This window comes from Salvelinus fontinalis, chromosome 28 (assembly GCF_029448725.1).
Source record: "Salvelinus fontinalis isolate EN_2023a chromosome 28, ASM2944872v1, whole genome shotgun sequence".
Lineage (NCBI taxonomy): Eukaryota > Metazoa > Chordata > Actinopteri > Salmoniformes > Salmonidae > Salvelinus > Salvelinus fontinalis.
In genome coordinates this window covers 42,456,755-42,600,933 of record NC_074692.1, presented here as the reverse complement: position 1 = coordinate 42,600,933, position 144,179 = coordinate 42,456,755, and the positions used below count along the sequence as shown (strand labels likewise).

At 44.0% G+C, this 144,179-nt stretch overlaps 6 protein-coding genes and 1 long non-coding RNA gene across 10 annotated transcripts in view; 3 read left to right on the top strand and 4 right to left on the bottom strand.

Moving 5' to 3' along the window:
- LOC129826744 (uncharacterized) overlaps positions 1–1,009 on the bottom strand; it is a 4,927-nt gene extending 3,918 nt beyond the window's left edge. Inside the window, exon 1 of the long non-coding RNA XR_008755076.1 lies at positions 378–1,009. This is a non-coding gene — a long non-coding RNA (uncharacterized LOC129826744). The remainder of the gene's footprint in view (positions 1–377) is intronic.
- Positions 1,010–10,563: 9,554 nt separating this feature from the next.
- On the top strand, positions 10,564–23,757 carry agpat9l (1-acylglycerol-3-phosphate O-acyltransferase 9, like). The gene is made up of 14 exons (XM_055887786.1): positions 10,564–10,668; positions 12,541–12,701; positions 13,410–13,476; positions 15,265–15,413; positions 15,720–15,865; positions 16,222–16,296; positions 16,438–16,527; positions 16,690–16,783; positions 17,038–17,153; positions 17,518–17,573; positions 21,780–21,865; positions 22,005–22,133; positions 22,316–22,395; positions 23,118–23,757. Exons 2-14 carry the CDS (start codon positions 12,558–12,560, stop codon positions 23,230–23,232), a joined length of 1,347 nt encoding a protein of 448 aa, XP_055743761.1. The 5' UTR covers positions 10,564–10,668; positions 12,541–12,557; the 3' UTR covers positions 23,233–23,757.
- A 5,846-nt stretch (positions 23,758–29,603) lies between these two features.
- LOC129826742 (myosin regulatory light chain 2, atrial isoform-like) lies at positions 29,604–32,769 on the bottom strand. Its single transcript, XM_055887784.1, has 7 exons — positions 32,661–32,769; positions 32,044–32,145; positions 30,825–30,900; positions 30,622–30,726; positions 30,163–30,241; positions 30,012–30,060; positions 29,604–29,795 (listed from the first exon to the last, which is right to left on the bottom strand). Exons 1-7 carry the CDS (start codon positions 32,661–32,663, stop codon positions 29,691–29,693), a joined length of 519 nt encoding a protein of 172 aa, XP_055743759.1. The 5' UTR covers positions 32,664–32,769; the 3' UTR covers positions 29,604–29,690.
- A 525-nt stretch (positions 32,770–33,294) lies between these two features.
- On the bottom strand, positions 33,295–47,001 carry LOC129826740 (hexokinase-4-like). 3 transcript variants are annotated; one of them, XM_055887781.1, is made up of 11 exons: positions 46,870–47,001; positions 46,354–46,485; positions 42,045–42,207; positions 39,774–39,928; positions 39,509–39,628; positions 39,078–39,173; positions 38,828–38,927; positions 38,481–38,664; positions 35,199–35,354; positions 34,788–35,021; positions 33,295–34,648 (listed from the first exon to the last, which is right to left on the bottom strand). In XM_055887781.1, the coding sequence occupies exons 2-11, from the start codon at positions 46,384–46,386 to the stop codon at positions 34,501–34,503; spliced, it is 1,389 nt and encodes a 462-aa protein (XP_055743756.1). In that variant the 5' UTR covers positions 46,387–46,485; positions 46,870–47,001; the 3' UTR covers positions 33,295–34,500. The 3 variants fall into 3 exon arrangements, with proteins under 3 accessions (XP_055743756.1, XP_055743757.1, XP_055743758.1); XM_055887782.1 differs by having other exon boundaries at positions 46,354–46,412; XM_055887783.1 differs by lacking the exon at positions 46,354–46,485.
- Positions 47,002–53,219: 6,218 nt separating this feature from the next.
- LOC129826739 (synaptobrevin homolog YKT6) lies at positions 53,220–60,326 on the top strand. The gene is made up of 8 exons (XM_055887780.1): positions 53,220–53,376; positions 53,829–54,038; positions 54,332–54,414; positions 55,090–55,190; positions 55,489–55,593; positions 55,716–55,781; positions 56,085–56,186; positions 57,094–60,326. Exons 2-8 carry the CDS (start codon positions 53,935–53,937, stop codon positions 57,127–57,129), a joined length of 597 nt encoding a protein of 198 aa, XP_055743755.1. The 5' UTR covers positions 53,220–53,376; positions 53,829–53,934; the 3' UTR covers positions 57,130–60,326.
- A 19,214-nt stretch (positions 60,327–79,540) lies between these two features.
- Positions 79,541–97,518, top strand: pold2 (polymerase (DNA directed), delta 2, regulatory subunit). 2 transcript variants are annotated; one of them, XM_055887779.1, is made up of 11 exons: positions 79,541–79,700; positions 80,056–80,292; positions 80,393–80,514; positions 80,632–80,755; positions 80,900–81,014; positions 81,337–81,535; positions 81,719–81,799; positions 81,922–82,079; positions 82,359–82,486; positions 94,051–94,152; positions 96,814–97,518. In XM_055887779.1, exons 2-11 carry the CDS (start codon positions 80,058–80,060, stop codon positions 96,972–96,974), a joined length of 1,425 nt encoding a protein of 474 aa, XP_055743754.1. In that variant the 5' UTR covers positions 79,541–79,700; positions 80,056–80,057; the 3' UTR covers positions 96,975–97,518. The 2 variants fall into 2 exon arrangements, with proteins under 2 accessions (XP_055743754.1, XP_055743753.1); XM_055887778.1 differs by having other exon boundaries at positions 80,052–80,292.
- On the bottom strand, positions 97,322–131,486 carry LOC129826737 (adipocyte enhancer-binding protein 1-like). Its single transcript, XM_055887777.1, has 23 exons — positions 130,608–131,486; positions 117,449–117,649; positions 116,822–116,869; positions 116,053–116,667; positions 115,011–115,094; positions 112,645–112,722; positions 112,024–112,089; positions 110,392–110,469; positions 110,071–110,180; positions 102,679–102,818; positions 102,518–102,602; positions 102,149–102,293; positions 101,891–101,982; positions 101,577–101,700; positions 101,282–101,478; positions 100,812–100,988; positions 100,462–100,634; positions 99,765–100,274; positions 99,528–99,658; positions 99,122–99,261; positions 98,925–99,024; positions 98,528–98,694; positions 97,322–98,438 (listed from the first exon to the last, which is right to left on the bottom strand). The coding sequence occupies exons 1-23, from the start codon at positions 130,858–130,860 to the stop codon at positions 98,073–98,075; spliced, it is 4,080 nt and encodes a 1,359-aa protein (XP_055743752.1). The 5' UTR covers positions 130,861–131,486; the 3' UTR covers positions 97,322–98,072.
- Between the last annotated feature and the right edge of the window lie 12,693 nt (positions 131,487–144,179).

Here is a 144,179-nt window from a genome sequence, read left to right as displayed (position 1 = left end):
GACAGAGGTAGAAATGCCGTTCTGGTTAGACAGCAGAAGTTGTATTCTACACACGACTGATTTTGATTTGTTAGGTAAAGTGTAGGCATACATATTTAGAAGCACATCAATACGATAATTACACCAGAACATTTTTGTCTTTGTAACACGAACACATCCATAGATTTTTAGTTGATGTACAGTGCATTCGGAAAGTATTCAGACCTCTTGACTTTTTCCGCATTTTGTTACGTTACATCCTTATTCTAAAATGGATAAAATACATTTGTTTCCTCATCAATCTATACACAATACCCCATAATGACAAAGCGAAAACAGTCAAATACATTAAAAAAAGACGACCATCCACCATCCCTAACCAAAATGCCGAAACCTACTTGAAGGTGACAGCACTCCATGTTGCTCCTAGTGGCCGGTTTCCACGTCATCTCCTAATGTCCTCAGACATGGATATCTGAGGTCGAATACTGAATTGTATCCTGGGTGACCTGCCTGTGTAGGACAGCTGAGCTGACCGAAGACCGGGGGCATCCAACTTGCAGTAGTTGATATTGTTTCCACGGTAACATGTATTTACATCACGCGATGAAACGTTGAAACTACGCTGCAAACTACTTTCGTAGGAAGGCGTTGTATAACGGATGTTTTATGAAACACATTCCAGCCATTGGCTCTTGCTATCTTGCCATAGCTGATTTGACAGAAATATCAGCCACATTGGATAGCCAGCTTCAGCTGTCACCAAGCTAGGCTAGCTAGCTGCTGTCAGCTTGGCTAAACACAAGATCAGGGCAGGTTTTAGCCTACACATAGAAATGAATTAGCTAACCATCTTGAGATGGAGAGTCAGTCAAGTTCTCAACTTCAAAACTTTGTTCTCTCCCTAGCAAAGCTAGCTTAGCTTCCGTCGCTGTACTCGCTACTGCACTTTGTTGTGATTGAATGGCAAAGACACACCCACATCAAACCACACTCCCAAGACAACTTTCGTTTGCCTTCTGTCATGGCCGCTAGCATTACTTTTATTTTACCTTTATTTAAGCAGGGAGTCACCCTTGAGACAAGGGTCTCTTTCACAAGGGATCCTGCATATACAATTTCACAAGACAAACTCAAAAAAAATATACAATATTTAACAAGTAAAATACAGCACAACACAAATATTCAAGGAAATAATTACATTCCTCAATTAGAAGGTTCCCAATCAATATTTGACATTACCCGAGCGGCACCAGAACATCCAATTGTAATGTATTTTGTAGTTGGTTCCACCAATGAGGTACTTTAAAGCTAACTGGATTTAGCCAGTTCGGTGGATACCCGATGAACTTCGAGAGTTAGCCAACCTTGTGAACGGATTTGGTATCTCATGTTTCTATATTTTAACATCAAATCTTCTTAATGAGCATTGATGAAAATCAGGAAGTGCAGTTCACCTTTTAACACCTGTTAGTTCAATTAGTGGGAGGAGCCTACAATGAACAACTAGACAAAATGTGCTGACAATAACCACGTTTCTATCAACAGTTTTTATGCAAAAGTAAAAGTAAAGTCAAACAGTATAAAAAAGAATCACGACACTTGTGATAGAAACAGGACATTTCGGTAAAATTTTATAAATGACGAGAGATCATTTGTTTGTTCAGCATGGTGAGATCTTTTTTGTGTCTGTAAAATGTATTAGGCAAGAAATGGCGGTGGAAATGCATTTATGCACAAAAATGTATATAATAACCATCATATTGAAGTAAACTTGAAGTCATGTGATGATATGGTGTGTGGTCCTCCCACTACAACTCGGGAAGCCATGCAGTTAGGCTACAGCTGACGTAAGTTATGATGAATTTCTCATGGTGGTGAAAGTGCAAGGTGATGAGCTTGATGCTCCTTTCCTATATACAGTATATCGGGAGTCTTATTCTGCTGACATGATGATCAATGATTGGCTGCTGTTTGAACAAATAAAAATAATATTTTGTCCATAATAATGTCTTCATGTAGGCTACACCCACACTGTATCTGTGAGCTGTTGGCTAGAGCAAAGGAGCCAATAACGGAGTGAGCACATTAGCTTCAGTGCATTCAGAAGGTATTCAGACCCCAGACCCCCCTTTTGTTATGTTACAGCCTTATTCTAAAATTGTTTAAATAGCAACTTTTCCTCATTAATCTACCCACAATAGTGTGTCGATTTGTATGTGACTACGTGTATGTGACCAATAAAACTTGATTTGACAATACCCCATAATGACAAAGCAAAAACAAGTTTTTAGACATTTTAGCAAATTTATTAAAAATAAAAATAAGTATTTGAGACCCTTTGGTACGAGACTTGACATTGAGTTCAGGTGCATCCTGTTTCCATTGATCATCCTTGATCAACTTGATTGGAGTCCACTTGATTGGAGTCCACCTGTGGTAAATTCAATTGATTGGACATGATTTGGAAAGGCACACATCTGTCTAGATAAGGTCCCTCAGTTGGCAGTGCATGTCAGAGCAAAAACCAAGCCATGAGGTCGAAGGAATTGTTCGTAGAGCTCCGAGACAGGATTGTGTCGAGGCACAGATCTGGGGAAGGGTACCAAAAATTGTCTGCACCATTGAATGCCCCAAGAACACAGTGGCCTCCATCATTCTTAAATGGAAGAAGTTTGGAACAACCAAGACTCTTCCTAGAGCTGGCCGCCCGGCCAAACTGAGCAATCGGGGGAGAAGGGCCTTGGTCAGGGAGGTGAGCAAGAACCCGATGGTCACTCTGACAGAGCTCCAGAGTTCCTCTGGAGATGGGAGGATCTTCCAGAAGGACAACCATCTCTGCAGCAGTCCACTAATCAGGGGCCTTTATGGTAGAGTGGCCAGACAGAAGCCGCTCCTCAGTAAAAGGCACATGACAGGCTGCTTGGAGTTTGCCAAAAGGCACCTAAAGAGTCTCAGAGCATGAGAAACAAGATTCTCTGGTCTGATGAAATCAAGATTGAACTCTTTGGCCTGAAAGTCACGTCTGGAGGAAACCTGGCACCAACCCTACAGTGAAGCATGGTGGTGGCAGCATCATGCTGTGGGGATGTTTTTCAGTGGCAGGGACTGGGAGACCAGTCAGGATCGAGGCAAAAATGAATGGTGCAAAGTACAGAGATCCTTGTTGAAAACCTGCTCTGGACCTCAAACTGGGGCGAAGGTTCACCTTCCAACAGGACAACTACCATAAGCACACAGCCAAGACAACGCAGGAGTGGCTTTGGGACAAGTCTCTGAATGTCCTTGAATGGCCCAGCCAGAGCCCGGACTTGAACCTAATCGAACATCTCTGGGGAGACCTGAAAATAGCTGTGCAGCGATGCTCCCCATCCAACCTGACAGAGCTTGAGAGAATCTGCATAGAAGAATGGGAGAAACTCCCCAAATAAAGGTGTGCGAAGCTTGTAGCGTCATTTACATAATTTTAAAAGTTTTTATTTAACTGGGCAAGTCAGTTAAGAACAGATTCTTATTTACAAAGACGGCCCACCCTAGCCAAACCCGGACGATGCTGCGCCAATTGTGCACCACCCTATGGGACTCCCAATCACGGCCGGATGGGATACAGCCTGGATACCCAAGAAGACTGGAGGCTGTAATTGCTACCAAAGGTGCTTCAACAAAGTACTGAGTAAAGGGTCTGAATACTTATGTAAATGTGATATTTCAGTTTTTTTTTTAAATGATAAATTAGCAAAATAATTCTAAACCTGTTTTTGCTTTGTCATTATGGGGTATTGTGTGTAGATTGACGAGGGGGGGGGGGGGGGACAATTTAAGTAATTTTAGAATAAGGCTGTAATCCAACAATGTGGAAAAAGTCAAGGGGTCTGAATACTTTCCGTAGGCACTGTATTTTTATTTTCTTGTATTTACCCCCCTCCCCCCCTCCCCCAGCCACATTAGCATTGGATTTTGGGGATCATAACGAACTACAAATGCCATGATGATCTGGATGAGCCTGCCGACCCAAGGTAAATGTAAGAATCTCTGGATTAACTAATATTAGTTACATTTAGTAATTAAGAAATTGGCAACATTTCTTGAAATTGGCAATTTTGAGAATGGTCTTTTGCAAGTTTCAAATTGACACAATACCTGTTAGCAAAGGTGTCAGCTTGAGATGACGTTCAGTAGATTGCAGGGATTTGTAGTCTTGCATGATATCTCCTTAGATGCTAATTTGCATTTTTGAATCTGAGAGTAAATAGACCCTCTGAGTCAGAAAGTCACCTTGTCCAAGAGATTTAAATGGTTATCAAAACGTCACGCCAGTTGCTCAAGTGTTTCTGAAATTCCCTATAGGTAAAATGAATGGTGGAAAAACGATTTTATCCATTTCCCTGTTTGACTGCTAGGTTTATCGTTATTATGACACCTCCACTGTGGAGCTCTATATACCGTTATTATGGGAGATACCCAAGTATTCTGTTTTGGGGTTTATGCATATAAACATCATATCCTGTTTATAATACCTCAAGCTTGTATCCCAGTTATGTGAAATCAGGGGAAAGGGGGTACCTAGTCAGTTGTACAACTGAATGCATCGTCCACATTTAATCCAACGCCTCTGAATCAGAAAGGTGCGGGGGCTGCCATAATCGACATCCATGTCTTCTGCGCCCGGGGAACAGTGGGTTAACTGCCTTTCTCGGGCAGAATGACAGATTTCTACCTTGTCATCTCAGGGATTCGATCCAGTAAGCCCAACGCTCTGACCACTAGGCTACCTGCTGATAAGATGCCTGGGTTATGCTGATCTTGGACAAGATAACGTGGCATGTAAACGTCTTATCCCATTTACTGTTGTTTTTCATGGTCTGCGAGTTGCACATATCATGGGTGTTGTGCAGTCTAGGGTGTTGTGATGAGATTTTCATCTGATTGTCAAACAAATTACTTTTTTTAAAGTACATGCGCAGTCCAATCCACCATAATAATTTCATAATTTATTTTGCTGATAATCCGTACTGGACCGTACAGCATACTAGCTACTTTCACCTCTAACTTAGACATGTTTCTGCTTATAATTTCTGACATTTGGTGGGCCATAATATGGGTGCTTGACTGCTGTTAGGTCAGAACGCTCGGATCAACCCTACTCCTTGGCCAGAGCGTCCAGTGAGAGAAATGCTCTGAATTTACGAAAGGACACTGAAAATGCTCTGAGTTTAAGAACACCTAGAGCGCACACTCTGGCACTCCAGATTAATTTTACGAACATATCTGGAGTATAAACCAGCCTTCAGTCTTAATCTTTAGTTGTTTAATACATGGCTTCACATGTGAATCCTTAAAGAGCTGGGTGGGGCTAAAGCTTAAGAGGGTGTGAATGATACTGAATGGGTATAGACAAAGAAGAGCTCTCCATTAGGTGTACCAAAACGTTAAAGGGCCATTTTCTCAAAAGTGAGATTACCAGTTTATCAACTTTCAAAGCAGAATTACTTTCCCATTGTTTGTCAACTGTAGTGTATGACATACTGTTTTATAGCTCTGAGTCTCTACTTTTATCCAATGTAAAAAACACCTTTAAAATTTTGCTACAGTGTTTTGCAAAAGTATTCATCCCCCTTGGCATTTTTTCTATTTTGTTGCATTACAACCTGTAACTAAAATTGATTTTTATTTGAATTTCATGTAATGGACATACACAAAATAGTCCAAAAACATAAAAGTGGTGCGTGCATATGTATTCACCCCCTTTGCTATGAAGCCCCTAAATAAGCTCTGGTGCAACCAATTATCTTCAGAAGTCACATAATTAGTTAAATAAAGTCCACCTCTGTGCAATCTAAGTGTCACATGATCTGTCACATGATCTCAGTATATACACCTGTTCTGAAAGGCCCCAGAGTTTGCAACACCACCAAGCAAGCGGCACTATGAAACCCAAGGAGCTCTCCAAACAGGTCAGGGACAAAGTTGTGGAGAAGTACAGATCAGGGTTGGGGTCTAAAAAATATCCGAAACTTTGAACATCCCACGGAGCAACATTTAAATCCATTATTAAAAAATGGAAAGAATATGGCACCACAACAAACCTTCCAATAGAGGGCCGCCCACCAAAACTCACAGACCAGGCAAGGAGGGCATTAACCAGAGAGGCAACAAAGAGACCAAAGATGACCCTGAAGGAGCTGCAAAGCTCCACAGCGGAGATTGGAGTATCTGTTCATGGGACCACTTTAAGCCATACACTCCACAGAGCTGGGCTTTATGGAAGAGTGGCCAGAAAAAAAGCCATTGCTTAAAGACAAAAATAAGCAAACACGTTTGGTGTTACCCAAAAGGCATGTGGGAGACTCCCCAAACATATGGAAGAAGGTACTCTGGTCAGATGAGACTGAAATTGAGCAAAAATCCCAGTGGCTAGATGTGCCAAGTTTATAGAGACATACCCCAAGAAACTTGCAGCTGTAAGTGCTGCAAAAGGTGGGTCTTTAAAGTTTTGACTTTGGGCGGATGAATAGTTGTGCACGCTCAAGTTTTTTTGTGGTTTTTCTTGTTTGTTTCACAATAAAAAATATTTTGCATCTTCAAAGTGGTAGGCTTGTTGTGTAACTCAAATGATACAACCCCCCCCCAAAAAATCTATTTTAATTCCAGGCTGTAAGGCAACACAATAGGAAAAATGCCAAGGGGGGTGAATACATTCTCAAGCCAATGTACATAAGATCGATCCGGTCGGTCACATAAGTTTGGACATTTGGTTGGCCATTTGTTTATCAAGTATAGTTAGATACATGCAGCTTCTCTTCTATCATAATTTGTTGCCCTACAAGACTAAATAAAGTAGTGCTCACCAGAATAATGTCTAACATCGATATAATGAATGCGTTAGTAATCTAGTTAACACCAGTAAAGTTGTCTGTTTCGTTTAGGGACCGGGGAGAAAATGCAATAGCTCAAACAGTGGAAAGATTGTTCATGTGCAAAATGTCCAATGTCATCAGTTTCACCGGTTTTATGGAAATTAAAAGCTGAGAAAACGATTAAACACATTTCTGATAAGACTTCAGTTTTTCTTGGGTGCATATTTTATGTGGTTGAAATACTGTCTGCTTGCATAACAGTGTCAAAGGTATACACATTACATGTGGCTTCACATTTTCTCAAGAGATGCTGTAAGAAAGACATTTCTCCACTCCTGTTCCAGAGTAAAAATGTACATTTGTTGTATCATTTTACTGCATTTTAATGCATAATTCTGCAGGATTTAATATTACATGTGAGAAGTTATAGGCCTTAGTCAGTGTCCATATTTCAGTTACAGTTTAACCCATATGAACCAATTAGGAATATTCTGTTTATTCACGGATACAGGGATACTCATGAGCGGGATATCAAAGGTGCTATGAGCTACTATCCGGAATACTTTGGACATGTAAACGTGGTCAATGAAGGTAACAGCCTCTACCTTTATGTACAGTACATAGCTATCTCAATTACCTAGTACCCCTGCGCATCCATTCGGTACTGGTACTCCCTGTATATAGTCATGTTATTTTCTACTTACTGTATATAGCCATGTTATTTCTACTTGTTATTTTTATTTGTTATTAATTTCATTTTTTTTTTCATTTTGTATTTCACAATTACTCAATCTTCAAGAAAAATCTAATGAATATCAATATGCAGATGGTTTATGCCCACTAGTTGACGATCATCTTACTCTACATAGACAAAACATGTGTTTGAGTCATGAGTCCCCCTACCATCTCTGTCGAGCATGTGCACAATAATAAAATTTCAAAAAATTATCATTCATTCATGGAGCATTTAATATCCTATGGTTATTTGTATGACTTATTCAAACTGTCCATGAATGTCTGCAAAAATACATAGCCTCATATAATACATTTAAAAATACAAAAGTAGGCATCAGATTTCAAATATGTGATTACACTGGCAAAATTGGGAAGAAGTGGAATAATAAAATACGTGTGGGGAATAACAGTAGTGTTCTTGCTGACAAGCACAGTAATTACCCTATATTTTAGCCCATTGTTAAGAATGAGAATTGTTCCACTGATCAGACTAAATAAAGTAAATACATAATAAAATCTGTCCCTACACCCTAACCAAATAATTGTTATATTTATTGCCCCCCCCCTCTAGAATAGAACTTTTGGGTTCACAATCTCTAAGACAAAAAATATTTTCATAGTTACAAATCAGGTCACCCTACCAAACTTCCCTGCTAAAACATACAGATCTCTGTCTGCTGCCTTTTCGTTGTCAGAGATCCCTTACTAAGCCTTACTAAACCAATCATATGCTTCAATGTGTCGCGGTTCACAGTGCGGTGGCACGACAGGACAGGACAATGATAAAGGCTCCTTTCCTGATGTTAAATTGCAGGCGCAGATGCCCCTATTTCAAAACGATATGGAGCACAATTAAAAAGTTAACGCGCGGATTATATTGCGGACTAATTCGAAAAAATGTAAGCGGTAGGCTCTTTTCAATGCGTGAAATAAGAGGTGTGCCCTGAGTGCGTGAGAAGAGGGTCAAATTGTTGTGTCTCACGGCTAATGCATGAGAGTTCACAGCTCTGGGCTAATCTTTTGAATACATGTAGTAAAAAATAAATTACAGCAACAACATATAACATTAGCTAGATATATATAAGGCTAGCTAGCTAGATAATGCTAGCAGCGTGCTAGCTAGCTAGATAATGCTAGCAGCGTGCTAGCTAGCTACGCTGACAACTATTAGTGCCCTATTTGTTGATGTTGATTAAATCCACATGGAAATAAACTGGGAAATTCCCACACCCAATTCGTGGCGAGTCAAAACAACTCGGAACATTTATTTGCAGTTGTTTTGAACGCGGCATTAAATGCAGAAATATAAGTAGCCTTCGTCATTCTTCGGAGGTGGAACCTAAAAGTGCATTTCCTCCTGTTGAAATAGTGACGGCAACTTGACGCTAATAAAACTATGACGCTCATATTTGTGTAAATTCTTTGGAATTGTAAACTGGTTGTCACTGAGTAGGCTGCCCATTTCATGGGTGCACACTCCATAGATAAGGCTATACAGTCCAATATTAATATTCAATACGCACAATAGATGAGCTAATGTGTCTCATTTCACAGTGTTTGCTGTCCTGCAATAAGAGTTATAAGAGGTATGACCCTCATATTGGTGCAAACTACATAGTTCTGTTCTGTGGGTGTCAATAGGTAGACTGATAGCCCACTCCATGAGTGCACACTCCATAGGTAAGGCTTACAGTCCTATATGAATGTTCAACACGCACAATAGCAAAAGTTACCGGTAACATTCTGTTAAAGGTCTCCAAAGCACATACATCCCTGGGTCAATCCTCTTTTCAGTTCACTGCAGCTAGTGACTGGAATGAGCTGCATCTAACACGCAAACTGGACAGTTTTATCTCAATCTCTTCATTCAAAGACTCAATCATGGACACTCTTACTGACACTTGTGGCTACTTTGTGTGATGTATTGTTGTCTCTACCTTCTTGCCCTTTGTGCTGTTGTCTGTGCCCGATAATGTTTGTACCATGTTTTGTGCTGCTACCATGTTGTGTTGCTACCATGTTGTTGTTGTGCTTCTACCATGTTGTGTTGCTACCATGTTGTTGTTGTGCTGCTACCATGTTGTGTTGCTACCATGTTGTGTTGCTACCATGTTGTTGTTGTGCTGCTACCATGTTGTGTTGCTACCATGTTGTTGTTGTGTTGCTACCATGCTGTGTTGTCATGTGTTGCTGCCTTGCTATGTTGTTGTCTTAGGTCTCTCTTTATGTAGTGTTGTGTTGTCTCTCTTGTCGTGATGTGTTTTGTCCTATATTTAAACATTTAACATTTTTAATCCCAGCCCCCGTCCCCACAGGAGGCCTTTTGGTAGGCCGTCATTGTAAATAAGAATTTGTTCTTAAGTGACTTGCCTAGTTAAATAAAGGTTAAATAAATAAAAATATTAAAATAAAATAGCTTGACTGGTGAGCTGTGGCTCATTTCACAGTGGTTTCAGAGTCGTGCAATAAGAACTATGATGATAATATTTGCGTAAACTCTACATAGTTGTGTGCTGTGGGTGTCACTGAGTAGGCTGGTACCCCATTTCATGGGTGCACACTCTATAGCAGTGGAGGCTGGTGGGAGGAGCTATAGGAGGATGGGCTCGTTGTAATGGCTGGAATGGAATTAATGAGCGGAGTCAAATGTGATTTCCATGTGTTTGATATCATTCCATTAATTCCACTCCAGCCATTACAATGAGCTCGTCCTCCTATAGCTCCTCCCACCAGCCACCACTGCTCTCTATAGTTAAGGCTGTACAATGCATATGCCCCAATGCAAGTATGCAGTCTATTACAGCCACAGTGAGATCTGAACAGTTTGTTTACTATTTATTGTCAAATAAATACATTATTGTATTTATTATTAAGTTATGTAACAACATTTCAACCTTGTTTAGCATTATCTAATCCAAATATGGAATTATTCCCCTATTTGTTGCCGTTTGGATCAGTTTCAATTATGGACTTTTATTTTGAAAGCGAACCGCAAATTCCACTATTGTGGCTAATCCCTATTGTGGTTAGCTTCACACATAGTCGTATGAGTTCTACAATAGGGAAGGGCATGGTAACATGGACTGGAGTTTAACAGGTAAGATCCACCACGCCGGGCTGAATATCGGGAACCAAACTTTGTAATTGTCCGGCCAGGTCTGGACAATTTGCAGACAGTTTTTTGTCAAGCGATTTGGTTTAGTTGTGTCCAATAGCCTACTCTGTTTATAATTGGCTATTGATGTTGAAATGAATTGAGCGTCTCTGGTTGAGGTTTTTCGTGACGAGCGTATATGTTGCGCAATCTCAAGTTGGTGAAGTTTATTTTAAATGGAGTTTACGATCGTCAGCCTAGATAGATTTGTATTAGCCTATAATCAAATGCTGGGCTTCTTTCTGTCGCGTTTGAACTTGTCATTTCAGACATGCGCCATGGATTTGTTGATAGTAGTCCTACTTGGCCCATTATTATACTGATCAAAAATATTAACGCAACATGTAACAATTAACGATTTTACTGTTACAGGTCATATAAGGAAATCAGTCCATTTAAATACATTTATTAGGCCCTAATCTATGGATCTCACACGACTGGGCAGGTGCGCAGCCATGGGAGGGCATAGGCCCACCCACTGGGGAACCAGGTCCAGCCAATCAGAATTCGTTTTTCCCCACAAAAGGGCTTTATTACGGACTTAAATCCTCCTCAGTTTCATCAGCTGTCCGGGTGGCTGGTCTCCGTTGATCCTGCAGGTGAAGAAGGGGCTGGCATGGTTACACGTGGTTGTGAGGCCGGTTGGATGTACTGCCAAATTCTTTTAAATGAGGTTGGCGGTAGTTTATCGTAGAGAAATTAACATTTAATTCACTGGCAACAGCTCTGGGGGATATTCCTGCAGTCAGCATGTCAATTGTATGCTCCCTCAACTTGAGACATCTGTGGCATTGTTGTGTGACAAAACTGCACATTTTAGAGTGGACTTTTATTGTCCCCATCACAAGGTACACCTGTCTAATGATCATGCTATTTAATCTGCTTCTTGATATGCCACACCTGTCAGGTGGATGTAATCTTTGGCAAAGGAGAAATGCTCACTAACAGGGATTGTAAAGAAATTTGTGCGCAACATCTGAGAGAAGCATTTTGTGCACATGGAACATTCTTGGAATCTTTGATTTCACTTCATGAAACATGGGACCAACACTTTACATGTTGCATTTATATTTTAGTTCAGTATAGTAGGCCTATTTCAGCTCCCCTTGTGTTTTTGATCTAATAGATTGCACATTCTATGTTATTCATATATATTTGTTTCATTCTGCTTTACACAGTCACACACATACCTGATTTGTAGCTATGTGTGTGTTTGTCCTGAAATCTGAGTGGTATCATTTTCCACCCTCTCTAGCCTATAGTTAAAGGGATAGTTTACCCAAATAACAAAATTATCCAAATGTTTTCCTTACCCTGTAAGCAGTCTATGAAAATGGTATGACAGAGATCCATGCTTTGGTTTTCTTTACCTGGCCACTGTCTCCAAAAGCTACATTTTCTTTCTTTAAGGAATTTGTGGAACAAATCCAATGCAAGTCAATATCACTGATATTAGCATTTTTCACATGTCATATGCAAAGCATTGTATTATTGATCAAATCATGGATTTAATTTGCTGTCTCACCTTGTCCATAGACTGCTTACATGGTAAGGAAACCAATATGTAATTTGGGTGAACTATATCTTTAACTGTAGCAAATGACGTAGTACTGTCAGATATTGAACCAACAACACCCTGAGCTTCTGTGCCATAAAAGTCCAGGCTTCATGACAGACTTGGCTCTTACATACAGAGAGGCTATTCTGACACCCTTCAATGTTGGTTCAATGTGTGTGTTTATGTCCCTGTCTCCCATAGCCTACACATAAGCTTGCTATGCTATTACTGCTATCAATCTCCTGTTGTTTCTGCAGGGTGACGGTCTGTAGCGATGGAGGATTTCTGGGTGGTGGTTCTGGAAGGGCTGAAGGTGTGGGTCTACCTCATTGTTGCTCTTCTCATGGTGCCTGCCATGTTTGGCTTCTCCCTGGGCATCTCTGAGACATACATGAAGATCCTGGTCAAAACCCTTGAGGTAAATTGCCTCTTCAGAAGTAGGCAACCAACCAACTTCCACAGACTTGGGGTGGGCGGGGGTACAACAACATGGGAAAGAGGAAACACATTACTTACACACTGTAAAGTCTGGTAAACTGCACCACTCAGACAACGTGATGGGCACAGCTTCATGTGTCTATAGTTGTCTTAAATGGTATCTATTCATCATGTCCTAAATATAAGACTTGTGTCCTTAATGTATGTATTTCTACTACACTCATTAGTGAGGGAGAAAAAAATCGATACAGTTTCATATCGCAATATTATTTTGAGCTGGTGGGCTGTACCTGCACCAAAACTCCAGTAATTTCCCTTCATAGCATGTTCTCATCTTCTTAAATATGGAGCCAATTTGTTTTCAATTTGTTTTTCTCTTGTTCCTCTGCAGCAGACATATGGTGAGCAATATGTTTGGAACATTGAATCGCAATAAATGTATAGAACTGACATGATTTTTGACAGAAAAGCAAGTATGTTCTCTACTCTGCACTTTTCCATCTGAACATCCTGTAACCTTGTGGCCTCCTGGGGGGGGGAAACAAAACTTTCAAACATTGTCCAGGGACTTATCTGGGCTGAGAGTTCAGGGGTGAATATGTGTATGTCTTTTCTCTCCTGTCCTGCTGTGGGTCATGGGGTGAGATGTCAAAGGCTAAAGATGTTTCTCATCTCTCCTGTTCTCCAGTGGGCCACGTTGAGGATTCAGACAGTCAACAAAGAGCACCATATAATCGAATCCCCCTCATCCAACGGTGAGTCAATGAGCAGAGCTCATTGGATTAATTTGCTTGATCGATTGATAGGATGGATGAATGGATAGAGAGAGTTATTTTCTCATTGGTCTCTGATAAGGAAATGATTGTGGGGATTCCCTAAAGTTGCATGGTTGATATTGTAGGCTTACAAGTCTGGCCAATGTGTGGGAAAGAAACCTCAACGTTTTCAGTCAGTCCCTTTGCCCTTGAGAAACTCATAAAGAAACATATACAGTATGTTTCTCCTCTCTCTCAACAACACTGGTTCCCAAAGCCACTGTTTTATCTGCTGTGTTCAGAAGCTAATTTACATGTATTTAGAACAAATCCTGTATGTTAGTGTACCATAGTAGTTAAACAGGTTTTCCTTTGTTGAGTGCATTGAAAATATCATGTCAGGACTGTCAGTGGTTGAAATAGGTTGTATTTATAATATAGATATTTTCAATGTGCTCAAGGCACGTTAGTTGGGATGGGGTAACCTATATGAAATTATAAACTGGATGGTTCAAGCCCTGAATGATGATTGGCTGACAGTATGACAATACTTACATTTTTACTGCATAATTATGTTGGTAACCACTTTATAAAAGCAATAAGGCACCACTGGGGTTTGTTGTATATGACCAATATACCACGGCTAAGGGCTGTATCCAGGCACTCCGCGTAGCATCACGCATAAGAACAGCTCTTAGTCGTGGTATATTGGCCATATACCACACCCCCTCGGGCCGTATTGCTTAATTATACCACTGAGAACCTAGAGACAGTGTAAACCAGATTAAAAAAAATATATATGTTTTTTTTATAGTGCTTGGCAGGGGCTTGCAATGGAGAAGGCTTGGAGCAGTCTCTGTTAATTAGCAGACTGTGATCGTGAGCATTTACAATGTTCTGTGCTGAATGATGTGGCTCTGTGCCGGCTGCCTATCTATCCACAATCACTTCACAATCAGCAGTCTTATAGGTTTGTCAGGGGGCAATTCAATCAAACTCACAGCGCTGTGTTCACTAACCAGCAAAGCACATCAAGATGCTCTTTTAATTTGTTATATATAAACTCACAGGATGGTTTCTGTACTGTACTCCCCTCACTGTAGATGCTGGTTGTAGTTTTCAAAGAAAACAAATGGGTCGCAGCATAAACATTGCTTTAGCAGGATTGATTGAATTCAGCATAAAGTCAGTCACTGTCTCTCTCTCCTGAACTTTGCCTCGTGCGTCATCAGATTGAGTCTCCTCAGCTGATTTCACTGCCTTCAGACCTCTAGGAGGAACGGATACACTGTGGTGGGGTAATCTGATCCTAGACCTGTGATTACCTCGAGATGACAGACACACAAAGGGCCGTTTACTATGTTTGATGGCCTGTCATTTCTTATGGATTCTGTAGGAAAATGATATTGGTGATTTAAACTGATTAGGGTTGTGGTTAGTGATTCTTCCACTCAGCTATCAGCCCAAGATATCTCTTTCTCAATATGGTGCAACAGTGTGAGTTAGTTGGTGACACTCTCTTAAATGTGTTGCAGTTCTGTGACTCATTTCCTTCCTCGACAGCTCCTAACATGTCCATGGTCGTTTGACATATTTGTCATTCAAAATTAATAAACTTATTGGACTTTGAAGCTCTTTGTTTGTGACTCTGTGAATGTTGTCTGTATTGATGGTAAAATATAAAACGAATTAATCTTTATCAACTACAGATAGCGGTACGATATGATCACATCTGAAAATGATATAGGGTTGACTAAGTGATATCTTTGTGTGTGTGTGGATTTCCAGGCCTCATCCAGAGGGATGATGGTTCTATGGAGGAGGAGCTGGGGGAGTTGAGACGCAGTCGCCCCAAACCACCAGTGGGAGGGGACTTCACACTCAGCGACTGTTTCTACTTCTACAGACGAGGCATCGAGGACATCGTAGAGGATGAGGTGAGATCACAACTAGAATAAGATTGCTGCCTAATTCCAAATGTACCCCTAATGCTAGATATTCCATGATGGCCCCTGACAGATCTGAGCTATACAGTAATGCCTAACCGTCTGGTAGGATAGATGAGTTTCCTATTTATTGCCTTTACTGCACACATTTTCATATCAACGAAGGGGCATCAGGAAGTGTTTAGGGCCAGGGGTTGATTCAGGATTGGGAAAAACAGTACAACATCTATTCAAAGTCCAGACATTCTTTCTGTACAGGTAGGCCTACATTATTTGTGATGTTCTTCTGATTTCAAGGTGACCCAGCGGTTTTCCTCAGAGGAGCTGGTGTCGTGGAACCTGCTAACTCGGACCAACAATGTCTTCCAGTACATCAGCCTCAAACTGACTATGGTCTGGGGGCTGGGCGTGTTCATACGCTACTGCATCTTGGCTCCACTCAGGTAACACCTGGTAGTGTGAAATCATTCATAATCACTGTTCCCCTATAGCAAGGCCTCAGTTCTCCTACAGTTCACATCCCTGAACCAAACATACATGCCATACACCAGTGATATTAAATGCAGTGCTTACCACAAATAATCCAGCTAGTGGCTGAATAGACAGGATGCACAACCACAGATATCAATAAAGTGTGGAGCACAGGTGGGTGCTGAGGGGAAAACGGCTCATAATAATGTCTGGAACAGCGCGAATGGCATCAAACACCTGGAAGCCATGTGTTTGGTGTATTAGTTACCATTCCACTGATTGCGCTCCAGTCATTACCACGAGCCTGAGTGAGAATGTTTTCTTTCAGGATCACGCTGGCATCTATAGGCCTGACCTGGCTGGTGATAGGAACCACTGCTGTAGGATTCCTCCCTAACTGGAGGTACACTTACACAGCTTTGAATCTACAAGTTCACACAGGATTGTTTTAAAGACTGAGACATTCCTCTCGTCATTGTATTTTAGTCATCTTTAAGGTAGCATCTTGTGTGTCCGTGTGTCCGTCCGTCTGTGTGTTCTGTAGGCTGAAGTCCTGGCTGAGTGATTGGGTCCATGTGATGTGCTACAGGATCTGTGCCCGAGGCCTCTCCTGCACCATCCACTACTATAACAAGTCAGTTAACTGACCTCCCCTCTCACACATCTCTACTCAGCAAGCTATTACACACCATCCTGTCCCCAAGTGACCCTACTGTTGGTCCTCCTGATGTGTGCAGAGATTATAATTTTTTTACTTTAACGTGTGTGTGTGTGTGTGGTCTCTCTTGTTTTACAGAGAAAACAGACCCAGAAAAGGAGGAATCTGTGTGGCCAATCACACCTCCCCGATTGATATCGTAATTCTCTGCAACGACGGGTGTTACGCCATGGTACGTGAAATATAGCTGACATTAAGCCTCGCTTGAAATGGCTGAACTGTGTGAAATTTGTTGATTGACGCTCAATTGACTGCTTTCTCTCTGTGTAGCCTATTTTTATTTTGTACACCATTTTAGACATGTTTATGTACTTTACATGTATCTGGCAATTTACTACTTTATACTTCTTTAATCCTAATCAGATGAATTGTCTGTGAAAGGAATTCTGAGGACTTTATCGTTTGATTTGATCTGATGTGTTTTAGGTGGGCCAGTCACATGGTGGTCTGATGGGAGTGCTGCAGAGGGCCATGGCCAGGTCCTGTCCTCACATCTGGTTTGAGAGAGCTGATATGAAAGATCGCCACCTGGTGGCCAAGAGGTGAGCTTACCTGTTCACTGTTATTCCTATCTCTACCTACAATGTTCAGACAAGCAATGACATGCCCATTGAAAATGGCTACAGACAAATAATCAGTCATATTTCCTCATCCAGATAATATACTCCTGTCAGACAGCTTACTTACAGTATGTTCTCTGCTTTATAAGTGCTTGTCAGTAAAACCAAACTCTAGCACATTCATGCACAAATGTATTAGTCACAAGTCATTGCCATTGACAATTAGGGATATAATTTAACACTGACATTTTCTGATAAGGACATACATTATAGTTCCAGTTGGAGCTATGTTCATACTCCTCCCAGATATAAAGTTTGGTTTTCTAACTGTTATTAATGTTTACAGGTTGACGGATCACGTGAATGACAACACAAAGCTTCCTATATTGATCTTTCCAGAAGGTGGGTTCAATTTGATTTGGATAGTCATTCCATCTGTAGATGCTCTACAATCTACTAACCCTAGCTCTAACTTTAACCCTAAGCTTAACCCTCACCCTTATTCTACCCCTAACCCTAGCAAGCAGTTGCTTATCAACAGATGGTCATGCTAACAACAAACTATCTGTAGAGCATCTACAGATGGAAAATCCGGACTATCCGAATAAAGTGTGACCGGTAAGTGCTACATTGGCCCAAATGGATTAGCATTAAGTTGCCCTTAGACACTGATTTAAGCCAGTGCCTTGGTTAGGTAGGGTAAGCTGATCCTACACCTACAATATACATATGCTGTATACCAGGTATTCCAAACTGAAATAATTTTCTTCACATTTTCAAACAGTACATTTGTATTTTCCAACGGGGCTATATATTTGGGTGAGTTTATTTTCTCGCCTGAGTAGCCTCGTTTCACTGCCAAAAATAAATTTAAACCATCTAGTGTTCAGCGAAATAACAACACAATGTCAAATACAGGTAGCCTAGTCAAATAATTAACATCCTATCACATTAACTGTTACTCTCTCGTGGGAAACCTTCACTCTTGCGCAGACATTTAGAAACGAAACATGACCATTTGAAAAATAAGTCACAGGAGTTTTTTTTTGCAAAAATAAAGACGTTTGAGTAGTAAGACATGTATAAAAGCAACAGGTACCATTATTAAGAAGGGACTAGAAGCGTCTTATATGGTGAGCTACTGAGTGGCTAGGACAGGCAAGCCCCATACTATTGTGGAGGACTTAATTCTTCCTGCTGCCTCCGATATGGCTGGGACAATGCTGGGGGAAAAGGCCCAAAAAACTATATAGACAATGCCTTCATCAAACAACACTGTTAACGACACATCGGTGACATGGCAGGAGATGTTTTGAAACAATTGCTATGCGTTTCAGCTGGATGAGTCAACAGATGTGGCGGGCCTGGCACACCTCCTGGTATATGTCTGTTACATTTATGGGCGGTAAATTAAGGAAGACATCCTCTTCTGGAAACCAGGACAACATGAGAGGATATTTTTAAAGTACTGGACAGCTTTGTGACATCAAATTGAATTTGGTGGTCAAGATGTTGGTATCTGTACTGATGGCGCAAAAGCCATGAAAGGGAGACATGGAGGAGTGGTAACGCGAGTGCAAGCAGTTGCTCCCGACGCCACTTGGGTACACTGCAGCATCCACCGAGAGGCTCTTGCTGCCAAGGGAAATCCTGACAGCTTGAAAGACATTTTGGACACTACAGTGAAAATGGTTAACTTTGTTAAAGCAAGGCTCCTGAACTCTGTATATTTTCTACATTATGCAATGATATGGGCAGCGACCATGTAACGCTTTTACAACATACTGAGGTGCGCTGGTTATCAAGTGGCGAAGTATTGACACATTTTCTTTTATTGAGAGACGAGCTTAAAGTTTTCTTTACTGACCATAATTTTCACTTGTCTGACCGCTTGCATGATGACGAGTTTCTCACACGACTGGCCTATCTGGGTGACGTCTTTTCTCGCCTGAATGATCTGAATCTAGGATTACATGGACTCTCCACAACTATATTCAATGTGCGGGACAAAACTGAGGCTATGATTAAGAAGTTGGAGCTCTTCTCTGTCTGCATTAACAATGACAACACACAGGTCTTTCCATCATTGTGTGATTTTCTTTGTGTGCAAATGAATTCAAGCTTACGGACAATGTCAAATGTGATATATCGAAGCACCTGATTAAGCTGGGTGCGCAATTATGCAGATACTTTCCTGAAACAGACGACACATACCACTGGATTCTTTATCCCTTTCTCTAGTCCACTTACCGATATCTGAAAAAGAGAGCCTGTGAAAATCTTCTGTGAAAATGTAATTTAATCAAAAGCCACTGCCAGATTTCTGGATACTACGCTCAGAGTTTCTTGCCTCGGCAAATTGCACTGTTAATTAAGACATGTACCTATGTGAGTGGATTCTCGGCCGTCACTAGCATGAAACTAAATACAGGAACAGACTGTGTGTGGAAAATGATTTAAGACTGAGACTCTCTCCAATACAACTCAACATTGCAGAGTTATGTGCATCTTTTCAAGCACACCCTTCTCATTAACCTGTGGTGAGTTATTCACAATTTTCTGAACAAATAAGGTTTTATATGTAAGATGGCTAAATAAATAGAAAAAGTTATTGATTATTGCTGTATTATTTGTGACCTGGTCCTATAAGAGCTCTTTGAAACTTCCCACAAGCTGGGTTATGACAAACTCGCACTCATTCTTATGTTTAATAAATGTATAGTGTGTGTGGCAGGCTTACAATGATGGCAAAAAGCAACATTTGAAAGTGCTCTGACCCTGGTGATAGAGGGGGTACGCAGCTGGAGTTTGAATGTTTGAAGGAGTACGGGATTATAGAAAGTTTGGGAACCACTGCTGTATACAGTATATGCAAGTCACGTGTGTGTGTGTGTGTGTGTTATATATACACTGCTCAAAAAATAAAGGGAACACTTAAACAACACAATGTAACTCCAAGTCAATCACACTTCTGTGAAATCAAACTGTCCACTTAGGAAGCAACACTGATTGACAATAAATTTCACATGCTGTTGTGCAAATGGAATAGACAAAAGGTGGAAATTATAGGCAATTAGTAAGACACCCCCAAAAAAGGAGTGATTCTGCAGGTGGTGACCACAGACCACTTCTCAGTTCCTATGCTTCCTGGCTGATGTTTTGGTCACTTTTGAATGCTGGCGGTGCTTTCACTCTAGTGGTAGCATGAGACGGAGTCTACAACCCACACAAGTGGCTCAGGTAGTGCAGTTCATCCAGGATGGCACATCAATGTGAGCTGTGGCAAAAAGGTTTGCTGTGTCTGTCAGCGTAGTGTCCAGAGCATGGAGGCGCTACCAGGAGACATGCCAGTACATCAGGAGACGTGGAGGAGGCCGTAGGAGGGCAACAACCCAGCAGCAGGACCGCTACCTCCGCCTTTGTGCAAGGAGGTGCACTGCCAGAGCCCTGCAAAATGACCTCCAGCAGGCCACAAATGTGCATGTGTCAGCATATGGTCTCACAAGGGGTCTGAGGATCTCATCCCGGTACCTAATGGCAGTCAGGCTACCTCTGGCGAGCACATGGAGAGCTGTGCGGCCCCACAAAGAAATGCCACCCCACACCATGACTGACCCACCGCCAAACCGGTCATGCTGGAGGATGTTGCAGGCAGCAGAACGTTCTCCACGGCGTCTCCAGACTGTCACGTCTGTCACATGTGCTCAGTGTGAACCTGCTTTCATCTGTGAAGAGCACAGGGCGCCAGTGGCGAATTTGCCAATCTTGGTGTTCTCTGGCAAATGCCAAACGTCCTGCACGGTGTTGGGCTGTGAGCACAACCCCCACCTGTGGACGTCGGGCCCTCATACCACCCTCATGGAGTCTGTTTCTGACCGTTTGAGCAGACACATGCACATTTGTGGCCTGCTGGAGGTCATTTTGCAGGGCGCTGGCAGTGCACCTCCTTGCACAAAGGCGGAGGTAGCGGTCCTGCTACTGGGTTGTTGCCCTCCTACGGCCTCCTCCACGTCTCCTGGTGTACTGGCCTGTCTCCTGGTAGCGCCTCCATGCTCTGGACACTACGCTGACAGACACAGCAAACCTTTTTGCCACAGCTCGCATTGATGTGCCATCCTGGATGAACTGCACTACCTGAGCCACTTGTGTGGGTTGTAGACTCCGTCTCATGCTACCACTAGAGTGAAAGCACCGCCAGCATTCAAAAATGACCAAAACATCAGCCAGGAAGCATAGGAACTGAGAAGTGGTCTGTGGTCACCATCTGCAGAACCATTCCTTTTTTGGGGGTGTCTTACTAATTGCCTATAATTTCCACCTTTTGTCTATTCCATTTGCACAACAGCATGTGAAATTTATTGTCAATCAGTGTTGCTTCCTAAGTGGACAGTTTGATTTCACAGAAGTGTGGTTGACTTGGAGTTACATTGTGTTGTTTAAGTGTTCCCTTTATTTTTTTGAGCAGTGTATATATATATCTCAATTATACAGGGCCTTGCGGTTTTCACCCTTTTCTGTCATTTTGGAGAGCATTGTTGTTATCATAGGATCTTTATACTGTATGTTTGTGGAGGTTGTGGCTTAAGTCCATATTTCTGGTGTCGTCAGGGACCTGTATCAACAACACATCTGTCATGATGTTCAAAAAGGGAAGTTTTGAAATTGGAGGAACAATATATCCAGTAGCCATAAAGGTGAGGCATCAATATCACTGCTTCTGTTCAGTACTTTTCCCTAAATCACGCAAAGATGGCATTCGGAAAGTTGCAAGAAAATGTCAGCACATCTTTGAAGAGGTGTTCTGTCAACTGTGGAACCATCTCCCTCCCGCAGTATGACCCTCAGTTTGGGGATGCGTTCTGGAACAGTGCCAAGTACAACATGGTGAGCTACCTGCTGAGGATGATGACCAGCTGGGCTATAGTCTGCAACGTCTGGTACCTGCCAGCCATGACCCAACAGGTGTGTATACAACACAGACACACACAACCTGCCAGCCATGACCCAACAGGTGTGTATACAACACAGACACACACAACCTGCCAGCCATGACCCAACAGGTGTGTATACAACAGACACACACAGACACACACAACCTGCCAGCCATGCACCAAGTGCCACTGATCTATTTCCTCTTTTCACAGGAAGGGGAGGATGCTGTCCAGTTTGCCAACAGAGTCAAGTCTGCCATCGCACATCAGGGGGGACTAGTGGACTTGTCCTGGTAAGAATATCCTTCCGTCCTTCTATAAGGATTTTCTGATACATCTGAGGCATAAACATTTGACAGCCTAACTGCCTCGTACTGGACTGTCTTTGACCTAGGCAGTGAAGGCATTGGGGACCTCTTTGCTGAGGAATGGGATTGTTTCTCTTGAGTGTGTTTTGTCATCTTGTAAATGTGTATAATGTTTTATTTGTAAATTGTGTATTTGCTCCTGAGTGGCGCAGTGGTCTAAGGCACTGCATCTCAGTGCTTGAGGCGTCACTACAGACACCCTGATTCGAATCCAGGCTGTATCACAATCGCCGTGATTGGGAGTCTCATAGGGCAGAGCACAATTGGCCCAGCGTCGTCCGGGTTTGGCCGATGTAGGCCGTCATTGTAAATAAGAATTTGTTCTTAACTGACTTGCCTAGTTAAATAAACAATAAATATACAGGGCTCCCCTGTAAAAGAGACCTTGGTCTCAATGGGTCTCCTTGCTAAAATAAAGGTGAAACAAAAAAGGCACACATAATTGCTGTAGATTCGCTTGAGCACAGATACGTTTGTTTCTTAGAAAATGTGTCTCATGTGGCTGTTGGTAGAGCATGGCGCTTGCAACACCAGAGTTGTGGGTTCAATTCCCACGGGGAACCAGTTTGGAAAAAGTATGAAATGTACAAAAGTGTCTGCTAAATTACAAATGTAAATGTTTCTTACGTGTGTTTGTTCCTGTGTAGGGATGGGGGCCTGAAGAGAGCCAAGGTGAAGGATATGTTTAAAGAGGAGCAGCAGAAGATGTACAGCAGCATGGTGGTTGGGAGTGAGGAGGACAACAGCAGTCACAGTGACTGACACCCTCCACTACCACATGAAAGGGGGAGTATGGACATCCCTGCCTGACGACTGACTGACTAATACCGAGGACTAGACTGCCATTGTGTGGATGGACCATTCAGTGATGTAACATTTACAGTGTCTTGCAGACTGTATGATAACTGATAAGCCAATGGCATTACAATGGAAAGACTGCGTCAACACTAGTGCAATGGAACTGTAAAGGAGATGAGGTGACAGGTCTGATTGGAATAGCTCTTTATTGTGCTGCTATAAAAAAATGGTTCTGCTAGGAAATTACTATGAAATCCTGTTTGGCATTTGAATAAATGAATAACCTTGCAAATAGTCCATTTGTGACCGTATAACTTTTTTTGTTGTTTAATCTCAAAGTTCTGAATGTCAAAGTTTTGTTATGCATATACAGTGACTGTTTATTTTTTCTCCAAATGTTTTTTCCGTAGTTTTTCTTCTGTTTGTTGAGCCCAGTAGATCAATCAATGCTGCTAATCGTTTGAAAATAAACATTAGTCTACAGCTGTTCCCTCTTTTAGTGGTGTGTTTATTAACAAGCTCAGCTACTACAACAAGGTAGTCCGAATCAGGAAAACACTGTCAATTGATGCTTTTAAATGTTTTATAAACCGTACTGTGACTAGTTTTGCATGGTACCACGATTTGATATCACGGCAGTGGCGATTTTAGCATATAAATCTTGGCGGGGCAAAAAAATATAAAGTGGAATGCATTTCAGCAAAGCCACTACACAACACGAAACAATACATTAATTGCACTCAAACGGTGCCCACAAACTGTTAGGACCTACATAAAGCTGTCCCAACATCTTACCACTGCCTACACCTGGCTATCAGCGGAGCCTTTTCTGGCAGCAGAACAGTTCATTCAGCCTCTTTTACTGCCTTTTAAAAAACATGGCTGACTTACTTGAACAAATGTGGTTTCTAATGACAATTAAGATGTACAAACTATGGCATAGGGGGACGACAAGCAGATAGGAAGCAATCCGTCATTTCGATGACGGATTGAGCGAGCGAGGACAGATGAGCGAGCTAGGACAGATGTAACGTTAGTCAATATAAATATTTGTTTAGCACTTTTAAAACATACAGCGACAGAATTCAGAACATGGGCTGTTCTTACAGTGCTCTCCCTGTACACCAAGTTAGAACCGTAGGATAAATACATTATTCAATGATTAAATTGCTCTAAAACAGGATATAGGCTACAGTAGAACAGTCAAAAATAGGCAAAGTTAAGAGGGGTAAATAGACAATTATTAAGGTGATGCACATGGGCTACTGATATCTTACTACACAACATACTTAGTATTACTTTCTTAGCTACAGTATACATATCTCCCTGGCATATTACATCATTTATGAAGCAGCATACAATACATTTTTGGACTAGTATTGTTGTGCTCGGCTCACTTGAATAGGAAGGTGGCGCGGCGGTCCTCCGAGTTAAGTTGTTTTGAGCGCGGCACAAATCATGCTTCATTGATTGACAGCATGGCCAATGTTGAATGTTTATCATTTTAAATGTAGACAAGAGCCCCTTAATCCTAGATTTGGGACCACACAGCCACTGTTACTGATTCCTTCCAAACCACTTGTTGAATTTGCGATTTCCAACTTGTGTTGGATGACCGATGAGCACCGATACAGTTTATATGTAATTTATTTTCATAATTTCTCTTCCTATGACAAGGATAAAAAATTATTTGCCAGTAGATTGTTGACATGATTCATGATGATGACTGCTAGCTGAGATTGTGAAAGTATGACGTTGACATGATCAGTCCAATCAAAGCTACTGTACATATAACGTGATTTGACGTCATTTTATCTGTGGCCAATGACCTTGAGCCTTCTTGGATGGGCACTTCTAATGCAACTCTATGGCAGCACCCAAGGGGCTAGAATTTTCAAAGTCTACCCTTAGACTTGGCGGTGACGTAGTGTTCCCATGAGAGACAGAACACTGAGCCAATCACAGTGCAATGCTCCATATTTTCTGTTGGCTTGCCCCACCACCACCACAGAAAGCACTGAGCTAGGCTGAAACACCTGCATTTTGGAGCTGCCTTACTCAAGAAAACAAAAAAGAGACCACGTTTGTATGCGGCCTTGTTAACTCAATGACATATATTATTTTTAACATAATTTTCAAACTGATATGTGACACGGATTAATCCCAAAATAACATGCAAAACAGGTAAGCTCCCCCAAAATATATATATATTTTTTGTAAAAAATGTGGGGCTCAAAACCCCACCTGCCCTGAATGACTGGTCGCACTGTATGTATCATGGTACCAAAACATACATTTATACCAACATTTTAGAATACCCTAGTACCCTAGTACCATATGATATTACCGACTTGTTCAGTCCTACCGTTCTAAAGAACCTGGTAGAGCCTGTTATAAAATGTTTATAAAGTCTGTTTTTATAAATTAAGTTGAATTTAAGCAACAGCCACTGGTCTCTTGCATGAGCAGGTCATATCACGTGTGGCAGCTGTAATCAACCAGCTCTTCGTGTCTATTCTTCCGTCAGTATAAAACATATATATGATTTAGCGGGGATGCTGACCCAGACCCTGATGAGTCTTCTGTTAGATTTTTACATTTGTTACAATGGAGAAATCGCCTGTTATAACCAAATCCACAGACCAGTCTGGGTAGACTTTGCAAGTTCACTGTCATGCAGCCTCTGAGTAGGGAACATTGCGCACAGCTTCGCGACAGGCATGCTCGCAGCTTAACAGCAAATAAAGCGTATCGTCTCTAGCCTAAGCCCAATATGACCCATGTTACCGGATGTGCCCTTTTTTTCTTTTCTATCGTGACTCGCGCGCATTTGATATAATTTCACAAACCATGTCGCGGGCCGTTTTAAACCTATCCCAAATAGCTAATTATGATGTGCTTCAAAATGTATGATTTATATAGGCGTAATGTCAGCCAAAACAATGTCAAAAGTCTTATTTCTGGTGCCTAACGTTTTAAAAGTTGTGTATGAGGGAGACAGAGAGAATGTGTGTGTTAAGGTTGCATGCAGAGTTTCCCCTTTACTGCCACAGACCATTATGCAGATCATTATGCATGTATATCACAGGAGGTTGCTGGCACCTTAATTGGGGAGTAGGGGTTCGTGGTAATGTCTGGAGCAGAATCAGTGGGATGGTATCAATCATGGTTTCTATGTGTTTGATGCCATTCGATATGTGCCGTTCCAGCCGTTATTATGAGCCGTCCTCCCTTCAGCAGCCTCCACGATGTACAGTTTATTCCTTCCTCCCATTCCTCCAGCCAAATCACAGGTAGGCCTTTGCAAATATGAGCAATCAGCCATTCTATGCAGTATTATATTATACACTGAACAGTTTGAAGTTAAATTAAATGTGTTGTATTGAGTAGAAGTGTGATTTCAGTGACCAGGTTTTTGGAGAACATTTAGAAAACGTTACCAAGCGTCCGGGGTGAACAGGATGATATGCCACATATTTTTTTACACCGTGGTATCACTCTACTACTTGGTATCGTCATTCTTGGCCTGGTATCGTATAGTTTGTAAAATGTATCATGACAAGCCTAACTGTGACATTATTCAACATTCTTATGGTTATGAAAGGGAGCCAAACAGTACAATCAACAACACTGTATTATTTGGATTAAAATTGTTCAATAGACAAAGTGATAGACATTGATTGCAGTGACACAGTCATTCCCAAATGAAAGATATTCTCCCTATTCCCATGCAGTTTTTATGATTCATCACAATAACAGGCAAGGAAGAGAACTTGGTGATCATAAAGACTACAATGTGATTATATGGCACTTTAAGTAAAACATGATGATGTTCAGCATCAATGCACCAAGTATGTGAAGTCCATTCATAGGTTTATGACTCTAAAGAAGGGTACATGTTTTAGATTGTTTCAAGCTCTCTTCCTTGGGTTCTTTTCCTGTGGTGTTGCTGTCACCATCACTGCCTCCGTTCCTCTGTTGTGTGTTAGGATCCCTACTCACACCTGGAAGAGTTGAGCCAATTTAAGTCATTCATATTTAGGTAAAACTTATAACACTAGCATTTAAGGTTCATAAAATGTCCTCTTCCTTACAAACGTACCTGGTGACGACGTGTCCATGTTCTCTCCATCTGGACCAGCAAGGTGTTGATTGGCATTCTGTTTATAAAATTAAGCATACTTTATTTAATCATATGAAAACACAGGACAAAATCTTGTTGATTCATTGTATCAGTTCAGTTAATTGTATCATTATAACACTGATGACACGTACTCCCAAAATGTTGCTATTGTGCTTTTTCTTCCTTGCATTGTTTTCCTGATACCTGTTAATATAATGTAAGGATAGAGCAGACTTATTAAGTATCTTGTATTACAGAGTAAGTGTACTGTAGCTACCTTGCAGTCCAACCAAGGTGCACAAATTAAATAACAAACTTTATATGCAAGAGATGTTCTATCATTGTCTGAGGAAAATAGAGTTTGACCAGAGATATTCTACCATTGTCTGAGGAAAATAGAGTTTGACCAGAGATATTCTACCATTGTCTGAGGAAAATAGAGTTTGACCAGAGATATTCTACCATTGTCTGAGGAAAATAGAGTTTGACCAGAGATATTCTACCATTGTCTGAGGAAAATAGAGTTTGACCAGAGATATTCTACCATTGTCTGAGGAAAATAGAGTTTGACCAGAGATATTCTACCATTGTCTGAGGAAAATAGAGCTTGACCAGTTGAAAAATGTATGAGCCTTTTTAGTGCTTTTAAGACATTCCCATCTCCTCCTGCATAGTTACCTTGAAACAGAGGGTTCTGTTGGATGCACAGGGAGAGGCAGCACTAAAACAGCTTATATTGACCAGCAATAACATGCCTCAGATGAAAACTGGAAAGTTGTTTTTGCTTGACACATCCACAAAACCATGCTTCCGATGGAAAACATCCATAGATGCTGTTAGAAATAAATAGCCTAAAATGGTGTGAGGCATGGTTTTATTAAATAGTTGTATTATTGTTAAATGTTAATTGACCATTTTAGCAGAGAGAACTTGCATTGCAAAAATTGCCAGATATCCACACACATGGAAATCCCCAAATATGTTTTGCTTCATCAGGATGCAACATTTGTTTTAAGCAAGATGTCTCCTTTAATTCAACAGAGTAAAGATCATTTCACCCACCTTCTCAGATAGGAATCACAGTTCTTGACAGGTTTTGCCTCTTTCTTCACGCCATCTGGTGCCCATGCTATGGGTGTATCTATACCCACATCTACTCTGCCTGCAGCTCCAGAAGATATAGGCATCTCTGCTTCTTCTGCAATGACTACATCTCACACTGCAAAAACTAAAACATCGTACAAACACCTAAGTCTAGGGACTTAGAAGAGTAAAGCTGGTATCCTCAGCCTTGTGTACAAATTTGTCCGTCCAGTTCTGCATCTGTTTTTGACCAGGAGAATGTGGTGGCTGTCTGGCAGTGGATTTTACAAAATGGTTTGTTGTTGTATCCACGACAACCAAGGCCTAAATGACTGGAGCCAGAGTCACATATAAATATATGTATAAATATATGTCTCTGACTGGAACTACACAGCCTCGTTGAAGTGTGGCCCTTTCTCCTGAATGGGCCTAAAAAAAGTCCTATTTGGGGTATTAATCTAAATCTTGCAATGTTTGAGGGGGATATGGATGTGGGGGATTAAATATGTTGAATTGAGTATGTTTTGCTTTATTTTGTAGTGTTCAGGTGTAGTTTGTGAGTTTTGTTTCCGGTTCCGTGTCAGACAGCCGTCAGAAACAAGAGTTTGTACGACTATAAAGATGACAACGCTTTCATTGAACTGCAACATCTAAATGTGACCTGGACTTCCTAACGGGTCGCCCCCAGGTGGTAAGGGTAGGCAACAACACGACTGCCACGCTGATCCTCAACACTGGGGCCCCTCAGGGGTGTGTACTTAGTCCCCTCCTGTACTCCCTGTTCACTCACGACTGCGTGGCCAAACACGACTCCAACACCATCATTAAGTTTGCTGACGAAACAGTGGTATTACCTCAACTAACCTGTACCCCCGCACACTGACTCGGTACCGGTACCCCCTGTATATAGCCTCATTATTGTTATGTTATTGTGTTACTTTTTATAATTTTTTACTTTAGTTAATTTGGTAAATTTGGTACATTTTCTTAACTCTTCTTGAACTGCACTTTTGGTGCAGGACTTGTAAGTAAGCATTTCACGGTAAGGTCTACACCTGTTCTATTCGGCGCATGTGACAAATAAAGTTTGATTTGATTTGAACATGCATAAACATTTCACAGGCAGGTGTTGATTTTTGAAAATTTCTTTAGTGTATTGGCAAAAGACGAGCACAGAGAAGATTCCAGTTCTGCCTTATCAGGTGTCAGAAGGTCTTTAGGACTCCTCCTTCTCGTCTCCGTGTGTGATGATGTAACACAGTGACTTGTAGTCGATGTTGCCGGCCACGTCAATTGGAGCCACAGAGAAGGCCTGATCCACCTGAGGATTTCATCAGGAGAGGACAGTGGGGTTAGGCAACTCATTGGGAACAGATCAGAATAAATGTGCACAGATATTGATTCTACTGTCCATTTAGGACTGCACTACTGATTGAATGATCGATCCCTCTCTTTCTCTAGTAATTTGTCAACTGTGTGATTTTTTTAAATGTATTATTCTTGTTAAAGAGGTAAGATGGAGTTAGACATTACCAACCTCATCTGCTGTGAATTTATCAGCCTGGTTCATCAGTAATCGTCTAAACCTAAAAAATAAATATTTAAAAGACAGAACAAATTGAATTAACATTATACTCTACGTCATTGTACAGTTTGGCAACCTATGAAGAGATTCAAATGATACTGACTCATCCTTGTTGACGAAGCCTGTGCCGTTTGGGTCAAAGAGCTTGAAGGCAGCGAGGATGGTGTCCTCAGGGTCTGTGCCTGTAGGTGGAGAGTTACGGTATATTCCACAGTTCAGCTAACACGGACAAGCCAGCCACACACACACACACACACACACGCACGCACACACACACACACACACACACACACACACACACACACACACACACACACACACACACACACACACACACACACACACACACACACACACACACACACACACACACACACACACACCATCCAGCCTAATAACCAACAGTGTAACCCACATTAAATTACATAATATCATAACATTGATATCACAACATTCATACAGAGGAAACACTGATGAATGACTGTCCCTATAGCAAGATTAAAAGAGTCTCAGCCTTCTAATTGTGAAGTAGATTGTGAGATGTGGAGGGATGTTGTCTCACCATTGAGTTTCTCCCCAAACAAAGAGAGGAAAACGGTGAAGTTGATGGGACCCTTCCCCTCGTTCAACATCTCATCCAGCTCCTCATCCTTTACGTTCAGCTTTCCTGGGAAACAAAAAACCAAATGAATATACCAACATATGCACATGAACGCATGCACGCACACACACAGACATACACACATTTGTAAAGAGACTGAATACCTAGCTGTCCATAGGTTTCCCTCAGATCCTGTTTTTTGATGACACCATCTCTGTCTTGGTCAATACAGCCGAAAGCCTGGAGACAGACACAGTACAGCCATAAGTTAGTAACAGTGGTGTAAAGTAACTAGTACAAATACTTTGAAGTGCTACTTAAGTACTTTACTATTTATATTTTGAGAACTTTTACTTTTACTCCTATACATTATCCCTGACATCCAAAAGTACTTGTTACGTTTCGATAGCAATATAATCCAATTCACGCACCTATCAATATATCAAGTTATGTAGCACTATATTGGATAACTCCAATATGGTATCCTTCCACACAGCAGCATACAGTCCGAGTAAGGAATGCAGATTATTCCTGTGTACCGGGTAGTGCTGAGGCTGACCCTCTTAAATAGCTGCCGCCGCACTACTTCCACCTCTTCCTTTTTTCGTCTCATTCCAGAGTGGATTCGCTTGGTAAGAGCTCTATGTTAGAGTGTATAGGGGCAGAAGTATACCCACAGCTATTCAATAGCTTGGAGCTGCTAGCTAGCTAGCCTCTCCGTCTGGGTGCTCTACTGCCCCAGAGGCTCGAGGCTGTAATCGCTGACAAAGGTGCTTCAACAAAGTACTGAGTAAAGGGTCTGAGTACTTTTGTAAATGTGATATTTCCGGGGGTTTTTTGTATAAATTTGCACATTTTTAAAAATCAATTTTAGAATAAGGCTGTGATGTAATAAAATGTAGATAAAGTCAAGGGGTCTGAATACTTTCTGAATGCACTGTATGTATAGAGAAATGCTTGTGTTCCTGGCTCCAACAGTGCAGTAATATCTAACACAACACACAAATCTAAAAGTGAAAGAATGGAATTAAGAAATATATATATACACATACTCTGGACTCCGACATTGCTCGTCCTAATATTTCTCTATTTCTTAATTCCATTCTTTCAATTTTAGATGTGTGTTTATTGTTAGATATTGTTAGATATTGTTTGATATTACTGCATTTTGCTTTTACTCAAGTATGACAATTGAGTACTTTTTTCACCAGTGGTTAGTAATATTGCTTTTTTTTGTTTGGTTTTATCTTCATCAAAAAACAAGTAATTATTATGCAAATGTACTTTAGAGCAGTTTCCTCTGATGTCTAATGTCTATGAACCAGCAATCCAAACTACCAATATGGCACTTTTATGAATTAGACAGTGAAAATGTAACTGTACCTCCTTAAACTCCTGTATCTGGGACTGTTCGAACATGGAGAAGACATTGGAGCAGCTCTTCTGGGCTCCCCTCTGTCTCTTATTAGCAGCCTTCTTACTGGCCTGAGACACCAGGAAAAATAGACAGACAGTTACACATGATCTTTACTGTCACTCAGTCTGACCAGAGTGAGAGGAGAGAGGGAGTCTAACAAAAGCAGTTACATCAACATGTAATAATTGAACCATGTATTCTACGTGAAAGAATAATGAGTGATAAATTCAAACATGTCACATATACATTTTAGCCTCTTCTTACACTAAAACATCCTAATTTTACTTGACCAAGGTCATCCAAAGTCAGTATGATTTAAATTCAAATCAGCATGATTTACTTTCTAAGGACTTATATTTGTAATTAAAATGGCAGGATATTATAAAAGGGCTTTCAACACTGTAAAAGCAGTTCCAATAGAAACCTAACACCAGATTTACTCTCTACATAGTCAAAAACGCTTCTAATATTGTATCACAACAATTAACTCAATTCCAGATCAATATTACAGAGATATATTGCTCATAAGAAAAATTAGATGGCAAACGATGAATAATATGGAGAATGTCATTGTTCTACTCACCATGTCTGTGTGTGGTGCGATGTCTCTCTTGGTCCAGGACTATGTGTGATTAGTGGGGAGGGTTTATATGTATGGCCCATGTTATCTTCTGCTCTCCTATAATAAGCCTGCAGTGGGTACCATAGTCCCTTACATGGCCATCTCTAACCTCTCTCTTTCTGTGGGAACACGATAAGGACCCAAGGACCAGGATTCCACTGGGGTGGAATAAGGAGATAGGGAGAGATATAGTGCAGGGGGAGGAGGGGTGATACAATGAGAGAAGAGGAGGGAGAGAGAGAGAGAGGGGGGAGGTAGATGTGCAGACATACGGTGAGAGAGCGGAGATGGCGGAATATGGCAAACGAGGAGGTGAGATTTAGAGGATTGTGGGTATTATGTGATGCAATGTGAGTATAGTCAGTAAAATCTCTACCGATGAAAAGTTGAGATGTTACCCATTAGTATGGCTGTTGTTTATACTCTTATTTCAGTTGTGTTGGGTGTTTGCCTGATTTTGTGTTACTCACCTACTCTTAGGCTTTGCTGAACAGAAACTTTACAGTTTTTTATGACACCAAAGTGTGTGGTTATGTACAGCAAAAGCCTAAATGTTTTATGATGATAGACACACCAAAAATAAATTTAAAAAATGTTATGTTATAGCAACTTTATTTACAACAAACAAAGCACATTCTCATTCTTAGATATACATATTAGCAATTAAGACCTAAACTCATCATACATACTTTTATAAAGAAGCATTTCATTTCCTACTAACAGTAAGTGAAAGACTAAACTGCAATACATTTGAAACGTATAATCCTTTACTTTTGAGTTACTGTATCTAAGGCAACATCTCTGGATTGTACGGACATCAGCAAACTAAAAACATACAGATGTCATAAATCAATGTCAATGCTTTTCACATGAACGTTATATTACAGTACTAACCAGGCTTCAAACACCTGCAATTAGTGGTAGCTTGAGAACATGTTATAACAGCGGTTCAGTACTTGCTGTGACACACCACCTGTGCATTGTGGGTACTCCAGGAAATGTACAGAGACTCTGTGTAATACTGTACACTAGGAAAAATACTGATTTAACCTGCCTCTTTGTTTTCCATATTGTGTGTGCTGTGTGGTAGGGTTAAATGTCAGTACAATGAGTTCTCCACACATATATTCCCTCTCTCACCAGTGAGGAGGCATGCTTTACTCTGTGAGAGCCTCGAGAAAAGGCCAGAGTTGGGTGACCTTAGATGGGGGGGATTCTTAATTGGACAACAGTCCGTCCTCACCTCGACTCCTCTGTCCTCCTCTTCTCTGTGACCTGGAAACCGATAAGTGGTCAAGGAGAGAGTTCATTTGTTTGTAGGCGAACAGAGGAGTGTCCTCCTCACTTCTCTAGCTTCCTCTCGCGAAGGATACTGAAGTGCATACTCCGCGGCAGAGTTTTGAAATCTGCCCCTTTTGATTCAGCTGTTGTTCACTTGGAGGAGAAAAGCATGCACATATTTCAAAACAATACTTGTAGTTTTATCTATAAAATGTCTAGCACAACTAGCTACATTAGTTTTTACTGCTTTACACCCCTGTAAACGTCATTTGTATGATGACGCGCTAGTGAAGAAGGAGAGACTCATTTCATACAAATGCATTTGTTATCATGTTTCCTCCCCTCCTCTCCTCGATTACCGTTGACCTTTGTCAAAAGGAGGCGAGGCGAGGATGGAGGAGAGGATGCGAGTTGAGCAAAACCAATTGAGATTCTCCAGGGGAGTCATTTACTGTAGGGGTTCAGTTCAGCCTGGTTCACCTGCATCACCCCCTATAGGTGGGAGGCTGTTACGACCCTCTCACTGTGTCAGCATGCACGCTGCCATCTTACAGGCTACTGCAGAGATAAGTGCTGCCCCCCGTCCACTCCCTTCCTCTGATTGGATGAAGGTGATGTCACAGTGAGGCGTCAGCTCACGTACAACTTTGTGGAACCTGTCTTGGAAACTGTGGAGGGAGATCAACATCAGGGTTAGAATAAAATCCATGACATTTTCACTAGATATGACGAGCATCATTTGTATGTTACAGACTTAGTGACCCTCTCTGTCTCTCTCTCTCTCTGCATCTCCCTCCCCCTCCTCACCAGGGGTGGAGTTTGTAGACTGAGCCGTCAACGCCCACGGTGATCTTCAGCACCTCCTGGCTGCGGCGTTCTCTCATGCGATTGATTACGGCGGCTAACCCCGCTCCACACATGTGTGCTGCCCGCGTGGACACGCTCTCACACGCCAGACGCACTATGTCACAGTCCATCTCCGAGGGCAACACGCCCAGCGTGGACAGGATGTTGTAGATCTGCTTCCTGTCACCAGAGTCACTGAGAAACACACAGGGAGAGAATACACACTTAACACTTACTAAGGAACCAAGACTTACTGAGCATAGCTTTACTGCCTCACACAGAAGACAATCACTGACACAAACTGTGTTGCTGTAATTCTAAAAGTGTTGACAGATGTTATTGTAATTTCACGGTTGTGTCTTGACCCCTCACCTCTCTATCTGGGAGACGTAGCGCGTCTCCAAGCTACCGCGAGTCTTCAGCAGGTCAGAGGCTTCCCCGTTAAACAGCAGCTCTTCATTCACCAGCTTCAACAATACCAGCCTCACCAGCTCTCCCATGTACTTCCCACTGATCAACTTCTCATAGCTACAGACAGATGGAGGGGAGGGGGGCAGAGCAAGGGGGGAGAGGAAGGTGGACAGAGGAAGGGGAGAGACAGTAGAGGGAAGCCGCAGGGCAGAGGAGGTGGATGGAGACAGAGAGTCGTGCGTCACATAACACGTGAACCTATATATCCCTGTCATCATAATTTCCCAGCTAGGCTGAAGAATAAGAAGGATTGCAAAGCAGGAGAGCGATCTCTCCATCTCTCTGTCTGTGTGAGTGGAGAGAGAGATAAAGTGCTAGGGTGAGTGAGGCTCAGCTCCTTGGTTGCCTGTGTGAAGAGACTGTCAGAGCAAACGGTAAACAGCCATTAGCCTGGTTGAGCACTGGACAGGAACTCATTAATCTGACCCTGACGTATATGGGCTTGCCACTGGCCACAGCCAGGAAAACAACCTGGTTACCTAGCGACCACACAGGCTGCAGGTCAGTCAGGTGAGCGTCATAGACAGGTGAGGGAGAGAACAAGAGAGAGAGAGAGAGGCACGTTTCTACCTGTGCTTATCCTCAGGCTGCATGTGCAGTGTGTCACAGAAACATATGCAGTGTGTCACAGAAACATGTGCAGTGTGTCACAGAAACATGTGCAATGTGTCACAGAAACATGTGTAGTGTGTCACAGAAACATGTGCAGTGTGTCACAGAAACATGTGCAGTGTGTCACAGAAACATATGCAGTGTGTCACAGAAACATATGCAGTGTGTCACAGAAACATATGCAGTGTGTCACAGAAACATATGCAGTGTGTCACAGAAACATATGCAGTGTGTCACAGAAACATGTGCAGTGTGTCACAGAAACATATGCAGTGTGTCACAGAAACATATGCAGTGTGTCACAGAAACATATGCAGTGTGTCACAGAAACATATGCAGTGTGTCACAGAAACATATGCAGTGTGTCACAGAAACATGTGCAGTGTGTCACAGAAACATGTGCAGTGTGTCACAGAAACATGTGCAGTGTGTCACAGAAACATATGCAGTGTGTCACAGAAACATGTGCAGTGTGTCACAGAAACATATGCAGTGTGTCACAGAAACATGTGCAGTGTGTCACAGAAACATGTGCAGTGTGTCACAGAAACATATGCAGTGTGTCACAGAAACATATGCAGTGTGTCACAGAAACATATGCAGTGTGTCACAGAAACATATGCAGTGTGTCACAGAAACATGTGCAGTGTGTCACAGAAACATGTGCAATGTGTCACAGAAACATGTGTAGTGTGTCACAGAAACATGTGCAGTGTGTCACAGAAACATGTGCAGTGTGTCACAGAAACATATGCAGTGTGTCACAGAAACATATGCAGTGTGTCACAGAAACATATGCAGTGTGTCACAGAAACATATGCAGTGTGTCACAGAAACATATGCAGTGTGTCACAGAAACATGTGCAGTGTGTCACAGAAACATATGCAGTGTGTCACAGAAACATATGCAGTGTGTCACAGAAACATATGCAGTGTGTCACAGAAACATATGCAGTGTGTCACAGAAACATATGCAGTGTGTCACAGAAACATGTGCAGTGTGTCACAGAAACATGTGCAGTGTGTCACAGAAACATGTGCAGTGTGTCACAGAAACATATGCAGTGTGTCACAGAAACATGTGCAGTGTGTCACAGAAACATATGCAGTGTGTCACAGAAACATGTGCAGTGTGTCACAGAAACATGTGCAGTGTGTCACAGAAACATATGCAGTGTGTCACAGAAACATATGCAGTGTGTCACAGAAACATGTGCAGTGTGTCACAGAAACATATGCAGTGTGTCACAGAAACATATGCAGTGTGTCACAGAAACATATGCAGTGTGTCACAGAAACATATGCAGTGTGTCACAGAAACATATGCAGTGTGTCACAGAAACATGTGCAGTGTGTCACAGAAACATGTGCAATGTGTCACAGAAACATATGCAGTGTGTCACAGAAACATGTGCAGTGTGTCACAGAAACATGTGCAGTGTGTCACAGAAACATATGCAGTGTGTCACAGAAACATGTGCAGTGTGTCACAGAAACATGTGCAATGTGTCACAGAAACATATGCAGTGTGTCACAGAAACATGTGCAGTGTGTCACAGAAACATGTGCAGTGTGTCACAGAAACATATGCAGTGTGTCACAGAAACATGTGCAGTGTGTCACAGAAACATATGCAGTGTGTCACAGAAACATGTGCAGTGTGTCACAGAAACATGTGCAGTGTGTCACAGAAACATATGCAGTGTGTCACAGAAACATGTGCAGTGTGTCACAGAAACATGTGCAGTGTGTCACAGAAACATGTGCAGTGTGTCACAGAAACATGTGCAGTGTGTCACAGAAACATGTGCAGTGTGTCACAGAAACATGTGCAGTGTGTCACAGAAACATGTGCAGCTCTCAGAAACTCATTGGACTCCTACTTACTTTGAGCTTCTAAGAATGGGCACGTCTAGATACACGTGCAGTATTAGCTGGAACTACTGGTAAAAATATAGTGAAAGCAGGTGCTTCCACACAGGTGTTTCCTTGGTTAATTAAGCAATTAAAACATCCCATCATGCTTAGGGTCATGTATAAAAATGCCCAGTTGCCCTTTATTTTGTCTACCATGGCAAGAAGAAGAGATATCAGTGACTTTGAAAGAGGGGTCTCAAAGGACCATAGGGAGTTTAAAGGGTGTGTATGTGCGTGTGTGTGTAGGCGTGCGTGTGTCTCAGTAACCAGATCTCAACCCAATTAAACACTTATGTGAGATTATGGAGTGGCGCCTGAGACAGCGTTTTCCACCACCATCAACAAAACACCAAAAGATGGAATTTCTCGTGGAAGAATGGTGTCGCATCCCTCCAATAGAGTTCCAGACACTTATGCCAAGGTGCATTGAAGCTGTTCTGGTGGCTTGTGGTGGACCAACGCCCTATGAAAACACTTTATGTTGGTGTTTCCTTTATTTTGGCAGTTACCTCTAGGTACTACTTTCAAGAATCGATTAATTTAGCCACTTTTATGTCCATGAAAGGTTTTATCACCAGTGGAGATTGGAACACCCCCTAAACTTAGAAGGGCCTGGTTGATTCTTTGTGAAACAGACAGCTCTCCAGTACTCACAGTTGTTGTCCAGGGTTGAGTGATGTCTCGTCCACCACCCTGTCGTACTCCAGTCTGAATTCCTCCAGCTCTCCGTTGGCACCGAAGGCCCCCCACTCTGTGTTCACACACATCCTCCCCTCTTCTCCCTCCACCAGCTCCACTGTCCGCATCTCCTCCATGTAGCACGCGTTACACCCAGTACCTGGGGACAGGACAATGCTCATATTACACTTGATTTGTGTGTTGTATTACAGACAAACACAAACATAGTTGGCTTTAAAGAGGGGTAGGGAAGGTGGTAGGTAACAGGAGATTAGTGGATGAGCAATCAATTTGTGTGTGTGTGTGTGTGTGTGTGTCCTCACCCACAATCATTCCCACTTCGCAGCTGCGGTCCTCGTAGTAGCAAGATATCATGGTAGCAACTGTATCGTTCACCATGGCAACTATGTCCATCTCAAAGTCCTGAAGAGTAAAGGAACATTTCAGTACGGCTCTACTTACATGAATCTACTGCGCATGTTTTACAAATGTCTCATAGCATGTCTATCATAACATATCTATAATTGTGTGTATCGTAAACATAGAATCCTTATCCTGTAGTAAAAACCCTACCCCTCTCCTCTTGATGGCATCTCTCAGTAGTCCCACCACGTTGTTACCCTCGGCTCCAGACGCCTTGAACCCTTTGGTCCAGTTCAGTAGGATGCCCTGGGAGGAAAACACAGGGTTAGAGTTAGGGGTAGGGTTGGTAGCAGAGCTCAGAGAATGCTGGTAGGCAGAGCTGTAGGGTGACAGGCTTATTGTAATGTCTGGAATGGAGTAAATGGAACGGAGTCAACCTTGTTGTTGCCATATGTTTCATGTGTTTCATACCATTCCATTCATTGCATTCCAGCCATTACAATGAGCTCGTCCACTTATAGTTCCTCCCACCAGCCTCCTCTGACAGACACTAACTCAGACAATCAGATAGTCACTGAGGTCAACTCTCTAATCTGAAGTCTCTAAACCTGTGTGGATCTTTTACTTAGTCCACGTCATACCTTGTCTATGTCCTCATGTCGTACGGGGAAGGAGAAGGTGAAACCCAGAGGAAGCTTCCTGTGTTTGATGTGATGTCTGTCCAGGAAGTCTGATATACACTCTGCAATGTAGTCAAAGAGCTGAGAAGAGAGAGGGAGGAGGGAAAAGGAGAAAGAGGGGAAGACGGAGAAATGGAAAGACAGGATTAATGGGCACTAATTACGCTGGTCAGCACAGTGCACTTCTGAGTGAACACTTCTAAGTACACAAGTGCTGCACGCTCACCATCTCAGCCGTGCCTGTCATTGCGTCTTCAGGGATGGAGTACATCTGGTATTTGGTCTCCACCTTCCACCCCCTCTCCTCATCCTCCCCCACCTTCACCAACATCACACGGAAGTTAGTCCCCCCCAGGTCCAGGGCCAGGAAATCCCCCACCTCTGACACAGCGCAGCATAGAGAAGGTTGTCATAAAGGATCAAACACACACTCACACATCCAGGTTTTTTTGGAATACAGTCTTATTGTGGAATATGGTATTTCAAAAAGCCCTAGACACTGAATGTAAACTAGATCTAATAAGAAATGTAATGTTATTTCATGTTCCAGCTCTCAAGACATTACCATTCGGTACAAATAGACTAGCTATCATGAATTTACATTGTTATTTCACAAGAAGGCATTGAATAAATGGGTTGTTGAACCAAATCGGTGCCTTGTGCGAAGTATGACTTGGTAAAAAAAACTTCAGAACATCACAAACTTCATAAAAAACATGTTTTCCAATCTCAAGAGGTAAAAAACAATCAAGTTTACCAAAGTAAGTGCCTATAAAGAGCCAAATAAAGTAACAGTGTTGACTGTAACAGGTTTGACTGTAACAGGTTTGACTGTAACAGGGTTGATGATTTCATCTTAAATCAGCCTTAAATATGCTTGTGACAGGGAGAATGGAAGCTTGTTGTGTGCAACAGTGAGGGGCAATTGAATTCAAGCTTATTTTTTTAGGGGAAATTGTTAAAACCTTTCTAGCCTGTATGGGTAACAGTGTTGACGTGTTATGCCCGACCCGCTCAGTTTTCCACCACAAGACATCAGAAAATGGCCCAAATGTTTAAAACCCGCTCACTTTTTTTTACACTATGATTTTACTATTAGATGTTACATTTCTATAGATTTTTTTTTTAAAGGAATAATTTCACCATGTTAAAACAAGAGTTCAGTTCACGTAACAGGGTTGACCTTAAAATTAGGGAATTAATCAGTAATCACATGAAATAATTTATAATCTTCAGAAATGACTGTCAAAGCAACAAAATAACTAGAGTTTTACATTGATGGTGAACTTTGAGAAATGTTGTGGGTAAGTGGGTTAAAACCTTCCTAGAAGTCACAGAGGATGTGACTTCTATTTCATATTGAAATTCAGATAAGTTGAATTCTCCTTGTAGTCTATATTAAAGGGCACTTCATTTAACCTCCACGGGATCGGTGTCCCTATACCGGGACGGTTGCAGTAATCTGTGCTAATGTGATTAACATGACAGTTGTAAGTAACAGCAAACTTTCCAGGACATAGACATGTCTTATATGGGCAGAAAGCTTACATTCTTGTTAATCTAACTGCACTGTACAATTTACAGTAGCTATTACAGTGAAGAATACCATGCTATTGTTTGAGGAGAGTGCACAACAACAACAAAAACGTATCATGGCAACCGGTTTGATACATTCACCTCTGAAGGTAAATAATGCACTTACATTCTGTAATCTTGCTCTGATTTCCCAGAGATAAAATGTAGCGTAGTTTTGTTTAATAAAATACATTTTTATATTCAAATGTAGGAACTGGGTTCTACAGTTTGAACCCCTGCTGTCTCTGGCTCCACACCCACCCCGCCTGGCCATCTAGATGTGTGAAAGTTAGTGTATAAGCTAATGAATGACATTCCTGGGAGTGTGTAAACTTACACTTTGTATTACCATATAATTTTTGCATGTTCTCTATAGTTATGTACTTGAAAATGTATCAATTGACCAATTCGGCACATTTGGGCAGACTTGATACAAAATATTGTCCAGTATTGCAATGCTTCACTGGATCAATCTGAAACTTTGCACACACACACTGCTGCCATCTAGTGGCCAAAATCTAAGTTGCGCCTAAACTGTAATATTATATTATGGCCTTTCTCTTGCATTTCAAAGATGATTAATTTTTAGTTTTATATAAAAAGCATGTTTTTTGTTTGTATTATCTTTAACCAGATCTAATGTGTTATATTCTCCTACATTAATTTCACATTTCCACAAACTTCAAAGTGTTTCCTTTCAAATGGTATCAAGAATATGAATATCCTTGCTTCAGGTCCTGAGTTACAGGCAGTTAGATTTGGGTATGTCATTTTAGGCAAAAATGGAAAAAGAGGGTCCGATCCTTTAATATAACAAGCTTTTAAAAATGCAATATTGATGCACAATTTCTACTTAAAATATGAAAGATATGCAAAAGGCACTCATTTCGTTGAGCGACCCAAATGAGGTAAACGTCTCTACCTGATCCCTCAGGAGTGGAGTAGACGTAGGTGGGCAGCATTTTGACGCTGGACTCCTGGTGCGTCTCTACACGCAGTCCCCGGTCCATCTCCCTCATCATCCTCTTCATCACCTCCTTCAACTGTTCCTTCTTCAACCTGAACTCTGACAGGATCTGCTCCACCTGGGGAGGGAGGAACAAACAGGGTCAGAGCAGGTCTCATTCATAAAATACCTTTAGAATAGAATAACATTATTTCCCCCCAAGGGAACGTCAGGTGTGGCATTTTTCAAGCCCAAGGACACTTTACATACATACGTCACAAATAAAGTACAGCAGGGGTTCCCAAACTTTTGTAATCAACTGTCAATGTTTACTTTTTAAGTTGAGTCTATTACAGTCTATTACAAATCAGTCTGATAGTACTTTTGACGGTATTTCAATCTGAAGTAAGTATGGTTTGAAGGGATGCATCAGAAAGGTATTGAAAAGTTCAGAAGATCATCAGGCTATAATGTTCTATAAACGTCTGTGTAGAAAATAACATTATCATTGATGATGTTCTTTTTCCCCCAGTCTGATTTAGTGCCTCGTCTTATCCACTTTGTTCTAATGTGTCCTACGCGGCTTGTGGGATTGTAGAGGGAAACTGAAGACACATACGTGTTCCTTCTCTTTCAGTGATGGGGGTCATAATATTCTGTAACTTAAACCGTTCAAAAGAGTGAGCCACATTTGTAGGAAGAAAACAGAAACCGCTCTGTTATTACAACCACATCTAGTGGCTACCGGAGGTTACTGACATAACCCCGGTTCTATGAACCAAGCACATTTTTTTACATTTGATTTCAGAGTTTCTCTCGCAAACCCATTTTAAATCAGGTGACCCCACATGGGTCGGGAAACCTAGTTTGGGAAACGATGGAGTACATCATTTATAGCACAATAAAGCAAATTGTGGAAAAAAAGTGTTGTGAAGGAGAGTAAGGGATAATGAAGATGTATTGAATATTTCAGTTCAGCCCTTTCTCTCCATTTTTATTAATCTAAAATGTGACCTGCTGAAACACAAACATTGAAGACAAATAAAATAATGTAATCGGTTGAAAGTCAAAGAAGTTGCTATTTGCAGTATGCCCTGTTTGATGGTTGCTCTGAAAAACATCACCACCAAGATACACAGAATTTCATCCAGCTATTTCACAAAGAGGACAAAGTAGTGAACTGAACATCTGACAAAGCTTCTCACCCATAATTTCTTCTCAAACAACACGGGGCAGTCTGTGTGTGAAGATGAGTTAATTCAGACAACATTCATGCAGAACAGTATGAGTAATAATAGGAGAGTTGAAAGTCAAATTATAACATTATTAAGTCAATAATGTACAAATTATTTGAAAATCAATTCAAGTAACTCAATCCAAAGTAAACTATTCTGACGTTAAAACCTAGACTGGATACCAAAATTAGTTCTCATCTAAACTCTTCAGAAATGTGTGTCTTACCATGAGGGCAGTCTCTAGCACAGAGCTGAGGCTACAAGGCATCTTCCCCATCTGGCCCGTGTAGGAGCTGACACACGGCATCTTTTCTAGCCTTACAAATGACTCTCCGTGTGTATCTAGGTGTATGGTGTGTGTGTCTGCAGAGCCAGTGGACTGTAAATACAGTTGAATGAGGACCTCAGCTGTTTTTATGCTCTGGTAAAAGGGGCTGGCCTGAGAAGATGGTGGCCTCTGTACACACACAAACGCCCACACCCTAACGCCTCATCCCATCTGGCCAAGGACATGTGGTCAGATGAAATATCTATGACCTGATTTCAGGAGAGCTATAGACTGAGTGTACAAGACTGACTAGGTGAATCCAGGTGAAAGCTATGATCCCTTATTGATGTCACTTGTTAAATCCACTTCAATCATTTTAGATGAACGTTAAAGAATGATTTTTAAGCATTGAGACAATTTAGACATGGATTCAGACAAAAGACTTAAGTGCCTTTGAACAGGGGTTGATAGTAGGTGTCAGGCGCACCAGTTTGAGTGTGTCAAGTACTGCAACGCTGCTGGGTTTTTCTCAATCAACAGTTTCCGTGTGTATCAAGAATGGCCCGTGTGTATCAAATATCTAGCCAACTTGACACAACTGTGGGAAGCATTGGAGTCAACATGGGCCAGCATCCCTGTGGAACGCTTTTGACACCTTGTAGAGTCCAGGGCCCGACGAATTGAGACTGTTCTGAAGGCAAAAGGGCTGCAACTCAAGGAAGGTGTTCTTAATGTTTTGTACACTCAGTGTATATTATGCCTTTCTATTATCATCACAGGTCAATTTGAACAGCAAAGTCTGGCTGTGACTAAATCTGTCACATGTGTAATGACCAACAAGATCTCACTGTTTTACCAATTTGACTTGGTAATGACTGGTAATGACAAACACCAAAAGCAGGCAAACTAAATAAACGCCTCAGACAGAGGCTGAAAATACATATAGCTAAACTATTTTTGTTGCTTTTCAACAGAATTTTTTATTCCATTAAGTTAATTTCCACTCTGTATCTATGCGATGACCTGACTTTTATTTAGTAGAATAGATAACGTAATTTGACCTAGAAATAGTTGAAATGCAGATTATTGTCTTTGCTTTGAAAACGTGGCAAAGGTGTGACCTATGTCAGCGGGTTTAAGAGTAGCCTTTGTCATTGGGTTCAACATGCACATGATTTGTGCCTGTATACGTGTACCTAGGCAGATCAGATACTGGTAGATGCAGGTTAATTTTGCGTTACTCAAAGTCTATCATTATTTAACTAGATAAATATACATCTAAATTTAGCACACTGCAAAGTTGAATGGCCCATAAAATCAATAATGGAGCGTTGTAGGCAAAGGGCTCCTGTGCTTATCACTCAAAGGTTATCAAAAACTGCTCCAAAAATAGCTGTGGTGACCCTTTCCTCGGTGCCATGACCTCCTGGTTTCAGAGTAAATGCAACAATAATCCAGACAAACAAGTTGACACACTGGGTCCACTACAATTCTTCTTATCAGGAGACTGTTAAGAGATTAAGAATGTCTGAATTTAGTTCATTCAAACATTCTTTATTCTCTAACAGTATAAACTTGTGTAATAATTAATAAATCATTCAAGTTTGATTGACCATACACACACACACACACACACACACACACACACACACACACACACACACACACACACACACACACACACACACACACACACACACACACACACACACACACACACACACACACACACTGCTGTTTGAGAAATCCAGCCATGTTTGATTTGTGTCAGGTCCTTTTATGGATGGAACTTGAACGTGTGCCAAGTGCTTCTCCATAGCTGATTATGCCAGCTAATTGAACCCAGTTAGAGCTCTCCAGCTAGGCTGTTTGCTGAGATGGCCTGATGGGCGAGGCTTCCATCCACCTGCCTCACTCATCAGATAAGACCACTGACTTAAAAATAAAACAACTATGTTCTATATTCAGAATATGGTGAAAGTAATCACTTGGAAGTAAAGCAAATATAGAACTGATTGTATAATGACACATTTAGAATGCTGAAGACAAGTAAAATATCCAGAACATATATCCAAATACCTGCTAATTCAATTGCTCATAACCCCATTATCTGTTACACTGTTTCATGCTTTCGTGGACTTTTGCAGTGATTTATTCTTAAACTTCTGGAAACTCAGTTTGCTAGATAAGTAATGTTTTCCATTGCCCTGGGAGGAGGTGAGATTTCTGACACAATTTTAAAGGACACTTTAGGGAATTTTCCATTAATGGATTAGATTATCACAATGACAATTTGTAACATTAAAAGCACATGGTACCAGAGTCTCTGGGTTCGCGCCCAGGCTCTGTCGCAGCCGGCCGCGACCGGGAGGTCCTTGGGGCGACGCACAATTGGCATAGCGTCGTCCGGGTTAGGGAGGGTTCGGCCGGTAGGGATATCCTTGTCTCATCACGCTCCAGCGACTCTTGTGGCGTGCCGGGCGCAGTGCGCCCTAACCAAGGGGGCCAGGTTCACGTGTTTCCTCCGACACATTGGTGCGGCTGGCTTCCGGGTTGGAGGCGCGCTGTGTTAAGAAGCAGTGCGGCTTGGTTGGGTTGTGCTTCGGAGGACGCATGGCTTTCGACCTTCGTCTCTCCCAAGCCCGTACGGGAGTTGTAGCGATGAGACAAGATAGTAATTACTAGCGACTGGATACCACGAAAATTGGGGAGAAAATGGGATAAAAATAATAATAATAATAATAATAAATAAAAGCCCATGGTAATAGTTTTCTGTTTTTACCTTGTCCATCGTATGAGGATCCATATCATACATTTCCTGCCGGTCATGGGTGCTGTCTGCTGTGGAATAGTAAAGTGTTGTCCAGATGGGCGACAGGAGCAGGTTAAAAAGTAGCGGTTTGTTTTAAAGGTGCTACATGAAGAACGCAGAAAACGTAAAGATAAATAACAAACTTAGAAAGGATTGGTTTTCATCTGTAAATATAAATGTTAAATGTTTTTTTATTATTATTTTTAAACTATTTATTTAACATGTGTTGAACAAATGTCCAGTCATTTATGTCCAACCAATTCCTCCCTGCTGAACATTTTGTCTGCTGTTAGGCTAGTTATTTTGTAAACTAATAATTTAAAACAATAGCTAATTCAGTTAAAAGTGTTCACTCAAAGGCCTGGAAACTATTTTTCTTAATTCGTGTGCTTTTGCAGTTAATGATGCATCCACTGCGGCCGTTAATATAAGTATACTGGCCAAAAGCAAACTATTCAACGTCAGGTTAAATCAAGTCCTTCTCACCTTGGTCCTCAGATCGTAATTTTCAACCAAATATAAATCTCAATGTGTATCCAAAAAATAAATGTTTTATTGCTTTTCCATTTGAGAAAACAGTTGCGTACGGTTATGGTATACAGCTCCAAAGCTACGTCTCATTGACTAGGCAGGGCTATTTTTTCCTGAATATCTATGGCAACCAAAACTATCCTATTCAAGGGGGGGAAAACTCCCCTTATCCTGCCACAACCACCCTGTCAACAGATGCTTCCAAGAACTCTCTTTCACAGTCTACATGCTCAACGTTTTTAATCCGTTGCCCTGGAAATCAATTTATCTGGACACTTCTGGTATGGAAAACACTTAGCACTGAGGAAAGTGGCCAAGTGGGAATTGTTAAATGGAGCAAAATTACTTAGGGAAACAAAGACTGGGGGTGCTGAGAAATTACAGTACCCTAGGCGAGGCTTAGGTCATCATGGCCTGTCCTGTTGTTGACATTTTACCAGTGTTGGGAAAGCTACTCTGAAAATATAGTTTACCAAACTACTACCCCCTGGGCACACCACGTCATATCAACGTGGACAACTGGATAATATTTGATTGAGACATTGACCAATGAGATTACAACCTACACTGAATGTACAAAACATTAGGAGCAGCCTTAATTCGCATGGATTCTACAAGGTGACAAAAGCATTCCATGGGGATGCCGGCCCATGTTGACTTCAATGCTTCCCACGGTTGTGTCAAGTTGGCTCTAGATGACCTTTGGGTGGTGGACCATTTTTCTTACACACGGAAAACTGTTGAGCATGAAAAACCCAGGAGTGCTACAGTTCTTGACACACTCAAACCGGTGCACCTGGCACCTACTACCATACCATGTTCAAGGGCACTTAAATCTTTTGTCTTGTCCATTCACCCTCTGAATTGCACACATACACAATCCATGTCCCAATTGTCTCAAGGCTTAAAAATCATTCTTTAACCTGCTCCTCCTCTTCATCCTCACTGATTGAAGTGGATTTAACAAGTTGGATCATAGCTTTCACCTGAATTCACCTGGTCAGTCTATGTCATGCAAAGAGCACGAGTTCCTAATATTTTGTACACTTGGTTTATATTCACCCTTTCAAAAAGACAGCCAAACATATGCTGAATTCCGAATGTGTTGTCAATACGCTGTCAACCATCTGAAAGCACAACCAAATTCCAATGAAAAACAATGTCAGATTTTTGGGTTAGTTGTCACCTAAATGTGCTATCATTGCAATTTCAAGCATTTAAAAGCACAACAAAGTTCAAATAGGAATACGAAGTCAGATAATTTGTGTATTTATACAACAACTTAATGTGTTATCACTGTGCTTCATCTAATAGCACCACCAAATGTCCTGGATTGCAGTTCAGATTTCATAAAAAGTACATCAATGCTGTTCGAGATTCTATGCAGATTATTATAGCAATTGTGAAGATCTCCACAGATCTGTGACTTTGCATGCTATCTTGAACATGCACACATTCTATGATTAGATTAGAGGACAAATATAGTTACGTTAACCTCAATGTGGCCATGGATGGTCAAATAAATAATGTTATGTTAGTTGGTAAGAAAACCTTAACTTTAGGCTATTTACTATACTACAAAAGTAATATTGAATTGTGTTTGGTTGTCAACACATCCAAATATCAACATTTGAAGAACATGCATCTTCTGCTTGGATAGTTACATCTGTGCCACTGATTTAGTTGCTTTAATTTCAAATTGTCTACAAATAAAAATTGATATGTTGGATTCACGTCTCCATCTCAACCGAAAATAAAAATGTAAGAATAGGACTAAATCATGATTTTATTTTTATTTTTGGTTGAGATGGAGACGTGAATCCAACATATCAGTTATTAACTTGTACATTAATTTATTTTCGGTTGAGATGGAGACGTGAATCCAACCAATCAGTTATTATTAACTTGTAGATTAATTTGGAAGTTAACCAAAGCTTGAAACCCTAGGCCTATATGTATTGTCTATTTTTGGTTGAATCCTGGGTTGAATTGAAACAATAGCTGTTGATGACTTTCGCAAATGCTTTATAGGCTTAAATGGCATCATTGATGATGTTGATAAAGTATGGTGCTTACATTTCATTGGCTCTTTGACCTACCCTTTGAAATGACTTTGACATTGACAGTGAATCTATTTTATGTGGCGATTTCACAACAGGCATTCTCACAATTGTAAGGGGTGCGTAACTGGTGGGAGTGAAGTCAAACGCAGGAGAGCAGAACTTGGTAAATAGCCGGAGCCGTTTAATAAACATAACTACCGGCATACAAAAACAACAAACACATGGGCACAAAACCCGTTTCGCACCAGTCACACAATGCACACGTACTTACAAATAAACAATTCCCGACAAGGACATGGGGGAAACAGAGGGAACATATAGAACATGTAATTAGGGAATTGAAACCAGGTGAGTGTGAAAACAAGACAAAACAAATGGAACATGAAAAATGGATCGGCAATGGCTAGAAGACCGGTGACGTCGACCGCCGAACACCGCCCGAACAAGGAGAGGAACCGACTTCGGTAGAAGTCGTGACAACAACAGCACATTGGTAATTGTCACGCCCTGGCCTTAGTATTCTTTGTTTTCTTTATTATTTTAGTTAGGTCAGGGTGTGACATGGGTAATTTATGTGGGTTTTGTAGTGTCTAGGGTGGTTGTAAGGTTTAGGGGGTTTATTTAGAGTAGTTGGGTTTATGTTTAGTATAGTTGTCTAGCTGTGTCTATGTTGTGTGTAGTTGTCTAGGAAAGTCTATGGTTGCCTGAATGGGTTCCCAATTAGAGACAGCTGGTTTCTGTTGTCTCTGATTGGGAGCCATATTTAAGGTAGCCATAGGCTTTAGTTTGTTGTGGGGAATTGTCTATGTCTGAACGTTTGTAGCATGTGTGTGTGTGCACTACGTTTATTAGCTTCACGTCGTTTATTGTTTTGTTAGTTTGTAAGTGTTTTGTTTCGTTTTGCCTTCTTCTATAATAAAAGGAAGTTGGCTTATTTTCCACATGCTGCGTTTTGGTCCGTCTCTCCCTCACACGATCGTGACAGTAATAGTCAGTGACAAATATCAAAGCTAAGCAGTGCTTAGTTAGAACCTTGGATAGGAGACCAAATGGATAGCTGTAGGTAGATCAATTATCCAGTAGGAGGTGCTACCCACCATTTTATTTTCTGGTAGTGGACATAACATTGAAGATCTGACATTATTTCAGAGGCACAAATTGAAATTCTATGTTGAATATTTGTAACCATGATGACATGACATAATCCTGTGGTTGAAATTTCATTCTCAAAACAACTTTTAGCAAATCCAACGTATTTTACATATAGATTCCACGTCACAATATGTTGACAAATTATGTTGAAACCAGGGGTGTCATGCACCAATTATTTTGAAAGGGGCATGAAGTAGATGAGGATTGAGGGGGGTGCTATGAATTTATTTGAATCTTACATTTTTAAAACACTGGAAACAAATTTTTCCTGCAATCTAGAGCCATAATCATTATGCCTAATTCTATGTACAGATCTGTATATTTTTCTACATAGGTTATCTAAGCATACTGTATATTTATAGAGAAAGACCGAACAGGCTACAAAGCTTGACCAAATTAATTTACAAACATAAAAGCCTGGGTTTTCTGCACGTTAACACTAGAAGTTTATTACCTCAAATGTATCAATTGAAAGTGTGGGTTCACAGCTCCTATCCAGATGTGTTGGTCATTACTGAGATGTGGTTAAGTAAGAGGGTTTTGAACACTGATGTTAACCTTTCTGGTTATAACCTTTTTCGGCAAGCAGAACTTCCTAAAGTCCTAAAGCAACGGGACTCCCTCAATCTTTCTCAGATTATTACCAATCCCACAAGGTTTGAGTCCAAACATCCGGAAAAGGCTACTCTCCTTGATGTTATCCTCACAAATAATCCTGATAGTTATCAGTCTGGTGTTTTCTTTACAGCCTGTGTTCGTAATGGCTGCTCAGTTAAACGACCTGTCCTGATTTGTCATAGACGCTTGCTAAAAAAGTTTAATGAGCAAACCTTCCTTCAAGACCTGGCCTCTGTAAATTAGTATAGAGTCAGTTTGAGCCCCTCTGTCAAAGACGCTTATAACCTTCTTTTTTGATATTTTCAGTGGTATTGTTATTAACAAGAAAATTACAATTAAAATGAGAATAAAAAATAGGTTCAGACCCTGGTTTGACCGTGATCTTGCAGAGTTACTCCACCTCAAGAATTGCATTTGGCGAAAGGCTCTGCACACTCATACTCAGGCGAACTGGCTCTCGTTCAGGCAAATGAGAAATAAGTTCACTCAGTCTATCTGGAAGGCCAAAGTTAGTTACTTTAAGGAGCAGTTCTCTCTATGGGTCTAACCCCAAGAAGTTCTCAAACGGTTAAAGACCTGGAGAATAAACCCTCCTCCTCACAGCTGCCCATGTCCCTTAATTTGGATGATGTGGTTATGACTGACAAGGAGCACATGGCTAAGCTCTTTAATCACCACTTCATTAAGTCACGATACCTATTTGACTCAGCAGTGCCTCCATGCCCATCCAAAATTTCCTCATCTCCCACCCCTTCTAATGTGACTAGCCCAGATGCTCCTCCCTCTTGTTCCCCTGCCTCGCTACAAAGTTTCTCCCTGCAGGCAGTCACTGAGTCTGAGGTGCTAAAGGAGCTTCAACCCATCGCAAGAACCACTGGTTGATGCTTATTTATAAAAACATTTAGGCCTCACTCCCCCCCATCTGAGATACCTACTGCAGCCCTCATCCTCCACATACAACATGTTTTTGCTGTGTGTTGCTGCCATGCTGTGTTGTTGTCTTAGGTCTCTCTTTATGTAGTGTTGCCTCTCTTGTCGTGATGTTTGTTTTGTCCTACATATTTATTTTTAATCCCAGCCCACTTTTGGAAGGCCGTCATTGTAAATAAGGATTTGTTCTTAACTGACTTGCCTAGTTAAATAAAGGTTAAATAAAAAAACATTAAAAAAGGGATATTCAACGTCTGTTTTTTTACTCATCTACCAATAAGCTTCTTTGCGAAGCATTGGAAAACCTCCCTGGTCTTTGTTGTCTCTAGGGTAGCGTCCCACCTCATCAACAGCCAGTGATACTGCAGGTCGCCATATTCAAAACAACAGATGATGTCCCACTGATGGGACATCACTGATGTCCCAATATCTATGTCCACAGTTGATATTAAAGAGAATGTGAAGGGAGCAAGAGTGATTAAGGCCAAAAGGTTGATCAGTAGGAAAGAGGGTCAAAGAAGTGAAAGCTTATCAATGATGCTGAGGTTTGAGAGTCTTGCTGGGAAAAGTAGAGAAAGGATTCCTGAGTTTCAACGTTAGAGAATTTGTATCATTTGCAGTGCAGTGTTTTAAATGCCAAAGAATGGGACATGCAGCTGCTCAATGTAAAGGAAAGAATATATGTGCCAAGTATGGAGGGGCACATGATTACGGTGAATGTGGAAGCAATGTGAAGGTTAAGTGTACTAATTGTGAGGAGAACACAGTGCAGAATTTGGTGGATGCCAGGTACAGAGAGAGGCTCAGAGATATAGGATCAGTCATGATGTGTCGTATGCAGAGGCCAGAAAACATGTTGGTAGAACTACAGTGGGGACTGATGGAGCTTAAATGGAGGTACCTGTAGTAAGTGGACCTACAGTCAGGACTGGTGCTTCTGATGGTCCTGGCATGGTTTTGAGGCCTGTTCAGAAATCTTGAGCTCATTAATGTGCGGTGTCAATGACACTTTGAATGAATAAAGTTGACTTCATAGGTTTTATTTGGTAAGGTTATCAATATAACTTTGGTTGTGGAAAGCAGAAATGCCAGGTTGAAGGTTATTGTGGAGACTCCAAAAGAGATATTGGGGGTAACAGATGTTACTGTTGAAATGGTTGTTGACATACTGAACAATCCTACGGGTGGAGTGTTTCAACATGATATAGATCTAGTTCTATGGGGTTGGGGAGGGTGTGGTAGAAGTTAGGGATTTATTTGGTTTTGAATTTTATTTTCATGGTAGTACAGAATTGGGCAGATCAAAACACATACTGTGACATACTGAACAATCCTACGGGTGGAGTGTTTCAACATGATATAGATCTAGTTCTATGGGGTTGGGGAGGGTGTGGTAGAAGTTAGGGATTTATTTGGTTTTGAATTTTATTTTCATGGTAGTACAGAATTGGGCAGATCATTCTAGCACAGTAGGTGGCGGCACGCACTTTAACGATTGTTTGCGGACCGCCATGATATCATAGAAGAAGAAGATGAGGCAGTGTTGCATTCCGGAACTATTATCCTGTGGGACATTGCTTATATCGTGACGTGGTTGGAGTGGCTAGAAATAAACTACATTAGTGAACGTTCTGTAGTTATGGACTATTTCAGTTGATATTTTATTCTCAACATATGTCAAACAGTGCAGTCTTATCTGGTAAGTAAGTACGACAAATTAACTTTAGCTAACTCCGTCGTCGAAAGAACATCAGTTGTTGTTGTAACGTTAGCCAGCTCTCTATGAAGTGGGATCGCATTTCGATTCATTCATTCACTGTCAAATTGCTCCTCATCTCGCCAGGAAACTAAAATAAATAATTTAGCTATCTAGCTAGCAATCGGTGTGAGTTAACTAACTAACCAGCTATATTGATGAAGATACAGTAAATGACGAAGCGGTGCATGTCGACTTATTTCAAGGATATGATTAACTAACCCTTGTTCCGTCTGTGATTCTATCGTGGTAATGTTAACTAGTTTAGCATTCGTTTAGATTGTAGAATATGTGGCACTGTGGGGAGTAGGCTATCTTACAGAGCATGTCCTTTGTGGCTATATGCTTGGTTCGCTTTGGCTCATGTGATTTGAATTGTTTCCTTTTCTTGGCAGGCAGGCATTGAGACCTCTTGGCATTGTGGTTGTTGTTGTTTTGAGGCTTCTGCGCGGGGACACGCCTATCATCCCTAGCCCTGTGACTCTCTGTCCCTGCGTCATCATGAAGCTGTACAGCCTCAGCGTCCTCCACAAAGGAGCGACTAAATCCAACCTCCTTAAATCTGCCTATGACCTATCCTCCTTTAGCTTCTTCCAACGCTCAAGGTGGGTCCTCCTCTTGGCACCTGGGTGCATTTTAATAGTCTAAAGGGGATTCCTTCCCTCAATCTCCATTGATCTGAAGACAAGATATATGAAAACAATGTGCGATGGACTCTGACTGAGAATATTCTGTCACCTGTCCAGTTCTTGTACATCAGTGCAGATGAAGGAGAAGATGACTTCCCTGTCATTAATAGTATCCTATCTTAAACCTGTCATGGTTTAACACAATTCATTAGAATTGACAAGAACACCAACACTGTTTTCACCATTGTCTGTGTGTTTGGTTTTGGCAGTGTGCAAGAGTTCATGACCTTCACCAGCGCCTTGATTGTGGAGCGTTCTGCACACGGCAGCCGAGCCTCAGTCAAAGAACAAGGTGAACTCCTTACACACTGGGCCATAACATTTGGCGGTGTTCTGATTATTATTATTTTTAACCTTTATTTAACTAGGCAAGTCAGTTAAGAACTCTTATTTACAATGATGGCCTACCAAAAGGCAAAAGGCCTCCTTCTGGGGATAGGGGCTGGGATTGAAAATAAAATAAAAAATATTGGACAAATCACACATCACTACAAGAGAGACAACACAACACTACATAAAGAGAGACCTAAGATAACAACATAGCAAGGCAGCAACACATGACAACACAGCATGGTAGCAACACAACATGACAACAACATGGCAGCAGCACAACATGGTAGCAGCACAAAACAGGGTGCAAACATTGTTGGGTACAGACAGCAGCACAAAGGGCAAGAAGGTAGAGACAACAATACATCACACAAAGCAGCCACAAGTGTCAGTAAGAGTGTCCATGACTGAGTCTTTGAATGAAGAGATGGAGATAAAACTGACCAGTTAGAAGTTTCTTCTACTTGTTGCTGAAGCGATTGTCCTGTTCTGCACTTGTGCTGTGGGAGAACCCCGCGTCCATGTTATAAGTTAAGAAAGATGTAAAAGCGGGTGACGGTGGAGTCTGGAGAAAGACGTGCTGTCTTCGACCTGCTAACAGGAGGTTATTTCTACAATTTCTACCCTCTCCCTCCAGAGTACCTGTGCCACGTGTATGTGAGGAATGACAGTCTGAGTGCAGTGGTGATAGCAGACAGCGAGTACCCTCAAAGGGTCGCCTTCACACTACTAGACAAGGTGGGTAGAGATGATGTGCAGAGATACATTATTCCCTTAGCAACAAGTGGAGAATATTACTCTGGTCTGGGTCTTGTTCGTCTCAGGTTTTCTTCCAGAGTTATTGCTCCTCACCAGGCCCTTTCGGTATCTGTTTCAGCATTTAATGCAGGGGTCCTCCAAATTAAGAAGAAATGGTGTATGATTATAGATGTATTCTCATAATTTGCAACCCACCTTACATGACCAGGACCCACTTTGGGTCTCGACCCATAGTTTATGAAATCCTGATTTAACGGTTTGATGTTTGATCATGCAGGTGCTAGAGGAGTTCTCCAGACAAGTGGACAGCATAGACTGGCCATCTGGAAACCCTGAAACCATCAACTACAAAGCTCTGGACATCCACCTGGCCAAGTACCAGGTACACATGACATCCTCTCTAAAATGACACACAACAAACATTACACATACAATTAAATAACTTTGAAGAACACTTGAATATCCATAATTGTGATAGTTTGACAGAGTCTGTTTTCTCCTCAGAACCCCAGAGAGGCAGATGCTATGACCAAAGTGCAGGCTGAACTGGACGAGACAAAGATTATTCTGGTAAGTATCTTCAGTCGACACTCCCTGACATAACCACATCTCTGAGAATCTCTCTTATAATGGGCAAACTTGAGATAAGCTCGTATAATTGCCTCTAGCGTAAATCAACTGTTTGTCAGTTGGAGATTTGTGTGAAAAACTGGCTGTACTCTGGATTCTCAACCTTACTTTCTTTTGCTATGGACTCTAACATGATTTTCCCCATATAGGAAGCTGAAACTTGCACTACTGCATGTCTAACACTGCTAGTGCTTGTGGTTGGTGTGATGCTGTATATGAAGTGTGGTGTGATTGTCTCTGCAGCACAACACAATGGAGTCTCTGTTGGAAAGAGGGGAGAAGCTGGATGATCTGGTGCAGAAGTCTGAACACCTGGGGAACCAGTCTAAAGCCTTTTATAAGACTGTAAGTACTGTAGTGACTGTGGACTGAGCTCTCCGGTTCAAACTGTCATTGCATGTTAGATGAAACTTGGGCTACTTTTAGTGCAACTTTCATTTGCAAGGCTTTTATTAAAACGGAGTGGCTGCTGATCCGACTTTTCTTCTTGACAGTTTAGAAGCTTCTGCTTGTGAAGGATTCTCTACTTTACTTTCTACTGCTCTATTTGTTCGGTAGCTCAGAGAACAGGCTACTACGAATGGTGAATGGTGCTCTGTTAGTTATATCAAAGCTGAATCAATGTCTGCAAGATCACATAATGATAGTATCCTACATAACAGAACCAAATATAATTGCATAGTATAATGTTACTGTAACAACACCTAATTTCTTTAGATTTTAGGATGATTGTGCGAATCGTAGCATTTTTCTCTCGTGGCCAAAAACTCAGCAGCGCGTGTCACTAGGCAAAGTATGTGCGTTGATTGAAACTAAACACAGGTATGCTACAGTTGAACACCATTTGCTATAATATTTGCTCACGGTACATAGTTCAAAACAACAATGTAGGCTACTTTGAAACAACACTGTGGAACTCAAGATCTAAATGCATTTCCTGATTAAACTGATTGAGATCAAATAGTTGGTGTGCAGATGCTGCATGGATGTTTCACCTGTAAAACTTGAAGAATTATAGTTCCAGATCGACAGTTAGAAATGTGAAGGGAGGGTGCCCACAAATGTGTGTGTAAAGAACGTGATTCGGATCTTCAGCTCTGATGAAAAGGGATCCGGGACGGGGCGGTTACTTACAGATCCTCTGCCTTTTTAAAACTCTTTATTACGACTCATTTTCATCACCGAGGTAGCCTCCTCAGTGTGCAATTGATATAGTAATTGCTAATCAATCACTCTGTTTTCTATCCCACAGGCACGGAAGCAGAACTCATGCTGCGAGGTCATGTAATGACTGTGAACTGTCCTCTTAGACACATCTCTTGGCCTTTCTGCTCATCCTACAACTCCCATCATGCCCCAGCCTCCAGGAGATAGATTGGCCTCTGCTCAGTCACTGGGAGGGCACAGAGGCAGTTGGGGGGGGGGATTGGCAGGGGAAAATGATTAATTATTATATTTATTTGCTTCATTGTAACCTTTCAAAAGGCATTTTGAGGTGGTTCATAGCCAGCCAGGACGTGGTCAATAATCAATAACGTGTTTGTATCTTTGGTGGTTTGTTCTTTGAAAAAAGTCTTTAAGCGTTTCCTGAATTTCAGACTGTATCAGAATCTTACGTTTTGAAGGAGGAGAGATTAAGTTCTCATGCTTGGCTTTAAAGCAACCCTGACAATCTCGCTCTGTTCTATGTAGTAACTCACAGCTAACGTTAAACAAGAGACTTCTGGAACCCAGGATCTGCTGGTGTTCTCGTAAAGGTCTTGTAGTGTCGTATTTTCTTTTCCCACTAGATGGTGCTGTTTCCTCACATTCGTAGTTCAGGTATATTCTGTTACATATTTAAAGGGCCTCTGTATCCTGGAGGAATTATATTCTATGTAATGTGATTTGGGTGAGCAGTGGCTGTTTGTAACTGGGTCTGAGACATCAAAACTCCGTGATCAAATTGCTCATTTCCACAGAATGGTTTAGGGTAGTGATTTAATTGTATTAAATCATGTTTTTTTTTTTGTGGAGGCATGTGAAAACTTTGAAACATTTCCAGGTTTTTGATTGGTATTGCTCGTGCGGATGGGCTTGTTAAACTAAATTGGGTAGCCTGTACTTAGAAAGCAGTGTGTAGTGATGTCTATGGACTCTTCTTGAGATACTAAGCCTTATTGATTTATGGGTTACATTGAAGTCTTGCTGTGTATGTGGTATGAAAGGCAGGTCTTGCAGTGTTTTACTGGAGTTGCGCTGTAATCCCTCCAAAGCTTTTTAAAATTTTGTGTTTCACAACGTTAGCTAAACAAACCAGTGTTTCTTGTCTGGACCAATGATGTATACAAAAACTGGATTGTTGACGCTATGTATTGGCTATTGAGAGGCTTTGAAGCCACTGGTTGGCCATATTGGTACTCCCCAGTAGGAGCAGTCCTCCATAGGAATGATTGAAATTCTACAGTATTTCAATTTACATTTTTCAAGGACAAAGTTACATATATTTAAATATTGTTTTGTTGTAACATTAGTAATCTCTAAAAAATTATACTTTTCATTTGGTATTTTTATGTTTAACTCACATAATTTAAAAGTATGCATTTAAGGTGTCTGTAATAGAATAAATGTGGCAAAAACAAATGTAGACATTAATAAATGCATTTCTATAGATTCCAAAATATTTTTTATAATGCTGGGGAGTGCCAAGATGGAGACATGCTGGCTTCAACACAGCGCCCCCTATCAGTCATGTAGTGTTTATCTAAATCATTGGTCTGTCTGGATGCAGTTCTCACAATGAATCAGCCATCACCCACCCACCAATGGGTTCTGATCATAGAGATAGATATAGGACTCCTCTTTATAGCTGTTTCATTATAGCGTCTGTCACAGCATGGGCAGCGCCATTGAGGCTGCAACCCGTAGGAATCCCCACCCGGTTGACTACTTTAAAATGGCAGAAGTATGGTGGAAGCCCTCAATGGCACTGCCAATGCTAAAATGGCATTTTGGCCACTAGAGGCCTTTATCATTCTCAATGGTTATGATCCACCATAAGAGGCGATTTATGCTTGATCAGAAAGTGTGGTCGGAAACTCCGTATGGAGGGTGCGACATAATTGCAGAGCATCCGGAGGCACACTGAGGCCAAATTGAATTCCGTACAGCATTGCTGTGGGCCTCCCAAATTTTTGAACAATGCGAAGGGCACTGAGGTGGCAGGTAGCCTAGTGGTTAGAGCGTTGGAACAGTAACCGAAAGGTTGCTAGATCGAATCCCCGAGCGGACAAGGTAAGAATCTTACGTTCTGCCCCCTAACAAGGCAGTTCCTAGGCCATCATTGAAAATAAGAATTTGTTCTTAACTGACTTGCCTAGTTAAATAAAGGTTAAATAAAAATATCTCTGCATTGACATGATTGGTTGATGCTAGGTAGTGGCGGGAAGTCCTGTAAAAAAAACACAAACTCACTTCCGCAAGTATGAATTGCCTGATTTCTGCAGAGGCCGTAAATGCTGCATGGCCATTGCAGATGACGGATTGACCATGCAGCGCCGTTTAAGCTCTGACCCATCACGGACGTGCTTGCTCAGCTGTTACATTGTTGCAACTTGATTGACGAGGGACTATTTGTAAAGAACAGTATAGAACAGACAAGATTCCCCTTTCAGCATAACACTGAATCAGGTGTGTTCGACAAACATTTCTATCAAAGCATTCTGTTTCATTTAACTGGCTCAGCTTTGTGTGAAAAACACACTCCAACATCCCAGATAGCACTCCTTATAATCAGTACCGTAACACACTCATTTGGCTTTGGATGGTTTTTCATTGTGTGACTCCAGAGGACGAGTTGTTGAACAATGTGAGATGGAGAGAGGCCTTTGATATTTTAGATGTCGTTTATCTTGCTGCTTTATTTTGTGTCTTATGACCTGAGTGTGTGTGCGTGTGTTTGTGAACGTCTGTGTGCAAATACATAATTAGTCTGTGACCTGAACTGCTCTTATTGCTTTATGGCACAACTTCTGTGCAATAGTAAGCTGACTACACTCACCATAATGTTGGATCTTAACCTGCTTCTCAGTTGAGTGGGGCAAACAGATAGTTAACTTGACACCAGTGTTTCCAATGAAGGACACTTTGATGACTCTTGTACACTTATGATCAACTCCCCAAATGAAGTAAGCCAAGGGTGAACAAAAAACGTTTGCTCTGAGGAATTTTGTTCTGTAAACGTCTAAGTTGTGCTGAACTTAAATACTGTTACAAATGCTGTTAAAGTTAAACTGTAGCTATTTAGTGATTTGTTTCTCCATTTTAAATATCATGTCTTAATTGGGAGAGAGATGTTCTGTAATTTATTTAGTTAAATAGCACACCATGGAATTGGAAGCAAACATTGAAGATGTTGTATTAACAAATATTTTGAACATTTATTTAGCTAAATCACTGTTTACAGAAGTTGTAATATTGCCTAGATAAAATACAAAAGGCCTTGAACAGATGTGTCCTGTAAATTCATTGTTTTAAAATGTAGTGTTATAACCAACCTGTGGGAATCATTTTGTAATAAACCAATCAAGCAAACCAACTAGGCAAGTTATAACAACTAATAGTAATGGTAATCATGATAGTATATTTAAAACCAAATACTTTTAGACTTTACTCAAGTAGTATTTTATTGGGTGACTTTCACTTTCACTTACTCAAGTATGAAAATTGGGTAGTTTTTCCACCTGTGTGGATAGGGTAAGCCTATTAATACAACAACTAGAGAAACAGCATCAATCTGATTAAATTATTTGTATACATCACAATAGGTATTTTTATCAGAAGAATCAAGTCTGTACGTCCCATGAACCCAACTCCCTCCGCCCTCCTGAAGATCGCAGTCAGCTGATGAAAAGTGTTTTGAGAAAGTTCGCTGGCGGAGCAAAGCTACGAAGCGACAGAGGGTTTCCTGGTGAGCTCGCAACCAACCAGCGGCAAACGAGCGTCATCACTCCCTTTAATTTCACAACACGCGTGCAAAAATGTGGACGGAGGTGAAAAACCAGACCAAAATTGTATTTAGCGATGGAAACACATCGGAGGTAAGAGTTAGACAAACTCATCGTAGGCGAATAAACAAATAAAAACAGGTAGGTCATCCAGTATATTTACATTCGATATTTTTAAAGAGACATTTGTAGCCTGCATGTTTTCGTGGACGTGCTTGCTCAGCTGTTACATTGTTGCACCTTGATTGACGAGGGAATAAATGTAAAGAATAAAAGTAATTTACTGAATCAATTTTTTTTCCTACGATGAGTATCCCTGCATATATTAAAGTGTTTTATATTGGTCTGCAAACTGCCTATGCGATTATTCGTATTTCTTGATGGGAGACTCATGCAGGCTGTGAAAAACCCTACAGATGTTTTGGAAACTGTCGCTGGCTCAGTTCTTATCTTGGACAAACAATCATGGCGCGCCATAGGCCTACTTTAATTTTCCATTCTGCAAGACTTCCTCCAATGTTTTTGCTGAAACCCGATTTTATGTGTTTACTGTGTCTTTTTAAAAAGTGGCAGTTTTTGTCATTTTTCTCCAGAGAAGGGTGAATGCAAGCTGACTTAAAATCACACTTTTTTTTGTGTTGCCTGAGTTGAAGTAGGCCTCTGAGTTGGATCAGAGTGCAACTGTCAAGGGGAGATGAGTCTGACTACATGCACAGACAAGCAGATGCTACTGAACTTTTGTCTCCACTCTCCAGCACAGGAGGCCGCTGAGGGGGGGATGGCTCATAATAATGGCCGGAACAGTGCAAATGGAATGGCATCAAACATATGGAAACCATGTATTTGATACCATTCCACTGATTCTGCTCCAGTCATTGTCTGGAGCCCGTTCTCCACAATTAAGGTGCCACCAACCTCCTGTGCTCACCAGTACTGTGTTTTCGTTGGGATTGTGTGTGTCCTGTATGTTTTCAGTCTGTCTCTGTCTTTCAGAGAGCTGTTCCAATGCACACATGGGTCCTCGCTACATATGAGCAGCGCAATGGTGAGTGTGTATCAGTCAGGTTTGGGGTCAATTTCATTAAAATTCCAGTCAATTCAGAAAGTAAACCACATTTAAATTCACATTTTTCCTAATTGAAAAGCTTTGACGAGAATTGGAATTTCAGTGTACTTCCTGAATTGACTGGAATTAGGCACAGGTGTGGTGTCAATCTCCAACACACACAGTAGAAATGTGCATGCCCCGCCCACTTCGGGAATTGTCCCTTTCGGCTATCTATTTCCTGTGTTTGAGGGGTCCACAAAATCCACTTGTCACTTAAATATTGTTGGCTTGATTGCTCACATTTTACTCCTGTGACTCATTCCTACTCTTGCTTGTGTCTAATTCTTTTATGTTATGAATGCGTGAATGTTTGTAGTGACCTGTCAAACACCCTGGTAATGACTGAAATGGGCTCAATGGAAATCATTGGATTTCCATTGCATCTATAAAAACGCTAAAGCTTCGTCTGGGATTTAACACATCTCCTCGACACTTACATCACAAGAAAGATAACTTTATTTTGTTGGGTGTTCATTTTTTGTGGAATTTAAAAAAGTAATTTCATACATTTTGAAATGTTTACAAATTAGGTGCGCTGAAATGAACTTCCGAAAAATAAACACTTGGATTATATTGATATGTCTGATCACACAAATAATGTATAGATGGGTATAATCTAGAGCCAAGGGTGTTGATTTTAAATCTGAGGTTCTCCTGCTATTGAAACACTTGTTGAATTATGCAAGAGGACGGGAAAACAGTAATTTGAGGCAGTCAAGACGCACAGGTGAGAGCAGGTGGGCCTAGAAGACAGCAGGTGGGCAGACAGCAAGTTTTTGGTGGTTACAGCCCTGTTCCACCCATTTATGTTAATATATTCATATATGCAAACTCATTTAGCCATATGGAAATTAGGCACTTTTTTTTTTACACATTACATTTTAAGTTGAATAACTGAATTCCCACAAATCCCTGAATTCATGATTTGTCTGTGCCAGTAAAATGTTTCATGTGCTATAATTCTGTCCATCTAAGGGATTTTAACAATTCTAAAAGTTTGGAGAATCTTCATCTCTTGTCCAACTGTTGCATTTATTAGAAACAAACAGACTATCTTTTAACATTTTTGATGACTGTTACTACACACAGCAAATCTCATTCAATCTCATTTTTTTAAAGAGTCAACGGCCATCCCTCGTCCCTCATATACAGAAGGCCCCCAGGCCAGAGGCAGTGGCATCATCCCAGGTGAGACTCATCACTTGTTTGCATTGACAAAGGCTAGTCTGTTACCTTGGTGCATTGATGTGTCAGGCAGATTAAACAAGCTGTAGCTCAGTTCACCTCTCCCTTCATCTCATCTTCTTTGGACAGTCAGTAAGTCTATCTGGATCCCTCTAGACATAGACGATCCAGATCAATGCTGACCAAATGTAAACCTCTGACCAGTCAAGTAAAGACCAGGCTGAGGTGACCTCATTGTGTCACCATGGCTCCTGGTTTTTAAGTGTGCTTTTAGTCTAAATTGGGGAATGTTTAGCATTCCTCTCTCTCTTTGCCTTTTGTTGTTGAGTAAAACAGTGTTTGGGGTGGGTCATGACATCGCTCTCTTGCTATCCTCTTATCTGATTTTAGGGTTTCAGTTGGAACATGCTCAATATTTCCCTGGTGGAAAATAAAGACACTTAATCAGACACGTGTCAGGTGGTCAGACCCAGGCAGGCCAGAGGTTTGGAAGACAGCGTGACATTCCGCTAGCCACGGTAATGGTCAGTAATAGTTAATGGTCAGCCAAGGGGCAGTGCAGTTGGCATTGCACTGCTAAGTGTCGTCTCTGTACTGCTGCAAACAGTTACATGTCCTGTAGATGAGTTTGAGCTGCTCTGTTAAGATGCTCTTTCCATTTCATGTTGCAGGACGTGACAGGGTAGTGTGAGGGTAGCATATTGTATGTGATGGAATTTCACTTTTTTTTTTTTTTTTTTTTTTTTTTGACACTCAAAGCCATCTGTGACAATGTATACTTCCTAAATGTGTGAACATAGATTTTTCTCTGTAAATCTGTCTGTGTGTAGGAGCCATTGCAGCAGCAGTGTTCATTGGTTTCGTACTGGGTCTCTATGCAGTTCTGTGGAAGTGTATGGTCTCACCACCCAAAAGGTAAGGAACAAGAAACCAATCTGAGCATTCTCATGTGACATTGGTTTGAAAGGGAATACTTGTCCAGGCTTGATAGGATAACAGTGGCATCGCGATCTTATCTCCAGTGGGTCAGGTTTTGGATCTAGTCAGACATTGCCACCATAATAATCTTTATTTCTCAAATAGTAACCAGTAATGTCAGTTTATTTGAAGTGAACTCTAATTACTGTCTGATGTAATCATCTCTGTTTAAACACAGAATTGTTTATTTACTTATTTGGACACCATAGTTTAAGATTAAAGTGGATCATTTTACCCAAAATTAAAATAAAAAAAAATCAATCTCAAGGGATTCAGAAATGATTAACATTTTATATTTAACCTATAGTGCATTATGATTTAGTCACTAAGTAACAGCTGAACACTCAACATAGGAAGAAGAGGAGGGTGAGGGTTAGAGACAAGAGGAGCCAAGTATGCTGACTGACCATCAGGATCTCATCTAGGCCATCTGGCCAGAGGATCCAATGAATCCAACTCATGCATCAAACCCCGGCCAGTCAAACGGACCCGAAAAGATCCACTCATACTGACTTGAGTCTCTCATCAGGATGTTCCTGGACATCAGAGGGGAAATGGAGATTCAGAAACATTTGCATAGAGCTAGAGCATGGCATATTATGGATCTAGCATATCATGGTCAGAGGATGGACCAGATTCTAAGGATCCGGTCAAATGGATCTAAAAGGATCTTCTAAATTGCCTTACGAAGATCCACTCAAATGGCTAAAGGATCCAACTGAAGTGCATCAGACAGCATGAACAAACAATCTAAATCAGTTAAGCTGGGGTCTGCAGACCCATCAAATGTAAACATTTTTGTATGTAATTTCAAAAAATATATATCTGAATATTACTAACAGGATAAACATATTTTTGCAAGGGATCTGTTGAATTAGTTTAGAGTGTAATACAATAAAATGTCATATTATTAATATACAATTTATGTTAAACCCTGGACAACATGGGCCTGGGAGGCTCACAGGGATATTGGCATTAACAGTACTCCACCAATTATACATTTTTCAGCTCAATAACCCAAAGTGTGTGTGTATATATTTTAAACTGCAGTTTTCTTTCTGCCTCGTGGGAAAATGTGTAGAATTGCAGAATATTAGTTTTAAAGCTGCAACAACACAAACTCTTTGCCTCATGACAAAATATGTAGCAATATAGGAAATGTCAAGAGGCTGGAATTTTTAAAATGTTCCTTCCCAGGACCGAGCGTTGGTTCATCCGGCCATGCACTGCCGAAGTCATAGTAAAACACCTTGTATGCTATTTTTCTCACTCAAGTTGTTCTGATTGAGGGCTTCCCTTATATATTTGCTATCACAAAAGGGGTCCCCGGACCACAATAGTTTGAGAGCCTGATCTAAATGATTCTAGGATCCACTGTATGCCACAGTGCTATGCCTCCGTGAGATGCTGACTAACTTTTTTTCATTTTTTTTTTCACCTTTATTTAACCAGGTAGGCTAGTTGAGAACAAGTTCTCATTTGCAACTGCGACCTGGCCAAGATAAAGCATAGCAGTGTGAACAGACAACACAGAGTTACACATGGAATAAACAAGTCAATAACATGGTAGAAAAAAAGAGAATCTATATACAATGTGTGCAAAAGGCATGAGGAGGTAGGCAATAAATCGAATAATTACAATTTAGCAGATTAACACTGGAGTGATAAATCATCAGATGATCATGTGCAAGTAGAGATACTGGTGTGCAGAAAAGTAAATAAATAAAAGCAGTATGGGGGGTGAGGTAGGTAAATTGGGTGGGCTATATACCGATGGACTATGTACAGCTGCAGCAATCGGTTAGCTGCTCGGATAGCAGATGTTTAAAGTTGTTGAGGGAGATAAAAGTCTCCAACTTCAGAGATTTTTTGCAATTCGTTCCAGTCGCAGGAAGCAGAGAACTGGAAGGAAAGGCGTCCAAATTAGGTTTTGGCTTTAGGGATGATCAGTGAGAAACACCTGCTGGAGCGCGTGCTACGGGTGGGTGTAGCCATCGTGACCAGTGAACTGAGATAAGGCGGCACTTTACCTAGCATAGCCTTGTAGATGACCTGGAGCCAGTGGGTCTGACGACGAACATGTAGCGAGGGCCAGCCGACTAGGGCATACAGGTCGCAGTGGTGGGTCGTAAAAGGTGCTTTAGTAACAAAACGGATGGCACTGTGATAAACTGCATCCAGTTTGCTGAGTAGAGTATTAGAAGCTATTTTGTAGATGACATCGCCGAAGTCGAGGATCGGTAGGATAGTCAGTTTTACTAGGGTTAGTTTGGCGGCGTGAGTGAAGGAGGCTTTGTTGCGAAATAGAAAGCCGACTCTAGATTTGATTTTGGATTGGAGATGTTTGATATGAGTCTGGAAGGAGAGTTTGCAGTCTAGCCAGACACCTAGGTACTTATAGATGTCCACATATTCTAAGTCGGAACCGTCCAGGGTGGTGATGCTAGTCGGGGGTGCAGGCAGCGAACGGTTGAAAAGCATGCATTTGGTTTTACTAGCGTTTAAGAGCAGTTGGAGGCCACGGAAGGAGTGTTGTATGGCATTGAAGCTCGTTTGGAGGTTAGATAGCACAGTGTCCAAGGAAGGGCCAGAAGTATACAGAATGGTGTCGTCTGCGTAGAGGTGGATCAGGGAATCGCCCGCAGCAAGAGCAACATCATTGATATATACAGAGAAAAGAGTCGGCCCGAGAATTGAACCCTGTGGTACCCCCATAGAGACTGCCAGAGGACCGGACAACATGCCCTCCGATTTGACACACTGAACTCTGTCTGCAAAGTAGTTGGTGAACCAGGCAAGGCAGTCATTAGAAAAACTGAGGCTACTGAGTCTGCCGATAAGAATATGGTGATTGACAGAGTCGAAAGCCTTGGCCAGGTCGATGAAGACGGCTGCACAGTAATGGGTTTTATTGATGGCGGTTATGATATCGTTTAGTACCTTGAGCGTGGCTGAGGTGCACCCGTGACCGGCTCGGAAACCGGATTGCACAGCGGAGAAGGTACGGTGGGATTCGAGATGGTCAGTGATCTGTTTGTTGACTTGGCTTTCGAAGACCTTAGATAGGCAGGGCAGGATGGATATAGGTCTGTAACAGTTTGGGTCCAGGGTGTCTCCCCCTTTGAAGAGGGGGATGACCGCTCAGCTTTCCAATCCCTGGGGATCTCAGATGATACGAAGGAGAGGTTGAACAGGCTGGTAATAGGGGGTGCGACAATGGCGGCGGACAGTTTCAGAAATAGGGGGTCCAGATTGTCAAGCCCAGCTGATTTGTATGGGTCCAGGTTTTCCAGCTCTTTCAGAACATCTGCTATCTGGATATGGGTAAAGGAGAAGCTGGGGAGGCTTGGGCGAGTAGCAGTGGGGGGGGGCTGTTGGCCAAGGTTGGAGTTGCCAGGAGGAAGGCATGGCCAGCCGTTGAGAAATGCTTGTTGAAGTTTTCGATTATCACGGATTTATCGGTGGTGACCGTGTTAACTAGCCTCAGTGCAGTGGGCACCTGGGAGGAGGTGCTCTTGTTCTCCATGGACTTTACAGTATCCCAGAACTTTTTGGAGTTAGAGCTACAGGATGCAAATTTCTGCTTGAAGAAGCTGGCCTTTGCTTTCCTGACTGACTGTGTGTATTGGTTCCTGACTTCCCTGAACAGTTGCATATCGCGGGGGCTCTTCGATGCTATTGCAGTTCGCCACAGGATGTTTTTGTGCTGATCGAGGGCAGTCAGATCTGGAGTGAACCAAGGGCTATATCTGTTCTTAGTTCTGCATTTTTTGAACGGAGCATGCTTGTCTAATATGGTGAGGAAATAACTTTTAAAGAATGACCAGGCATCCTCAACTGACGGGATGAGGTCAATATCCTTCCAGGGTACCCGGGCCAGGTCGTGTAGAAAGGCCTGCTCGCAGAAGTGTTTTAGGGAGCGTTTGACAGTGATGAGGGGTGGTCGTTTGACCGCGGACCCGTAGCGGATACAGGCAATGAGGCAGTGATCGCTGAGATCTTGATTGAAGACAGCAGAGGTGTATTTGGAGGGCAAGTTGGTCAGGATAATGTCTATTAGGGTGCCCATGTTTACGGATTTAGGGTTGTACCTGGTGGGTTCCTTGATGATTTGTGTGAGATTGAGGGCATCTAGCTTAGATTGTAGGACTGCCGGGGTGTTAAGCCTATCCCAGTTTAGGTCACCTAACAGAACAAACTCTGAAGCTAGATGGGGAGCGATCAATTCACAGATGGTGTCCAGGGCACAGCTGGGAGCTGAGGGGGGTCGGTAGCAGGCGGCAACAGTGAGAGACTTATTTCTGGAGAGATTCATTTTTAAAATTAGAAGTTCGAACTGTTTGGGCATAGACCTGGAAAGTATGACAGAACTTTGCAGGCTATCTCTGCAGTAGATTGCAACTCCTCCCCCTTTGGCAGTTCTATCTTGACGGAAAGTGTTATAGTTGGGTATGGAAATCTCAGAATTTTTGGTGGCCTTCCTAAGCCAGGATTCAGACACGGCAAGGACATCAGGGTTGGCAGAGTGTGCTAAAGCGGTGAGTAAGACAAACTTAGGGAGGATGCTTCTGATGTTGACATGCATGAGGCCAAGGCTTTTTCGATCACAGAAGTCAACAAATGAGGGTGCCTGGGGACATGCAGGGTCTGGGTTTACCTCCACATCACCCGAGGAACAGAGGAGGAGTAGTAGGATGAGGGTGCGGCTAAAGGCTATCAAAACTGGTCGCCTAGAGCGTTGGGGACAAGGAATAAAAGGAGCAGATTTATGGGCGTGGTAGAATAGATTCTGGGCATAATGTGCAGACGGGTATGGTGGGGCACGGGTACAGCGGAGGCAAGCCCAGGCACTGGGTGATGATAAGAGAGGTTGTATCTCTGGACATGCTGGTCTCAATGGGTGAGGTCACTGCATGTGTGGGAAGTGGGACAAAGGAGGTATCAGAGGTACGGAGAGTGGAACTACGGGTCCATTGCAAACCAAAACAATGATAACCAGCCTGAACAACAGTATACAAAGCGTATTGATATTTGAAGCGTAGCTACACTGTTAAGTGTATACTGTTGTGTCTGCGGGTCACTGACAGTTGACAGTGAAATCTGTACTACTGAGGGAGGCAGCAGCACAGGTCACTGTTCTTCCTATCGGTCAACAAGCCTACTGGCCTGGCAAACATGTGGGTATGTTTTTTTTCTTTTTTTCTCCGTTTGGGTGAAAGTGCATGTGTAGCTTTTGATTAGGGTTGACTACATGTGTTGCAAAATTAAGTGTCTATGAATGGGAAATTTGCTAATACTTTTTATATTTGGTTGTGCATGTGATATGACAACTTTAGGTGAATGATTGAGCTGGAGTGTTAGTGTATTTGAAATTCTTTGATTTGAGTGAATGGTCTTATGATATCCAGGTTTTGTCATGTTACATTTCCTCAGGATGTGACTTACTGTTCCTTTCATTAAACTGTGATTTGTGTTCTTGCACTTTTACTGAGTTTTCCCTTTACTTTTATCAGAGTTAAATCTGAATTTACACCCGAATTACTACTTAGTGTTGGGATGAATGTACATTCACTGATTAACAAACCATGCAAAATAATACGAGGAGAGGTTTAAATGAGTCAGCTCAAAATTAGCTCTATCAAATAGTGTTACTGGGAGGTCCTGAAGTCATACAAAACTAGATGAATCTAAGGAATTCAAGTCTTAAGTCCTTTGGGTTTTATGTAAATAATAAACTTGTAAAATTTTCAAACGGTCCTGTTGTAATTTTAATGGAGCCTGGCCCTCAACCACAAAAAGGTCTATATTTGGTCTCTGCTGCGTTTAGCACAGTGGGTGCATGGGGTGAGAGGTTCCTGCAGGGCAGTGGGGGATTCATCGTGGTCTAGTGTGGATCTTAAAGTGGTGTGGGGTGTTCTTGTTGCTACCTCCTGTCCATCCAGACTCCGCTCCACTGCATCCAGCGTGGAGAAACTAAACTTCTAGAAGAGACTGATAAAGAACAGGAAAAGCTATCTGGCCAGGCTCACATGCTTACCTAGGGATGACACACACCCTCTTTAGGTGAGGTTAAGATTACCTGCAGAGAAGACCATACATGCATCCCGCCTACTAAAGTGTCCATCGGCATCCAGAAAGTGTTGTGGGTTGAAGATGTCTGGTGTCTCCCATTCAGCCTGATCAAACAGCACTAAGTTCAGGTTAAGCATCAACGTTGTGCTCTAGAAACAAAAAATATATGAACACTAACACACAACTGCCCTACACACAACACTGAGAACACACACACACCTTGGTTATGAGTTACCGTTCAGCATAGTTTCTCTCTAGGCCATCCAGGGTGCTTTGAGAGATATAATGTTGCTCATCCTCTGGATTGCTGGATGACATCTTCCGTGTAGGGAATACTGGCTCTGGTAGACATGTTAGAATGTGTTGGGCTGGGCTGGCCTATCTAAGCCTGGACCTTGTGTCTGTGTGTCACAACAGAGGGCTTAACACTAATCGTCAACAGGTCCAATAATTGTTAATATTAACTCATCTTTCATGAGGGAGGCACATACTAGTATTAAAATGCCAATCCAAGTTGTCACAGGCTCACCCTGGTATGTGTGTGATTATGCAGAGCAGGGCTCTGTTGGTAGAGGTGGTCTCAGAGCAGGGTGGTGGAGGTGGTCTCAGAGCAGGGTGGTGGAGGTGGTCTCAGAGCAGGTCTCAGAGCAGGGAGGTGGTCTCAGAGCAGGGAGGTGGAGGTGGTCTCAGAGCAGGTCTCAGAGCTGCGAGGTGGTGGTCTCAGAGCAGGGAGTTGGTGGTGGTCTAAGAGCAGGGCTCAGAGCAGGGTGGTGGAGGTGGTCTAAGCAGGAAGGTGGTCTCAGAGCAGGGAGGTGTAGGTGGTCTCAGAGCAGGGTGGTGTAGGTGGTCTCAGAGCAGGGTGGTGGAGGTGGTCTCAGAGCAGGTCTCAGAGCAGGGAGGTGGAGGTGGTCTCAGAGCAGGGAGGTGGAGGTGGTCTCAGAGCAGGGTGGTGGAGGTGGTCTCAGAGCAGGGTGGTGGAGGTGGTCTCAGAGCAGGGTGGTGGAGGTGGTCTCAGAGCAGGGTGGTGGAGGTGGTCTCAGAGCAGGGTGGTGGAGGTGGTCTCAGAGCAGGTCTCAGAGCAGGGAGGTGGTCTCAGAGCAGGGAGGTGGAGGTGGTCTCAGAGCAGGTCTCAGAGCTGCGAGGTGGTGGTCTCAGAGCAGGGAGTTGGTGGTGGTCTAAGAGCAGGGCTCAGAGCAGGGTGGTGGAGGTGGTCTAAGCAGGAAGGTGGTCTCAGAGCAGGGAGGTGTAGGTGGTCTCAGAGCAGGGTGGTGTAGGTGGTCTCAGAGCAGGGTGGTGGAGGTGGTCTCAGAGCAGGTCTCAGAGCAGGGAGGTGGAGGTGGTCTCAGAGCAGGGAGGTGGAGGTGGTCTCAGAGCAGGGTGGTGGAGGTGGTCTCAGAGCAGGGTGGTGGAGGTGGTCTCAGAGCAGGGTGGTGGAGGTGGTCTCAGAGCAGGGTGGTGGAGGTGGTCTCAGAGCAGGGTGGTGGAGGTGGTCTCAGAGCAGGGTGGTGGAGGTGGTCTCAGAGCAGGGTGGTGGAGGTGGTCTCAGAGCAGGGTGGTGGAGGTGGTCTTAGAGCAGGGAGGTGGTCTCAGAGCAGGTCTCAGAGCGTGGAGGTGGTCTCAGAGCAGGGAGGTGGTCTCAGAGCAGGTCTCAGAGCTGCGAGGTGGTGGTCTCAGAGCAGGGTGGTGGAGGTGGTCTCAGAGCAGGTCTCAGAGCTGCGAGGTGGTGGTGGTCTAAGAGCAGGGCTCAGAGCAGGGTGGTGGAGGTGGTCTAAGAGCAGGGCTCAGAGCAGGGTGGTGGTGGTGGTCTCAGAGCAGGGAGGTGGTCTCAGAGCAGGAAGGTGGTCTCAGAGCAGGGAGGTGGTGGTCTCAGAGCAGGTCTCAGAGCGTGGTGGTGGTCTCAGAGCAGTGTGGTGGAGGTGGTCTCAGAGCAGGGAGGTGGAGGTGGTCTCAGAGCAGGTCTCAGAGCGTGGAGGTGGTCTCAGAGCAGGGTGGCGGTCTCAGAGCAGGGAGGTGGTCTCAGAGCAGGGTGGTGGTGGTCTCAGAGCAGGTCTCAGAGCAGGGTGGTGGTGGTCTCATAGCAGGTCTCAGAGCAGGGTGGAGGTGGTCTCAGAGCAGGGTGGTGGAGGTGGTCTCAGAGCAGGTCTCAGAGCAGGGTGGAGGTGGTCTCAGAGCAGGGTGGTGGAGGTGGTCTCAGAGCAGGGTGGTGGAGGTGGTCTCAGAGCAGGTCTCAGAGCGTGGAGTTGGAGGTGGTCTCAGAGCAGGGTGGTGGAGGTAGTCTCAGAGCAGGTCTCAGAGCGTGGAGTTGGAGGTGGTCTCAGAGCAGGGTGGTGGAGGTGGTCTCAGAGCAGGGTGGTGGAGGTGGTCTCAGAGCAGGTCTCAGAGCGTGGAGGTGGAGGTGGTCTCAGAGCAGGGTGGTGGAGGTGGTCTCAGAACACAGCACTGGGTTGGCCAGGTCAAACCCTGTGCTGTCAGGAGAGGGGTTAATCAATCCCAAATGAACATTTTCAAAATTCATCATCATCATATATATATGTACATGTAACACTGGTCACTTTAATAATGGAACACTGGTCACTTTAATAATGTTTACATACTGTTTTAAAGTTGAAGTCGGAAGTTTACATACACCTTAGCCAAATACATTTAAACTCAGTTCTTCACAATTCCTGACATTTAATCCTAGTAAACATTCCCTGTCAGTTAGGATCACCACTTTATTTTAAATATGTGAAATGTCAGAATAATAGTAGAGAGAATGATTTATTTCAGCTTTTATTTATTTCATCACATTCCCAGTGGGTCATAAGTTTACACACACTCAATTAGTATTTGGTAGCATTGCCTTGAAATTGTTTAACTTGGGTCAAACGTTTTGGGTAACCTTCCACATGCTTCCCACAATAGAATGGGTGAATTTTGGCCAATTCCTCCTGACAGAGCTGGTGAGTCAGGTTTGTAGGCCTCCTTGCTCATACACGCTTTTTCAGTTCAGCCCACAAAGTTTCTATAGGATTGAGGTCAGGGCTTTGTGATGGCGACTCCAATACATTGACTTTGTTGTCCTTAAGCCATTTTGCCACAACTTTGGCAGTTTGCTTGGGGTCATTGTCGATTTGAAAGACCCATTTGCGACCAAGCTTTAACTTCCTGACTGATGTCTTGAGATGTTGCTTCAATATATCCACATAATTTCCATCCTCATGATGCCATCTATTTTGTGAAGTGCACCAGTCCCTCCTGCAGCAAAGCACCTCCACAACATGATGCTGCCACCCCATGCTTCACGGTTTGGATGGTGTACTTCGGCTTGCAAGCTTCCCCCTTTTTACTCCAAACATAACAATGGTCATTATGGCCAAACAGTTCTATTTTTGTTTCATCAGGCCAGAGGACATTTCTCCAAAAAGTACGATCTTTGTCCCCATGTCCAGTTGCAAACCGTAGTCTGGCTTTTTTTAATGTCGGTTTTGGAGCAGTGGCTTCTTCCTTGCTGAGCTGCCTTTCAGGTTATGTCGACATAGGACTCGTTTTACTGTGGATATAGATACTTTTGTACCTGTTTCCTCCAGCATCTTCACAAGGTCCTTTGCTGTTGTTCTGGGATTGATTTGCACTTTTCGCAGCAAAGTACATTCAGCTCTAGGAGACAGAACGCGTCTCCTTCCTGAGCGGTATGACAGGTGCGTGGTCCCATGGTGTTTATACTTGCGTACTATTGTTTGTACAGATGAATGTGGTACCTTCAGGCCTTTGGAAATTTCTCCCAATGATGAACCAGACTTGTGGAGGTCCACCATTTGTTTCTGAGGTCTTGGCTGATTTCTTTTGATCTTCCCAAGATGTCAAGCAAAGAGGCACTGAGTTTGAAGGTAGGCCTTGAAATACATCCACAGGTACACCTCCAATTGACTCAAATTATGTCAATTAGCCTATCAAAAACTTCTAAAGCCATGACATCATTGTTTGGAATTTTCAAAGCTCTTTAAAGGCACAGTCAACTCAGTGTATGTAAACTTCTGACCCACTGGAATTGTGATACAGTGAATTATTCGTTTTGGCAAGTCGGTTAGGACATCTACTTTGCATGACACAAGTCATTTTTCCAACAATTGTTTACAGACAGATTATTTCACATATTTCACTGTATCACAATTCCAGTGGGTCAGAAGTTTACATACACTGAGTCCCGCCCCAATCAGACACATCGACGGCCCTGAAAGAACTTCATTTGACTATGCAAACTGGAAACCACATATCCTGAGGCTGCATTTATTGTAGCTGGGGATTTTAACAAGGCTAATCTGAAAACAAGGCTCCCTAAATTTGATCAGCATATCGAATGCGCGACCCGGGCTGGCAAAACCCTAGATCATTGTTATTCTAACTTCCGCGACGCATATAAAGCCCTGCCCTCCTTTCGGAAAAATCTGACCACGACTCCATTTTGTTGCTCCCAGCCTATAGACAGAAACTAAAACAGGAAGCGCCTGTGCTCAGGTCTGTTCAACGCTGGTCCAAACAATCGGATTCCACGCTTCAAGATTGCTTCGATCACGTGGACTGGGATATGTTCCGCATAGTGTCGGACAATAACATTGATGAATACGCTGATTCGGTGAGTGAGTTTATTAGCAAGTGCATCGGTGATGTTGTACCCACAGCATCTATTAAAACATTCCCCAACCAGAAACCGTGGCTTGATAGCAGCATTCGCACAAAACTGAAAGTGCGAACCATTGCTTTTAATCAGGGCAAGGTGACCGGAAACATGACCGAATACAAACAGTGTAGCTATTCCCTCCGCAAGGCAATCAAACAAGCTAAGCGTCAGTATAGAGACAAAGTAGAGTCGCAATTCAATGCCTCAGACATGAGAGGTATGTGGCAGGGTCTACAGTCAAATCACGGACTACAAAAGGAAAAGCAGCCCCGTCGCGGACAACGATGTCTTGCGCCAGATAAACTAAACAACTTCTTTGCTCGCTTGGAGGACAACACAGTGCCACTGACACAGCCCGCTACCAAAACCTGCGGGCTCTCCTTCACTGCTGCCAACATGAGTAAAACATTTAAACGTGTTAACCCTCGCAAGGCTGCCGGCCCAGACGGCATCCCCAGCCGCGTCCTCAGAGTATGCGCAGACCAGCTGGCTGGTGTGTTTACAGACATATTCAATCAATCCTTATCCCAGTCTGCGGTTCCCACATGCTTCAAGAGAGCCACTATTGTTCCTGTTCCCAAGAAAGCGAAGGTAACTGAGCTAAATGACTATCGCCCCGTAGCACTCAATCCGTGATCATGAAGTGTTTTGAGAGACTAGTCAAGGACCATATCACCTACCTGACACCCTAGACCCACTCCAATTTGCTTACCGCCCCAATAGGTCCACAGACGACGTAATTGCAATCACACTGAACACTGCCCTAACCCATCTGGACAAGAGGAATACCTATGTAAGAATGCTGTTCATCGACTACAGCTCAGCATTTAACACCATAGTACCCTCCAAACTCGTCTGGGTCTCGACCCCGCCCTGTGCAACTGGGTCCTGGACTTCCTGACGGGCCGCCCCCAGGTGGTGAGGGTAGGTAACATCATCTCCACCCCGCTGATCCTCAACACTGGGGCCCCAAAAGGGTGCGTTCTCAGCACTCTCCTGTACTCCCTGTTCACCCATGACTGCGTGGCCATGCACGCCTCCAACTCAATCATCAAGTTTGCAGAAGACACTACAGTGGTAGGCTTGATTACCAACAACGACGAGACGGCCTACAGGGAGGAGGTGAGGCCCCTCGGAGTGTGGTGTCAGGAAAATAACCTCACACTCAATGTCAACAAAACAAAGGAGATGATCGTGGACTTCATGAAACAGCAGAGTTAGCATCCCCATATCCACATCAACCAGACAGTAGTGGAGAAGGTGGAAAGTTTTAAGTTCCTCGGCATACACATCACGGACAAACTGAAATAGTCCACCCACACAGACAGCGTGGTGAAGGAGATGCAGCAGCGCCTCTTCAACCTCAGGAGGCTGAAGAAATTCGGCTTGTCACCAAAAACACTCACAAACTTTTACAGATGCACAATCGAGAGCATCCTGTCGGGCTGTATCACCGCCTGGTACGGCAACTGCTCCGCCCACAACTGTAAGGCTCTCCAGAGGGTAGTGAGGTCTGCACAACGCATCACTGGGGGCAAACTACCTGCCCTCCAGTACACCTACACCACCCGATGTCACAGGAAGGCCAAAAAGATAATCAAGGACAACAACCACCCGAGCCACTGCCTGTTCATCCAGAAGGCGAGGTCAGTACAGGTGCATCAAAGCGGGGACCGAGAGATTGAAAAACAGCTTCTATCTCAAGGTCATCAGACTGTTAAACATCCATCACTAACATCGAGTGGCTGCTGCCAACATACTGACTCATCTCTAGCCACTTTAATAATGAAAAATGTATGTAATAGATGTATCACTAGCCACTAACAATGCCACTTTATATAATGTTTACATACCCTACATTACTCATCTCATATGTATACACTGTACTCTATTCCATCTACTGCATCTTGCCTATGCCGTTCGGCCATCGCTCATTCATATATTTATATGTACATATTCTTATTCATTCCTTTACATTCCTTTGTGTGTAAGGTAGTTGTGAAATTGTTAGGTTAGATTACTTGTTAGATATTAATGCATGGTCGGAACTAGAAGCACAAGCATTTCGCTACACTCGCATTAACATCTGCTAACCATGTGTATGTAACAAATAAAATTAGATTTGGGGGTACCACAGGGTTAAATTCTCGGGCCGACTTTTTCTCTGTATACATCAATGATGTTGCTCTTGCTCCTGGTGATTCTCTGATCTACCTCTATTCAGACGACACCATTCTGTATACTTCTGGCCCTTCTTTGGACACTGTGTTAACACACCTCCAGATGAGCTTCAATGCCATACAACACTCCTTCCGTGGCCTCCAACTGCTCTTAAATGCAAGTAAAACTAAATGCATGCTCTTCAACCGATCACTGCCCGCACCCGCCCGCCCGTCTAGCATCACTACTCTGGACGGTTCTGACTTAGAATATGTGGACAACTACAATTTCCTAGGTGTCTGGTTAGACTGTAAACTCACCTTCCAGACTCACATTAAGCATCTTCAATCCTAAATTAAACCTAGAATCAGCTTCCTATTTCGCAACAAAGCATCCTTCACCCATGCTGCCAAACATACGATGTAATTTACAAAATTGCCTCCAACACTCTACTCAGCAAATTGGATGTAGTCTATCACAGTGCCATCCGTTTTGTCACCAAAGCCCCTTATACCACCCACCACTGCGACCTGTACGCTCTAGTCGGCTGGCCCTCGCTACATATTTGTCGCCAAAGCCACTGGCTCCAGGTCATCTATAAGTCTTTGCTAGGTAAAACCCCGCCTTATCTCAGCTCACTGGTCACCATAGCAGCACCCACCCGTAGCAAGCGCTCCAGCAGGTATATTTCACTGGTCATCCCCAAAGCCAACTCCTCCTTTGGCCGCCTTTCCTTCCAGTTCTCTGCTGCCAAATGACTGGAAAAAATATCAAAAATCACTGAAGCCTTATATCTCCCTCACTAACTTTAAGCATCAGCTGTCAGAGCAGCTTACCGATCATTGCACCTGTACACAGCCCATCTGTAAATAGCCCACCCAACTCCCTCATCCCCATATTGTTATTTATTTTTTGCTCCTTTTCACCCCAGTATCTCTACTTGAACATTCATCTTCTGCACATCTATCACTCCAGTGTTTAATTGCGAAATTGTAATTACACTGCTCAAAAAAATAAAGGGAACACTTAAACAACACAATGTAACTCCAAGTCAATCACACTTCTGTGAAAACAAACTGTCCACTTAGGAAGCAACAATGATTGACAATAAATTTCACATGCTGTTGTGCAAATGGAATAGACAAAAGGTGGAAATTATAGGCAATTAGCAAGACACCCCCAAAAAAGGAGTGATTCTGCAGGTGGTGACCACAGACCACTTCTCAGTTCCTATGCTTCCTGGCTGATGTTTTGGTCACTTTTGAATGCTGGCGGTGCTCTCACTCTAGTGGTAGCATGAGACGGAGTCTACAACCCACACAAGTGGCTCAGGTAGTGCAGTTCATCCAGGATGGCACATCAATGCGAGCTGTGGCAAAAAGGTTTGCTGTGTCTGTCAGCGTAGTGTCCAGAGCATGGAGGCGCTACCAGGAGACAGGCCAGTACATCAGGAGACGTGGAGGAGGCCGTAGGAGGGCAACAACCCAGCAGCAGGACCCCTACCTCCGCCTTTGTGCAAGGAGGTGCACTGCCAGAGCCCTGCAAAATGACCTCTAGCAGGCCACAAATGTGCATCCCATGTGTAACTGTGTTGTTTGTGTCGCACTGTCGCACGCTTTATCTTGGCCAGATCTCAGTTGTAAATGAGAACTTGTTCTCAACTGGCCTACCTGGTTAAATAAAGGTGAAACAAAATAAAAACAAAATTGGATCAGGAAGTAACATTTTTGGCTATTATGGCACGATCATGAATAATACTTCATTTATTACTGTATACAGTAATGTATGGGATTAGCAAATTAGAAAAATAACCATTATTGAGAAGAAAAAGAACAGACAATGAGGGCATGACAAACATACACACACAGGTGTGATTGTGACACCTTGTGATATGCTGAATCATGTTTTTTATTGACATGTGGATAACTGCCCTCAATGTCACACACACACCTACCAACTGCTTATTCTATTCACTCAATGGGTATGCTTCTTCTCTGGTCAAAACGTGTTGTGTGTGGGTGTGCCATACTCTGATAGATAGATGCATAGCCGCAGGAAGTAGTTTGGGGGTGCTGAGAGTTTTCTGGGACTGCTAATACAGAACTAGTAAAGGCCCAGCTCTTCTGTTGTGCTTTTTTTTTTTTTTTTTTTAAACATATACTCCCCTCTGCTATGGATAGATGCACCCATTCCCTCTATTAACTTAACATAATCACTCCTCCTTACCATAGCAATGGCCCACTGCCAGTAGGCATACATTCAGAAGGAAGTGAGCTGAATAGTTTAGAGCAGGGCTCTCCAACCCTGTTCCTAGAGAGCTATCCTCCTGTAGGTTTTCCCTCCAACCCCCAGTTGTAACTAACCTGGCTCAGCTTATCAACCAGCTAATTATTAGAATCAGGTGTGATAGATTAGGGTTGGAGTGAACACCTGCAGGACGGTAGATTTATAGGAACAGGGTTGGAGAGCCCTGGTAAAGGACGTATAATAAGACGTTCAAGAACTCAACTCAGTTTTGACCTTACAAACATGTCTGAATGTTTTGTCTGTTACGTAAGACGTTGTGCAACGTCGACGCACGCACCGGGTAACAGTCCAATTTAGCGGGAGATATCTATGCTATGCTCTTTTGAAAGAACAAACTCCTCTCCACAAGTAAACGTGCATTTCAACAAAATCGCATTTTTGTCACGAATAAAAGGCCAATAAAGGTAATGTAAATACTTTATTTAACGCATTGACGTTTTTCTGTTTTCGCAGGACACTGCTTTTGTTGGCAACAACAAGACGTTAGCAGCTAGCTTAGGTAGCTAACTAACGGAAGCTAAAGTATTAGCGAGCTAACGTTAATAACCACACTCACATTTGCAGATCACGTTACAATCATTGTAACAATGTAACTATTCATTAGCTGAGTTGAGGTTTAGCTAGCAGTTGTGGAGATGGCATATGGACTGTGTTTAAGCCCTGTTCAAACTACCTAAACCAGCAAGGATACCGTGCTCATTACAGCTGCAATGCAAGATCCCATATCATGTTTTACTTAATAACTGTCTCCCCAGGCAGCCATGTTCTCCGAGGTAAGCGCCCCTCAGGAGGGTTCCTGTTCTCTTCTGTTGTGTCGTCCTGGCTCCGAGGACCAGGAGCCCTCTGTGTTTGACAGGGTCAAGCCGGCATACTCACCCTGCTCTGAGCGTTTCAAGCTGGGGGAGCGCAGCTTCAACCGCCAGTATGCGCACATTTACGCCACACGACTCATGCAGATGAGCCCCCTGCTCACGGAGAGGGCCCAGCAGAAATGGGGTAAGTGCAGGGTTGACACCTAACTTTCCAATTTGCTGCAACAGTTCATACACCAATACCTTGCTGAGAGTTAACTCTGTCCTGACTCTCTCCCTGTCAGGTGCAGATGTACGGATCAGGAAGTTGTGTGATCTGCAGATGGGTGAGCAGTGTTGCATTGTGGGAACCCTGTTCAAGCACATGGAACTGCAGCCGTCCATTCTGAAGGAAATCAGTGAGGAAGTAAGAGGTTGCTAACATAAAATCAGACTGTGATTGTCATGAAACAAACAGGATTGTTTGCCAAAGTCTGTATACTGGTTCTGGTAGTAACTCTTCAACTACATCTCTCTCTCTTAGCACAATCTGCTGCCCCAGCCTCCGCGCACCAGGTACATCAGCGACTCAGATGAGTTGATACTGGAGGACGAGCTGCAGAGGATCAAACTAGAGGGCAATATTGACGTGGACAAGTTTGTCACAGGTTTCTGTCTCCTCTGTACCTTCTACCTATTGTATCAGGATAGACAAGCTTGTCTCAGTTCTCATGATCATGTAGTAATTATGACCGCCTCCTTTGTTTTGTTGTTTTTATTATTTGTTTCTCGCTCTCCTTTCTCTCTCTTAGGTAGTGTTATTGCTATTTATGGTGCAGAAAAGAATGATGGGAAATTCACAGTGGATGATTTCTGTACTGCTGACCTCCCCCCGCAGGCCCCCAGAACCACCCTCAGCTCAGACAGGTACACACACACACACCATACCTAACCTTGTGAAATGACAAACTTTAGTAGTGTACCAGTATCACAACACTACAAAGTAAGGAAGCAAAGGAAACTTAACAGGAAGCGGACCTAAATTCAAGAGGAAAACAGTCGTAATGTTGGATTAAACAGCCTTGTGTTGTCACCCAGAGTCGCATTTGTTTATTTTACAAGCTATAGCACACAATATTTAACAAAAGTAGGTTTTAAAGGACCAAAGCGTAGAGTCTGCTTTTTCTATTTTGCCAAGGAAAATGTGGTATTGTGACAACACTAAACTAATATATTATGCTGTGTGTAGGTTTGTGCTGCTGTTGTCAGGTTTGGGTCTGGGCGGTAGTCATGCAGACAGTATGCTGGCTTTACAGCTGCTTGTTGACATGGTAACGGGTCACCTAGGGGACCAGGGGGAGCAGAGTGGTGCATCGACAATCTCCAGGGTCCTACTGGCTGGGAACCTTCTGAGCCAAAGCACACAGGACAAGGACGCATCCACCAAGGTGAGGGAACTTATTTAGCTGTGACATCCATTCATTTCAGTTGATGAGAAAGTGAGCTATTACCGTAGCTTACACTTATCAAATCCTTATAGTAGAAATGTCTTGACTTCGAGGCTTCTGGTTCATTTTGAACTGTCCAGTGTGTGTGTGTGATGTTTTCCTAACTGTGTATTGTCCCTCCAGGCTAAATACTTGACTAAGAAAACCCAGGCAGGCACTGTGGATGCCATGCGTCTGCTGGATGAGATGCTGATGCAGCTTGTGGTGAGTTCCAGAGATTCCTACCACCTACACCAGGGATGTCACAGCCTGGGCAATATTTACTTAGTTTGCCATAGAATGTGCCATTCATTCAGTTATCTGAAGTGTGTCCTCCTCTCTTCTAGTCGTCAGTTCCAGTGGATGTGATGCCGGGCCAGTATGATCCTACTAACTATACCCTGCCCCAGCAGCCCCTACACCACTGTATGTTCCCCCTCTCCTCCACCTACCCCACCCTGCAGCTGGTCTCCAACCCACACCAGGCCACCCTGGACGGGGTGAGGTGAGTCTCAACAACCCCGGGGCTTCTCGACCTAGGGCTTGGAAACATTTTGTTTGTTTTGACCAACTTCACAAAGCATTTTCTGTGGAAGAGTAATGTGGTCACTGTTTTCAAATGGGATTTTGTTATGGCCATAACCTTTTACATTAATCTAGCTAATGTATTTCCTGATGCCCTTTGTACTACAGATATGTACTAGCTAGGTTTAAGTTGGGTTGTGTCTGTCATGTGAAGTTGTGTGTAAGGAGCCAATGCAAAGGTCTTCCCTGTGTGCCGTAGGATCCTGGGGACGTCAGGGCAGAATGTGAAAGACATCCAGAAGTACAGCAGCATGGACAGTCACCTGGAGATACTGGAGAATACACTGAGGCTTAGACACCTCGCCCCTACTGCACCTGACACACTGGGTATGAACACACACCTCGCCCCTACTGCACCTGACACACTGGGTATGAACACACACCTCGCCCCTACTGCACCTGACACACTGGGTATGAACACACACCTCGCCCCTACTGCACCTGACACACTGGGTATGAACACACACCTCGCCCCTACTGCACCTGACACACTGGGTATGAACACACACCTCGCCCCTACTGCACCTGACACCGGCTAGGCGGCAGGATTAACTCAGCAAGGGGGCATCAGAAATGACTAAAGGGGCATAACTATTTTGACTTGCTGATAACACAGGATGGATAATAATCCATAGTATAATTACACACAATGTATTTGCAGCCACGCATGGCTGTCTTGCTGCAGGAATACAGGCTACTGCACTGCTTTACAAACATGGACAATTCATAACCGGCTCGAGAAATTGCAAGTTATGACAACGCTACACAGCTATATGCACAATACCCATCAATGCAAAACAGTAGCTAATTACTGTAATATCACTTCCCATGCCAATACAATACATTTCCAATCGTGGAAAGCAAACAATAATATACAATGCATTACCACAACTTATCAGTACAATGCAGCTGGACGCAGCTACCAAGCTGTCTTCCCACAAGTGTCGTACTACGCTGCGTATGATAACAGAGCTACATCGTTACTCAACCGTTGGTCATGGTCTGCCCACCCTCATCAATATAATGCAAAGCACATCTTCTACCATATAAAACAACATTAAAAATAATCGGATTATATTACAAACCAAACATTTCCATTCACATCACAGAAATCAAGCAGTAGACTTGGCAGCAACGCCAATAAAGAAAATCATGCCTATTTCTGACATTTGCCACGCATTTCCAAAAGCTAGCAAATAACAAAATAATGCAAGCCAGGCTGTCTGTTCTTACCCAGATTCAAAAGAGTTGCAGCCATCTCGATGCTGTGTTGAACTTCCTCAGCAGTCTCTCGTCCCCCCCCCCCCCCCCCCCCGGAATTTGCTTGTAAGATCCTTCTCAAATGCCAGTTGAATCAGCTGCGCTTTCCTCCTGTGCAACATGCTCCGTCTGTGCTCACTGAATACGTTTTTCAATGTTGAAAAATAGTTCTTGCAAGTTGCCATGGATGCGCCAAATGTTAATCCCAGCTACAATGCCATCACAGTAGGTATTGCTTTTAGAGGCCCGGAGTATCTATCCAAAATGCTGGGCGTAGGACGTTTTTCTTCTCCAAATTGGGCGATTTCAGTCTGTAGAAATTGCCATGCGACACAGTAAACTCAGTTTCCACAAAGTCTCCTGAGATTAAGTCCAGCAGTGGTTTCACCATTTCCACATCCATAAAGGTTTCATTCTCTGGGTGCAAGGCACACAGGGCCTCAACAAGTTGTCTGTTTCGTTCGTTAAATCTCGCTGACATTTCTCCCAGTACAGCATCCAGAGTGCTGAAAAACAGTCTTTTGCACTCCCTCTCATTATCCTCTTGTTGTTTTGACCACGTATTCTTTCAGATTACTACTCACTACTCTTTGCCAGTTGCTTGGAGTGGGGGTGTCCATGTGCTTGTATTTCCTTGCAGGAATATTCCAGCCACTCTCTGCCGTTGAACCACGTCCTACAAAATGCCCGTTTTCTCCCACAGACAAACCTGCACTGGCTCATCACCAAGGTCATCGGGCACTAACGGAGGCGTCGGTGCTTGTAGTAACCTGGCGGTGCTGCAGCTAGGTTCTGTCTTGGTGGCTGCAGGCCCCTTGGGTTGGTTACCTCCTATGTCACCAGGCTGCAAGACAGCTGTGCAGGTGCCTCTGATGCTGGGCTGAGCGGCCTTGGCCTCGGTGATTTAGCGTCGGCTCGGCGGGCCTTGGCCTCGGTGATTTAGCTTCGGCTCGGCGGGCCTTGGCCTCGGTGATTTAGCGTCGGCTCGGCGGCCTTGGCCTCGGTGATTAGCGTCGGCCTTGGCCTCGGTGATTAGCGTCGGCTCGGCGGCCTTGGCCTCGGTGATTAGCGGCGGCTCGGCGGCCTTGGCCTCGGTGATTAGCGTCGGCTCGGCGGCCTTGGCCTCGGTGATTAGCGGCGGCTCGGCGGCCTTGGCCTCGGTGATTAGCGGCGGCTCGGTGATTAGCGGCGGCTCGGCGGGCTTGGCCTCTATGACAGGCTTCTCCCCCTCCCCGCTGCTTTGATCCAATCCTGCCGTTGTGCCCTTGCGAAGCATGGTGGATATTATAAAGTGGCTATCAGCTACCTACCTAACTTAACATTAGCTAAATTCCATCCAGCTGCTCAGTGAAAAAAGTTTCTTCGTAGTACGTAACTTTGAAAGTAAACCCAAACGGTCAAATTGACCCCGCCCTTCTACTGTTTTTTTCAACTGGTAAAATGTGTTTGACGTACGTGTGATGCGTGCAAGGGAGTTGCTTGAATGAAGCGTGACGGAGGGGGCAGATTGTGGGACAGAATTAGGGATACAAACTGAGGGGGCACAATATTCCACCAAAGGAGGCATTGCCACCTCGAACCCTGACCCACTGGGTAAGAACACACACACCTCATACCTGACCCACTGGGTAAGAACACACACACCTCATACCTGACCCACTGGGTAAGAACACACACACCTCATACCTGACCCACTGGGTAAGAACACACACACCTCATACCTGACCCACTGGGTAAGAACACACACACCTCATACCTGACCCACTGGGTAAGAACACACACACCTCATACCTGACCCACTGGGTAAGAACACACACACCTCATACCTGACCCACTGGGTAAGAACACACACACCTCATACCTGACCCACTGGGTAAGAACACACACACCTCATACCTGACCCACTGGGTAAGAACACACACACACCTCATACCTGACCCACTGGGTAAGAACACACACACCTCATACCTGACCCACTGGGTAAGAACACACACACACACCTCATACCTGACCCACTGGGTAAGAACACACACACACACCTCATACCTGACCCACTGGGTAAGAACACACGCACACCTCATACCTGACCCACTGGGTAAGAACACACGCACACCTCATACCTGACCCACTGGGTAAGAACACACACACTTCATACCTGACCCACTGGGTAAGAACACACACACTTCATACCTGACCCACTGGGTAAGAACACACACACCTCATACCTGACCCACTGGGTAAGAACACACACACCTCATACCTGACCCACTGGGTAAGAACACACGCACACACCTCATACCTGACCCACTGGGTAAGAACACACGCACACCTCATACCTGACCCACTGGGTAAGAACACACGCACACCTCATACCTGACCCACTGGGTAAGAACACACACACACACCTCATACCTGACCCACTGGGTAAGAACACACGCACACCTCATACCTGACCCACTGGGTAAGAACACGCACACCTCATACCTGACCCACTGGGTAAGAACACACACACCTCATACCTGACCCACTGGGTAAGAACACACACACCTCATACCTGACCCACTGGGTAAGAACACACACACCTCATACCTGACCCACTGGGTAAGAACACACACACCTCATACCTGACCCACTGGGTAAGAACACACACACCTCATACCTGACCCACTGGGTAAGAACACACACACCTCATACCTGACCCACTGGGTAAGAACACACACACCTCATACCTGACCCACTGGGTAAGAACACACACACCTCATACCTGACCCACTGGGTAAGAACACACACACTTCATACCTGACCCACTGGGTAAGAACACACACACCTCATACCTGACCCACTGGGTAAGAACACACACACCTCATACCTGACCCACTGGGTAAGAACACACACACCTCATACCTGACCCACTGGGTAAGAACACACACACCTCATACCTGACCCACTGGGTAAGAACACACGCACACCTCATACCTGACCCACTGGGTAAGAACACACACACCTCATACCTGACCCACTGGGTAAGAACACACACACCTCATACCTGACCCACTGGGTAAGAACACACACACTTCATGTTAAGTTCATGTTTTAAGTATCCCTATATTTCTGTTATTACGGGGCGATCACTCAGTCAAGAGTGCGCATGCGCAGGAAGTCGGTTCGTTGTTGGACCTAGCCTGGAGTGTTATGGCTACCTTGTAGTGTGTTCATATAGTATAGTAAACTTTGTTAAACTGGAACCTTGTCGTTGTGTCATTTCAAGTTAACATTGGTAGCAGAAGATGGCTTCTAACTACAACGTGTCACCTCGCTTCGACGAGAAGAGGTCGTACGAAAGTTGGAAAAATGAACTGGGAATGTGGATACGCGTTACTAATCTGGACGCGAAAAAGCAAGAACTTGCGGTGGTATTATCGCTCGAGGGAAGAGCGAGAGATACAGCACTGGAAATATCCGTTGAGGATTTGAACAAGGATGACGGTATGGGAACTTTGATCACAGCACTGGATTCTGTATTTCTCAAAGAAGAGAAAGACCGTGTCTACGAGGCATATTCAAACTTTGACAGTGTTACGAGAGATATTTCGGTTGCAATGGCAGACTACATCATTGATTTCAAACAGAGGTACAATAGCATGCGCAAGTATGACATGGTTCTCCCAGATGCAGTGCTAGCGTTTAAGTTGCTAGACACTGCTTGTCTAGATGGTAGGGAGAAACAGTTGGCTTTGACTGCTTGTACTGTGCTGACTTTTGCATCTATGAAGTCGGCACTAAAAAGAATATTTGGTGAGAAGACGTCTGTCGCGCCAATAACAGATGGAATGCAAGTGAGTGACGCAGCATATTACACCGAGCAGCACAGAAAAGGCGCCAACAAGTCACGTTCTCAAGACAACCAGAAGAGGGCGCCATTTCCCGGCACAAATCCACTGGACAAATTTGGAAGGAGATCGAAATGTGCAATTTGTCAAAGCACTTACCATTGGGTTAAAGACTGTCCTCATAAAAATGAACAAGTTAAACTAACAGAGGAAAATGTAAACACAGAGATAGAGCAGTGTAACATTACACTGTTTTCAAATGAATCTGGTACTGAGATTTTTATAGTTGAATCCTTAGGATCTGCGGTGATTGATACTGCATGCACACGGACAGTGTGTGGTGAAAAATGGCTTGATAGCTATGTCAGTGAACTAAACATGAAGGAAGTACAAAATATGATTGACACACCAAGCAACAGAGCTTTCAAATTTGGAGATGGGAGAATTGTCCATTCTACCAAGAGAGTTAAGATACCAGCAAAAATTGGTCAGACTAAGTGTCACATTGAAACAGAGGTGGTCCCTACAGATATCCCCTTACTATTAAGCAAAGCTTCACTCAAGAAGGCAGGGGCTGTATTAGACATAAAAAATGACAAGGCAGTGATGTTTAAACCACCAGTGACTCTTGAACTTACTACCTCAGGTCACTATTGTGTAAACATTTTGGACAAAGACATGACACAGTCCATGCAAAAATGAGATTCTGACTGACACGAAGCACATGGAGATTCTGACAGTCACAGAGAACATGAACACAAAAGACAAACACAAAGTATTGTTAAAGCTTCACAAACAGTTTGGACATGCTACAGTTGACAGACTTCAGAAGTTACTCGGGGAGTGCAGGGAATAATGATGATGAGACTATTTCCATTCTACAGCAGATAGTTAAGAATTGTGAGACATGTCAAAAATACAGCAAACCTAAGCCCAGACCAGCTGTTGGTTTGCCACTGGCTTCCATGTACAATGAAACAGTGGCTGTAGATCTACATGAGTTAGGACCAAGTGTGTGGTACCTTCACATAATCGACCACTTCACACGCTTTAGTGCTGGAAGCATTGTGAATACAAAGAAACCCAGTGAAATCGTCAAGCACTTCATTCATTCTTGGATATGTGTGTATGGCCCGCCACAGAAATTGTACAGTGACAATGGAGGAGAATTCAATAATAATGAAATAAGAGAAATGGCAGAGAACTTCAACATGGAAGTAAAGACAACTGCTGCATACAGTCCATGGAGCAATGGACTTCTGGAGAGACACAATCAAACACTCACAGAGATCATGCTGAAAGTGAAGCAAGACAATGGATGTGACTGGAACACAGCCCTAGATTGGGCTTTGATGGCAAAAAACTCAATGCACAGTGTTCATGGTTACAGCCCATATCAACTAGTGTTCGGGCAGAACCCTAATCTTCCCTCAGTACTGGTTGACAAGCCACCAGCACTAGAAGGGACCAGTGTGAGTGCATGGGTGGGACAGCACCTTTCAGCACTACATGCAGCGAGAAAAGCATTCACTGAAGCAGAGTGCTCAGAAAGAATTCGCAGGGCTCTGCGGAAACAGCTTCGACCCACCGATGAGAAGTACGAGACTGGAAACAGAGTGTACTACAAACGAGTTGACTGTCAAGAGTGGAAAGGACCGGGAGTAGTCATTGGCCAAGATGGTGTGGTGATATTTGTGAGACACGGAGGCATCTTTGTCAGGGTGCATCACTCAAGATTGCGGAAAGTAAATGATCAACAAGATAGAGGGGCTGTGGCTGAGAATCAGTCTCCTAATGAAAATGACAAAAAGGACACAGTAACAGACACAAACATACCAGATGTCGCATCCAATGATATGGACACTGAAACTGACACAGGAAATGGAGCAGAGACCTTCAACCATGCCACAGGTAATAATGTTGAGGGTTCAAATGATGAAAACATTCAACAACAGCCACATGTGTTAAGAGAACATGGTTGTTCCAATCTGAAAACTGGACAAACTGTTAAATACATGGACAGAGAAAGTGGTATTCCACACACAGCAACGGTCATTGGACGAGCAGGAAAAGCCAAAGGAAAACACCAGAACTGGTACAACTTGCAGTACTCTGAACCAGCTACACTTTCTGGTACAACAGGGTCAGCTGACTTGTCACTTGTAGATAATCTCAGAATTGAATCAATGGAAAATCGAGAAAAACAGAATGACATTCAAAATGATGATGTACTTGAAACAAAGGACGTGTCATTTGACTCAGCTAAGCTAGATGAGCTCAGTAATTGGAGGAAAAATGGAGTGTTTGAGGAAGTCAAAGACATTGGTCAAAAATGTGTCTCAACAAGGTGGGTGTGTGCCCTTAAAGAATCCTTAACTGGAATAGTGCCTAAAGCACGTCTAGTGGCTAGAGGTTTTGAGGAGCTGGCTGCTAAAGAACTCCCAAAAGACTCACCGACATGCGCCTCAGAGTCACTCAGATTGCTGATGTCAGTGATCTGCCAGAAAAAATGGAAACTTAATTCCATAGACATCAAATCTGCATTTTTGCAGGGAACAGAGCTGTCAAGGGACATTCACATCCGACCTCCGCCCGAAGCTAAAAGTGAAGGAACACTGTGGAAACTAAAAAAGTGTGTGTATGGACTGGCAGATGCATCACTCTACTGGTACAACAAAGTCAAGGCAACAATGCTGAATACAGGTGGAAAAATGTCACAAGTGGACCCTGCAGTCTTCTATTGGCTTGATCAAGACTGCAATGTGACTGGAGTACTTGCCTGTCATGTTGATGACTTCATCTGGGGTGGCTCACAGACTTTTGCTACAACTGTGATTCCAAACCTCAAAGCTGTTTTCCAGGTCGGCCGTGAAGAGCATGATCATTTTTGTTATGTTGGCATAGAGTTTATTACAGTTGATGGAACAATACTGATGCAACAGGAGAGCTATATCAAGAATCTTCAACCTATCCACATGGATTCTTCAAGAGCTGTACAAAGGAATTCCCCTCTATGTGGAATTGAAGCTGATCAATTGCGGTCGAAGATAGGTCAAATTCTATGGGTTGCTAGACAGAGTAGACCTGATGTGATGTTTGATGTTTGCAACTTGGCATCTAACACAAAACACGCCACTGTACAAACCATTCATGAGGCAAACAAAGTTGTTCGTAAACTGAAATCACAACAAGTGACTTTAAAGTTTCAGCATGTTGGAAAAGATGACTCTTTGAAACTAGTTGTCTTCAGTGATGCTTCGCTAGGGAACCTTACAGATGGAGGCACACAAGGTGGACATCTAATCGTGTTAATGGGTGGAGGAAGATTCTCACCTATCTGTTGGCAGTCAAAAAGGATCAGAAGGGTTGTCCGAAGCACACTTGCTGGAGAAACACTTGCTCTTGCGGATGGAATTGACAATGCGATCTTTCTTGCAACTCTGTTCTCAGAGCTTACCACTGGTGAGACAAAACGGCACATTCTACCTGTAGTTTGTGTCACTGACAACTACTCATTAGTTGATGCTGTGAAGTCAACCAAGTCTGTCACAGAGAAAAGACTTCGTCTTGAGATTAGCAGCATCAAGGAACTTATTCAAGCACAGAGAATCCAGCGGATTCTGTGGTCGACCACAAAGGAACAGCTTGCTGACTGTCTGACTAAAAAAGGAGCATCCAGTCTTGTGCTCCTACAGGCTCTCAGTAATGGAAAGTGGCAGCTTGAGTAATACAAATAAAAACTGTCAAACAACCCATTTGTAATGGGGATCTTGAATAATACTTGGACATTTAATTATGTTGTTGATGTTTTATTTGTCTTTAAAGAAAAGGGGGAGATTGTTAAGTTCATGTTTTAAGTATCCCTATATTTCTGTTATTACGGGGCGATCACTCAGTCAAGAGTGCGCATGCGCAGGAAGTCGGTTCGTTGTTGGACCTAGCCTGGAGTGTTATGGCTACCTTGTAGTGTGTTCATATAGTATAGTAAACTTTGTTAAACTGGAACCTTGTCGTTGTGTCATTTCAAGTTAACACTTCATACCTGACCCACTGGGTAAGAACACACACACCTCATACCTGACCCACTGGGTAAGAACACACACCTCATACCTGACCCACTGGGTAAGAACACACACACCTCATACCTGACCCACTGGGTAAGAACACACACACCTCATACCTGACCCACTGGGTAAGAACACACACACCTCATACCTGACCCACTGGGTAAGAACACACACACTTCATACCTGACCCACTGGGTAAGAACACACACACCTCATACCTGACCCACTGGGTAAGAACACACACACTTCATACCTGACCCACTGGGTAAGAACACGCACACCTCATACCTGACCCACTGGGTAAGAACACGCACACCTCATACCTGACCCACTGGGTAAGAACACACGCACACCTCATACCTGACCCACTGGGTAAGAACACACGCACACCTCATACCTGACCCACTGGGTAAGAACACACGCACACCTCATACCTGACCCATTGGGTAAGAACACGCACACCTCATACCTGACCCACTGGGTAAGAACACGCACACCTCATACCTGACCCACTGGGTAAGAACACACACACCTCATACCTGACCCACTGGGTAAGAACACACGCACACCTCATACCTGACCCACTGGGTAAGAACACACGCACACCTCATACCTGACCCACTGGGTAAGAACACACGCACACCTCATACCTGACCCACTGGGTAAGAACACACACACCTCATACCTGACCCACTGGGTAAGAACACACGCACCTCATACCTGACCCACTGGGTAAGAACACACGCACCTCATACCTGACCCACTGGGTAAGAACACACGCACACCTCATACCTGACCCACTGGGTAAGAACACACGCACACCTCATACCTGACCCACTGGGTAAGAACACACGCACACCTCATACCTGACCCACTGGGTAAGAACACACGCACACCTCATACCTGACCCACTGGGTAAGAACACACGCACACCTCATACCTGACCCACTGGGTAAGAACACACGCACACCTCATACCTGACCCACTGGGTAAGAACACACGCACACCTCATACCTGACCCACTGGGTAAGAACACACACACCTCATACCTGACCCACTGGGTAAGAACACACACACCTCATACCTGACCCACTGGGTAAGAACACACGCACCTCATACCTGACCCACTGGGTAAGAACACACGCACCTCATACCTGACCCACTGGGTAAGAACACACGCACCTCATACCTGACCCACTGGGTAAGAACACACGCACCTCATACCTGACCCACTGGGTAAGAACACACGCACACCTCATACCTGACCCACTGGGTAAGAACACACGCACACCTCATACCTGACCCACTGGGTAAGAACACACGCACACCTCATACCTGACCCACTGGGTAAGAACACACGCACACCTCGAACCCTGACCCACTGGGTAAGAACACACGCACACCTCGAACCCTGACCCACTGGGTAAGAACACACGCACACCTCGAACCCTGACCCACTGGGTAAGAACACACGCACACCTCGAACCCTGACCCACTGGGTAAGAACACACGCACACCTCATACCTGACCCACTGGGTAAGAACACACGCACACCTCATACCTGACCCACTGGGTAAGAACACACGCACACCTCATACCTGACCCACTGGGTAAGAACACACGCACACCTCGAACCCTGACCCACTGGGTAAGAACACACGCACACTTCGAACCCTGACCCACTGGGTAAGAACACACGCACACCTCATACCTGACCCACTGGGTAAGAACACACACACCTCATACCTGACCCACTGGGTAAGAACACACGCACACCTCATACCTGACCCACTGGGTAAGAACACACGCACACCTCATACCTGACCCACTGGGTAAGAACACACGCACACCTCATACCTGACACACTGGGTAAGAACACACGCACACCTCATACCTGACCCACTGGGTAAGAACACACACACCTCATACCTGACCCACTGGGTAAGAACACACGCACACCTCATACCTGACCCACTGGGTAAGAACACACGCACACCTCATACCTGACCCACTGGGTAAGAACACACGCACACCTCATACCTGACACACTGGGTAAGAACACACGCACACCTCATACCTGACCCACTGGGTAAGAACACACACACCTCATACCTGACCCACTGGGTAAGAACACACACACCTCATACCTGACCCACTGGGTAAGAACACACACACCTCATACCTGACCCACTGGGTAAGAACACACACACCTCATACCTGACCCACTGGGTAAGAACACACACACCTCATACCTGACCCACTGGGTAAGAACACACACACCTCATACCTGACCCACTGGGTAAGAACACACACACCTCATACCTGACCCACTGGGTAAGAACACACACACCTCATACCTGACCCACTGGGTAAGAACACACGCACCTCGAACCCTGACCCACTGGGTAAGAACACGCACACCTCATACCTGACCCACTGGGTAAGAACACACACACACTTCGAACCCTGACCCACTGGGTAAGAACACACACACCTCATACCTGACCCACTGGGTAAGAACACACGCACACCTCATACCTGACCCACTGGGTAAGAACACACACACCTCATACCTGACCCACTGGGTAAGAACACACACACCTCGAACCCTGACCCACTGGGTAAGAACACGCACACCTCATACCTGACCCACTGGATAAGAACACACACTTTCTCCCTCACTCTCTCCGGTTGTAGACTAAGGTACATGGTTTATCTTGTGTTGTTCTCTCAGGGTGTTATCCGTTCTACCTGAAGGACCCTTTCATCCTGGAGGAATGTCCTCATGTCTACTTCAGTGGCAACGCCCCCTCCTACCAGGCCAAACGCATCACAGGTGAGTCCCCACCGTTACTGGAAACCTGGCATGACTGTTTATTCACATTGGAGCATTGCACTGTGCTGGTCCAGTATTACACACTGATAGTTGACAGTTGCCAGTCCTTTCTACACTGAACAAAAATATAAATGTAACATGCAACAATTTCAAAGATTTTACTGAGGTACAGTTCATATAAGGAAATCAGTCAATTGAAATAAATTCATTAGTCCCTAATCTATGGATTTCACATGACTGGGAATACAGATATGCATCTGTCGGTCACAGATGCCCTAAAAAAAGAACCTGTCAGTATCTGGTGTGAACACCATTTGCCTCATGGAGCCCGACACATCTCCTTCACATAGAGTTGATCAGGCTGTTGATTGTGGAATGTTGTCCCGCATTAGGGCTGTGGCAGTCATCAAATGTTGTCAGCTGGTTATTGTCATGCGAAAGACTGCCTGTCTCACAGTAATTTACCGTGAATTAAGATAAGCACATTCAGCATCTCCAGGCTTCCACACATACACGCCAGCTGATGCGTATTTAATAAACTAGTTGAATGTTCACCATCCCAACAAATCCTTGATTTATTTTGGTCAGGTCCGAAAACATTATGATATTATAATTTTTTTACACTGGCATCCACCAAACCCAGGTTAGTCCATCGGATTTCCAGATGGTGAAGTGTGATTTATCACTCGAACGTATTTCCACAGCTCCAGAGTCTAATGGTGGAGAGCTTTACCCCACTCCAGCCGCCGCTTGGCATTTTGTATGGATGATCTTAGGCTTGTGTGTGGCTGCTCGGTAAAGGAAACCCATTTCATGAAGCTCCAGACGAACAGTTCTTGTGCTGACATTGCTTCCAGAGGTAGTTTGGATCTCGTTAGTGAGTGTTACATCCGAGGACAGACTATTTTTACGCGCTTCTGCACTCAGCAGTCCTGCTCTGTGAGCTTGTGTGGCCTACCACTTCGCGGCGGAACCGTTGTTGCTCCTAAACGTGTCCACTTCACAATAACAGCACTTACAGTTGACCGGGGCAGAAATTTTACAAACAGACTTGTTAGAACGATGGCATCCTATGACAGTGCCACGTTGAAAGTCACTGAGCTCTTCAGTAAGGCCATTCTACTGCCAATATTTGTATATGGAGATTGCATGGCAGTGTGCTCAATTTTATACACCTGTCAGCAACGGGTGTGGCTGAAATAGCCAAATCCACTAATTTTAAAGCGGTGTCCAAAGACTTTTGTGTATTTCCGGTAAATAGAATAGGAGTTGGCCTACTCTACTGTAGGCCTATGTTATCTGGCTATGCATCATACTGTAGGCGTGTTCATTTATCTGACAATATATGTTTAAGTCCCTTGCCATTTTTTAAATATGATTTAATAGTAAGAAGAATATAATTTGAATTTAGCTGAATAAAATAGAATGGATATTTTTTTTCCCATTGCAGAGTGAGTTTGCATGTGAAGTGAATATATTGAGCATAAAAGTGATCCTTTGAAACAGGTCCTATATGCTAGATTTAGTTATTTGGCAAACTGTTGCATATACCCTGACTCTGCGTGCAATGAATGCAAGAGAAGTGACACAATTTCACCTGGTTAATATTGCCTGCTAACCTGGATTTCTTTTAGCTAAATATGCAGGTTTAAAAATATATACTTGTGTATTGATTTTAAGAAAGGCATTGATGTTTATGGTGAAGTACACATTGGAGCAATGACAGTCTGATTGTTTTTTATAAGATAAGTTTAATGCTAGCTATCAATTTACCTTAGCTTACTGCATTCGCGTAACAGGCAGGCTCCTCGTGGAGTGCAATGTAATCCGGTGTTAGAGCATTGGACTAGTTAACTGTAAGGTTGCAAGATTGGATCCCCCGAGCTGCCCCTGAACGAGGCAGAACGTTCCTAAGCCGTCATTGAAAATAAGAATGTGTTCTTAACTGACTTTCCTAGTTAAATAAAGATCAAATAAAGGTGTAAAACAAAAAAAAACTGCAAATCGGCGCCTAAAAATATTTCCAATTTATGAAAACTTGAAATCGGCCATTCCGATTAATCGGTCGACCTCTAGTTCAAACCCAGTTTCATCAGCTGTCCGGTTGGCTGGTCTCAGACGATCCCGCAGGTGAAGAAGCCGTATGTGGAGGTCCTTTACTGGTGTGGTTACATGTAGTCTGTGGTTGTGAGGCCGGTTGGACATACTACCAAATTCTCTAAAACATTGGAGGTGGCTTATGGGAGAGAAAAACATTCAATTAGCAGCAGCTCTGGGGGACATTCCTGCAGTCGGAATGCCAATTACGCTCTCCCTCAAAACTTGAGATATCTGTGGCATTGTGTTGTGTGACAAAACTGTGTAATGATCATGCCATTTAATCAGCTTCTTGATATGCCACACCTGTCAGATGGATGGATTATCTTGGTAAACGAGAAAAGCTCACTAACAGGGATGTAAACACTTTGTATGCAACATTTTTTATTTCAGCTCATGAAACATGGGACCAACACTTTACATGTTCTGTTCAAATGTTTTATTCAGTGTACATTGTATGGGATCTTTTGCGATCTATATATGTTTTAGCAACTGGTGTACTGTAGTTGCATGGGTGACATGGGGTGTAGTCTAATGACCAGTTACATGCCCCACCCTCCCTAGGTGCTGACGGTCAGGAAGTCCTCCTGGTGGCTATCCCAGAGTTCAGCAGCACTCAGACAGCCTGCCTGGTCAACCTCCGGACTCTGGAGTGTGAGCCAATCCGCTTCTCTTCCTTCTCTGCTGGTGATGACGAGGAGAGTGAGATGAACATCAGCCACTGAAGGAGCAACACTCACTCAGTCCTCATCAGGTTGTACACTATCAAAATGTTTGTAAAGTGTCTGCTGAAGTCTCTCATTGGTTTCTCTTGATCAGCAAAGATATCAGTCATTTCATATATATATATGGAGGTTCAATGATGCTGTGCAGTCATCCCAGTACTGTTTGAGTGAAAGGAAACGTGTTGCTAATGAAAGGTGTGTGGTGTGAAAATAATTGTGATGGAACGGACTGTCTAATGAAGCGCTTTGTTTGTGTGCCGGCGCCCAGACTCCTGTATTTGTCAACACATATCGTTTCCATTTTAGTACGGTAGATAATGTCATGAAGAAGAACAAAACACAAATGCTGTACATAAATGAGCCTTTATTAATTGAAAAAATAACTTTCCTCAGCTACGTTATGAGGAACATTTCAGAAAATCTCTTGTTCTCTCAACCTTCAACTAACATTTTGTAAAGTTAACATTTTAATGTCTGTCGGTATTATGGTTTTGCTGTCATGGGTGAAAATAATGTAAATAAATCCATACTTTTCTAAGAAAAACTGCTTCTTTGTTTTTACTCTTCGGGGGTGGAGGTGGTAAAATATGTTTAATTTACAACCAGCACATATAGATGATCTCTGAAGTACATTCTCTAGGAAGGCCTTGAATTGGTGTAAAAGGACTTTCCCAGATATCAGTACTGACATTTTCATTTGTGTTGAACTTCGTATCAAAAGACCTACTCGAGCAGTTCTACAGAACACTGACATTAGCTTGTGTGCCTGACTGTATTCAACATCAATGTTCCTTTTGAGTTTCTGTAAATATACCTAAACGCTTCTTGTGGCCCATTTGTAGATCTGAAAGAATGGATGGGTTCAGTAATATAGGAGGGGGAGAGTCAATCTATCCTACCGGAGTTATTGGAGCCATATTGCTTAAACATATCCAGTCTATTCAGATTTTCAAGGGGTCACTTTATTGTCCAGGAATTTAGTTAACAGTCTGGGCTTGACTGACAAATTGGTCCTGTTCAACTTCTTCCTTCCCTACCTTGATTATTTTAAGGAAGTGGGGCGGAAGGATGTATTGGAACAAGGTCTTGGTGTTACCCTTAGTAATCGTCGATCTCGTAGTTGTAATCCAAGATGGAGTCTGTGAAACCTTCTGGCGCCGATGTTTGCCCCTCTCCTATGAGCCACGAGTCGTACCAGGCAGTGGTGGGCTCCGCTTTTGTTGTTGTGGGAACCGGCGTGGTTGTCGGGGGCAAAGTCGTTGTCGATCTCATCAGTTTCTGTTGTCGTAGACGACGGAGGCGGCTGAGCCTCCGCTTTTGCTGGCGCATGCGACTCGTCTCAGGTTCATTGGCAGCAGCGCCATTGTTATGTACCAAACGGCTGTTACCGTTGGAGGCGGTGTTCCGTCGTGTTCCGCCGTGGCTGAGCAAGCGGATGGGCTTGTTGCCGTGCAGGGCCATGATCTGTTGATGAATTGATAGCATTTAAATAGCGCTTCATTGGCTCTCAAAGGGCTAATAGGTAACCTAATTGTAGGTGTAGCAATACCCACCTGTTTGATGCGGTCCCAGTTGGACTTGGCCAGGTTAAAGCTACAGGTAGTTGCCCCTGGCTCGTAGCCCACCACACACAGCTTGGTCAGGGGGGTGAAGCCTTCTGCCCGCACCGTCACACGGTACTCACCTGGGTTCAACAAGCGCCAGTAGTCCCCTGTTACAGCTGTGGAGGGAGGAGAGTCGTTAGACTGCACACGCAGTGAGTATAGCAGGCTCCTGGAGTGCTTTTGGTTTGTTCAGGGGCAAAGGGACAGCAGGCTGTTACCAATAGTGCTCACCTGAAGTTTCATGAATCTGCCAATATGGCGGTGCATGGCAACACTGATTTGTTAAGCAGTAATGCAGGAGGCAGTATGGGGTATGGCTGGACATGTAGCCAGACACTGTACCCACCTGTAGTGACATCATGGTTGACCCCCTCTACAGACACTGTGGCATTAGTGATGGGGTTCCCCTCTTCGTCTTTCACCACGCCCCTGATCCCACGATGTACCTGGGTGAAGTGAAAACCAGGGGTCAAAAGGTCACGGTCGCTATACAGCCACTCCATGACTAGGTGTGTTTGGTAAATTGTGTGTGTGTGTGATTACCTGCTCCATGAAGGTGAGCATGGCCTCTCTGTTCTTCTCCCACTCAATGACCAGCTCAGTCTGATGGGGGAACTTATCACAGCCCAGGAACATTGACAGCTCCAGACAGTTAGTGTGCAGGTAGCTGAAATCATTCATACCTGAGGACGGAGGAGGATAGGGGGGAGGGAGAGATGGGAAGGAGAAATGGACGAGGGAGAGACAAAGGTAGCAATTATTGGCCATCAGAGAGTGGCATTATCCTCAAAAGTGGGTACTTTACTCTGATGACTGATTCATGTTTCATTACACGGTTTAACCTTGTTGAACTACTGAATGTAATGTTGACTATCGTAACAAATTCCTTATTGAACAGCAGACAACAATGTAATGAAAAGGGATGTTGTCGGTTTGACTATGTACTCACTTCCTGTGATGGGCTTCCACTTGGCGCGGTTGATGATTCCGACGCCGCCAGTGATGTCATCGCCGTGACAGGAGCCGTGGGAAGTGTATGTCATGGACAGGTGAGTGGAGGCGTAGGAGATAGCCAACCACCTGATGGCCCCACACACACACACACATACACACATACACACACACACTCAGTCAGATATGTAAGATAATCTAATTGTTGACCTGTGGTTACCTTCAGGCTACACACCTGAAAAAGGAGGCGTCTGCCGTGGCCCTGGGTTCATCCTCAGGCTCTGCTTCCTGATGTCCCCCTCTGTCATCCTCCTCTTCCTCTTCCCTGTGTCCATAGCCATGCCCCCTCCACTCCTCTTCCAGCTCCTGGTATCCCCTGTTCTGCCGGTCCTCTTCCGGCTGCTGGTATCCCCTGTTCCACCGGTCCTCTTCCGGCTGCTGGTATCCCCTGTTCCACCGGTCCTCTTCTGGTTCCTGGTATCCCCTGTTCCGCCGGTCCTCTTCTGGTTCCTGGTGTCCCCTGTTCCACCGGTCCTCTTCTGGTTCCTGGTATCCCCTGTTCTGCCGGTCCTCTTCTGGTTCCTGGTATCCCCTGTTCTGCCGGTCCTCTTCCGGCTGCTGGTATCCCCTGTTCCACCGGTCCTCTTCTGGTTCCTGGTATCCCCTGTTTCTATCATCATCCTCTGGCTCCTCACGGCCGTAGCCTCTATCCCAATCTGCCCCTCTGTCATACTCATCCTCGTACCTAGAAGAATAATTTAGATTTAGTTGATAGTTTTTTTGGTTTCATGTCATTATTGCTCTGCCAAAAAGAGAGAAATCAGGAAGAGAGAGAGTGGGAGAGAGCGAGAGAATGGGAGTGAGTGGGAGAGAGAGAAAGAGGGAGAGAGAGAGGGTGGGAGTGGTCGCGAGAGAGAGTAAGCGCCTCGTACTGTCTCTTCTTGCGGCTGTGTGCCCTGTCTCTCTCACTGGTGCTGGCGGCCTTGGTTAGGCGGTGGTTGTCGTAGGGGTAGGCCACTACCCTCTCCCCTCCCTGGAAGTTGGCCCCCAGTACAAACGGGTGGCTCTCCATCCACGAGATGATGGCTTGAGTCTCCACAGCTATCTGCAGGACAAGAAGAACAAACAGCAGCTGTCATGTTGAGGCGATAGACAAAGAAAGAGGACTTATGTCTCTGCTCTTCACACATCTACATTTATTTTCTTCCTTTTTCTCCCTCTCCTGTCTTCATCCCCTCTCTTCCGCCCCTTCCTCTTCCACATCCCCTCTCCCTCCACACACCTTGTCGTCCCTCACTGTGTCAGCAGGGATCTTGACATGGTGATTGGGGGTCAGTTTGGGCACCATACCCTTGTCCTCTGCCTCCCAAAGAACACTGTTCAGGTCAGGGAAGTTGTGGAAGATGTCATGGCCGTCCTCCGTCCAGTGGCCTGTGGTCCAACCACTCAGCTCTGAACCCTGAGGTGGCAATGGGACACAATGTTATGGAGAGAACCCAACAAAACGTCCTTACAGAACGCCTTAGGATTTGCTTGAATGTGTCTAGTCTTGTTTAAAATATCTTCTTTTAAGAAAAATAAAGTTGGGTGCCAGACTGTTCCTGCATGCAACAATACTTGCCTACAGCAAGTTGGCTAAATCAGAAACTGTCTGGCACCTAACTTTCTTTTTCTTTAAGAAAAAAACATTTGCACCCTGGAAGAGTAAAGGAGGTACAGACGGTAATACCATGTATAGTGCCCAGTACTAACCGCTACAAGGGCCTTCTCCTGTCCGTCAGGATTCAGAGAGGGCACCAGGTGGGTACGTATTCCCTCCACCAGGCGGCGCACTCTGGGGTTGCCATCTCTGTACTCCTTACAAAGGTACTGCATCAGAAGAAGAACCATCTCCCGCCCTGTCGCCTCATTTCCATGGAGACCAGCCGTGTATCGGAACTCTGGCTCACCTAAGGGGGAAAAACACAGATCGTCATAGTCTTTCCATGCGGAAGAGGACACAAGTACAGAGCTTTCTGTGAAAGACACAGTATTTGTTTCTTCCCACCTATCTCGTGTTCTGTGGGGTTGCCTGATATCACCATGGCCACGATGTCTAGTCCATTGGAGCTGCGGCCCAGGCTGTACATACTGGTGATGTTGGGACACTCCTCAGACACAGACTTCATCAGCTACAGTAGAGACACAGTGGAAAGCAGAGGTCACCAACCCTGGGTCTGAAGACCTACAGTCTGTGCAGGACTTTGTTACAGCCACACACATCTGATTTTAACCAATCATCAGTGTCAAGACAGTGTTGAAGTCATTTATAACATTAGACCTGAATCCAGTTCATGAAGGTGGTACTCATCACCATCTCACCGTGACCATATCTGAGTAGTTGTGATGTCTGAAGTCCAGGTACTGGACTGGAGTCACCTCATTCTGCAACCTCTGGTAGGCACTGGTGGGGTCTGAGGAGACAAACACACAGCATGAGTGTGTGTGTGTGTGTGTGTGTGTGTGTGTGTGTGTGTGTGTGTGTGTGTGTGTGTGTGTGTGTGTGTGTGTGTGTGTGTGTGTGTGTGTGTGTGTGTGTGTGTGTGTGTGTGTGTGTGTGTGTGTGTGTGTGTGACTCACCAGGCAGTGGGCATCCCAGCACCTCCAGCCTCATACAGCAACTGCCGTTCCAGCTCTGAGGGATGACTCTGATGTAGCGAGCTAGTATAGGCTCAGCTAACTGATTCAACACTGGGGTGTCCTTATCAGAGTTACCAAAGAACAACTGGAGAGAGAGGAGGTAAAGAGATGGAGAGAGAGATAGCGAGAGAGCAGAGGTATGAGGTAGAGAGATGGAGAGAGAGAGAAATATAGGACTCAATGGCCAGACACAGTAAACATGTACGCCCCATGAAGAGAGGATTAGATTGAACCCTGCTTGGCAGTTTGGGAGCAAAGCTGACAAAAGCCTAATATGAAACAGTGTAGCTGTGAGGCTAACAGACTCACCCAGTCAGAGTAACCGTCATTCATGGTTGTCCATTCTCTGCTGTCATTACTGAATTGCACATAGTACGATGTCACAAAGTCACTCCTGAAACACAAAATTTAGTCACCATTTTATTTAAATCTATAGATAAAACATGCGCTTACGTGTGTGTGTGTCTTACTCATTGCGTGAGTCTCGCCCTTGTGTTATGATCCCAGTAAACTCTGTTGCTCTGCGAGCGTCAATCTCAAACCAGTGAATGTTGTCTTCTTGGTTAGGACACCACGCACCACCACGCATGTCCTCCTCATCCTCTGAAGCCTGGAAACCATACCGTTTTAGAGATTAGAGGAGGAGACCCTCAGGGTTAATGTGTGAGGGGTTACCCTCAGGGTTAATGTGTGAGGGGTTACCCTCAGGGTTCATGTGTGAGGGGTTACCCTCAGGGTTAATGTGTGAGGGGTTACCCTCAGGGTTAATGTGTGAGGGGTTACCCTCAGGGTTAATGTGTGAGGGGTTACCCCCAGGGTTCATGTGTGAGGGGTTACCCTCAGGGTTAATGTGTGAGGGGTTACCCTCAGGGTTCATGTGTGAGGGGTTACCCCCAGGGTTCATGTGTGAGGGGTTACCCTCAGGGTTCATGTGTGAGGGGTTACCCTCAGGGTTCATGTGTGAGGGGTTACCCTCAGGGTTAATATGTGAGGGGTTACCCTCAGGGTTAATGTGTGAGGGGTTACCCTCAGGGTTAATGTGTGAGGGGTTACCCTCAGGGTTAATGTGTGAGGGGTTACCCCCAGGGTTCATGTGTGAGGGGTTACCCTCAGGGTTAATGTGTGAGGGGTTACCCTCAGGGTTCATGTGTGAGGGGTTACCCCCAGGGTTCATGTGTGAGGGGTTACCCTCAGGGTTCATGTGTGAGGGGTTACCCTCAGGGTTAATGTGTGAGGGGTTACCCCCAGGGTTCATGTGTGAGTGGTTACCCTCAGGGTTAATGTGTGAGGGGTTACCCCCAGGGTTCATGTGTGAGGGGTTACCCTCAGGGTTCATGTGTGAGGGGTTACCCTCAGGGTTAATATGTGAGGGGTTACCCTCAGGGTTAATGTGTGAGGGGTTACCCTCAGGGTTAATGTGTGAGGGGTTGCCCTCAGGGTTAATGTGTGAGGGGTTACCCTCAGGGTTAATGTGTGAGGGGTTACCCCCAGGGTTCATGTGTGAGGGGTTACCCTCAGGGTTAATGTGTGAGGGGTTACCCTCAGGGTTAATGTGTGAGGGGTTACCCTCAGGGTTCATGTGTGAGGGGTTACCCCCAGGGTTCATGTGTGAGGGGTTACCCTCAGGGTTCATGTGTGAGGGGTTACCCTCAGGGTTCATGTGTGAGGGGTTACCCTCAGGGTTCATGTGTGAGGGGTTACCCTCAGGGTTAATGTGTGAGGGGTTACCCTCAGGGTTAATGTGTGAGGGGTTACCCTCAGGGTTAATGTGTGAGGGGTTACCCTCAGGGTTAATGTGTGAGGGGTTACCCTCAGGGTTAATGTGTGAGGGGTTACCCTCAGGGTTAATGTGTGAGGGGTTACCCCCAGGGTTCATGTGTGAGGGGTTACCCTCAGGGTTCATGTGTGAGGGGTTACCCTCAGGGTTCATGTGTGAGGGGTTACCCCCAGGGTTCATGTGTGAGGGGTTACCCTCAGGGTTCATGTGTGAGGGGTTACCCTCAGGGTTAATGTGTGAGGGGTTACCCCCAGGGTTCATGTGTGAGGGGTTACCCTCAGGGTTAATGTGTGAGGGGTTACCCTCAGGGTTAATGTGTGAGGGGTTACCCCCAGGGTTCATGTGTGAGGGGTTACCCTCAGGGTTAATATGTGAGGGGTTACCCTCAGGGTTAATATGTGAGGGGTTACCCTCAGGGTTCATGTGTGAGGGGTTACCCTCAGGGTTCATGTGTGAGAGGTTACCCTCAGGGTTCATGTGTGAGGGGTTACCCTCAGGGTTCATGTGTGAGGGGTTACCCTCAGGGTTCATGTGTGAGAGGTTACCCTCAGGGTTAATGTGTGAGGGGTTACCCTCAGGGTTAATGTGTGAGGGGTTACCCTCAGGGTTCATGTGTGAGGGGTTACCCTCAGGGTTAATGTGTGAGGGGTTACCCTCAGGGTTAATGTGTGAGGGGTTACCCTCAGGGTTAATGTGTGAGGGGTTACCCTCAGGGTTCATGTGTGAGGGGTTACCCTCAGGGTTCATGTGTGTGGGGTTACCCTCAGGGTTCATGTGTGAGGGGTTACCCTCAGGGTTCATGTGTGAGGGGTTACCCTCAGGGTTCATGTGTGAGGGGTTACCCTCAGGGTTCATGTGTGAGGGGTTACCCTCAGGGTTCATGTGTGAGGGGTTACCCTCAGGGTTCATGTGTGAGGGGTTACCCTCAGGGTTAATATGTGTGGGGTTACCCTCAGGGTTCATATGTGAGGGGTTACCCTCAGGGTTCATGTGTGAGAGGTTACCCTCAGGGTTCATGTGTGAGGGGTTACCCTCAGGGTTAATGTGTGAGGGGTTACCCTCAGGGTTAATGTGTGAGGGGTTACCCTCAGGGTTAATGTGTGAGGGGTTACCCTCAGGGTTAATGTGTGAGGGGTTACCCCCAGGGTTCATGTGTGAGGGGTTACCCTCAGGGTTAATGTGTGAGGGGTTACCCTCAGGGTTAATGTGTGAGGGGTTACCCTCAGGGTTCATGTGTGAGGGGTTACCCCCAGGGTTCATGTGTGAGGGGTTACCCTCAGGGTTCATGTGTGAGGGGTTACCCTCAGGGTTCATGTGTGAGGGGTTACCCTCAGGGTTCATGTGTGAGGGGTTACCCTCAGGGTTAATGTGTGAGGGGTTACCCTCAGGGTTAATGTGTGAGGGGTTACCCTCAGGGTTAATGTGTGAGGGGTTACCCTCAGGGTTAATGTGTGAGGGGTTACCCTCAGGGTTAATGTGTGAGGGGTTACCCTCAGGGTTAATGTGTGAGGGGTTACCCCCAGGGTTCATGTGTGAGGGGTTACCCTCAGGGTTCATGTGTGAGGGGTTACCCTCAGGGTTCATGTGTGAGGGGTTACCCCCAGGGTTCATGTGTGAGGGGTTACCCTCAGGGTTCATGTGTGAGGGGTTACCCTCAGGGTTAATGTGTGAGGGGTTACCCCCAGGGTTCATGTGTGAGGGGTTACCCTCAGGGTTAATGTGTGAGGGGTTACCCTCAGGGTTCATGTGTGAGGGGTTACCCCCAGGGTTCATGTGTGAGGGGTTACCCTCAGGGTTAATATGTGAGGGGTTACCCTCAGGGTTAATATGTGAGGGGTTACCCTCAGGGTTCATGTGTGAGGGGTTACCCTCAGGGTTCATGTGTGAGAGGTTACCCTCAGGGTTCATGTGTGAGGGGTTACCCTCAGGGTTCATGTGTGAGGGGTTACCCTCAGGGTTCATGTGTGAGAGGTTACCCTCAGGGTTAATGTGTGAGGGGTTACCCTCAGGGTTAATGTGTGAGGGGTTACCCTCAGGGTTCATGTGTGAGGGGTTACCCTCAGGGTTAATGTGTGAGGGGTTACCCTCAGGGTTAATGTGTGAGGGGTTACCCTCAGGGTTAATGTGTGAGGGGTTACCCTCAGGGTTCATGTGTGAGGGGTTACCCTCAGGGTTCATGTGTGTGGGGTAACCCTCAGGGTTCATGTGTGAGGGGTTACCCTCAGGGTTCATGTGTGAGGGGTTACCCTCAGGGTTCATGTGTGAGGGGTTACCCTCAGGGTTCATGTGTGAGGGGTTACCCTCAGGGTTCATGTGTGAGGGGTTACCCTCAGGGTTCATGTGTGAGGGGTTACCCTCAGGGTTAATATGTGTGGGGTTACCCTCAGGGTTCATATGTGAGGGGTTACCCTCAGGGTTCATGTGTGAGAGGTTACCCTCAGGGTTCATGTGTGAGGGGTTACCCTCAGGGTTAATGTGTGAGGGGTTACCCTCAGGGTTAATGTGTGAGGGGTTACCCTCAGGGTTCATGTGTGAGAGGTTACCCTCAGGGTTCATGTGTGAGGGGTTACCCTCAGGGTTCATGTGTGAGGGGTTACCCTCAGGGTTCATGTGTGAGGGGTTACCCTCAGGGTTCATGTGTGAGGGGTTGCCCTCAGGGTTCATGTGTGAGGGGTTACCCTCAGGGTTCATGTGTGAGGGGTTACCCTCAGGGTTCATGTGTGAGAGGTTACCCTCAGGGTTCATGTGTGAGGGGTTACCCTCAGGGTTCATGTGTGAGGGGTTACCCTCAGGGTTCATGTGTGAGGGGTTACCCTCAGGGTTCATGTGTGAGGGGTTACCCTCAGGGTTAATGTGTGAGGGGTTACCCTCAGGGTTCATATGTGAGGGGTTACCCTCAGGGTTAATATGTGAGGGGTTACCCTCAGGGTTCATGTGTGAGGGGTTACCCTCAGGGTTCATGTGTGAGGGGTTACCCTCAGGGTTAATGTGTGAGGGGTTACCCTCAGGGTTAATGTGTGAGGGGTTACCCTCAGGGTTAATGTGTGAGGGGTTACCCTCAGGGTTCATGTGTGAGGGGTTACCCTCAGGGTTCATGTGTGTGGGGTTACCCTCAGGGTTCATGTGTGAGGGGTTACCCTCAGGGTTCATGTGTGAGGGGTTACCCTCAGGGTTCATGTGTGAGGGGTTACCCTCAGGGTTCATGTGTGAGGGGTTACCCTCAGGGTTCATGTGTGAGGGGTTACCCTCAGGGTTCATGTGTGAGGGGTTACCCTCAGGGTTAATATGTGTGGGGTTACCCTCAGGGTTCATATGTGAGGGGTTACCCTCAGGGTTCATGTGTGAGAGGTTACCCTCAGGGTTCATGTGTGAGGGGTTACCCTCAGGGTTAATGTGTGAGGGGTTACCCTCAGGGTTAATGTGTGAGGGGTTACCCTCAGGGTTAATGTGTGAGGGGTTACCCTCAGGGTTAATGTGTGAGGGGTTACCCCCAGGGTTCATGTGTGAGGGGTTACCCTCAGGGTTAATGTGTGAGGGGTTACCCTCAGGGTTAATGTGTGAGGGGTTACCCTCAGGGTTCATGTGTGAGGGGTTACCCCCAGGGTTCATGTGTGAGGGGTTACCCTCAGGGTTCATGTGTGAGGGGTTACCCTCAGGGTTCATGTGTGAGGGGTTACCCTCAGGGTTCATGTGTGAGGGGTTACCCTCAGGGTTAATGTGTGAGGGGTTACCCTCAGGGTTAATGTGTGAGGGGTTACCCTCAGGGTTAATGTGTGAGGGGTTACCCTCAGGGTTAATGTGTGAGGGGTTACCCTCAGGGTTAATGTGTGAGGGGTTACCCTCAGGGTTAATGTGTGAGGGGTTACCCCCAGGGTTCATGTGTGAGGGGTTACCCTCAGGGTTCATGTGTGAGGGGTTACCCTCAGGGTTCATGTGTGAGGGGTTACCCCCAGGGTTCATGTGTGAGGGGTTACCCTCAGGGTTCATGTGTGAGGGGTTACCCTCAGGGTTAATGTGTGAGGGGTTACCCCCAGGGTTCATGTGTGAGGGGTTACCCTCAGGGTTAATGTGTGAGGGGTTACCCTCAGGGTTCATGTGTGAGGGGTTACCCCCAGGGTTCATGTGTGAGGGGTTACCCTCAGGGTTAATATGTGAGGGGTTACCCTCAGGGTTAATATGTGAGGGGTTACCCTCAGGGTTCATGTGTGAGGGGTTACCCTCAGGGTTCATGTGTGAGAGGTTACCCTCAGGGTTCATGTGTGAGGGGTTACCCTCAGGGTTCATGTGTGAGGGGTTACCCTCAGGGTTCATGTGTGAGAGGTTACCCTCAGGGTTAATGTGTGAGGGGTTACCCTCAGGGTTAATGTGTGAGGGGTTACCCTCAGGGTTCATGTGTGAGGGGTTACCCTCAGGGTTAATGTGTGAGGGGTTACCCTCAGGGTTAATGTGTGAGGGGTTACCCTCAGGGTTAATGTGTGAGGGGTTACCCTCAGGGTTCATGTGTGAGGGGTTACCCTCAGGGTTCATGTGTGTGGGGTAACCCTCAGGGTTCATGTGTGAGGGGTTACCCTCAGGGTTCATGTGTGAGGGGTTACCCTCAGGGTTCATGTGTGAGGGGTTACCCTCAGGGTTCATGTGTGAGGGGTTACCCTCAGGGTTCATGTGTGAGGGGTTACCCTCAGGGTTCATGTGTGAGGGGTTACCCTCAGGGTTAATATGTGTGGGGTTACCCTCAGGGTTCATATGTGAGGGGTTACCCTCAGGGTTCATGTGTGAGAGGTTACCCTCAGGGTTCATGTGTGAGGGGTTACCCTCAGGGTTAATGTGTGAGGGGTTACCCTCAGGGTTAATGTGTGAGGGGTTACCCTCAGGGTTCATGTGTGAGAGGTTACCCTCAGGGTTCATGTGTGAGGGGTTACCCTCAGGGTTCATGTGTGAGGGGTTACCCTCAGGGTTCATGTGTGAGGGGTTGCCCTCAGGGTTCATGTGTGAGGGGTTACCCTCAGGGTTCATGTGTGAGGGGTTACCCTCAGGGTTCATGTGTGAGAGGTTACCCTCAGGGTTCATGTGTGAGGGGTTACCCTCAGGGTTCATGTGTGAGGGGTTACCCTCAGGGTTCATGTGTGAGGGGTTACCCTCAGGGTTCATGTGTGAGGGGTTACCCTCAGGGTTAATGTGTGAGGGGTTACCCTCAGGGTTCATATGTGAGGGGTTACCCTCAGGGTTAATATGTGAGGGGTTACCCTCAGGGTTCATGTGTGAGGGGTTACCCTCAGGGTTCATGTGTGAGGGGTTACCCTCAGGGTTCATGTGTGAGGGGTTACCCTCAGGGTTAATGTGTGAGGGGTTACCCTCAGGGTTCATGTGTGAGGGGTTACCCTCAGGGTTCATGTGTGAGGGGTTACCCTCAGGGTTCATGTGTGAGAGGTTAGCCTCAGGGTTCATGTGTGAGGGGTTACCCTCAGGGTTCATGTGTGAGGGGTTACCCTCAGGGTTCATGTGTGAGAGGTTACCCTCAGGGTTCATGTGTGAGGGGTTACCCCCAGGGTTCATGTGTGAGGGGTTACCCTCAGGGTTCATGTGTGAGGGGTTACCCTCAGGGTTCATGTGTGAGGGGTTACCCTCAGGGTTCATGTGTGAGAGGTTACATGTGTGAGGGGTTACCCTCAGGGTTCATGTGTGAGGGGTTACCCTCAGGGTTCATGTGTGAGAGGTTACCCTCAGGGTTCATGTGTGAGGGGTTACCCTCAGGGTTCATGTGTGAGGGGTTACCCTCAGGGTTCATGTGTGAGGGGTTACCCTCAGGGTTCATGTGTGAGGGGTTACCCTCAGGGTTCATGTGTGAGAGGTTACATGTGTGAGGGGTTACCCTCAGGGTTCATGTGTGAGGGGTTACCCTCAGGGTTCATGTGTGAGAGGTTACCCTCAGGGTTCATGTGTGAGGGGTTACCCTCAGGGTTCATGTGTGGGGGGTTACCCTCAGGGTTCATGTGTGAGGGGTTACCCTCAGGGTTCATGTGTGAGGGGTTACCCTCAGGGTTAATGTGTGAGGGGTTAGTGTGTATGGGTTAAGGATGAGGTTTACCTGCATGTTGAGCCGTGCCCTGCCCTGGCTGTAACGGTGGTGAGACATGGAGGAGGCCAGCAGCTGCTCTGATTCTATCCTGTGAGACTCCATACCCAGTGGAGGACACTCTGCCACCAGGGGAAAACATCTCAGTCACACACACTTTACAAACATTCATAACCACACTGGAAAACATAAGGTATGCTAATGGTTTGTGGAAACCGATTATCTCAAATAAATTGAAGTATTATACTAGTCAGATTACAAAAATTGTGAATATGAAGATGACATGGAGATGATAAAGGTATTTTTGTAATTGGATGGTTGTAGTTGACTTACTTTTGGGCTCTTTGAATACGGGTGGTCTCTTCTTGGCTTTTTCCCTATCTTCCTCCTCCCTCCTCTGCTGAGCTCTCTCTGTTAAAGAGCACCCAGAGTCAATCACTAACTACCATTCCAGTAATTGATTGTGTGTGTGCGTGAGCTCGTTAAGAGTGTTGGGCCAGTAATTTAAAGGTTGCTTCTTCGAATCCCCGAGCCGAAGAAGCAACCTTTCAGTTAGGTGAAAAATCTGCCCATGTGCCCTTGAGCAAGGCACATATCCCTAATTGCTCCTGTAAGTCTCTCTGGATAAGAGCGTCTGCTAAATAACTCAAATGAAAACGTGTGTGTGTGTGTGTGTGTGTGTGTGTGTGTGTGTGTGTGTGTGTGTGTGTGTGTGTGTGTGTGTGTGTGTGTGTGTGTGTGTGTGTGTGTGTGTGTGTGTGTGTGTGTTTGTGTGTGGGCAAATGCAGTAATGCCTCAGAGGACCCACATGCCTCTGGGTTCGTTTCTATCTCTCCAAATCCAGGAATGTGCTGATTAAATTCACATGAATTTTATTGTATTCAGTAAATCTAAAGACAGGCTGCAGCATACTCCTTAAAGTGGCAGACAGACAAACAGACACACTGTACAAACCCGTTTTATGACTGTTTCAGTTGAGTGATTTTAATCACAGACACTTTTAACCTCAATGATCAATAAAGATTATCTGTCATCCCTTTACTGGTTAATCCCACACCCTGGCTCTCCCAAACTGAAAACGCAGTATATCTGTCATCCCTTTATTGGTTAATCCCACACCCTGGCTATCCCACATAGACAAATGTTCCATATTATGATTATACAGTTCCTGTGGTTCTAACCTGGTCACAGTGCACGAGGTACAGAAAGAGACCGGAACATGTGGCAACAGCTGTTGGTTAGATCTCCATCTCTGCCTTCCTTCTCTAACCGGGACTCTATGCTCCTCTGTTTCTATCCCTTATCTTGTTTTTTTCTCTCTTTTCATTCATCTTTCTGTTAGTACTGTAACCTCTCTTGGCTGGGCCATCCCTCCCTCTTTCTCTGCTCCACTCCAGCTCATAAATAATTCAAACAGTACAGGTTACCAACCACTATACCCCAGGCTTTTCTTCCCTACCATCCTTCCTTCACAACACATTTCTACAGTTGAGATTTGTCCTGTTCTGGAGAGAATTAACTTTTGTCCCTCGTCTGCAAGTCTTAGCAAGTGAAGCCCAGGTAGAGACTAACATCTGTGTTTTCGTTCTTTTGGCTTTTATTGGAACCATGAACCACATGTGACTGATAAACCTCCTGTACATGAATCTGTGAGTAACATGACATGTTCTATCTGTGGGGCATATGTTCATCTGATTGTCTGGGAGCTTTGACAGGGCAACGTTTGGCATTGCAGTGTTACTACGTTTTACTTGTTGCAATGTGTGCTTGTTTTACCTCCCTTAATTGAATGCACTGATTGTTAGCCGCTCTGCATAAGAATTACCAAAAATATTTAGTCTTACGGCTAAATTACCAAAAAGTAAATGTAATGTCAAATATTACTGTATGATGGGAAGTATAGATAGATCACAGTCATTCAGAACATAATGGAAGACAGACAGACAGACAGATCAAAGATCATACCTCTATCCTCTCTCTCCTTTTCTTTCCTTTGTCTCTCCCTCTCCTCCTCCTCCTCCTGTTTTTTTGCTGTAGTAAACAAAGGAGTGAAAAACTTGAATGGGTGAATCCATTTTCCCCACCTCCCTATTACAGGTTAGAGTAAATACTGTGGTGTATATTCAGATGTGAAACATTCAAAACGTTGCAGATAGAATAACAACAGCTGTCATGATTCCCTATTCTATCTGACAGATAATCCATCACAACAGGTGTGAACAAAGCATTCTTCAACTTTTTCCCCTCTTCCCTTTCTTCATGTTTGCCACATAACCATAAACATAACAGTGTTTGAAGAAAGGATCAATTCCATTACTTTGACTCTGTGGTAGCGGTCCAATTCTTTATTGTGTCTATCTAATCTTTCATTTACTGCAGGGTCCCAATGAAATGAAAAACAGATTTCAATTGGAGATTTGGCCATGGGTTGTTACAGTTCATTTCGTGTGCGTACATGTCATATTGACCTTTATTCCAGACTGTGTGTGTGTGTGTGTGTGTGTGTGTGTGTGTGTGTGTGTGTGTGTGTGTGTGTGTGTGTGTGTGTGTGTGTGTGTGTGTGTGTGTGTGTGTGTGTGTACATACTCTCTCCACCACTATATCCGTAGTCATACTCCTCGTACCATGGGCTTTCATAGGTAGGTGGTGGTGTAATAGAATCCTCTGTATCAGAGGGAGAAAACACAACGTTAGAACAGTCTTAGTATTCTGTATCAGAGGGAGAAAACACAACGTTAGGACAGTCTTAGTATTCTGTATCAGAGGGAGAAAACACAACGTTAGAACAGTCTTAGTATTCTGTATCAGAGGGAGAAAACACAACGTTAGGACAGTCTTAGTATTCTGTATCAGAGGGAGAAAACACAACGTTAGAACAGTCTTAGTATTCTGTATCAGAGGGAGAAAACACAACGTTAGAACAGTCTTAGTATACTGTATCAGAGGGAGAAAACACAACGTTAGGACAGTCTTAGTATTCTGTATCAGAGGGAGAAAACACAACGTTAGGACAGTCTTAGTATTCTGTATCAGAGGGAGAAAACACAACGTTAGGACAGTCTTAGTATTCTGTATCAGAGGGAGAAAACACAACGTTAGAACAGTCTTAGTATTCTGTATCAGAGGGAGAAAACACAACGTTAGGACAGTCTTAGTATTCTGTATCAGAGGGAGAAAACACAACGTTAGGACAGTCTTAGTATTCTGTATCAGAGGGAGAAAACACAACGTTAGGACAGTCTTAGTATTCTGTATCAGAGGGAGAAAACACAACGTTAGAACAGTCTTAGTATTCTGTATCAGAGGGAGAAAACACAACGTTAGGACAGTCTTAGTATTCTGTATCAGAGGGAGAAAACACAACGTTAGGACAGTCTTAGTATTCTGTATCAGAGGGAGAAAACACAACGTTAGGACAGTCTTAGTATTCTGTATCAGAGGGAGAAAACACAACGTTAGGACAGTCTTAGTATTCTGTATCAGAGGGAGAAAACACAACGTTAGGACAGTCTTAGTATTCTGTATCAGAGGGAGAAAACACAACGTTAGGACAGTCTTAGTATTCTGTATCAGAGGGAGAAAACACAACGTTAGGACAGTCTTAGTATACTGTATCAGAGGGAGAAAACACAACGTTAGGACAGTCTTAGTATTCTGTATCAGAGGGAGAAAACACAACGTTAGAACAGTCTTAGTATTCTGTATCAGAGGGAGAAAACACAACGTTAGGACAGTCTTAGTATTCTGTATCAGAGGGAGAAAACACAACATTAGGACAGTCTTAGTATTCTGTATCAGAGGGAGAAAACACAACGTTAGGACAGTCTTAGTATTCTGTATCAGAGGGAGAAAACACAACGTTAGAACAGTCTTAGTATTCTGTATCAGAGGGAGAAAACACAACGTTAGGACAGTCTTAGTATTCTGTATCAGAGGGAGAAAACACAACGTTAGGACAGTCTTAGTATTCTGTATCAGAGGGAGAAAACACAACGTTAGGACAGTCTTAGTATACTGTAGCCTGGGTAACACATTGTTTCTGCATTGATTCAACAGTACTACCCCACTGGGCACAAACCGGTTGAATCAATGTTGTTTCCACATCATTTCAACAAAACAATTATATGTGATGACGTTGAATCAACGTGTAAAAATGATTGAATTTGCAAAAAGTCATCAACAAGGAATTTTGAGAATGTTTGTCTTTTTTTCACCCAACTTTTAACCTACTATAAATCCTATGACATGGTTTTATTGATTTCACGTTGAATTAACGTTAGTTGACAACTCATTCAAATGTAAATCAAAACTAGACGTTGAATTGTGGGACATAACTGCCCTGGGAAAACCACAAGTTGGCTCAAGCAGAAACCTGTCTGGTAGTGCTGCTCTCTTTTTTACTAAACAACATGACAGAGACTCTCTTTGGTTTTATGTGTGCTTTCCAAAGCTCTCTGCAGCTACAGCTATTTAACTAAAGGCCTTGATAATACAGTAATCTTCCAATACAGTCAGTGATTGTCAAATTTCTGCAGCCACAGCAGACGCTCTCTGTTTGGACCAACGTAAAGCTAGTGTAACTCACTGCCTGTTATTTGCCTAGTTAAAGGTTTAATTTACATTTACAAGGAATATAACAGAGCAGCCATCTTGTGAAAGGCTTCTCGAACAAAAACAAAACCATGAAAAGCCTTTGAATGTGTGGAACTAAACTCTCACCCACTCACTCACATTTAAAAACAGAGCTATGATCTAGCTAGCCTGATGTGATTCCCTGGAGTTAGAGGACGGGTCATCGTATCCCACACTAAAACAGGGGTTGTCTTTCATTCTTAGAAAGGAGGAACACCAGCATACACTGTGGCTCTCTAAGCAGTGAATGACTGACTGACTGAGATACATTTACAGTACGTATTGATTGATTCATTGATTGATTTAATTATGTAAGTTACCTGTGACAGCGTAGCTTAAGTCATTTTTCTCTGTGGGGACGACCTCTTTACCGTCAGGGAAAGGAAGATTCTCGGGCACCTCATCTGTTATTGGAGAACAGAGCGAGTGAGAGAGGTAGAAAATGAGATAATGAGAGAGTGCGATAGTGAATGAGAGAGTAAGAGATTGGGAGAGCGAGATATTGAGAGAATGAGAGCGAGAGAGAGTGCAAGCGTGAGAGAATGAAAAAGAGAAGAGAGAAAGAAAGGAGAGCAAGATTGAAGAGAGTGAGATAGAAGAGGAAGATGAGAGTCAGGAAGGAAGGAGACGGATGAAGAAGTACGAGTAGAGCGCAAGAAGAGAAATGAGAGGATGAGAACGGAGAGAGATGGAGTGATATGGTGAGAGAAATAGAGGGGTACTGGAGAGTAAGATACGGTAGGAGTGGAAATATGGAGCAATGGTAGAGTAAAACAGTAGTGGAAATATGGACACAGTAACGTAATGAAAACCTGTTGTAACTATCACACAAAGTACAGATGAGCTGAACTTAGCTATGAATGTCACTGACAGACCTTCATATGAGATGATCTTCCCATCATCTGATTAAAACTCATTGGTTAAAGCAGCATTTCTCAAACTCGGTACTCTGGACTCCAAGGGGCGGAAGTTTTGGTTTTTGCCCTAATACTACACAGCTGATTCAAATGATCAAAGCTGGATGATTAGTTTATTATTTTAATTAGCTGTGTAGTGCTGGGGCAAAAACCAAAACGTGCTCACCTTGGGACCGAGTTTGGGAAACCCTGGGTTAAAGACTCCAGGTGGTTTGATATAGAGAGGAGCTGGAGAAGAAATGTACAAGTCCAAATTGTTCAGTATGTGCTGTTATAAACTTATAAATGAATAGATAGTATGTAAAATACTTTACTAACTACTTGGAAATTACTATTCAAGTTATTTCAAAATTACATTTTACAGTTGTTGGTTCCTTTATCCCATTCATCCATCCATTGTCAGTCATTCAGTCAGTCATTTTAGGAAACTGAGGTTTAAACATACATTTGGCTTCCCAGTAGTCTTCATCTCCCGTATCCACCTCTCCATCCACCACAAGAGGGGGGGGTATGGCCGTCGGGTCCTCTCCCTTCCAATAGTCATCTTCTGGGTCGACCACTGGGCCTGCAGGCTCCTCTTCCTCTCCCTTCCAGTAGTCGTCCTCTGAGTCAGTCTCTGGGGTGGCTGGCTTATCATCATCAGGGTTCCGGTACTCATCCTCTGAGTCAGTCTCTGGGGTGGCTGGCTTATCATCATCAGGGTTCCGGTACTCATCCTCTGAGTCAGTCTCTGGGGTGGCTGGCTTATCATCATCAGGGTTCCAGTACTCATCCTCTGAGTCAGTCTCTGGGGTGGCTGGCTTATCATCATCAGGGTTCCGGTACTCATCCTCTGAGTCAGTCTCTGGGGTGGCTGGCTTATCATCATCAGGGTTCCAGTACTCATCCTCTGAGTCAGTCTCTGGGGTGGCTGGCTTATCATCATCAGGGTTCCAGTACTCATCCTCTGAGTCAGTCTCTGGGGTGGCTGGCTTATCATCATCAGGGTTCCAGTACTCATCCTCTGAGTCAGTCTCTGGGGTGGCTGGCTTATCATCATCAGGGTTCCAGTAGTCATCCTCTGTCAGAGGGACACAGGACAGTAGATGTAAAATTATTATTGTGGAGAAAATCCATATACTTTTCAATGGTACAAATAAGATCAACATTTTGATTGGTATTAGAACACTGAGGCACCAGCTTCAGAGAACTGATGTGAAAACATCTGCACTCACCGCTGTCTAAATAGGGGAAGTCTGGGTAGGGGTCAGGTTCTGTGGGCGCTTCAGAGGGAACAGAGAGCACAGTCATACAAACAACTTAGCACTCACACAATACAAATAATTGTATATCTAATTTACCAATTCTAGTCTGTCTTAAAGAACCAGTGAGGTCAAAAACGTGATTTCATGTATTTCATATATACAGTATTTACACACTATGAAGTTGGAATAATACTGTGAAATTGTGAAAATTACGATAATACCCTTTAGCGTTAGAGCTGTTTGGAAAGATTGCCTGAAATTTTAGCCTGTTTAGGTGGGATGGAGTTTTGGCCTTCCATGGTGACATCACCAGGCTGCAAATGAGTTAATAAACCAATAAGAGTTCCAAACCTCTCTGCCAATAACAGCTAATCGTCAGTTTTCCCCTCTCCACTCAGAACACTCCCAGGCAGTCCTAGCAAAATTCTTGCTTGAGAAATTGCTCTTTACTAAGAAGCTGTTTTTTGTTTATTTTTTTACAATTTTAATTGAAAATAATCACAGTAAGCTACTTAATTGTTACCCAGAAATGATTTGATACTGAGATAAAAACAGCTGCATTGGACCTTTAACTAGAGTGGTGTGTAACTAAATTACCTGGCTCTGTGTACACCTCTGTGGTAGTGGTCGGTGGTAGTGTGGTAGTGGTCGGTGGAGGAATTGTTGGTGCTTTGCCGCGGCGGCCTCCCTTGTCCTTCAGCTTTTTGTCTGCTTTAGACTCCTTGTTCTTCTTGTCCTTCTTGCCCTTTTTTTTCTTCCCTTTGCCCTCCTCCTCCTCTGGGGCTCTCCTGACCCGGGCTTGGAGATGTACGAAGAAGCAAAGGAAAGTGAATAAACTCGATTATGTTGACCCCTGAGGGCCCAATATGAGGCCTTACAATTCCTACCACTCCTATTGCAGACATATGTAAGGTGCTCTGGATGAGAGCGTCTACTAAATTACTCAATTGTAAATGTAATGTAAATGTTGAAATTCATAGAACAATATGGCAATCAAACAACGGCTCTAAATCAACACCAACTTTCTGCAATTGAAACAGAATGATGAGAGAGCGAGAGACAGAGAGAGAGAGACAGAGACAGAAAGACAGAGATCCCGGTCCAGACATGTGTACCAGGAAGTGGGTCTGCCAGACAGCATCACTAGCAGGGGGCACAGCTGAGCTAACGTCTGGCAGACAGGCTGTGTATGTGTGTGTGGCGGAGGGGAGATGACGGTGTCCTGTGCAGAAGAAAGCCTCCACTGTTCTATCTACAAAAAAGGTTTGGGGTAGTTTTCCCCCAATTTCATGATATCCAATTGGTAGTTAGTCTTGTCCCATCGCTAAACTCCCCTACGGACTCGGGCGAGGCAAAGGTCGAGAGCCATGCGTACTCTGAAACACAACCCTGCCAAGCCGCACTGCTTCTTGACACGTTGCTTGCTTAACCCGGAAGCCAGCCACACCAATGTGTCAGAGGAATCACCATCCAGTTGGCGACCAAAGTCAGCTCTCAGGCGCCAGCCAAACCCTCCCCTAACCAGGACGACGCTGGACCAATTATGCTCTGCCTCATTGGTCTCCCGGTCATAGCCAGTTGTGACACAGCCTGGGATTGAACCCGGGTCTGTAGTGACGCCTCAAGCACTGTGATGCAGTTCCTTAGACTGCTGCGCCACTCGGGAGGCCCAGGACACACAAACACATACACGTACACACACACAAACCTCAAGAAGAGGAACTGTAGCGACATCATCACACTCATGGTCAAGGAGATCTGGGCTTATCTCAGTGTTACCACATTATGTCCCATTCGAATATTCCAAAATCACATACTTGGACTGTAGGTTTCTATTTGATGTGGAATGGATAATGAAGCTGTTCTTCTTTCTGGCCCTTCCTCTGAATGAACATATTTACAGAATTTTGCATGCTATGAATAATATGTGGATGTAATTATCCTCTTCTGCTGCTTATGGTGCTGCCTCAATCGCCACTGGAGGGCACTGTATTATATGGTACTGTAATGTAACATATTGGGAAGCAAAAAGTTCTGTAAATACAGAAGTCAGTGGAGCCTCATTGGCATTGCACTATCTCTCTTCATGGCTGTCTGAATATCAGTGCCAGTGACATAACTGTGGAACGGAGGCTATGTCTTCATGGAAAACATTCCTCTCCATTAGTAAACCCAGTCAAACTGTAATGACATGCTGTCAGGGCATTATCAACATTGTCCCGTCTGACTCTGTGTGGTTGGTAATTCTCATATCTTCTCAATGGTGGACAAATAGGTATAACAGTAGTAGCAACTATTTCATAGCACACTACAAACTATGTAACAATGTATACCTACTGTACAACATACACTGAACAAAAAAATACGCAACATGTTAAGTGTTGGTCCCATGTTTCATGAGCTGAAATAAAATTTTCCATACGCACAAAAAGCTTATTTCTCTAAAATGTTGTGCACACATTTGTTTACATCCCTGCTAGTAAGCAATTCTCCTTTGTCAAGATAATCCATCCACCTGATAGGTGTGGCATATTAAGAAGCTGATTAAACAGCATGATCATTACACTTGTGTAACTTGTGCTGTGGACAATAAAAGGCCACTCTAAAATGTTGTATTTTTTATTTTTTTTACCTTCATTTAACTTAACAATGAAAATTGAAATTTTAACCCATGGGTTAACTGCCTTGTTCAGGGGCAGAATAACAGATTTTTACCTTGTCTGCTTGGGGATCCGATCTTGCAACCTTTCAGTTACTCTCCAACGCTCTAACCACTAGGCTACCTGCCGAACCATTTTTGTCACACAACACAATGACACAGATGTCTCAAGTTTTGCGAGAGCGTGCAATTGGCATGCTGACTGCAGGAATGTTCACCAGAGCTGTTGCCAGAGACTTGAATGTTAATGTCTCTACCATAAGCTGCCTCCAACGTCGTTTTAGAGAATTTGACAGTCCAACTGCATACCACGCATTCCCAGGGCCGGACTTGGCCATTCTGCCGCCCTAGGCAAGCCCAAAAAAATTGCCTTCCCATACAAACTAGAACAGTCCCAGTAAACAAAATGACATTGAAAAGACATCTAAAATACGTATTTTCCAGACATTGAAGTTAGGTTCAATTTACGTTCTGAATGAAAGGTGAAAATACGTATTTTCCGGACATTGAAAATATGCATTTTCCGGGCGTTGAAATGAAAGTAATTTTTGGTTCTGAATAAAAGTTGAAAAGGCGTAATTTAGAGACGTCTATATTTGGACCAAATCAAGGCCGGTCCAGACCAGACCAAATCTGAACAAAACATTGACGTCTATGTTTGGGCCAAATCAATGCCGGTCTACACCAGACAAAATCTGAACCAAACATAGACGACCAGACTAAAAACCAACGTCCATGGACATGGAATGCAAGGCCAGTCCGGATTGCACCAAAAAAAGACATCCAGTCCGGACAGAGGGGGAAAAAAAGACATCCAGTAGACGTCGGTGTCGGTCCGTGTTTACTGGGGTCTAGCCTATCGTGTACATTCGCTGATTTGCCGCTGACATTCGGTAATAATAAAAAGTGGTGTAATAGCCTAGAGTTTTCTTGACATTTTGTTTTAATTATTGTGAATGGGTTATCTTTTACCCTGGCTATATCTGCTACATGATTTATGTTAGATTATTTTGGGGACGGAATTTTGGTAGAGTGCCGCAGCGATGCTTCTCTCCAACAGAGAGGCGCGCTGGGAATAAACAATCAAAATATTTTGCAGCATTGCCTTTGACAAAGTGGGAGCTGCTTATCACAGGGCGACATCAGCGCTCACCTTAAAAGCCCATATGCCACTGTTTAAGAGAAATTGACATTGTTTTTGGGCAGAATTATGTGAGATTTAATGTGTTGTTTGAGGTGCATCTTGGTCAATTTAGTTCAGAAAATGCTACCCTCGTCAATCTTCCGCCACAGGCAGCCGCCTAAATCTGCCAAATGAGCGGGCTGGCCCTGTGTTACGTCCGTTGTTGGAATGAGACCAAGGTGCAGCGTGGTAAGCGAACATCTTACTTTTATTTAAAATGAATACCAAAACCCAACAAAATACAAAAACGAACGTAAAGTTCTGCAGGCTATACAGCAACTAACAAAATCAAGATCCCACAACCTAAGGTGGGGAAAAAAGTATGCTTAAGTATCATCCCCAATCAGCGACAACGATAGACAGCTGCCTCTGATTGGGAACCATACCAGGCCAAACAAAGAAATAGGAAAACTAGATTGCCCACCAAAATCACACCCTGACCTAACCAAATAGAGAAATAGAAAGGCTCTCTAAGGTCAGGGCGCGACACCCTGTGTATTCCCAGTTATGTGAAATCCATAGATTTATTTCAATTGATTGATTTCCTTATATGAACTGTAACTCAGTAAAATCTTCAAAATTGAGGCATGTTGCATTGTATATATTTTTTCAGTGTGGTTACACAGTACCTACTAACTAATATAATTACCATATAAATACATGGTTTTAGTGCAACCAAATTGGGAAATTAGTATGATTCAACCAACAGATGTGTGTGCTGAAGTTTACTAGATTTTAAGCTGTGAAACTCGGAAACAAATGTACTTTATGATTAAAACTTCATCATCATCTCTGTCTCAGAGGGTGATTCATTCCACTGTAGAGTGGGGTTCTGTGGTCACTGTTCACCCATGATTACAGCACAATCAGTGGAAAAGAAAAGTTGACTGTACAAATCTGTTTGCAAGATGCTCAGCTCAGAGCCCAGCCAGGTCTGTTACTGCAGCAGCAGACTAAATCTTCCCCAGTCCCAGTCCCAGTCTCAGGCCCAGGTATACTTTGCTCTGCTCTGGCCAAGAGACACGGTCCAGATGGGTATGACAAAAGACAAAAGGAACACCTACGTGAGAATGCTGTTCATTGACTACAGCTCAGCGTTCAACACCATAGTGCCCTCAAAGCTCATCACTAAGCTAAGGAACCTGGGATTTTATTTTATTTCATTAGGATCTCTTTTAGTCCTCATTTGGACTGATCTTCCAAGAGTCCTTAAACATTAAAATACAATTTATAATATGATCATATTTTCACATATAACACACTGTTACAAACAGACATAATACCCTGACATATTGACCAGATAAATACTCTAACAGTCTAAAAAGATTGATTCTTCATCTACCAGAGTCCAGCACAGCTTTCCTATGTATTATATTTAAATGGTTTTAAAGTATTGTTTGAATTTATATATTGAAAAGTTTCTTGTTTGCTCAGATAAATGATTCAATTTCTTTATTGCTCTAAATCGAAATGTTATTTTGCCTATTTCTCTTTTCTGTCTAAATAACATATAGATAGATGGTGGACAATCTGTTCCTAGTATTTACTGAATGTCTGTCTGTTTCCAACTGAATACTGTTGTGAATAGAGTTTGGCCGTTTTAAATGGTGTATATTATGAAATAACATAAGTATGTTTTTTTTTCAATGATCTTGTTGACTGATGACCAACCAAGAGCATTGAGCATGACTACAACCAAATAACCAAGAGCATTGAGCATGACTACAACCAAATAACCAAGAGCATTGAGCATGACTACAACCAAATAACCAAGAGCATTGAGCATGACTACAACCAAATAACCAAGAGCATTGAGCATGACTACAACCAAATAACCAAGAGCATTGAGCATGACTACAACCAAATAACCAAGAGCATTGAGCATGACTACAACCAAATAACCATATCTCCACCTTAAAGCAATCCTTGCTGCTTTGTTCTGTTCAATCTGCAGCCTCCAAATTTAACTTGTGGATGCATTTCCCCAGACCACAGAACAGTAGATCACCTGACTCCCAAGCATTTACTGAAGAATCTTTCCCGGTAAATATTTAGCTATCCTTCTGATCATGCATGCAGTTTTAATATTTTTTGTCCCTAGATTAGTTATTTGAGATGACCATGATAAGCAGTTGTCTAGCTGCACTCCTAGTAGTTTGGTTTCTGCCACTTCCTAAATTTCTACTCCCCCATACTTAATTGTATCCCATGCTGTGTTGGCCTTTTCCTAGTGGAACAGACCAAAATAACTTTTCTTAGTGTTTAAAACAAGTTTGTTCCGGCAAACCCACTCCCTGATATTTTCCAAATCTACTTGTACAGCTTGCTGTACCTGTAGAACCGATTGGAAAAAGAGGACCGAGCACGCCCCCATTCTCATCGACAGGGCTGCAGTGGAGCAGGTTGAGAGCTTCAAGTTCCTTGGTGTTCACATCATCAACAAACTAACATGGTCCAAGCACACCAAGACAGTCGTGAAGAGGGCACGACAACACCTATTCCACCTCGGGAGACTGAAAAGATTTGACATGGGTCTTCAGATCCTCAAAAGGTTCTACAGCTGCACCATCGAGAGCATCCTGACTGGTTGCATCACTGCCTGGTACGGCAACTACTCGGCCTCCGACCGCAAGGCACTACAGAGGGTAGTGCGACCGGCCCAGTACATCACCAGGGCCAAGCTTCCTGCCATCCAGGACCTCTATACCAGGCGGTGTCAGAGGAAGGCCCTAAAAATTGTCAAAGATTTCAGCCACCCTAGTCATAGACTGTTCTCGTTGCTACCGCACGGCAAGCGGTACCGGAACACCAAGTCTAGGTCCAAGAAGCTTCTAAACAGCTTCTACCCCCAAGCCATAAAACTCCTGAACACCTATTCAAATGGCTACCCAAACTATTTGCATTGCCACGCCCCCCCTTATTCACCGCCGCTACTCTCTGTTATCTCCTATGCATAGTCACTTTAATAACTCTACCTACATGTATATATTACCTCAACTAACTGGTGACCCGCACATTGACCTTGTACTGGTATCCCCCTGTATATAGTCTTACAAGTGTTATTTTACTGCTGCTCTTTAATTACTTGTTACTTTTATTTCTTATTCTTATCCGTATTTTTTTTAACTGCATTGTTGGTTAGGGGCTCGTAAGTAAGGAATTCAATGTAAGGTCTACACCTGTTGTATTCGGCACGTGCCTAATACAATTAGATTTTATTTTATTTTATTGTCTTGCTGTATAAATTGTATTATCATCTGAAAATGTAATGGTTTGAGTTTCAGATAAGGCATAAGGAAGGTTGTTGGTATATATTAAGTAAAGAAGTGGACCAAGGCAGCTGCCCTGTGGTATTCCACAGTTTAAAGCATGAGGGGAAGAAAATGAACCATTGATATAGGTGGACTGTTTCCTGTCAGTTAGATATGACTGTACCCAATTCAATGCTACCTCCTTAAAACTATAATGCAATCATTTTGTCAAAAATATTTAATGATCCACTAAATCAAATGCTGCACTAAAATCTAAAAATAGTACACCTACAAACCTGCCATTATCCATAGCATTGAGCCACTGATCAGTCATGTCAACCAATGCAGTGGTAGTGGAATGGTTTTTGCAATAAGCATGCTGATTGGCTGTAATCAGATCATTATTTTCCATGTACTCCCATATTTGTCTATTCACAATACCCTCCAATATCTTACTGAGTGAAGAGAGTAGACTAATTTGTTGACTATTGGCAGGAGTAATGGGTTCTTCGCTGTCTTTCGGGATAGGACATATCTTAACATGCTTCCATACATTTGCAAACATCCCCTTTTTCAGTGACCAATTAAATATGTATTTCAGTGGAGCTGCAATCTGGGGAGCAGTAAAATGTTTTCCATAAGATGATAACCTGTAGATTTACCATCGGGTAATGACTTTAATAGGTTTAACACCTCCTCCACTGACACCAATTGTAGTCTAAAATAGGCCGTTTTTTTTGCTCATAATATGATTATCAATCCATTGGACAATAGCTTGTTTGGAAGAATGGGTGTTTACATTATCACTCAGTAAATACATTTTCTTTGTCAAAAAATCTGCAAAATGATTGGCAATATCAACTGGTTTTGTTATTGTTTTCTCGTCAACCTCCACACTAGATTGGCATGACGAAATAAATGCACCAAGTAAGCCCGTAACTGTATTTCATACTTTTTTAGAATCATAAAAAAAAGAAGTAAAATAACGTTTTTTTCTTGCGATTTAATTTAACTGCATAATTACGTAGTGTTCTATAATTCTGTTCATCAATTTCTAGTTTAGATTTGGCTGCTAAGACTTTTGCCATATTTCCCAGTTCATCATCAATCCATGGTGATGGACGAGCCCCATCTGTACTCTTTCTTACTGGGGCACCATTACCTCAGTGAGCAAATCAATAATTTGCTCACTGATTAAACACCTCCCTCTGCAATTGGATACTGGACTTTCTGATGGACCGTGGTGAAGGTAGGCAACAACACAACTGCCACGCTGACCCTCAATACGGGAGTCCCTCAGAGGTGCATGCCTAGCCTCCTCCTGTACTCCCTGTTCACCCACGACTGCATGGCCACACACGTCTCCAACACCATCATTAAGTTTGCTGACGACACGACGGTGGTAGATCTGATCACCGACGACGATGAGACAGCCTACAGGGAGGAGGTCAGAGACTTGCCAGTATGGTGCCAGGATAACAACCTCTCACTCAACGTCAGCAAGACAAAGGAGCTGATCGTGGACTACAGGAAACGGAGGGCCGAGCACGCCCCCATTCACATCGACAGGGCTGTAGTGGAGAAGGTCGAGAGCTTCAAGTTCCTCGGTGTCCACATCACTAAGGACTTATGGTCCAAACACACCAACACAGTCGTGAAGAGGGCACGGTAAATGCCTCTTCCCACTCAGGAGTCTTAAAATATTTGTCATTGGCCCTCATTGGCACTCAGATCCGCAAAAAGATATACAGCTGCACCATTGAGAGCATCTGGCTGCATCACACCTTGTATGGCAACTGCTCAGCATCTGATTGCAAGGCGTTACAAAGGGTAGTGCGTACGGCCCAGTACATCAGAGCTCTCTGTCATCCAGGACCTCTATATCAGGCGGTGTCAGAGGAAGGCCCTACAAATAGTCAAAGACTCCAATCACCCAAGTACCGTCTGTTCTCTCTGTTACTGCACGGCAAGCGGTACCGGAGCACCAGGTCTGGGACCAAAAGGCTCCTGAAAAGCTTCTACACCAAAGCCATAAGACTGCTGAAGAGTTAATCAAATGGCTACCCTGACTTTCTGCATTTCACCCGTACCTACCTACATTACATGTACAGTACCTGTCAAAATGTAAACACACCTACTCATAGAACGTGAGATGCAATGGCTCCACCCACCTGCTTGGCTCCACCCTCTCTCTATCTCTCCCCACCTGCAATATTTCCATTGCATCTCGCGCTCTACACTCGTCCATCCAATTTATGTAAAATGCTTGCCCGCTCAATAGCAAGCTTCTCTATCTGAAGTAATTTAATGTTGAGCTAAATATAAAAAAATACACACCTACTCATTCCAGGGTTTTTCTTAATTTTTTTATGATTTTCTACATTGTAAAATAATAGTGAAGACATCAAAACTATGAAATAACACATATGGAATCACGTAGTAACCAAAAAAGTGTAAAACAAATGAAAATATATTTTAGATTTTAAATTCTTCAAAGTAGCCACCCTTTGCCTTGATGACAGTTTGCACACTCTTGGCATTGAGTAGGTGTGTCCAAACTTTTGACTGGTGGTATACAGAAGATAGCCCTATTTGGTAAAAGACCAAGTCCATATTATGGCAAGAACAGCTCATTAAAGCAAAGAGAAACAACAGTCCATCATTACTTTAAGACATGAAGGTCAGTCAATCCAGAAAATTTCTAGAACTTTGAGAGTTTCTTCAAGTGCAGTCGCAAAAACCATCAAGCGCTATGATGAAACTGGCTCTCATGAGGACTGCCATAGGACAGGAAGACCCAGAGTCACCTCTGCTGCAGAGGATAAGTTCCTTAGAGTTACCAGCCTCAGAATTTGCAGACCAAATAAATGCTTCACAGAGTTAAAGTAACAAACACATCTCAACATCAACTGTTCAGAGGAGACCGTATGAATCAGGCCTTCATGGTCGAATTGCTACAAAGAAACCACTACTAAAGGACACTAATAATAAGAAGAGACTTGCTTGGGCCAAGAAGCACGAGCAATAGACTTTAAACACACCTACCGTTGGAAATCTGTCCTTTGGTCTGATAAGTTCAGATTTCAGATTTTTGGTTCCAATTCCCGTGTCTTTGTGAGACGCGGAGTAGGTGAAAGGATGATCTCCGCATGTGTGGTTCCCACCGTGAAACATGGAGGAGGAGGTGTGATGGTGTGGGGGTGCTTTGCTGGTGACACTGTGATTTATTTAGAATTCAAGGCATACTTAACCAGTATGGCTACAACAGCATTCTGCAGCGATATGCCATCCCATCTGGTTTGCGCTTAGAGGGACTATCATTTGCTTTCAACAGGACAATGACCCAACACATATCCATGCTCGAGGGTGCCAGGCTGCTTTTCATTACGCACACCTGTCACCATCATTACGGGCAGCTGCACAATATTGGACTCACCTGGACTCCATTACTTTGTTGATTACCCCTCTATATTTGTCTGCTCTTCAGTTTGTTCCCTGTGTCAGCATTGATGTCGTTATTTCTCCCCTATCCAGACGCTGTTCCTGTCCTGTTTCATGTCTGTGTTTCATTAAATGTTCACTCCCTGTACCTGCTTCTCGTCTCCAGCGTTGATCCTCACAGTAAGGGTCAGCAGGTAGCCTAGTGGTTAGAGCGTTGGGCCAGTAACCAAAAGGTTGCTAGACTGAATCCTCGAGCTGACAAGGTAAAAATCTGTCGTTCTGCCCCTGAACAAGGCCATCATTATAAATAAGAATGTGTTCTTAACTTCTTTGGGGTAGGTGGTAGTATTTTCATGTCCGGATGAAAAGCATGCCCAGAGTAAACGGCCTGCTACAAAGCCATAAAAGCTACAATATGCATATTAGTAGTATATTTGGATAGAAAACACTCTGAAGTTTCTAAAACTGTTTGAATGATGTCTGTGAGTATAACAGAACTCATATGGCAGGCAAAACCCTGAGAAGAAATCCAATCAGGAAGTGGGAAATCTGAGGTTGGTAGATTTTCAACTCAGCTCCTATTGAAGATACAGTGAGATATTGGTCGTGTTGCACTTCCTAAGGCTTCCACTAGATGTCAACAGTCTTTAGAACCTTGTCTGATGCTTTTACTGTGAAGTGGGGGCGAAAGAGAGTGGAATGAGTCAGAGGTCTGCCAGCAGCCATGAGCTGACCATGCTCTGACCATGCGCATTCACATGAGAGTTTGCTCCCGTTCCATTTGCTTTTCTGAAGACAAAGGAATTCTCCGGTTGGAACATTATTGAAGAATTATGTTAAAAACATCCTAAAGATTGATTCAATACTTCGTTTGTCATGTTTTTACGGACTGTAATATAACTTTTTTTACTTTTCGCTGGACTTGCCCGCGCGTCGTGATTTTGAAAGTGTACTGAACGCTAGAACAACAAGGAGGAATTTGGACATAAATGATGGACATTATCGAATAAAACAAACATTTCTTGTGGAACTGGGATTCCTGGGAGTGCATTCTGATGAAGATCATCAAAGGTAAGTGAATGTTTATAATGTTATTTTTGACTTCTGTTGACTGCAAAATATGGCGGATATATTTGTGTCTTGATTGGGCTCTGAGCGCCGACTAAGATTATTGCATGGTTTGCTTTTTCCGTAAAGCTTTTTTGAAATCTGACACAGCGGTTGCATTAAGGAGAAGTGCATCTAAAATCCCATGCATAACTGTTGTATCTTTTAGCAATGTTTATTATGAGTATTCCTGTAAATTGATGTGGCTCCCTGCAAAATCAAAGGATGTTTTGGAACTTCTGAACGTAAGGTACCAATGTAAACTCAGATTTTTGGATATAAATATGAACTTTACCGAACAAAACATACATGTATTGTGTAACATGAAGTCCTATGAGTGTCATCTGATGAAGATCATCAAAGGTTAGTGATTAATTGTATCTATATTTCTGCTTTTTGTGAATCCTCACTTTGGCTGGAAAAATGGCTGTGTTATTCTGTGAATAGGCACTCACCTAACATAATCGTTTGGTTTGCTTTTGTCATAAAGCCTTTTTGAAATCGGACACTGTGGCTGGATTTACAACAAGTGTATCTTTAAAATGGTGTAAACTACATGTCTGTTTGAGGAATTTTAATTATGGGATTTCTGTTGTTTTGAATTTGGCGCCCTGCAGTTTCACTGGCTGTTGAAGAGGTAAGACGCTACCTTCTCACGTACCCTAGAGAGGTTAACTGACTTGCCTAGTTAAATATATATATATATATATTTTTAAAGTACATTAAAAAAAGTAAGGGCTATTTGACCAAAAAGGAGAGTGATGGAGTGCTGCATCTGATGACCTGGCCTCCACAATCACCCGACCTCAACCCAATTGAGATGGTTTGAGATTATTTGGACCACAGAGTGAAGGAAAAGCAGCCAACAAGTGCTAAGCATATGTGGGAACTCCTTCAAGACTGTTGGAAAATCATTCCAGGTGAAGCTCGTTGAGAGAATGCCAAGGGAGTGCAAAGCTGTCATCAAGGCAAAGGGTGGCTACTTTGTAGAATCTAAAATATATTTTGATTTGTTTAACACTTTTTTGGTTACTATTCCATATGTGTTATTTCATAGTTTTGATGTCTTCAGAAAATTGTAAAAATAAAGAAAAACCCTTGATTGAGTAGGTGTGTCCAAACGTTTGTCTGGTACTGTACATAGTAATTCAATCAATCAATCACCTAACCAAACCTACATGTACATACAGTGCATTCGGAAAGTATTCAGTGTTATTGCGTATAGATTTAATCTTTAGAATAAGACTGTAACAACAAAATGTAGAAAAAGTCAATTGGTCTGAATACTTTCCGAATACACTGTTTTACCTCAATCAATCACCCCAACTACCTCGTACCCAAGTACACTGACTCGGTACCGGTACTCCTTGAATATAGCCTGTATATAGCCTTATTAATGCTATTTTATTGTGTTACTATTTTCTTTTTATCTATTTGCTAATTTTCTTACTTTTTAACCGCATTGTTGGGGAAAAGCTTGTGAGTAAGCATTTCACAGTAAAGTGTACACTTGTTGTATTCGGTGCATATGTCAAATAAAATGTGATTTGATTTTGTGAGCTGGAGACAAACAGGTGAGAGTGGTATGTGCAGGGTATGTGTGTGTGTATACTGTTGGGCAGGTCATAGTGACTGAACAGTGCCTGGGTAATTCAGGAAACCGCCGGCTTCTTTTGAAACCAATGCTCTCCATTCATCTTCCTCCTCCACCTGCCATGTTCTCTGTGCCTTATCCCCTGTCCTCTGTGCCCTGTCCCCTGTCTGATGATGTAACATAATGTTCTCCAGTCCTGCTCCTGGAAGGAGGCATCTGTTCCAACCCAACAACCAGACGATGTAGATGATTTTTTCTATTAATGGTTTGATCATTAGATGATAAGATGTGTTATTGCTGGGCTGGAACAAAGTCATGCACAGTCTCCAAGACTAGGATCCAAGAACACTAGTGTAACACAAGCCAGGGGTTCCAAAACAGTTTTCAGATTCTTCTTGAGACCCATCAAGTAGATAAAACCATCCATGTTTCTAGCCACAACTCAATTGGGACCTACCAGTGGGTCCCAACTCTCTACTTAGTAACATGTATTATAATAGGTAGGTTGGCTTTGTTCTTACCTGGTATGGCTTCTTCATCTGTGGTTCTCTTTGCCTTGCCAGTCTGTCTTTGTGTCTCTGTGAGTTCCTGTTCTTTAGCCAGCTCATCCTGGGACTCCTCTCCATGTAGGGCCTCCATTCCTCCATCCATCCCTCTCTCCTCCACAGCCTGGCCTATAGAGACTATGCCTCCTGCGCTCTCCCCTCCTCTTAGCAGTAGCACACAGCATAGGGCCAGCAGAACCAAACACACCACTGCAGTATGACCCCCCATCCTCCCTAATCTACAGTAACTACCTCAATGTTCCACAAAATACTTCTAGCTCAGTATTCCGATCAAGTATTCCACCACAGTACTCTACTTCAGAATTAAAGTTATTGCTAAAGTTCCAGCTCAAAACGCTACACAGAAATTCTACCTCAGTGTTCTAAATCAGTATTCTACTAAATAATTCTACCTCAGTGTTCTAAATCAGTATTCTACTAAATAATTCTACCTCACCAAATCACCTCACTGTTCTGTCTCAGTATTCTACTCCAGTGTTCCACACCTTCACTCTAGTGAGGAATATTCTGGAGCTCCACGCGCACTGCAAGCCACAGCCAAACCCACTCACTCAAAGCATGAGGCAGGGCTGAACACAGAGAGGAGGGAGGGAGGGAGGAAAAGCAGCCCAAAAACAATGGCTGAGGGAGTCAGAGAAAGAATCACCTTCACCTGGCTGACGAGTTGGAACAGGTGCCAAGATCAGAAGGATATCTCAGCACAGATTGAGCAGAGCAGCTCACTGGAGAAGCCAGGAGAGGGAAGGCAGAATCCAGGCTGGCTCTATAGATTTGAAAATAGAGTTTAGTCCTGTAGCAGAGTGCTTCTACCAGCTCTTCCCTCCGCAGACTGCCACAGACAGGCACGAATGGAAAGGCTCCCAGGACACTGGATTCCAGAGGAGGAGAGGGGGAGGGGAAAAGAGTGGAAAGAGGGTGGGGGAGGACAGAATGTGTGTGTGCTAACAAAACTGAACCCCACAACATCTGTGGACTCATGGAGTGGACTTAGTTCAAAGCAAATGAAAACAATAAAGAACATATTCCACCTCAAACTGGATTTTTTTTTTTAGGAATGTCCCGCTCTCCTTACCATCCATATTTCAGGGGAACTGTAGCATTCTTTCCTTACGATGTAGCTTAGCAAAGTCTCCCATTAGTTTGAAGGAAAATTCATTCCCAGCCAAGGAGAAACACACACACACACACACACACACACACACACACACACACACACACACACACACACACACACACACACACACACACACACACACACACACACACACACACACACACACACACACACACACACACACACACACACACACACACACACACACACACAGAGAAGGAATAACTATTTGAGCAGATGACAGAAGTTTGCCCTTTTCGGGGCTTTGTGTTTTCTTTGCTCTGCCCTGTCTGTGGCCTCCCCCAGAGAAGTAGTCTCCACTCCAGTACCTCGGATTAACTGAGACGAATGAATTGGAAAACAAACTGAATTGGAAAAAGATTTGCAGCTACTGGAGGAAGCTTAAATGGAAATGTGTTTTCAAACAGAAAGACAGCCTAATAATTCAGAAGGGGAAAAAAACAGTTTCAAAAATAAATCTGATTCTAAGTAGGATTGTTTAGATAGTGAGTAGTAGTAGTATCTCTTGAGATTTGGCCAAATGGGCTTATTTTTAAATGTGTTTAGAGTTATAACTCACAAATCAAATTATAAGCATCTGGTTGGAAGTGACTCAAAGTGAGTAAGAGGGCTTTGGTTTTGTCCAAAGTACTCTGATTCAAGTCTATCTTCCCGTACGCATCACCTCTTTTATAGAGACAGTAGTTTTTCCATGACACACAGTTTATTACCAACAAGCTGTGATGTTGGGGGATAAGGGTAGGACAAACATTGCAAGCACATGAGGACCATGCAACGCGGTAGAGGAACAATTTGTCACGTTCCTGACCTGTTTTCCCTTGTTTTGTATTTATTTAGTATGGTCAGGGCGTGAGTTGGGTGGGTTGTCTATGTGTGATTTTCTATGTTGGGATTTTGTGTTCGGCCTGGTATGATTCTCAATCAGAGGCAGCTGTCAATCGTTGTCCCTGATTGAGAATCATAATTAGGCAGCCTGGGTTTCACGTGTGTTTTGTGGGTGTTTGTTTTCCGTGTCAGTAGTTGTGCCACACGGGACTGTTTGTCGGTTAGATTCTCTTTTGTTATTTTGTTTCGTGTAGTGTTCAGTTTATTTGATAATAAAACATGGACACTTTCCACTCTGCGTCTTGGTCCGGTCCGATCCTCTTCAGACGAAGAGGAGGAAATCAGCCGTAACAGAAACACCCACCAACAAAGGACCAAGCAGAGTGGAAAAGGGCAGCGACAGCAGCAGCAGCAGCGGAGAAAAACCCAGGACTCATGGACGTGGGAGGAGATTCTGGACGGCAAGGGACCCTGGGCTCAGCCAGGGGAATGTCGCCGTCCTAAAGCCGAGTTGGAGGCAGCGAAGGCAGAGAGGTGCTGGTATGAGGAGGCAGCGCGGCGACGCGGTTGGGAGCCTGAGAGTCAGACCCAAAAATTTCTTGGGGGGGAGGGGCACACGCGGAGTGTGGCAAAGCCGGGTAGGAGACCTGAGCCAACTGCCCGTGCTTACCGTGGAGTGAGAGGGCGTCGTACTGGTCAGACACCGTGTTATGCGGTGGAGCGCACGGTGTCCCCAGTACGCGTGCTTAGCCCAGTGCGGGCTATTCCACCTCGCCGCACTGGTAGGGCTAGGTTGGGCATCGAGCCGGGTGTCATGAAGCCGGCCCAACGCATCTGGTCTCCAGTGCGTCTCCTCGGGCCGGCGTACATGGCACCAGCCTTACAAATGGTGTCCCCGGTTCGCCAGCATAGCCCAGTGCGGGCTATTCCACCTCGCCGCACTGGCAGGGCTACGGGGACCATTCAACCAGGTAAGGTTGGGCAGGCTCGGTGCTCAAGAGCTCGTGTACTCCTTCACGGTCCGGTATATCCGGTGCCACCTCCACGTACCAGTCCTCCGGTGGCAGCCCCCCGCACCAGGCTGTCTCTCCGTCTCCTCCCTACAGGTGTACCTGCCTGCCTAGCGCCGTCTGAGCTGCCTGCCTGCCCAGTGCCGTCTGAGCTGCCTGCCTGCCCAGCGCCGTCTGAGCTGCCTGCCTGACTGCCTAGCGCCGTCTGAGCTGCCTGCCTGCCTAGCGCCGTCTGAGCTGCCTGCCTGCCTAGCGCCGTCTGAGCTGCCTGCCTGCCCAGCGCCGTCTGGGCTGCCTGCCTGCCCAGCGCCGTCTGGGCTGCCCGCCTGCCCAGCGCCGTCAGAGCCGCCCGCCTGCCCCGAGCCGTCAGAGCCGCCCGTCTGTCCCAAGCCATTAGAGCCGCCCGTCTGTCCCGAGCCATTAGAGCCGCCCGTCTGTCCCGAGCCATTAGAGCCATCAGCCAGCCAGGACCAGCCAGAGCCGTCAGCCAGCCAGGACCAGCCAGAGCCGTCAGCCAGCCATGACCAGCCAGAGCCGTCAGCCAGCCATGACCAGCCAGAGCCGTCAGCCAGCCATGACCAGCCAGAGCCGTCAGCCAGCCATGACCAGCCAGAGCCGTCAGCCAGTCCGGTGCTGCCCCTCAGTCCGGTGCTGCCCCTCAGTCCGGTGCTGCCCCTTGGTCCAGTGGGGTTGATATGGAGGGTGGTTGTTAGGAGGTGGCCACGGGGGCGATTAAGGAGGCGGACAAAGACATTGTTAAAGTGGGGTCCACGTCCCGCGCCAGAGCCGCCACCGCGGACAGACGCCCACCCAGACCCTCCCCTAGAGTTTTAGGTGGTGCGCCTGGAGTTCGCACCTTGAGGGGGGGGGGGGGTTCTGTCACGTTCCTGACCTGTTTTCCCTTGTTTTCTATTTATTTAGTATGGTCAGGGCGTGAGTTGGGTGGGTTGTCTATGTGTGATTTTCTATGTTGGAATTTTGTGTTCGGCCTGGTATGATTCTCAATCAGAGGCAGCTGTCAATCGTTGTCCCTGATTGAGAATCATACTTAGGCAGCCTGGGTTTCACGTGTGTTTTGTGGGTGTTTGTTTTCCGTGTCAGTAGTTGTGCCACACGGGACTGTTTGTCGGTTAGATTCTCTTTTGTTATTTTGTTTCGTGTAGAGTTCAGTTTATTTGATAATAAAACATGGACACTTTCCACTCTGCGTCTTGGTCCGATCCCTACACCTCCTCTTCGGACGAAGAGGAGGAAATCAGCCGTAACACAATTTATATTGCTCAGATGTCATATTGACCATTATTCCAGACAAGCATGAGTTTAGTGTGTGTGTGTGTGTGCGCGCGTGCGTGCGTGCTTACGTGCGTGCGTGGATGGATGGAGATGACTGTGCTGTTACACCTGATAGATGACTAGGTGATGAGTCCAACTACTGTAGCATGTCTGAATAAACCATCTCATCTCTGCCATTTTTATACACACACACATACCCTTACACAAAAACCTCTCTGCGTGATGAAGTAATTCACTTTGCTATGGAATTATAATGGTGACAGAACTACATGAGTTTGTTTTTAGGATTTTGTCGTCACACATTGAGATTCGTGATTGCAAGTACACTTCGCAAATGTGTAATTTAATTTTGAAGCTGCCCACTCAAGAAAATGTGTGAAAGATTTAACAAGGGTCGCAAACCTGTAACTTGACATTTGAATACATTCAATAAGATTTGCAATTATCATTTATTTTCAGAATTATTACAAGTCCATTTAGTTACGAGTATGAATATTATGCTGTGAACCAAAAATACACGCTGGGAGTTCTGTCACTGTTATGCTAACAAGAGATTAGTAAATTTGTAAAACATTTTGTAAATTTGTAGAAAGATATTTGCAGGTGGAAATGTGATTTGCGCTCTGCGAGCAGAACCTTTTACTCCTGACCAATCAGTCCCTCTGCCAAAACCACAACTGACGAACCATTGGCTTGATTGTTCCATCAATCAAATCTCAGGAATTAGCTCCCCACATGAGAAAGAGAGAATGACGTAAATTAACGAAAATGATCTACTTGAAAGTAGTCGTCTCTTTTAACTGTGTTCATCGATTTTTTTTGTGAAAGGGCATGACACTAGTTTGCTCATCATGTGAAACATAATGGTACATTGCATTGACAGCTATTGCGTTAGCTATCTGGCCTCTGACATTCTTCCAAGTTTTACTATCAACAGGCTAGCTTTATCAGGCAACTTTAGATGCGAGGGGAAAACTAATATATGTTCTAGTTAGTTAACCATCTAATTGATGAAGTTGATTGGAAATGCCATTAGATAGTTAAATTGAAACAGCTGGGGGAAATCTAGCTAGCTAATTCCCATCATCATCACTGCGGCGTAGCTAATGTTAGATAGGTTTCTAGAAAATATTAAATATATATTTGAAGCTATATTTGAAAGACTTGTTACTGACTTTTGAACACTTGCCGAACTACTTCATTCCACTGCTTGTTTATTGATTAATTGGTGACTGAAAAAGTTGGCAATAAAAATGCTCCTCCCAATTTCACTGCAAATAGATTAGCTAGCTAAAAGTAAACTCGTGACAACTTGATCACGCTTATGAATATGTAAAACTGTCTACAAAACTATGGTACATTAAAGGTAGTTGGGGTTCTCAGCGACTTGAACTGAAATTTGAGCAGTGAGGTTAATTTCTTCCCCTTCTGCTCTTTTCCTCAGGTTGAAGCACATCCCTAACTTCCAGACAGATGTAAAGAACTTGAGAACCTCCCAGCCACCAGGAAAATCATATTTTTCTTGGAGTTTATTCACAAGTTAAGATAGAAATAGAACCACACGTTATTTTCCTTCATGCAGAATTGTCGCTAAACTTTTAACTTGGAAAGCTCATTCAATAATACAGACGTGGGTGATTTCTGTCCCAGGGGACAACTGTGTGCACATTTTTGTTCAATTTAGTCTACAATTAGTTGAATGAGGTGTTAGTGAAGTCCTGGAACAAAACTCTGTACACTCCTGTGTAAAGAACCTATGGCTGTCATGACTTCAATTGAATAAATACAGTTACCATTTTCTTTTGTTAATCTATACAGATTTGTCACGTGATTTCCAGGAGACTGGTGGAGATGGATACAACCATAACCCAATGCAGTACATTTTCCTGCATCCAGGGTTATTCATGTATAAAGGACATCACACAGGTGTGCCAACTAAAATATATATCCCAGACGAGACTGAAGAATAGGACAAATAGGCTGTGTTTAGATAGGTAGCCCATGCCTGATCTTTTTTTCACAAATTTGTCTTTTGACCAATCAGATCATCTCAGAAAAAGAGCTCATGTGAAAAGATCTGATGTAATTGGTCAAAAGAATTGGGTTGCCTACATTAGAAGGTAAGACCCAGATGCAGATTGTGTCAAAGTAACCATGTTTATTACAGCAACAGGGGCAGGAAAACAACAGGTCAAGGCAGGCAGGGGTCGATAATCCAGAGTAGTGGGGCGAAGGTACAGGACAGCAGGCAGGCTCAGGTCAGGCAGAGGTTGGTAATCCAAAGGTGGGGCAAAGGTACAGGACGTCAGGCAGAGTGGTCAGGCAGGCGGGCGAGGAAAAAGAGAGACTGGTACAAGCAGGTGCTGAGCCAAACCACTGGTTGATTTGACAAACAAGACAAACTGGCAACAGACAAACAGAGAACACAGGTGTAAGTACGGAAGATAGGCGACACCTGGAGGGGGGTGGAGACAAGCACAAGGACAGGCGAAACAGATCAGGACGTGACATATTGTTATGTTCCCCAGTTTCTGTGTTGTGGGTTTGTATGTGTGTGTATATTTCAGGAAATGGCTTCCTGGATTCCTGAAGCAGCTGATTGGTTTACCCCATCGCTGATTGGAGCTCTGACCCCTCCCTCTCGTCAGGGGATACAGCTGTCTCTTCATTACCAACTCCTCCAGCTTGATAACAGGCAGTGTTCCTTTGTTAGGGAAAATACCTTCTTTTTTCTGTTCTGTGTTGGTTGTTGTGGTGGTCAGTGAAAGTTTTGTTGATATTATTTTGTAGCTGCTCCTTCAGTATGCCAATAGAACTTAGTGTTTTTGGTTAATTGAAAGTGTTCACGTAAATTATTCTGTTTAATTTGTTCCCAGGGGGAAGGGGAACACACCTTGGGAGTGTTTAGGCAAGAGGCCTGCGGGCAAACATAACCTGTAGTATTTAATCTGTCTATGCACATTAGGTAAGACCTGGGCGGACCACCCCCTGTATTTTGGTTAGCGCGCCAGTTGGTGCTTAAGGCTAGGTAAGAAGTGGGAAGGCAGGTGAGGTAGGAGAGGGGGACTCTAACTTTTACTTTCTTTGCTTTGGTTCCGTCCTGCCCCTTTTCCCCATATTACAGGGAATTTATTATTCCTAAACACGGTAAACAGTGTTTTTCTCTGCCTCTGTCGTCCTTCCCCGCACCTACTATCACATACTTTTTTTCACTCCACGGGGAGTTGATGTAGCGGGGTGTTGCGTTCCCTCCTCCAAGAGGCGTACGTAACACATACATAGTACAGAACATTATTAGTCAAGGACTGAAATAAATACATTTTAAATGTCACACAAGCCTACATATCAGTACATACAATATATAGGTCTAGTAAATAGTGCAGTGCAAATTACAATGCAATATAAAATGGCTGTCTCTTACTCCCTCTCCACCTGAAATGCAATAACAAAAACATGAATAACATTAATCCAACTTTTTAAATCAATAAACAGGCAGTGATATTAAGTAGTTTGACAAGTGTTCAAAAGTCAGTAACAAGTCTTTAAAACAGCTTCAAATATATATTTATTTTCTAAAAACCTAGCTAACATTAGCTACACTGCATTGATCCAAGATGGCGTAGCAGTCAGGCGTCTTTGTCGTTTGTCTTGTCACATGTATATATATTTTATATATTTTTCTTCGCATATCTTTTTTATATACACTGCTCAAAAAAATAAAGGGAACACTTAAACAACACAATGTAACTCCAAGTCAATCACACTTCTGTGAAATCAAACTGTCCACTTAGGAAGCAACACTGATTAACAATACATTTCACATGCTGTTGTGCAGATGGAATAGACAACAGGTGGAAATTATAGGCAATTAGCAAGACACCCCCAATAAAGGAGTGGTTCTGCAGGTGGTGACCACAGACCACTTCTCAGTTCCTATGCTTCCTGGCTGATGTTTTGGTCACTTTTGAATGCTGGCGGTGCTTTCACTCTAGTGGTAGCATGAGACGGAGTCTACAACCCACACACGTGGCTCAGGTAGTGCAGCTCATCCAGGATGGCACATCAATGCGAGCTGTGGCAAGAAGGTTTGCTGTGTCTGTCAGCGTAGTGTCCAGAGCATGGAGGCGCTACCAGGAGACAGGCCAGTACATCAGGAGACATGGAGGAGGCCGTAGGAGGGCAACAACCCAGCAGCAGGACCGCTACCTCCGCCTTTGTGCAAGGAGGACCACTGCCAGAGCCCTGCAAAATGACCTCCTGCAGGCCACAAATGTGCATGTGTCTGCTCAAACGGTCAGAAACAGACTCCATGAGGGTGGTATGAGGGCCCGACGTCCACAGGTGGGGGTTGTGCTTACAGCCCAACACCGTGCAGGACGTTTGACATTTGCCAGAGAACACCAAGATTGGCAAATTCGCCACTGGCGCCCTGTGCTCTTCACAGATGAAAGCAGGTTCACACTGAGCACATGTGACAGTCTGGAGACGCCGTGGAGAACGTTCTGCTGCCTGCAACATCCTCCAGCATGACCGGTTTGGCGGTGGGTCAGTCATGGTGTGGGGTGGCATTTCTTTGGGGGGCCTCACAGCCCTCCATGTGCTCGCCAGAGGTAGCCTGACTGCCATTAGGTACCGAGATGAGATACTCAGACCCCTTGTGAGACCATATGCTGGTGCGGTTGGCCCTGGGTTCCTCCTAATGCAAGACAATGCTAGACCTCATGTGGCTGGAGTGTGTCAGCAGTTCCTGCAAGAGGAAGGCATTGATGCTATGGACTGGCCCGCCCGTTCCCCAGACCTGAATCCAATTGAGCACATCTGGGACATCATGTCTCGCTCCATCCACCAACGCCACGTTGCATCACAGACTGTCCAGGGGTTGGCGGATTCTTTAGTCCAGGTCTGGGAGGAGATCCCTCAGGAGACCATCCGCCACCTCATCAGGAGCATGCCCAGGCGTTGTAGGGAGGTCATACAGGCACGTGGAGGCCACACACACTACTGAGCCTCATTTTGACTTGTTTTAAGGACATTACATCAAAGTTGGATCAGCCTGTAGTGTGGTTTTCCACTTTAATTTTAAGTGTGATTCCAAATCCAGACCTCCATGGGTTGATACATTTGATTTCCATTGATCATTTTTGTGTGATTTTGTAGTCAGCACATTCAACTATGTAAAGAAAAAAGTATTTAATAAGAATAGTTCATTCATTCAGATCTAGGATGTGTTATTTTAGTGTTCCCTTTATTTTTTTGAGCAGTGTATTTTTTTAAACCTCAACTTCAAAATACTCTCCTGCAACCCACCTCACCCAATGTGGTGTGGATCTGTTTTTTCTAAAGTATTTTTTATTTACCTCGGAACCGGAATCCCCCAACAGAAGCTAGCCAGCTCACTAGCTACTAGACAGCTAACCACTGCTAGCGGTCATCAGCTAACCTTTAGCTCGGAAAGCTCTCGCCAGTTTGTACAACGCGACTCAAACCAGAGAATACCGGACCTATTTTCTCTCAAAATCCCCGGATTCCTACCGCAAGCTCGGAACCTTTTCACCGGATCATCGCAACTTGAGTGACTACTCCTGGCTAACGTCTGTCCTGAAGCAAGCACCAATTAGCCTGGAGTTAGCCCATGCTAGGCCCATTCTCCCGGCTAGCTGAAGAGGCCCATCAGCCACTCCTGGGCTACAATACCCGGACCCCTTCTACTGCCGGTACGGGGCACTGTCTAGAGCATATTGGACTGTTAGCTGAATAGATCCATTGGCCAATTTCTTGGGCCACTATACCCATTTTGCCAATTGGACTTGGACCCCTCTACTACTCGGAACCCTACTAATCAATCACGACTGGTCTATCGACGTCACCGAATGCGGAGAATAAAACAGACTTTCCTCCGTCGCGACGTCCTTCTAAGGCCCTTCCGCTAGCTTGCTAGCGCCAACCTGCTAGCTGTCTGAATCGACGTGTCTCCAGCCAGCCCAAACACTCACTAGACCCCTATGATCACTCAGCTATGCATGCCTCTCCCTAATATAAATATGCATTGTCCATTACTGTCCTGGTTAGTGATTATTGTCTTATTTCACTGTAGAGCCTCTAGCCCTGCTCAATATGCCTTAACCAACCATTTAGTTCCACCTCCCACATATGCAGTGACATCACCTGGTTTAACCGTCTCTAGAGACAATATCTCATCATTACTCAATGCCTAGGTTTACCTCCAATGTACTCACATCCTACCATACCTTTGTTTGTACATTATGCCTTGAACCTATTCTATCATGCCCAGAAACATGCTCCTTTTACTCTCTGTTCCGAACGTACTAGACGACCAGTTCTGTTAACCTTTAGCCGTACCCTTATCCTCCTCTGTTCGTCTGGTGATGTAGAGGTTAATCCAGGCCCGGCAGTGCCTAGCTCCACTCCTACTCCCCAGGTGCTCTCATTTGTTGACTTCTGTAACCGTAAAAGCCTTGGTTTCATGCATGTTAACATTAGAAGCCTCCTCCCTAAGTTTGTTTTATTCACTGCTTTAGCACACTCTGACAACCCGGATGCCCTAGCCGTGTCTGAATCCTGGCTTAGGAAGACCACCAAAACCCCAGAAATTTCCATCCCTAACTATAACATTTTCCGACAAGAAAGAACTGCCAAAGGGGGCGGTGTTGCCATCTACTGCAGAGATAGTCTGCAGAGTTCTGTCTTACTATCCAGGTCTGTACACAAACAATTCAAGATTCTACTTTTAAAAATCCACCTTTCCAGAAACAAGTCTCTCACCGTTGCCGCTTGCTATAGACCACCCTCTGTCCCCAGCTGTGCCCTGGACACCATATGTGAATTGATTCCCCCCCATCTATCTTCAGAGCTCGTGCTAATAGGTGACCTGAACTCGGACATGCTTAACACCCTGGCCATCCTACAATCTAAGCTTGATGCCCTCAATCTCACACAAATGATCAATGAACCCACCATGTACAACCCCAAATCCGTAAACACGGGCACCCTCATAGATATCATCCTAACCAACTTGCCCTCCAAATACACCTCTGCTGTTTTCAACCAAGATCTCAGCGATCACTGCCTCATTGCCTGCATCCGTAATGGGTCTGCGGTCAAACGACCACCCCTCATCACTGTCAAACGCTCCCTAAAACACTTCAGCGAGCAGGCCTTTCTAATCGACCTGGCCCGGGTATCCTGGAAGGATATTGACCTCATTCCGTCAGTAGAGGATACCTGGTTATTCTTTAAAAGTGCCTTCCTCACCATCTTAAATAAGCATGCCCCATTCAATTTTTTTTAACCAGGAACAGATATAGCCCTTGGTTATCTCCAGACCTGACTGCCCTTGACCAGCACAATAACATCCTGTGGCGTTCTGCATTAGCATCGAATAGCCCCCGTGATATGCAACTTTTCAGGGAAGTTAGGAACCAATATACACAGGCAGTTAGGAAAGCTTAGGCTAGCTTTTTCAAGCAGAAATGTTCATCCTGTAGCACAAACTCCCAAAAGTTCTGGAACACTGTAAAATCCATGGAGAATAAGAGCACCTCCTCCCAGCTGCCCACTGCACTGAGGCTAGGAAACACTGTCACCACCGATAAATCCACTATAATTGAGAATTTCAATAAGCATTTTTCTACAGCTGTCCATGCTTTCCACCTTGCTACCCCTACCCCGATCAACAGCCCTGCAACTTGCCCAAGCCTCCCCATTTCTCCTTCACCCAAATCCAGATAGCTGATGTTCTGAAAGAGCTGCAAAATCTGGACCCCTACAAATCAGCCGGGCTAGACAATCTGGAGCCTCTCTTTCTAAAATGATCTGCCGAAATTGTTGCAACCCCTATTACTAGCCTGTTCAACCTCTCTTTTGTATCATCTGAGATTCCCAAAGATTGGAAAGCTGCCGCGGGCGGTCATCTCCCTCTTCAAAGCTGGAGACACTCTAGACCCAAACTGCTATAGACCTATATCTATCCTACCCTGCCTTTCTAAAGTCTTCGAAAGCCAAGTTAACAAACAGATTATCGACCATTTCGAATCCCACCGTACCTTCTACACTATGCAATCTGGTTTCAGAGCTGGTCATGGGTGCACCTCAGCCACGCTCAAGTTCCTAAACGATATCATAACCGCCATCGATAAGAGACATTAATGTGCAGCCGTATTCATCAACCTGGCCAAGGCTTTTGACTCTGTCAATCACCACATTCTTATCGGCAGACTCAACAGCCTTCGTTTCTCAAATGATTGCCTCGCCTGGTTCACCAACTACTTCTCTGATAGAGTTCAGTGTGTCAAATCGGAGGGCCTGTTGTCCGGACCTCTGGCAGTCTCTATGGGGGTGCCACAGGGTTCAATTCTCGGACCGACTCTCTTCTCTCTATAAATCAATGATGTCGCTCTTGCTGCTGGTGATTCTCTGATCCACCGCTACACAGAAGACACCATTCTGTATACCTCTGGCCCTACTTTGGACACGGTGTTAACTAACCTCCAGACGAGCTTCAATGCCATACAACTCTCTTTCCGTGGCTGCTCTTAAATGCAAGTAAAACTAAATGCATGCTATTGAACCGATTGCTGCCCGCACCTGCCCGCCCGTCCAGCATCAATAGTCTGGACGGTTCTGACTTAGAATATGTGGACAACTACAAATACCTCGGTGTTTGGTTAGACTGTAAACTCTCCTTCCAGACTCACATTAAGCATCTCCAATCCAAAATTAAATCTAGAATCGGCTTCCTATTTCGCAACAAAGCATCCTTCACTCATGCTGCCAAACATACGAGGGTAAAACTGACTATCCTACCAATCCTCGACTTTGGCTATTTACAAAATAGCCTCCAACACTCTACTCAACAAATTGGATGCAGTCTATCACAGTGCCATCCGTTTTGTCACCAAAGCCCCATATACTACCCACCACTGTGACCTGTATGCTCTCGTTGGCTGGCCCTCGTTTCATACTCGCCGCCAAACCCACTGGCTCCAGGTCATCTACAAGTCTCTGCTAGGTAAAGCCCCGCCTTATCTCAGCTCACTGGTCACCATAGCAGCACCCACCTGTAGCATGCGCTCCAGCAGGTATATCTCACTGGTCACCCCCAAAGCCAATTCTTCCTTTGGCCGCCTTTCCTTCCAGTTCTGTGCTGCCAATGACTGGAACGAACTGCAAAAATCACTGAAGCTGGAGACTCATATCTCCCTCACTAGCTTTAAGCAGCAGCTGTCAGAGCAGCTCACAGATCAC

Bases quoted from the DNA above. Each gene is read 5' to 3' on its own strand.
- agpat9l (XM_055887786.1), top strand. From the start codon at position 12,558: ATGGAGGATTTCTGGGTGGTGGTTCTGGAAGGGCTGAAGGTGTGGGTC. The intron at 17,154-17,517 runs GTGAGCTTACCT...TAATGTTTACAG, and splicing joins CGCCACCTGGTGGCCAAGAG to GTTGACGGATCACGTGAATG. The intron at 21,866-22,004 runs GTGAGGCATCAA...TCCCTCCCGCAG, and splicing joins TATATCCAGTAGCCATAAAG to TATGACCCTCAGTTTGGGGA.
- LOC129826742 (XM_055887784.1), bottom strand. The intron at 30,901-32,043 runs GTACAGTTACAT...GTCTGTCTCCAG, and splicing joins AGATACAGGAGTTTAAGGAG to GCTTTCGGCTGTATTGACCA. The intron at 30,727-30,824 runs GTATTCAGTCTC...TTTGTTTCCCAG, and splicing joins GGAAACCTATGGACAGCTAG to GAAAGCTGAACGTAAAGGAT.
- LOC129826740 (XM_055887781.1), bottom strand. From the start codon at position 46,386: ATGTATGATATGGATCCTCATACGATGGACAAG. The intron at 39,929-42,044 runs GTAGAGACGTTT...GCGCTGTGTCAG, and splicing joins CTCCACTCCTGAGGGATCAG to AGGTGGGGGATTTCCTGGCC. The intron at 34,649-34,787 runs GTGAGGAGGGGG...CTCCCTCCACAG, and splicing joins GTCTACAAACTCCACCCCTG to TTTCCAAGACAGGTTCCACA.
- LOC129826739 (XM_055887780.1), top strand. From the start codon at position 53,935: ATGAAGCTGTACAGCCTCAGCGTCCTCCACAAAGGAGCGACTAAATCC. The intron at 55,594-55,715 runs GTACACATGACA...TTTTCTCCTCAG, and splicing joins TCCACCTGGCCAAGTACCAG to AACCCCAGAGAGGCAGATGC. The intron at 56,187-57,093 runs GTAAGTACTGTA...TCTATCCCACAG, and splicing joins CTAAAGCCTTTTATAAGACT to GCACGGAAGCAGAACTCATG.
- pold2 (XM_055887779.1), top strand. From the start codon at position 80,058: ATGTTCTCCGAGGTAAGCGCCCCTCAGGAGGGTTCCTGTTCTCTTCTG. The intron at 80,293-80,392 runs GTAAGTGCAGGG...TCTCCCTGTCAG, and splicing joins GAGGGCCCAGCAGAAATGGG to GTGCAGATGTACGGATCAGG. The intron at 81,800-81,921 runs GTGAGTTCCAGA...CCTCTCTTCTAG, and splicing joins AGATGCTGATGCAGCTTGTG to TCGTCAGTTCCAGTGGATGT.
- LOC129826737 (XM_055887777.1), bottom strand. From the start codon at position 130,860: ATGGGGGGTCATACTGCAGTGGTGTGTTTGGTTCTGCTGGCCCTATGC. The intron at 102,603-102,678 runs GTAAGACACACA...TTTGTGTTTCAG, and splicing joins GGGCGAGACTCACGCAATGA to GAGTGACTTTGTGACATCGT. The intron at 98,439-98,527 runs GTGGGTATTGCT...ATTCATCAACAG, and splicing joins ACTGGGACCGCATCAAACAG to ATCATGGCCCTGCACGGCAA.